Here is a 144,179-nt window from a genome sequence, read left to right on the forward strand (position 1 = left end):
CAAGTGGCAGAACATTGAGCGGAACTTTGTTCCTGGAGATCTGGTCATTGTGGTGGATGAAACCGCACCTCGTAATACGTGGTTGACAGGAAAAGTTGTGAAGGCAATTCCAGATAAGAAGGGGCTGGTGCGACAAATTCGCATTAAGACGAAGACCAGCTGCTTGGACAGGCCCATTACTAAAGTGTGCCTTCTTCAGGAAGCAGAGGGGCCATGAACTCTTAATTGGAGCGTTCGTGCTCTGAATCCTTTGTTCACTCTTAGAGCTCTCGGGCTCTTTGAAATTCTCTCTCTATTTTCCATTTTTTGCAGACGGAGAGGAGAATACGAAGATGAAGTTTCTATTGATATGAAATTATGCATTTGAATGAATTTGCATTGAATTTCTATTTTCTTGAATTATTGAATAATAATGGTGCTAAGGTTAAAGTCTGTCTCCTACTTAGTAATAATTGTGTAATTAACGCACAGGCTTAATTAGGGTCCGGAATGTAGGAGCCAAACTGGGTTAAGTGGTATTTTGGCACTCGTTTAATTGATTGACTGGCTATCTGGTGGAGGCACCCATTGGCACCTCATTTGTGGGCGTGTCTCTGTAGGTGGCCTCAGTTTCACAGAGTTAACAAAAGGCAGAGCTCCCATGCTCACCTTCAAGGCTGGTGGTGTCCTTGGAGGTAGGGTGAGCTGGGAGGGAAAACTTTTGTTGACCGCACTAGAGCACTTTCATAGCAAGAAATCACTTTTATTGTTGTATTTTGCTCACTGCTTATTTATTTCATACACATATTTATTACGTTATTTTAATCGCATAATTGTAATAATTGGTGTAACTGAAAACTCGAATATAAGTAAAGCATTTTAAACGTATAAACGATTTGTGGATGTGAGTGATTTAATGTGCGAGTCATACAAGTCTTTTAATCTCCCATGCTTAGCCTACCGGCTCTTTTAACTATTGGGGTTATTAGCAGCCGAACACAAGGCGTACTATATCGTTTTGAAAGTATCAATATGAAATGAACTTGATGTACTGTAGGCTAAATCAACAGGCAAAATATTGAACGTTAATGTGTTGCCATTAGAGATGGACCGATTGCAAAATTCTTGGCCGATACCGATCCACCGGTTTTATGAAGGTCTGACCTGTCAAAAACAATTTTTCCGATACCGATTTCTTTAGCTAAGAAAATAGGGTTGCTCCAATACCCTTTTTTTTCCAGGCCAAGTAGGCCTACAAGACATACTTCAATTTGAGTATGAATAAGCTAGAAGAACACTAAAGCCAAATCAATCACAATAGTACAATATCCAAAATCACAGACAATATCCAGTCTAATATGACCGTCTGGACTAGGCAGGAGGAAAGCAGGTGATGCATGCTTTTTTCCCCCCTTCTTTTTGGAGACCACATTGACACAGGATTATGGAATATATCCTTACATTGCAAAGGTAATCAGCACCATCTGTATTATGTAGGCTGCCACTAAGTAGACTGGCTGCTATTTGCTAATGTTTACATTAGTCACAGGACCAGAGCATCATGCTGTGCAGTGCCATAAGACACAATTGGCATAAAACCGGTATTTATGTCAGTGACCTGCCGGTCACCGATTCGGCCGGTTTGATGTAATAACTGCCGATTTTTGATATTGGCCGATACCGATGTCCATCCCTAGTTGCCATGCATTGATTTGGATCAAAGTTCAAACTCTGATTTGACTTACTTTGATGGAGATCGTGGATTGTACTCTGGCCTGTCAATACACAAAATGAACAGATCTATAACAAAACGTCTCCAAACTTTTATTCATGTTCTACATTATGAGGTGGGCTTTGAGTTTCTCTGGGTTAACCCCAGCCTGTCAATGCACAAATGTATTTATTACACAATCATAACTTGATTTATGCTACATTTGGACCCCACCTAACCCCACCTGGCGTTTCTGTACTTTAGGTTACAGCAGAGAGAATGGAGGAGTTGGTGATGCAGAAGGTCGTCTGTGAGGGGCTGAACAGACAGCCAGCAGTCTGAGGCTGTGCAGGCCAATGTCCAAAGACAACAGGACAGGGCCAGGAAGAGGAAGCTTCCTGGCAGGAAGGCTGGGATGACCACCTGGCAGTTGGGGAGAAGGTACTTTGGTACTTACACCTTTACCTTTAATTACACCACTTTTGGTTGCACACCTCTGTTATATCCGACATATGACCTACCGCACTGATGCCAAATGTGTTGGATGGCAGTGGGTATTCGAAGAATGACCCTTGATTCCCTAGCTTCCTAAAAACAATGTAGGATTTGTCCCTGCTGGAAATTTGGTTGAGGGCTTTTGCAATAGAGCCCCCAATGGAGACGTAGCAGTTTGCCCTGTCCAACTTCAATGTGAATGTGTGCCCTATTTTCAGATCACGATACTGTGTGAATTCTGTACCAGAAAAGTACTCTGGTACAGGTCCAGAGAGGTGTTGCTTTTTAAATGTATTTTCTTTAGATTTTGCCCTTGATGGCATCTGGGGGGTCTCTGATATTCTCTTTAACAATTTGGCTAAGTGGGTGCTGTGGCTTTCGCACTAATTTATTTAGCTTTTGTAAAGCGTTCTCAAATTTGAAGGCACTAAAACTGTCTAGCACCCCATGCTTTCTGATGTCCTCTGCGAGGTGCACAACATTGTGCACATTGTAGGAGACAAACTGTTTCCCATAGAGCTCCCCAAAATGCTGCCCACCCTCCCCAACTGTCACCCAGTCCCTCCAGCCCTCTTCCTGGCCTGGACCCTGGGTCTGCACAGCCTCCATTCAGCCCCTCTGGGCCGCCTCCTGTCCTCCACCAGTCACCACCACCTGGCCCCCTCCACACCAACTCCAGCCCTCCAACCTGCAGCCCTAACACCATTGGTAAATCCCGTTCAATAATGTAACATCAAGAATAATAATGCCATGTGCAATTTCGAATGACAACTTTTATTTTTAATTTTCTAGTCCTCAACGATATATGGACCGGGGCCATCAGGGGGTATGTAGTGTGGGTGAAAATGGGCCCATACCCACTACTGACCCTTGATCTGCACAGCTTGGCACCAAGCGAAAAGCTCACGGATGCAGTAAGTCTTGTTTTGTGAGCAAGTGTTGTAATTGATATTAAAGTGATTTTTAATTGTATAATTTTTTCGTGTGTAGACAGTGAACGCATATCTGACATGGGTGGCCAAAAGAGCCCAAGGGGCCACCCATGTCCTTCCAATAGAGGAGATGCGCTTGGTCTGGGACTCCAAACTTAGGGAGGTAAAAAACGTAAGTATAATGTTTGCTTTTAAAAGTCTTGGTTATGATCAGACCATAGTCACAAACTTAATTATTAATTGCAGATCGATGCCCTTGCATTTGATGTTGTCATGGGAGTGGTGCAGAAAAATTATCACTACACTCTAGTAGTAAGTGAACTTTAATCAATGCAAATTATGCAACGATATTTACAACTAATCTTTTGAAGTATTAAAGTATCCTATCTGCTGAAGGTGATGTATGTCAAAGAAAACCGCACCATAATGGGTGAGGTGGGGTGTGGTCTAAAGGCCAGCCCACACCAATGCAACTAGTTGCAAAACCCTTGCTACCATTATCCCAAATGGCAGTTACATTCGTGCGACATGGCCTTAAAATGTTGCAACAAGTTGCAAAGATCTGCATACAAGGCGGTTAACCCTTTTAAATAATAATTCTCTAACTTTGGTAGCTTGGATAGATGTATCATTACAACACACACACTTACTTTGATAGGGCTCTTGGAATGAACTCTGGCCTGTCAATGCACAAAATGACAAAATATGTATCAGTTATTGCCATAATAGATTTGTATCATTTGAAATAAGTCTCCACAATTGTATTCTAATGTGGGCTTTGAGTTTCGCTAGGTTGACCCCAGCCATCAAACGTACACATATTTGGATAATATGGTCTTATTTGGGGCAATTTGCGATTTGAAAACCTACTGGTGCATTGAGCAGGAACCGGCCGCCCAGTTGACCAAACCCTGGCTCTTGAGGAAGATGCTAAAACAAGAATTTGCAGCAAGTAGAATTAATACCATATACCTGAAATCTTGTCTTTAATTGCTTTAAAAACAACACATTACAAAAAGCTTAATGGTTCAGAGCTGTTGATAGTGAATGATACTTTTCTGACATTATATCAGTCATCAGTCTGGGCTCCAGCTTCAAAGGTTTTGGTAAAAGGTCAATTTGTACAAGGCCTACTATATCGTTTTGAAAGTATAAATATGAAATTAACTTGATGTACTGTAGGCTAAATCAACAGGCTAAATATTGAACGGTAATGTGTTGCCATCCATTGATTTGGATCAAACTCTGATTTGACTTACTTTGATGGGGATTGTGGATTGTACTCTGGCCTGTCAATACACAAAATGAACAGATCTATAACAAAACGTCTCCAAACTTTTATTCATGTTCTACATTATGAGATGGGCTTTGAGGGGACACAAGCTGTCAGAATCAAGGGGGGTAAAATGTACTTGACCCTTGTTGACCCTACAGTTTCAGTGCCTTCAAATTTGAGAACTTTTTAAGTCAGGAAGTTAGCACGAGAGCCACAGCACCCACTCTAAATAGTTAAGAGATTATCGGAGACCCTTCAGATGCCATCCAGGTCAAAATCAAAAATAAATTACATTTAAAAAGCAACATCTCTCTGTACCAGAGTCCTTTTCTGATTCAGAAGTCATGCATTATCGTGAAGTAAAAGTTTGGCCCATTACATTGAAGTTGAACTCAATTGAACTCTAGTGTCCATGGCATGAGTAATCAATAGAAAGAAAGTCATTTTGGGGGTGAACTACTCCTTTAAGGTGAATAGTTGCGTTTCCATAAGCTTATTCCAAAATAGGAAGTGAATTATTAGAAATTCGCATTAAGACAAAGCAAATTTAGCCTGTTTCCATTTGCAGGTGTCATTCGAATAAGCGACAGTTGCCGCATTAGCCGACTCATATGTGTGAGTTATGTGCCGTTATTGACAGAATAGTAAATGAGGCTTTGTGGAAATGCAACTAGTGACTGGCTTGTCCTTAAAGGACAACTCCTCCCTAAATCACTTCTAGGCTCATTTTCCTACTTGTATTGATCCAAAAAAGACTGTCCATGGGGTCTATTAGGCACAAATGCCCCTGTTGTCCTACATTGTTTTTAGGAAGCTAGGGAATCAAGGATCATTCTTCGAATACCCACTGCCATCCAACACATTTGGCATCAGTGTGGTAGGTCATATGTCGGATATAACAGAGGTGTGCAACACAAAATGTTTCTCGTACCTTTTGAGGACAGATTCGTTGCGATACCTCTGGTGCACATAAACGAAAGGCCTCTTTAGACATTGGGGGGGGGGGGGGGGGGGGGGGGTTCTGCTGGGTTCTGCTGGGGAAACTGGACAACAGGGGCATTTCTACCTAATAGACCCCATGGACAGTCAATATAAATAGGAAAATTAGCCTAGAAGTGATTTAGGGAGGAGTTGTCCTTTAACTGTAGGCCTCCCGTTTGGTCTCCTCCCCTCATTCAATTCAAAGGGCTTTATTGGCATGATAAAACACATGTTTACATTGGCAAAGCAAATGTGTACACAATACAATACTCTAATATACTGGCTAGTCCTTAAAGGACCACTTCACCTCTGGGACAACCAGATCTTATTTTATTGTAAATAAAATAAAATGCATCATATTGCATACAGTACAGTATACAGTATGATGCATATGATGCATCATATGACCATTTGTAGCATGCTGAAATACTAAAATATCTAAAAACACAGATTGAACACAAAAAAATCACTCAGGATCGTGTTGATCGTGTCCCAAACAACAATAAAATAAGATCTGGTTGTCCCAGAGGTGAAGTGGTCCTTTCCATCCAATTCAATTCAAAGGGCTTTATTGGCATGATAAAACATACGTTTACATTGCCAAAGCAGAAGTGTACACAATACACCCCCCCCCCCCCCCCCTCCTCCACCTACCTGACTGATAAAGCACGCGAAATGGATGCTTGGTCCATCCATGCTCTGGCTGGGGGGTCTCCCTTGTTTTGAGGCATCTGAGCAGCTCTTTCTTTGTTTGGTAGGGGGGCCACCATGCTGTGTCTCCCTCCAGCCAGTCAGTGGTCACTGGAACCGTTGAGTCCTCATCCAGGAATTGGACCAAGAAGTACATCTTGTACCTGATGGAAAGTGCGTTGTATGTCCCTTTGTCCATTAATAGATGTGGTTTCCAAGGTGGTCCTACCCCCCCAACCCTGTCAAACCCCCCCCCCCATCCACCCCAATGTCTACAGGGGCCTTTCGTTTGTGTGCACCAGAGGTATCGCAACAAATCTGTCCTCAAAAGGTACGAGAAACATTTTGTGTTCTATGTCCTCAATGTTGCACACCTCTGTTATATCCGACATATGACCTACCACACTGATGCCAAATGTGTTGGATGGCAGTGGGTATTCGAAGAATGATCCTTGATTCCCTAGCTTCCTAAAAACAACGTAGGATTTGTCCCTGCTGGAAATTATGTTGAGGGCTTTTGCAATAGAGCCCCCAATGGAGACGTAGCAGTTTGCCCTGTCCAACTTCAATGTGAATTTGTGCCCTATTTTCACTTCACGATATTGTGTGAATTCTGTACCAGAAAAGTACTCTGGTACAGGTCCAGAGAGGTGTTGCTTTTTAAATGTATTTTCTTTAGATTTTGCCCTGGATGGCATCTGGGGGGTCTCTGATATTCGCTTAACAATTTGGCTAAGTGGGTGCTGTGGCTTTCGCACTAATTTCTTTAGCTTTTGTAAAGCGTTCTCAAATTTGAAGGCACTAAAACTGTCTAGCACCCCATGCTTTCTGACGTCCTCTGCGAGGTGTACAACATTGTGCACATTGTAGGAGACAAACTGTTTCCCATAGAGCTCGCCAAAATGCTGGACGAATGACACCAGAAGTGTATTGGCATATTCTAAATAGTCTTCTGTGAGTCCCGGGTGCGACAGAATATATATCCCCACTGAAAGTAACAAAAAATTATGATAAATCACTTCATTTAAAATGTCTTTAAGCAGGACCGGGCCCGTGTATAAGAGAAAATGCCTAAATTCTGTTGCTTTCCAGTGTTCCAGCTCTCCAAGTGCTCGTGGCCTTCGGGAGAATTCCAGGGGAACATAACTGCCCATTTCAAGGAGCCTTTGAGACAACCTGGTGATTGCACAAGAGGGCAGCTTGCAGTTAAAAGGACCCTTAAGCCACAGCATCAGTAGCCTGCGCATCACCCCAAGGCAAATAAGATGCATGTAATCCAAGGGGAATCCTGACACCATTCCTAGGGATGTCCTTTGGAGGGGTGACGTACCAAGATGGTGCTCCTCGTTGGTGAACTCCCTGAAGTCCTCATCAGTCCTCAGAGGAGCACCGGTGTCAGGAAATGCTACCCTATGGTCAGTGTAAATCCCCTCCTGTGTGCATTTTCCACAGGCAAAATATCCTGTGTGCCCTTTGATGCATTTAACAAAGGCGCACGCTGGTGCATCACATACCACTGCAGACAGTTTAAATGTCAGTGCCAGGCCTTCAAAAGCAAAACCTCTCTCTAAATGAAGTACTTCATTCACAAAGTCCTCCAAGTAATCATCAAGGGATGTCGGCTTTGTGGATCCGCAGAACAATCCCAAAACTACAGGCTCACAGTTAAAGTTCTGCACATGGCCAAGAATGGGCCACAGTTGCGTTCTCGCACTCTTAAAAAGTGGTAAGCCATCCATGTTAACTTGCAGGTTAACACACATGTTTGGCTCCAGCTGAGCCTTGTTTTGTTGTAGAATGCCTGTGATGGCATTCAATATTCCAAAGTTGTGGTATTGTCCACCCGCTTTGTCAACAACAGACGCAGAGCGCACTGTACCAAGTAATGTCCTAGCATCTTTTGGAAGTGATGGGTGATGCACTGCAAGTAGCTTTAACAAATCGTTAAGAGCAGTATGTGTAACACTGTGCTCTGCTGCCCAAGTTGCCAAGCTGCTTTGCAACGGTTCTAAATCCTCTCCATCAGTAGAATCTCCCCAAGAATCATCTGATTCTTGGAGAAATGTCTCATAGGCATCAACATAGTCATCACTGCTCAGCTCATCTTCACAATCCATGTATTGATCACTGTCTGCAATACTACAGTCCTCCAGTGGATCACTTGTGGCACTGTCTGCAATACTAGAGGCCCCGTAACAATCTACCAGTGGACTAGTGCTTCTTTCCTCTTCGATTGACTCAGTGGTAGCACTTCTCTCCTCTAAACTAATTGACTCCAAATGTCTGTCAACCATTTCCTTTGATTTACGCCTCAGGGTCCAATAGGATGGTCCGATGGGGTTGTTATTGTATGCCATGCTAATGGAAACGGTTAAACAGAAATACAATGCTGATCATTTCTTCTGAAAGATTAAATGTTAGGATTTTATGGTATTGTCTTCATGTAGGGAACACTTAACTGAATTGGAAAATAAGCTACTTACCTTATTTATGGCTTCAACTGCAAATGGATGACCTAAAAATAACATGGGATGGAATTAGATGGGCCTTTTTGATCATTATGCATGGTTTATTTTCTTGAATAAAATGTATTACAAATCTAATGAAATGTGTTTTTTTTTTTTTTTTTTTCACTTTACGGTAAATAATATATTGAGCAGATTTCAAATAATATGCAAATTAAATTATCTAAAAATAACCATCTATCAAAGTTAAATTAATTTTTAATCTGTGTAATTGTGTTATTTAACTGGCTGACACTTGGGATTGATTACTGCAGTGTCACTAAAATATTAGGCTAGTATTTACATTTTATGTTGATCCAAAATAAGATTTGCATCTGTTACTTCATAATGATGAACTGCAGTTTGCTTTCTCTACTTCTCAGTGCGCTCCTAGCTCTGGTTTGCCTCTAGATGGCGCGTGCCTGTTAAGGTTAGGGTCGATCCATACCGTTATAAGGAGCCTAACTAATTTCGGTTCGGCAGTGTCCAGACCCAAATATGGGTTTCCCCTCCCGGTTCGGGGGGGCGTCAACCGACTTTAGTCGGCTCTACGGTGCTGCCAACATGTTGTGACCTCCCGACTTAATTTCGGTACTTAGCGGTGTCTTCTCATTCATTCAGCCCGGCTTCAAGTGCATATTCTCGGCTGTGAATCCAAGGAAACAGCGTTCGTTTCTGGGAGGGAGACACGCCGACTTCCAAATGATTGTGGACGCCGTGTATTGAGTGTTTCATAGCGAATACAGACAGCAGCTGGGTCCATAGGGTCTCGCTCTGAGTGATGGCAGGCAGGCGCGCGTGACACACACACACACACACACACACACACACACACACACACACACACACACACACACACACACACACACACAGAGCTTTGGTCGCTTCTCGCCGACCGTTTTAAAGAGAAAAGAAAAGCATAGACACAACTCTGCTAATGTTCCGTGTTGATAGGTTTTCCACAACGAGTTGTGACTGCGTGATGATATGCATGCAGCAAATGAGGCGGCCGCGGCACGTCTATAATGTGAGCTTGTAGATTAAATGTTGAGCGTTTGTGAGAGTGAGTGAGAGAGAGAGGAGACCCCGTGTCCCCGTCACTGGTGCTGCTGCCTGCTGGAGCTGCCTGCTACTTAATGGACTTCCAGTCATTCAGCTTGCAGCGCGAGGGTTAGTCAGATATATATATCCGCCCTGCAACGCTCATGTATCGGCCACAAACGTCGTCATGCCATGGACCTCCAATATTTACAAGCGACTAGGCACTAGCCGTTAAGAAAGTATGGATGAACTCCCCCCGAACCTAAATAATTTTGGGTCGGGGAGCACTCCCGAACCGAAATTAGTTAGGCTCCTTATAACGGTATGAAACGACCCTTAGGTTATTTTGGCTGAGGTTAGGTCACAAGGCACACACCAGGAAACGGTTCCAGGCAGGAACTTCCTGCTGAAATGCAAGCCAGAAGCTAGTGCGATCAGCGTGGCTCTGTTGTGAAAAGCTGTACTACTAACCTAACATTCTCACGGTGAGTTAACTTTATATCAAATATAATGCACGGATCATTTGATTTTGTATATCCAACACTCGATCGTGATGAAAAACAGCCGTGTAAAATCTTTGGACCTCAACGAAACATGATGGGCAAATCTTCAAACAACCCACCGGGTTCAACATTACCCTCTTGAGTGAGTAGTGCATTTATTATTACAAGGGGTCCTTCCAAGGAATCCCCCAACTAAATTATAGCAAATGGACCCGTGTATGTAATTTAGAGTGTACAAATGGAACCAACATTGCACACTGAGTTACATTTAATATATATATATTGTTTTACTATATTAATTGGGGTATCAGAGATAGTAATACATTTTTTAATATGTATCTGTAGCCTAAAATGCATGTCAAGTAGTTAAAAAATAAATATCTTGTAGGGTCCCTGGTATTTTTATTTTATTATTATTATTTCAAATGGGGGGTCCGCGGGCTCATAAGTGTCAATTTGGAGGTCCTTGATATGAATAGGTTTGAGAACCACTGCTTTAATGTAAATTTTCTGAGGAAACGTTATGAAAGTTTTTACTTCGGTTAATATAGGCTAGGCTAAATTATCCTGACACATCCCGGCATTGTCAATTATTTTAGTTAGTATAAAACGGTAATGCATTTCAGTTTTAGCGAGGCCTCTGAATAACGACATAATTCGAAAATGAAATATTTCGTGCCTGTCGAGGCCTTTTTACGAGCCAGACGTGGCTAGCTTGAGCTAGCTAGCCTTGTCATGTTATGGCAATGTTAGCCATGTTCGGACTTCCATACGGTGGCTTGCGACTCCACCACTGCGCCACATTCGTAGATAAAAGCCTAGAATATCATCTTATCTTCATATTGTCATTTTGAAATAATATATTTTTTTGTTTGTATCATACAATATATTGTTGAGGATACAACATTTCATTGCAAAGCTTCTTATTTCAGGCTAATGCATTCCCATATGCTAACACAAAGATTTGCATAATACTATACCAAAAACACAATTAAATACAAACCAAACAAACTTTTGTCAACTTAATGTTGTAATAACAGGTTGTACTTTTGTCAATGTCAAAATATTAATTGTGTAATAACCATAGAGTATATATAAAAGGTAATAACGTGTTGTTTACCGAGGGTTTAAATGGCTCCGTCACCCCGTCAGTTTAAATGGCTCTGTGAGTTTAGCTTGGCGTGACTCAGTCTTTCGATTTTTCCCGCCGAAGGAAGCTTTTCTTTTTTTCCCCTCTATGCTGTAAACTCAATATAGGTTCTAAGCACAGAATCAACATTAAAAGTGTAAAATTAGTTTTTGCGAACACATGCAGACCTTTTTATTTATTTATTATTATTGTTGTATTTTATTTACACATCTTATCAATTTATATAATAGTATTTATAATAAATTACATGTTTTTAGATAAATAATATCTCCAAACAGTAAGCGCCCCCTAGTGGCCTGTAATTAGATGTAAATGAATGATGGAATATAATAGCTGGTGTATTTTTCTCTTAAAACAAACCTGACAAAGCAGATTGTGGGGATATACTAGTCCACCCAGACTATTGAAGTAGTTCACTGCCAAAATTATTTTGTGATCGGATTAGTCATGCCATAGACACTTGAGTTAAATAATATATATATTTTTTGTATTTGTTGCATTCATAAGACACAAAATGTAATTGAAATAAAATGTACCCCCATTGATTCTGAATGGGGACCCAAATGAATGGGCCTGAATGGGAACCCAAATACAAGGCCCTCGATGGGGACCCAAATGCATTTCGGTGAGACTCAGTGGTGGTAAATTAACTATACCCTGAATTTACCCCCATTGATTCTGACCCAAATGCACTTGGGTCCCCATCCAGGGTCTTATTGCATTTTGGGGGTGAAATACTCCTTTAATCGTATCATCTTTAATTGCAGATGGGGCCAAACTGTCCAAAGGACCCAGGGTTTCCTTGCTGCTCCAGAAAAAGCAGCCAGAAATTAGGCAAAGGAACAAGCTAGCATCAGTAAGTGCTGAAACATTGTCCATTTATACCTGGTGGAACGCTACCATACCATTTCAACCAAATCGACCCTTATCATTTGTACACTCTCATAGTTAGACATTTAAAGGGGAAAACCACCCATTTTCAATGTTCGTGTGTCAATACTGCAAACATTGACAGCTGTCGTGGTCATGTCTCTGAGAAGATACCAGTGTTTCTACATGGAACTTCTCAGAGGTGAAAAGCTATAGACATAGGCAGTTAGGCGGGGTGATATTAGGAAAACCTTCAATATTCGATAACGTTGAATACCCCAGTATCGATATTACTCACAATATTTGTACAAACAATTGCATTATATTGTTTTTAATGTGTTTCTGCTTTAGGTCCATTGCCCTCCTAACCCAGATAATGAATAGTATATCATCCATGCATACACTGCACAGTACACATAGAAGTGTTGGGTAGGTTTTATTGAAATAACCACACCTGGTTACAGATGGACTGTGTAACTGCCCCTAAAGTGCCCTTCTGGTACAGAATGGACTACGGCTCAACTGATGATGTTCACAAGGAGTCTTTTATTTTCCCAATGAAAATTCACCGTGAGAAACTGCAATAAATGACAAAAATATCTTTAGCACAGTGAAACATACAACTAAACAATGGAATGATTATACAACAATAAAAGACAAAAGCAATATGTACAAACAAGACAACTTTACAAAACAATGACAACCAAAACAATAAAATGTGACATACCGTGTGCGCCTTCTGTACCAATATTTAGGAGTAGTTAAGGTTCTCTTCCTCCTTATCTTGTAGAGACCAACCTTTTGGCTCTGTCTTATATTTTGTATTGGAGAACTCACACAGAGAGCTCCTCTCTGTAGCACCCAGTGTGCTCTGTTCTCATCAGTCTTCTACCTGAGCCTCAGCAGGTGGCCTCCCTCTATATAAATGATTGGTAATTGCTAATTATCATGTGACCTCTAGGCCTACCTGTGCCATACAAAGGACAGTAGCCTACCTGAACCCCAGATGGCACTAGACCACACCATAAACCTACACAATATGTCACCCAAAGAAAATTACATTCAGCAGTTCCAAAATTCCATCCAAACCAACAATAAAATAATATTTACCTAGCCCCCCCCCCATTGCTGGGACAGCTACAGACTGCTTTTCTGCATGTGCTACATGCATGCATAGTGCAGGGGTTAAAGTTCTCAGTCCTGGGGACTGATTTCAGTCTTGAGGATTCCATAGGGTCTGTTTCTGAGATCAGTGCAGATCCACAAAATAGATAAATAAGAGGGATGTAGTGATGTATAGTGATGTAGTTGACAGTCATTTATTTCTTAAATGCATGCATAGCAGTCAGAAATTAAAATGGAATGAATAACATGAGGCACGAGGAGAAGAGGGCGAACTATTCTTTTATTATTGTCTCGCACCAGATCGGCAACATAGCTCTTTTGATACAGCAGCGCTGTGCTCGGAGATATAAACGAAATAATAAAATAATAAACAACACGCATTTGTGCTGTCAAAGAGATGCATTATTCTTGTCTCCGTCTTTCTACTCTGCTCCACGATTCACAATTATGCACGGCTGGCCGCTAGACGCAATCTTATCGTCATTAATTTCCGCGCTACGGCCGCTACCATGTCTCAATATGCACGGTAGTTCATGGATCTAATTCACTTTAAAGGCTTAAAATAATGTTCATATTATGGTTTTATTGTATTGTGTTGATGTGGTTTAAAGCACCACTCCATTCTTTTTTTTTTCTCCTTTTTCTTTTACATAAACGATTCGTCGACGCGTCAGGTTAACCCCCGCGACTCGAGTCGACTTGATAAATCCTGAGTCGAAGACAGCCCTAGTATTTACCAGATTTTCTGTGGCACTGGTGACTTTAACGCGGACAAGAAAAAATACAACCGCGATGATCTGTGTCTAAGCTATCTGTCTAGGTCGTCCTCAGACGAGCCTTCCATCGTCGCTTCCAGTCGTCCCGGTTCTCCATACATCTGGCCAGCTCGTTGTTGCTTTATGCTCCTGCGTCTTTCTTATATCCACATATAATATAAAATTCATCCAGCAAGGATGAATACAATGCAACGGGAGCCCAGCCTGAGCAGACAAGAGGAGGAGCAGTAGGTGGTGTTAGTGATGTCATGGTGTGTTTCCAGACTGAACAGACAGGGGAGCAGCAGAAGGTGGTGTTATAGTGATGTCACAGTGATGTCATAATGATGTGGTGTGTTTGCAGACAGAGGAGGCGCAGAAGGAGAACAGGGAGCAGCAAGCAGAGGAAGAGGAGGATGAGGAAGGAGAAGAAGGGGAGGAGAAAGGAGGAGAGAAGAAGAGAAAGAAAGTAAGTGTTGGAACAAACCTACTGGAGGAAAAGCACAACCCTTTAAGACCAGAGGCCTATTCTATAAATGTCTTCTTTAAAAAAAAACTATGTTTCTATAATCAGTGGTTCTGAAACTGTTTCATGTCAAGGCCCCCCAGAATTCCATGTAGATCTGCTATTTTTGATTAGCTAAAGTATAAACCCATCTAGACCTGGAATGCATTATTACTTTAAACATCATTCTAATCTATGCTTTAACTATTGAAAAACAGCAGATCTACAAGCTCACAGTGCGGCACCAAGTCCAACGCTGTGAGCTTGTAGATCTGCTATTTTCACAATAGAACCGTGTTATACAAAATGTAATGCCCCAACTCTTAGTGCTTGTCAGGGTGGGGGATGGGGGGGGGGGGCAGTTAAAATATGATTATTTTGAGGGTCGCAGCCTGAGAAGATTGAGAACCAATGTACTAGGATGTGATGATGCTGCACTCTGTCTCTGCAGTCTAACCAAGTGTCAGTGTTTGTGTGTGCGTGTGCATAGCTGCGTGACTGTGAGCTGGCTCCGGTGGTGCTTTTCACTGGGTTGTGCTTTTCACTGGCTACCAATACAGGCCAGAGCCGACTTCAAGGTCCTGCTCTTGACCTTTAAAGCCCTACACGGACTCTCCCCATCCTACATGTCAGACCTAATACAACCATACATCCCTGGAAGACCACTACGGTCCCAAGACGCCGGTCAGCTCAGTCACAACACCTAATAAAATAACCGTTGGGGGCAGAGCATTCACACACCGTGCCCCATATCTCTGGAATGCTCTCCCTCAAGCTGTCAGGGATGCTGACTCCCTTGACATTTTTAAATCCAAACTAAAAACCCACCTTTTTTGCCTACACTACGGTTTGCCCTAGTCTATTACCACTGCTATGACCAAATCCTACTGCCCATGGTTATTAACTTTGTGTTCTAACACTCATTGTGTTGTTTTAATTTTACATGCTCTTTTTGTCTTGCCTTTTGTTGTTTTTGCTTTCTTTTGTTGTTGACTATAGTGTTTGACTGTCTTATTTTTCTTGAAACCTGTCTTGTTTTACCATGTTGTGAAGTGCACAGAGACCCCTCGGGGTGATTTTGTACTATAAATAAAAATAAACTGAAAATAAACTGAAACAGAGACCTGGCCTGGCGTGTTTGTAACGTCAATGGTCTGACGCACCACAAACTGGTGGTCCACAACAACATCAAGCTGTCTGCAAGACTCATCCATACCCTGGATACCAGAGGACTGTTGTGAGAGGGAGACAGACAGGCACACAGACAGGTAAACACTGTGGGAGGGGGACAGACAGACAGGTAAACACTGTGGGAGGGAGGCAGACAGACAGACAGACAGACAGGCAGGTAAACACCCTGGACCATAGACATAAGCTGCGTTTCCATAAAGCTTTTTTGAAAATAGGGTTATTATCAGAAATTATCAAAAAAAGACAAAGCTAATTTACCCTGTTTCCATCCACTGATAAAATGTGATTTTTGGGAGATATAGGTCATGAAATAAGCAGTCGTGGCGCTATTTTTCCAGTCAAGTGAGACACGTTATTGAACATGCAACAAGCTCACAGCTTGTTGAGGATGCGATGTGAGCTTGGACTTGGAGGTCTGCTGTTCTCGGCCGTTCTGTGCTCGCGACGCCGTTGCGGGACTGAGACTAATGAGACGCTGTCTCTCTGCGTTCTATGATCCTATAGTTTACTGAGACGCTACGCTGTCTCTCTGCATTCTATGATACTATAGTTTACTGAGACACTACGCTGTCTCTCTGCGTTCTATGATCCTATAGTTTACTGAGACGCTACGCTGTCTCTCTGCATTCTATGATCCTATAGTTTACTGAGACGCTACGCTGTCTCTGCATTCTATGATCCTATAGTTTACTGAGACGCTACGCTGTCTCTCTGCATTCTACTTAATGCATGTATTTACTTTGTTTACTACAGGTGTTGGACAGGCTCCTGCTGTATCTTCCTATCGTATATTCGGTGCATTTTTACAACTTCTGTGAATATCCTTCTGAAAACGAGATGCTTCATCGATGTGGACGTCTGAGAATCTCTGCCTACCAGCAGGATTACTAGTACTGAAGGTAATCTATTACTATTACTCTATAGAGCTTTTTCCAGTGATCTCCAATAGGGATGGAAAAAATAATCGATTCACCAATTAATCGCGAATCGATTCACAAATTTCAAAAAACGTTTTTTTCTTAGTTTCTTTTCCGGGTGGAACTAATCTTCGCCTGATCGGAAGGTCTCTTAAGACTCTTAAGAGTCTTACAGCCTTCCGATTCTAGTGGTTGCTGAGGGTGGCACTTGATAATATAGACTGAAGGACAGTGATTTCTCCAATTTAGTGCAGCAAAATGTTTACCAGTGATAGAATATTACCTTACCACATGGTTTGAAAAGAAAAAAAGTGAAATGACCTACTGAAGAACTTGTTTGGTCAAAGTGTCAAAGTTCAGAGAAATGTATGTGTTGATAATAGTTTTAATTATGACACCAGCACCACCATTACACTGTGATGCGATCATGTGATGCGAGAGTGTGGTCTAGCTGGCCAACACCAACTCGGGACTCCTGGATTGCTGACCTCCACACTGTCCTATCTAACATCAGAGTGCATCTACAGTAGGCTACGTAGGTGGTGCGCTTCTTGCCCCTCCTGGCTTTAACTGGGTTGGCTCCCATAGAGTCAATTTGCTTGCCTCTAGTTCTGGGCGCATGACGCAGTACCCTGCCAGCCTCAGCCACCATTACACTAATGTCACGCACCCCCTAGAGCAGTGGTAACCAACGTTTTGAAGCCCATGGGCACCTTTTCTTCGAATGTGTAAGCCGAGATCTACCACTACAATTTGTTAAACAGAAACATTAAAAAACAATAGTAAGACATCTTTTTGTTTTTTTTTGACAGGCACCATCTTGGTACGTCACCCCTCCAAAGGACATCCCTAGGAATGGTGTCAGGATTCCCCTTGGATTACATGCATCTTATTTGCCTTGGGGTGATGCGCAGGCTACTGATGCTGTGGCTTAAGGGTCCTCTTATTTGCAGGCTGTCTCTCATGTCATCACCAGGTCTCAAAGGCTCAGTTAAATGGGCAGTTATTGAAGTTGATAAGGCAAACTGCTTTGTCATATATACTGTGTGCACATTTTTATTGAACATGCGTCAAAGGTTAATATAAATGTATTTCTAATCTATATTAAATGTTCAATTGTAAACAAACCAACCATTCATTAAAAATATTATATATAGTAAGCCATTTCTTTCTACTCTGCCCATTCATATCTACAGTATCATTTATCCTGTATGAGTTTTCCCTCATGATTGGATGAAATTGGTATCCTAACCTGAAAATGTTATTTCTGTTCATTAAAATGATTATAATTACATCTAACAATGCTTCTCATCCATTCACGTTTGGTGAATGTAGCCTTGGCCAGGAAAATTTGATGTCTTCAGGTGGTAACCATCGATCATAAGGTGTTTCGAACCGCAAACCACAACACCCTCCTGATGGCCGGTTCGGCAGTGGTGGCCAAATCACTGCCCATCTCCTCCTCCTGACCAAGGCTAAACTCCCCTCTCCTGCTCTATTTGTTTTTTCCCAACAAGAGGCTTCTCTGGGGAGGTATTGGGTGGGTCCCTCCTGAGGTCTTGAGGTGACACAGGTGCGTAGAGTTCTCCAGTACTGTGGGGTTATTCCTGCCTGGAGTTCTCCTTCGTCTCACCAACTCACCAACCAAGTTGTGCGCTGCACCTGTGACCCCTCTTCTCCACACTTGGTCCTGGCTTGATGTATTTTTACCTTTTGTGTTCCTGCAGATGTTCTCGCAGTGACACTTTACTTCCAATTTCTCCCCAGCTGATGTTGTTTAGGTGAGCCATCTCGTTAGCTGTGATTAGTTAAGGGCTGTTACCGTTATGTTTGTATTGTTGAGTCTCACATACTCCCCCCCTCTCGGGAGACTCTGAGGGTATCTGAATAAATGTCTGTAGCTTGTGTTGGTGCCCTCTCGCGAGTGCTGTGCATGAGCTTGCTAACCTCATACACCCACGCCAGGCTCTTCCTGGTGGTCATCTGTCTCTCCAGCGTCACCAATCTTCCTCGGTTTCCATCCAGACTTTCCTGGAAGTCACTGGTTACCCAGAGTTCTATGATTATAATTACTTAATAATTATTAAAAACCTTTGTTGTGTGTCATAAGTCCAAAAGCTCTGAACATTTTTCAAGGAGCAAGGATATAACTATTGGAGTAAAAGACAACAATGGTCTAGAAACACTGCCACAGGGGGTGAGGAATGCAAAAGTTTGGATATGCATGACATGATGAGAAACGGGTCATGCTTGTAGTGCAACTGATACACTAACTTGTTGTAATAACTTAAAGGGCCTAGACATGATTTGATTATTCAGATAATTGATCATATCTATTGCAGATTCATTTGGCAGAATAATGCAGCTCTTGTGAAGGTGGGGCCATACGTTCCTGAGAAGCAAGACATTGATATATGTTCTCTGACAGCATAAAATCCTGATTCCTATGGGGCTGTTAAGTATGACATCATTTTGTAGGCAGAGGAGAATTTCTGCCCCCAGTTTCCGTGAATCTTTTTACTATTTACACATTTTTCTTCTCTTTGTTGTTGAAAGGAAAGTGTTAGAATTATACTTTAGTCGTTATTTTTGTCTCGGATCTGTTTAAATAGCGAGGGATAGAAAATGCTCTGGGAGCAGAGTTCTCCTCTGCCTACAAAATGATGTCACGGCTTAAAAGCCCCATAGGACAGTACAGCTCAAGACCCAAAAGGGAAATTATATATTTGCTTGGACCCAAAGTAGTGATAATAGCAGGTATACAAGCTCTCAACGCACTGCTTTGCGCCGCGTTGTAAGCTTGTAGATCGGCTATTTTCTTTTAACTTAACATTTGTTTTCTAATTTATGGAATTTCTTAGATTTTACTTTGATTTATTCATGTTTGTTTTTAATTCACAATTTAGGGTTAGGGTTAATAAAAACTAAATGTAAGAAACAAAAAATAAAGGGACCAAAAAAGAAATTGTCCGCTATCCACAAATGGGTCCTGACCCAATTATGAAGTTTAGAAAATATCCTAACTAGTTCTAGTGCATAACTGATGTTTTACATATACAAACCTGTTTGAAACAGATGAAATGAAGAGAGTTGGTGATGCTAGGGGCAGGCGCAGCTGAAATATAGAGTCATGCCATGGTCTCATGCGGTGGCAGTAGCTCTCCCGCACCCCCTAGTGGCGAAAAAAATGAAAAGCTTCTGGGAACCCAGATTACAGTAGCTCTAGCTCAGAGACGCTACATAGGCAACATTAGTCTGGGATCACTTCACTTTTCGGGTTTGTAACCGGTCTGGAGCGGAAACCACAAAACGTCATGTTGTAGTACTCAAGGACTACAATTTGGCCGGAACTATCCACCGGAAACAGTTTTAACCCAAAATAATTCCCCTGCGCTCAAGGACATACTTTTATGGCCTACCTAATAAACTCCTCGATGCGGAGTAGTTTTGCTTTTGAAAAATTAGTTTGGTATATGCATGTTTTAGTCCAACTTTTAGCGACCGGCAAAACCACACTAGGCTACTCGAGCATTTTAATAGGGATTGGGGAAACAAACGGTGGGAACCAAATCAAAGCGACGCCGCTTCTTCTAGTGGTTTCTGCGCTTTAGGCGGAAACCAAATGGTCTGTTGTGAACGAACACCAGGCTCTCTCCCGGGAGAAAGCCTGGTAGGCGAGGTTAAGGCAACATAGCAACGACTTAGGGGCGACGGAAGGACAATGGCTCGCTATGAAGAGCTCAAAACGACCCAAAAGCTATGAACAAAACTAGGCAGCAACCCTAACGCTACGAAGCTTCCTAAAAGCGACGTCGCGAAGACCAATGGTGCCGTCTGGGTTGTGTTATAGAGCTTTTAGCATCCTTTACCACATGTATACACAGCACTTCATCTTTCCATGCATGAGGGTTGGGTCACAGATACAACTTGTTTTTGGTTTGTGTGTTCCATGTGGACAGTGCACAGGTGAAGAAGCCCCGAGGTAAGCACAGTATGCTGGCCTCTGGTGGTCCAACGATAGATATTAATCATTGAAAACAAGTTCTATGCAACATGCGTGTGTATATGCAGCAACAGTATTATGTATGTGTAGTTTAACTTTAATGATGTTGTATATCTTAAGAAAGGAGACAAACACTTTATAACAGGCAATGTACATTTTATTTTAACATTTTATTTTAACAATCATTTGACATGGGTAAAGACTGGCAATGTACATTTTATTTTAACAATCATTTGACTTGGGTAGAAAGATGAATTACATTGCCACTGAACCATAGAAAATATTTTTTTTTATGTGACCCTTTTCAAAAAAATAAATACAAAAAAAAAAAGACAAAAACAAGAAAATACATCCACTTGTATCCTTGAAAACCACCTTCCCTTTGGTTCCATCATAACACAACAAATGAGACATTACACTGCATTGACATCGTCTATGTAAGGCTTATGGTGGCAAAAAATAAAAACATAAGATACCTTGTTTCACAGATTATAATTGTGCTTTGATATTTTCTACAGCAAGTGTGAGTATATCAATAGATTGCCTTTTTGCCCCATTTGCTCTTACAATTGATGCCTCCAACCCTATAACATTCAGAAAGGATAGTTTCCTTTTTGATCGAAATGGAATGTGGTTTCCACCTAGACACAAGTTCTTTTTTTGCAGCAGCAATTCCAGCAAAGACAACATGAAAGAATAAGAATATTATCTAAGAAAAAGAGGTTGAGCATCAACGATGGGTTTTCTCAATGGTTCTACAGACAGCGATCTCCATGTATGGGCATAAAAGGGTCAGATGTCAGACATCATAGGACTTTCACATAACGAATAACTGAGCATGTTTGGGCTCTCACAGCATATCTCCATATACAGTACATGGATCTCCATATATGGGTACCAGGGGTCTCCATATACGGGTAACTGGTCCGAATACATCACTGGCCAGATGGAAAAGACTACAGGTTAGGTAGTCACCGGGTGAGAAAAATGGGTTGCAAAAATCGTGGGATAAAAATCATTAAAAAAAAAAGAAAAATAAATTAATTCGGGTCTTGCTGGGTTAAATTGCTTTCATACCCACGACGACCGCCACCACCACCGCCACCGCCACCGCCACCGCCACTTGGTCCCCGATCACCACTGTAGCTTCACTAAGCAACCCTGGGCAGGGGGGGGGGGCTGGGGGGGGGGGAGACATGAAAGAATATGATTATTATATAAGAAAAAGAGGTTGAGCATCAACAATGGGTTTTCTCAGTGGTTCTACACGCCTCAGGGTGACATGCGGACATGCGAGGGCGCGCCAATTCATTACCTTATCTGGCCAGTAAATAAAAGATCTTTGATCATAACCATTCAGTATATTCTGAATATGTTGTATTAGTGGGGAGTGCAATAATATCTTTTAAAAGAAACCCCCTGACTAAAAGACAGAGTTCGGTGCACAAATATGCTATCAGAAGAGGTAATCTGGATTACCCTATGGCTAAACATTTGTACAATGTACACGCCAGCAATCCAGATAGTCTCAAGGTTGAAGGCCTAGAAAACATTAAAAAGAATATTAGAGGGGGTGATCGACTAAAATTATTACTGCAGAGAGAATATATATCACAGTGAGGAATTTGACATCCTAGGTGGGGTACTGCAAGGAGACATCCTAGCCCCCTTCCTCTTTGTCATAGTCGTGGACTACGCGCTCAGGAAGGCCATCAGTGGACGAGAGCAGGATCTTGGCCTCACTATTACACCAAAGAGGTCAAGACGGCACCCTGCCGTAGTCTTGACAGACCTAGACTACGCAGATAACATCAGCCTACTCTTCAACCACGAGGAGCAAGCACAGGAGCTCTTGAGCAGAGTGTGCCAAGGTTGGCCTTCAGCTGAATGCCAAGAAAACTGAAGTGATCACCTATAAGATCCAATCAGAACACCCACCTCTGACGACAACAACTAGAGGCATGGCTCTGAAGGAAGTCAAGGGCTTCCAAGTACTTGGGATCATAGGTCAACTCAACAGAGCAAGATCTTAAAGTGAGGAAGGCACTTGCATGGAGGGCCCTGAATGGCATGGCTAGTGTATGGAACTCCAACCTCCCCGACAAACAAAACTCAGCTTCTTCTATGCGACGGTAGAGTCTGTTCTCCTATATGGCAGTGAATGCTGGACCCTGAAGCCAACTCACACGAATAACTGTGATTAATTTGAGAGGTAAATGTAAAGTTTAGCTGCACTGGTTGATGAAGAGTTTATTGCACTAATAAATGGATTTATCTCATAATATATCTCCAGATTGGATGCTCGCTGGCCTACTAGTCCGGGACGCATACCACATGGGCTTTGTGTAGCCTGGCGGCGGCGCCGGTTCGATTCGGTCCGGACGGCCTTTCCCGCATGTCACTCCCTGTCTCTCTCCCCATTTCCTGTCAGTCTACTATCATATCAAATACAGGCATGTAAAGCCCCTCAAAAAATCTATCTCCTGATTGTGTTCTTGTTTAAAACTCTCTAAGGACCATTACAAAATCATAACGTAGCCGAGTGGAAGTCAACAGTTTACATTTGGACAGGTGGTGTGTTCAAGGAGCCTCGGAAATAAGGGAAAATCCCTGACACTGGCTACTGAATTAATTAATTATATACCCAGCAATAGATGTCTTAAATGAATACTCACTTGCAAGCAGCATGTGGCTAAACTTGTTTATGTGAAAGCAGCTGTCTTTCTTCAGGCTTTCCAGATGTTTGGCCAAGCGCTGTCCCACTGCAACCACCTTCCTGTTTAAGTGGACTGCTTCAAAGATAGCATCTTCTTTACCTGCTTCACATCCAAACTTCCACTCAAGTCTACCGTCTGTTGTGTACACACACACACACACACACACACACACACACACACACACACACACACACACACACACACACACACACACACACACACACACACACACACACACACACACACACACACACACACACACACACACACACACACACACACACACACACACACACACACGCTCGATTATTCTCTAAATCTAATCGATAGAACTGCTACTAAAACTAATCAATATTTGCAGCCCTGCACTCAAATGAAAACCCTTGTAGCTCAACTGTACAGCACTAGAAGTTTGCGGCCCGGAAGGGCCGCAAAAGTCTAGAGTTCAGGCCGCTGTGCGGCCCTCACCGCCATGTTGCGGCAGTGTGGTGTGTGTAATGGCCAAAGTTTTTTGAGGAAAAGTTTTTTGAGAAAAATAAAATTTGGGAAAAAAAAAGTTTTGAAAAAAAAAAAAGAAAAAAAGTATTGGTGATGCGATGACGTGATGTATACGGATGTTACTGCGATTGAGGTGAAAGAGAAAAGTGGAAAGTTGTGAGCTAACTATTAGCTATTTGGCTAACTGTTTCCGGGTCGACTTGAGGCTATTTTATACAGAGGCAAAATATGAGGGTAATAACGAATACAACTGTATACAGAGGTTTGGAAACGACATCTTGCAAAGGTGACATGGGTGTTTGAATTTTTAAGCTATATTTAGTACATATGTAGTACATCTTGGCCAAGTGGTTTGGTATTAAGTTAGCGATACATGACCCGGAAGTAGATCATTTACTCTTTTGTAATATAAAGATATGAAAATAGCTTCTAACCGGTGAACTTGTGTTCTGCTTCTGACACCACACTTGTAGAACACTGCTCGAGATCATCAAGAGTCTGGTTCAGCCAGGCCTGGTCCCTTGGATGGTTCAGGTAGTTTTGCACCGTCTTGATTTCATAGGCCTGGGTGCCATCCATCTGAAGGGATATGAGTAACTTACTCATATCCACACGCCAGATGAACTTTCTTATGGCTTGAAGAAAAAAGGAAATTGATACAGTATAGGCACCAATATATACATATTAGGTTGACTGAGCATGTATGCTCTTTTAGAGTAAAGGTCCTTAAACATTACTGTGTTTTTTGGTTGCGTTTTCAAAATCCGAACTCCTCAAAAACATCGTTTTTCAGGCTAAGGATCCCTTACCTAAGAGAGAGAGAGAGAGAGAAAGCAGGGACCCAGTAGCAGCAGCTGCGAAAAACTGAAGAAAACCCTGGTCCGAAAAAAATATATACAGACGAAATAACGGACGGCAGTGTGCAAACGTGATTGACATAAAGTGCAGTAGTTTTTTTTTACATTTTTTTACGTGCTCCAAATTTTGCTCCAATATTCGGCCGAAAAAGCAGCAATGTGCAAGGATGTAAAGGCCATTAAACATAGGGGAAAAAAAGAAAAATATAAAAAAAAAAACAATACTAATAACAATCACAACCATTAAATAACATATCCAAGACTTGCTGATCAATTCAACCCAATATGTATATATTGGTCTATCATATAAGTTGCATGCTAAATCAATCACCAATTGGATTTCAACTATCTTGTCTTATTTTGTCCCGTACACTCACCTGGAAGTTCTCCTTTGCTGCATCCTAGGAGCATGAAAAGCACGAAGAGGAAGAACTGGGGATTACACAAAATAGACAACTATATTAATAACATTTATTTGACTTGAAACCATACATGGCCTACTAGTGCACAAGATGCAAGTTGGCACCTGGACATAGTGCAGTTCTAGTATACGTGTAGTGTGTGCATGGTGCAACAATGGGGTGTGTTTGCGTGCTACAGTACCTGCTTGTAGATGTGTTTGAGAGAACTTAGGATTTCTGTCCCGCCCAGATCAGCAGACATAGTCTTGACCTTCTCCAAAGCTTCATCCATGGTGGTCTGGCTGTACTTCTTACTCTCACTGCCATAACAGAGTATGGAAACACTGTGACTATTCCACTGGAAAAGCAAGTTTTCACAAAGAGTACCTTACCTGGGTATGTATGTATACATGTACAGTATATAATAATATATTAACTAGTAAGACACCTCAGGGTGACAAGCGACCTCACCCTAAAGGGCCATCTGTCCAGTTATGTATATCGGACCAGTTACCCATATATGGAGACCCCTGGTACACATGTATGGAGATCCATGCTGTGAGAGCCCAAACATGCTTACTCAGTTATTCGTTATGTGAAAGTCCTATGAAATCTATGACATCTGACATCATACATACAATCCCTTTTATGCCCATACATGGAGATGTACAGTATGTAGAACCAGCCACAAAGATATGGGCTGTCTTGGCCATATATGGATTCTGTTAGTGTGGTATGTGGCCGATGTGGCCTCCATATATGGGCATTCCCGTATGAAGTCCTATAAGATATGGGTTAAATATTATATAGACATCAGGGAACTCCATATATGGGCATAAAAGGGATTCTGTTAGTGTGGTTCCCCTGACATCACGGTGACGTCAGCATGATGTCAGAGCAGAAAATCCATTCTGTTAGAGTGGTTCTGCTGGCATCACATTGATAACATAGACCTTACAAAAGTGTACATGTGGACGGACGGACGTATACGGACAAGCTGTGATGGTTCTGATAGTAAACTGCGACTTATGGTCGCAATAAATCTTTTAAGTATCAGCTCAGAGCACCGTGACGTAGCCACCAGGTCAACTCATTAAAACGTAGTCAAATAATATTTAACAATACCATATTTCAATGCCACGATTATCTGCTTGTGTAAGGCCAGCTTACCCAGTGTCCTTGGTAGGTTTGAGACTGAAGCGAAGCTTTTTCTGAGAAGGTTGATCTGCCAGACAGATAGACAACTTTAAAATCAAACCAACAGGGAAGTCCAATTGTACTAAATGTTAAATGTGTCCTTTATTGTGGGGTATGTTATACCAAATCGTTATGTCAAGTTTATTCTCCTCAAAAAAATCAAACCTCGGTTCGAAGTGAAGCGGTGAATCTGAGTATAAAATTGTCTAGAGCTACAGAATTCTGAATTCTGAATGAATTAATGATTTTATCTGGAGGGCCGGATTGTCATGTGAAGCTTGACCAATCCTCAAACTATGGTCTCATTGGACATTTTTAATCACCGGGACGGACACTACACACATATTCTGGACGTACGGGAAAGATAAAACCTGTTCATTCTGGACTGAAATGACCATATATGGACATGGGGGACACACATCTACGGACAGATAAATCCTGTTCATTCTGGACTGAAATGACCATATATGGACATGGGGGACACACATTTACGGACAGAAAAAACCTGTTCATTCTGGACTGAAATGACCATAAATGGTAAGGGGACACACAAAGCCACTCCTTGGAAGCGGCTTTCACCGCTTCAAAAATGACGACAGTACAAAGGTAGCCAATGAGGAGCAGCATTCTTGGTGACATCAGCATCAACAAGTGCAACCTGATCTAAATAACAACAACACAACACATACCAAAACTTGATAGACGAAGGTTATTCTCCTAAAAAAAATCAAATGTTTTGGCACCTTTTGTTTTTGAGCTACAAATTGTGTTTTACAGTTATGATTGATTGTATTTTGGGCTGGCCTACAAAAATTATCCATGTGGCACTCTATTTTAAAGAGTACTAAAACAAACTTCTACAAGCATCTGAAAATAAACCAAACTGAAAGTAGGGTAGTATCAGGGTGTGTACTATGCAGTGGTGTGTTCTAGATATTGTTGGATCATCTATAAATTATCCCCACCCTCCCACACGCACAGCAGGCGTATATATGTGCATGCGTGTGGTCACCTACATGTAAACGGCTCTGCACAGTTTGAATACTTACTATGAAGTAGCCTTGCGATAGTGTCTGGCCTATGCGAAGCTAACTATGAAGTGTGGCAGTCTGGCAGATATTGTTTAATGTGTCAATTCCTTTGCCTCAGACTAGGCTATTGAAGTCCACATTCTGGCTTCCCAGCCTCTCTGCCTGTGTATCACATAAGCTTTCTGTTGTTAGTGCTCAAATAGTGTTCAGTTCCCAATAGTACCACAAGGGGTCACAAAATACCGTTTGGACTGGAAATTGCATGCTTTATTACTGCAGAAAGACTTGGTTTATGGAAGAGAACAAGCCAGAACTCACAGAATGGATTGAACTTATTGTTGAATACTCAATATCTGGAGTCAATAATAGTAAAGGGAAATTTCTCCTGGACATTAAAGTAACAGTTCACCAAAAGAAAATACTTATTTTCTCTCAACTCACCGCATGACCCAACTTCACCAAGGTCCTCATCTTCACGTTGGAAGAAAAAAATACAGGTACACATTTCCATTCCTAAACCACACACTGCCATTCCTACGGAGGCAGTGACCACCTAAACCAAACCCTAACCTCAGTAGGAATGGCAGTGGGTAGGAATGGCAGGTTTAGGAATGGAAAACTGCCCACAATGTGAATATTTAGCTCTTTAAATGCTCTGAAAATATGAAAACAAACTCAACATGTATTGTACATGTAGATGAAAAACAAAAAAGTAGTATTGCATAATAATAATAATGTTGTAATGTACTTGAATAACACTGAAATGTTCTACTTACTGTCACACACCAGCATTGGTGATGCCCGCATTAAAGCAAGCCATTCTATTAGCACAGAATCCACTCTTTGTCAAACAGTTAATGAGTAAAGCCAAATAAAGTTTGGGCCAATCAGAGGAGGGGGCGGGGCTAGGTTAAACCAAATAAGGTGAAGGACTCTTAATCAAGTCAATTGAAACCCCGCCTCCTGTCTCCATTGAAAATAGAGGGGAGGGGAGGAATGGATTGTTGAGATTTGAATATAGAATAGCCTATTTAGAGTTAGAGTTAGAGTTTAGATAGTTGATTGATAGCCTAGAGATGACAGTAGAATTACTTTAGAGTGGAGTGTATTTAGGAGAAGTCAGTCTGTGAGAGAAGTGGAGAAAAAAGCGAATACACACACACACACACACGGGTGTCACAAGGGGGAAGTGGGACTGAGTTACTAGGGCCCAAGGTGGAGGGGACTTAATTATTTTATACTTTAGCTATTGAAAGATAGCAGATCTACAAGCTCACAGCGCGGCACGCTGCAAGCTTGTAGATCCGCTATTTAAATCTCACCTATGAAGAACATTCATGGGGGGCCCGCAGTGAATCCTTGTACCCAGGGCCCAGATTTTGGTGCGACACCCCTGCACACAAACACCAGCAATCCAGCAAAGCAGATATCAGCCTGCCTACCTGAAGCCTGCCAACAATCAGAGGAGGGGGTGGGGCAAAGTTAAACCAATTAAGGTTAAGGACTCTTAATCAAGTCAATTGACAGCACCCACAAGTTTGTAGGACAAACGGTTGATGAGTATAGCCAAATAAAGTTTTGGACAATGAGGGGAGGGGGCGGGGCAAAGTTAAACCAATGAAGGTGAAGGACTGCTGGAGCAGCAGGAGTCGGTGGTCCCCGGGAATTCCCCGTCAGCAGCCCAGTCGGGGTGTTGATTTGGTCATTTTTGCACTATTTGGCGGCGGTGGCAGGGGGTCCCTGGGGGTCCGTGGAGGTCTGGCGGTCCTGAAGGTTGTGGTTTGACAGACAAGGAGTGTGTGTGGAAATTTCACATGGATAGGGGCAATGATGGTGGAGATATGAGTAGGGCAAAAGTGTGACATGACGTGACAGACAGACAGACTGACGGACGGACGGACGGACGGACGGGACGGACGGACGGACGGACAGCCGGTGGAGGTTTTGATAGTAAATGCGACCTGACGGTCGCAACAAATAGAAAAACATCTATGTGATGTTAATAAAAAGGGAACACGAAAGTACAGTAATTACATTGCAAAACAGGGGTTTTCCCCCGAAAATACATGTTTTAATTAGTTTAATCCCAGTGGGACAAAAACCAGGGCAGATTGTTTTTATAATGGAAATGAATGGGGGAAAAAGATTTTTCATAGCCTCATTATTGCTATTTAAAGTACCAAAAGAAAAACATCTACGTGATATTAATAAAAAGGGAACAAAAAAAGTACAGTAGTTACATTGCAAAACGGGTTTTCCGCCGAAAATACATGTTTTAATTAGTTTAATCCTCTGAAACAGGCAGAGGACAGAGAGAGAGAGAAAGCAGTGCATCTTGGGTAGGAAGTTGTGGAATTATAGGCTGGCTGTCAACATAAAATGTATTTTAATTGTAATTCTGCCCATTTAAAATATATGTACCCAATCGAATATCTTAGTTACATCATTGTCGTTCATGTGAACTAGTTTGTTGAAGCTTATTCATTATTATTATCGAAATCGCTATGCGCCGTACTGCGCCCCGGCCGTGCTCCGCATCACGGCACCGCGGTGAAAGACTGAAGCGACTTTCTCCCCCTGCATAACTCCACCCCCGGTAGCGAAAAGTGAATGTTTTTTCTGGTTGGCCAGTCAGGGAGTCTCAGGGACCAATCAGAAGGCTGACAAACGATGAATTGCATGACTGAAAAATACATAAAAGGTTTTTAAATTTGAGGAGATTGATGAATATCATCTTAATGAATTTGGGATTTTATACACTACATCATTTCAGGAAGGGAAGAATATGCATTTTGCATTAAACAAAAACTGCAGTTCAAGCAATTATCATGGACCGTATTGTCACATACTGTATATACAGTACAAACACTTAAAATCAAATACATAATCATACTGGTGGGACATTTCTGTGTAACAGAGGTCCTGGTGCAGTGAAAGAGGAAAATATTGAGTTAACCTTGACCTCACCAAATGTCTAAATATGAACGGTACCTTAAAGCTAACCGTAACATCATGCCTAAACCTTAACATAAGGACAGTGCCTAATACTATTCAGTTTAAGTTTAATCTGAATTATTATTACAAGATCTCTACCGCAGATCTTTACCTCAGCAATGAATATCTACTGTTTAATAATTAAACAGTAGCTATTCATTGCTGAAGTAAATATCCTGTACTTATTAAGCTTATACAGCAGAGTATAGAGTATACAGTGCAACAATCATAGTACATCAAAGCCATGACCTTTATGTCACTTTGGTAAGGCTCTGTTGTTCCACCTACAGACTTCACCCCCACATACAGTAGATCTTAATTGTGTTTGAGGAAGTTATCATGGTGACTTTTACAGACCCCTACAGTACTTACTTGCTACTGGAACATTTCTGCGTAACAGAGGTCCTTGTACAGCCTCCCCGATTGCTTTGTTGACAGCGATGAAAGCAGTGATGGCACTGCTCACTCCTGATTCGATGCTGAGTTCCACAACCCTCTTCTTCACTGCTTCATCCTGCTGCCCTTGCTTGTCTCTCTGTTCCAGCTCCAGGGAGCGAATCAACCTGTGGACTGTCAATCTGCACACAGGAGAATAAAGAGTTGTGGTATTTCCTTTAGGGCTAAATGTTTACTTATTTTGCCTCACTGCTCAATGAGCAAAGGATAACTTACCCAGTGTCTTTGGTAGGTTTGAGACTGAAGTCAAGCTTATTCTGAGAAGGTTGATCTGCCAGGCTGTACTTCACCGTCACACTGCTTTCACTGGCCTCTGAATTCTGGGAGAGAAAGAGAGAGACATTGGATATAAAAAAAAGTTGTGTGCATGCACGCAGGACTGACAATTTGCACCAAACCAGTCATGAAAGGATTTTGTGTAATGTACATGGTCCCAAAGTTGATGCTCTTACCTCTCCAGTGAGCTGGGCATAAATTAGCGACCTTTGGCCCTGGAAAAGGGTTGTGATAGGCGGAGACAGAGGTATTGCAGACACTCCTTTTGGCAGGTCCCATGTCACTTTAATATCCACCACAGCTGGCTGCAGGGCAAATTTAAGTGACTGCATCACCTATCGAAACCAAAAGAGAATGAGAAACAAGATGTTGAAAACGGTACAACTAAGCGGAAAGCAGTGCATACAGTATGTACTGCCACAGTGGAGAGCCGTTATTGATTTGGACTACTTTGGGACATTTCTCTTTTCTATGCCAGCGGGATGTCACTGCACTCTCATGGATTATGTGGTCGATCATATCTTACTTTGGGTTGCATCCTCTCTGTTCCTGTGATGAACTGGGCATGGCCTCCACCCTGCTTGGCCATCCCAGTGATGAGAGCAGAGCTGGCCCCCTCCCCAATCCCGAAGGTAAAGCACCTGCAGTAGAATAGGATATAATCAATGTACTGTACTGTGTGTGCATACACACACACAACAATGTGGACTTGTCAGTTGTTGTTTTTGCATACAGACATTACTGTGTAGACGTAGACCCACCTGTGAGAACTTGCATTGTTTCTCACCAGATCTAGCACTTCCTTTGTATTCAACACCTCACCATCAGTAAAGATAAAGAGCTGGGATGACAAAACAGACAGCTATATCAATAACACCTATTTGTCTTCACTTGTCTACACCCAATATGGCTATTGAATGAATAGTGTATACTGTACATGTAGTGTGTATTTAGTGTGGTGTGTATAGTTTGTTTAAAGTGTACGTGTAGTGTGTGCATGCCATGGTGCAACAATGGGGTGTGTTTGCCTGCTACAGTACCTGTCTGGGCTGATTGGGAATGCAGGGCTGCTTGTAGATGTGTTTGAGAGGACTTAGGATTTCTGTCCCGCCCAGATCAGCAGACATAGTCTTGACCTTCTCCAAAGCTTCATCCATGGTGGTCTGGCTGTACTTCTTACTTTCACTGCCATAACAGAGTATGGAAACACTGTGATTATTCCACTGGAAAAGCAAGTTTTCACAAAGAGTACCTTACCTGTGTGTGTGTGTGTGTGTGTGTGTGTGTGTGTGTGTGTGTGTGTGTGTGTGTGTGTGTGTGTGTGTGTGTGTGTGTGTGTGTGTGTGTGTGTGTGTGTGTATGCATGCATGTATGTACAGAATATATGAGTTAAAAAAGGCTCTAAATTTAAATAAGTCTAGTGCTTACTTGAGCTTATCCTTTTAGTTGACCTTGTACCAGTGAACGGTCATGAAACTGTACCCTTGTCTATTAGTCGGGGGCCTAAGGGAGATGACATGGTAATCTCGCGCTAATTAGTCTAAAAGCACGAAATTTTGCACAGATGTAGCCCAGGGTATGCTCTAATGATTTAGCTAGGGCGCCCGAGTCGGTGACCTTCGGGGTCGCCACAGCGGCCAAATGAAGTTGGGCTCCCATCGACTTTCTATACAGGAGGAAAATACCCAGAAAAACCCTTTTTTTCTGGGTATTTAAGTTGGATGTGAGGGGTCTAACTAGGGGTTTGTCATGATGCTGAATCCATTGCAAGCATTTGTGAGTCATCACTTTTTAGAGTTTTTTGGATGTTTTCTGGAGCTGTGGTGACCCCAAAGGTCACTGACTCGCCCTAGCTAAATCATTAGAGCATGCCCTGGGCTACATCTGTGCAAAATTTGGCGCTTTTAGACTGATTAGCACGAGAAAAAAAAACCCTAAGACCTCCGACTAACATGAATGCTCACCCATACATGCATCGTTTTCTGAGGCCATTTCTAGCCCAAGGAATGTTTTTTGTGCAAAACAAATGCTTGTAATGGTTTCAGCATGATGACAAAACCCTAGTTAGACCCCTCAGATCCTACTTAAATACCCAGAAAAAAAATGTTTTTCTGGGTATAATCCTCCTGTATAGAAAGTCCATGGGAGCCCAACTTGATTTGGCCGCTGTGGCGACCCCGAAGGTTTCCGACTCGGGCGCCCTAGCTAAATTATTAGAGCATACCCTGAGCTACATCTGTGCAAAATTTCGCGCTTTTAGACTGATTAGCGCGAGATATCCTTAAGGCCTCCGACTATATGCAAACTTCTAATAAATTCTTCAACCAATCAATACAATCAATAATAATATATTAATACATCTATTAAGTATCAGCTCAGAACACTGATGTAGCAACCAGGTCAACTCATTAAAACGTAGTAAAATAATCTTTAACAATGCGTTAGGGATCAAGTTAATCGCTTCTGTGAAAAGTCTGTTATTTAACTTTTTGCCATTGTAGTGCAATCAAACAGTGTCTAGGCTAATAATAACAATAACAATAAATAATAATAACAATTAGTGAGTGTGTAACTCACGGAAAGATGTGGTCGTATTCACTTCCAAAGCCAAATATGTTGAAGTAGCAGCCCATTGGCAAGCTTTTCAGTAGCAGTAGCAGTGTGTCCTACACAATTTGATAGATGGATAGAAACATATACAAACACAGCAACATCCTCAAGTGTTCATTTGGACTGTGACAGAGGGATGAATTTGTCTTGTTTGACACAACCTCATCCTGTGACCATGTCTTGTATCAAGCAGGTAAACAATACACATGAATGATTGTGTTGATTCTAATCTTTCTATGGGGTATACTGTATACCACTGCTGCTCACCCAGCATGGCTATTTCTAATCCCAAACAGATTGAATATCATTTATGCATGCAAAAAATTGCATTAATTAATAATATAAATGTATGTCATTAATATGATTATTCCTTTTCTTGATTTACTCATGACTACATTTTCTATGCGTTGAAACAGGGGCTCATAGCAAGCCCTTGATGCAAACAATGTGTATTGTCAAATATTCTCCTCAACAAATGTTAGATTAAATGGAAATCAGGTCAAGATTTTCAACTGTGAAATGGAAGGAACAAAGGAGCATGCAGTACCCTGGCACTGCTAATGCGATCTGGCCCCTCACGCTCGTTGTTCATGGGACAATCCATGCTGCCAGAGCGATCCACTAAAAACAGGAACTCCCCACATGAAGCCAGTGATGACATCACAGCTTTAGGGAACTCGGGGTACAGGCTCAACATGACCACTGGGTCGCCCATCAGAGAGCCTGTAAGACAGGATAGGAGATGGAGACAGACAGATAGACAACTTTAAAATCAAACCAAAAGGGAAGTCCAATTTTACTAAATGACATAATAAGCTCTCCAAATGTTTTTATAAGAGCAAAATTGTTACTTATAAAAGTAAAATCACACCCAGTGTGAAGGGAGTGGTGCTTTTTATGAGTTAATTTCATTATCAAGCGTCCTGCGAAGCTTGGCCAATGAGCCAAGTGTGGGACATACATACATACATGCATACAAACATACTAAGCCAGATGTTGGAGCGGTTAGCAGCACCGCTCAAAAACAAATAGAGCTTACCAGGCTTGGCAGAATCCTTTCCTGCCTCTACAATAGCAGCGGGCTGGTGGGCATCTTTATAATAAACCAAAAGTTCCACGTCTCTGTCAAACTTGTGCCCATCACTCAGACTGACCTGGGATTATAGAGGAAAATGGGGGGAGGGGAGGTTCTTGTCAACACCAAATCTCTTGGTCAAAAATAGTTCAGAAAACGTTGTGTCGTGACGCGTTGTGAGCTTGCTTATACATTGGCAGAATGTTTCCCGCAGAATAAGGATGCTGGTGGTCAAATGGTTAACTTTGAATTCTAGCAATGCACATGCATACACTGCAAAATAATGTATTCATTTATTTGTATTCTTTATTTAGTGTTTGCCAAGTACATTTGAACAAACCTAGAATTCCTCCCCTGGATTTACCCATCATCATAATTGATAAGGCCCTGATACACATCAACATTTTCATCAACAGACAACACAAACACAAACGACACACAACACCTCCAACTCAGATGGAATGTTTTTGTCAAAAGAATTCACATAATGCAATTTTAGAACATTAATTCTCAATAGAAAAGTGACATTTCAAAATCAACATTGAAAACTGACATTGCTTGTTGATATTGATGGAGGTTCATTGTATTATTCAGGACAATTTGACACGTTAAATGCTCAGGCGCACACACATTACCTTGGCCTGGGTCTGCTCTGTGTTGAGGTACTGAAGAGGGTCCAGGGAACAGCTGGACTCTACTTTAGAGACGGGTCGAGTAGAGGTCACTCGGGCAGAGAAGGACAGACTGTAGGGCACTAGAGAGGCTGGAACAGAGGTCACCTGAGGCTGACCACTCCCTCCACTGCCACCTTCACCACCTAAGAAAGAGGGGACACAAGTACTAAATATAATGAAAGCACGATCACACTCTAACATAAAATATCATCTGCAAATTGTCTATTTTCTTTCACTGCCACTTTCACTACCTCCTAAGAAAGAGATGACTGAAGTAGAGGGTAGCACGGGTCTTCCAGGACCCGATTACCCAAGACCCCAACCGAGAACCGAGCCAGTTCGGTTCTAAATATTAACTTGTCCCTCGGGGCAGGGTAGGATAGGGTCTAATTGCCACGGGTCCGTTCGGGGCATTCAGAAATAATGCATTTACCTGTAAGGATCCGAGAGGACCCGAGATTTAAAAAATATAATGTTTACCCTTCAACTTTAAAATATATATTGTTTTTAATGAGACATGCAACGTAAGTATGCTCCCAAATCCATATTATCGTCAGTTCTCGCATATTGAATCGATTACCCGAGACCCGAACTGAGAACCGAGCCGGTTCGGGTCTAAAATATTGACTTGTCCCTCGGGTCAGGGTAGGGTAGGGTCTAATTGCCACAGGTCCGTTTGGGTATCGGATCTCATATTCCCAATAACAGGCGGGTGCTGAGTATATTTCTCACAGGTCCATTTGGGTTCAGGTAGGTCAAATTGGACCCGTGCTACCCTCTAGACTGAAGCGCCCATAATGATTCTGGTCATTATGGACCAGCTGCAGCTTGAAATTTTCATGGCACTTACTCTGACCTGTAAGTTGTAAGACTTACAACTTACAGGTCAGAGTAAGTGCCATGAACAGGTTAAGGAGAGCACACGTCGCGGTATCGACGCACGTGAAGTGCCGCACGGTAACCCCAACTGGATGCGGCGCGCTGCCACACAGCACATCCATTTCCCCCGGTGGGGAGAACCACAGGAGAACATGTTCACCGCGTGGCAACGCTGGAAAAATAGAACAGCGGCATATCTGTGCGGCAGGCGAGGTCGGCAGGCGAGGTCGGCAGACCCGCGGCTGCGCATGTCTGACATGCCGGTGTGGGTTAGTTAATTAAAAATAACTAGCCTTTACCCGTTCAAAGATATGAGCTCCAAAATGATGTGCAGTGTGTGGGTTATGGGATGTGCACTGTGCATACAGTATATGAGGGATGGAAAGTAACTTTAACTGGTGCTTGCATGATAATATGTAGGAGCATCAATGTAAGAAACCCGTTTCGTTTAATGGCTACAGAGATACTGTCCCCCCCCCCCCCCCCCAGCCCGCCCGCCCACCCGCCTGCACACACACCCGCCTGCCTGCACACACACACACACACACACGCACACAGAGCTGGTTAAACATTTTGCCTCAAGCTAGATGCAGAATAGATGTGCCTCATGCTAGATGCAGAATAGATAGTAGATACACCATAAAAATGCAAATATACAGCATACGATTTGTGAAAGTGACAAACGGGCTTCACAGTTATGTCAGGTGTGTTCATATGCTAATGGTGATGCGATTTCAGATCAATTGCTCCAGCCACTGAGGAGAAACGCTGTTTCAGACAGACAGACAGACACTCACTCACTCACTCAGACAGACATTCGCAAAATTATAGTATAGATGGGGCTGTATGTTTTGACACAGCGCTTCCGCGCCGCCTCCGCATCCGGTGTGTGTTCCCCTTTAGTTAAGGATTATAGAGCTAAGGAGTACAAGTATCAGATGCAAAAGGATATAGTAGAAGTTGTCTGTTGTTGTTGTTTCCTACCTTGAGGTCGGTACCGGGGGTTGAGCACAGCAGGCAGACAGAATCTCAGCCCACCGTCAGCCTCCACAGCCAGCTCAGTAACGTACTCCAGCCTGATGGAGGCACTCTCTCCTGGAGGCAGACTGCCCACCCTCATGGAGAATACATCAGGGCTCTCCTCGCTCTCCTCCAACAGGAAGGCCTGCTGGCCTGAGCTCAATGCATCATCATACTCCTCCCGAGCCTGAGCAATAAGTGCATATAAAGACTTGAGATTCAGTGGGCTAAATGACAATATATCTTTGTTTATCTTAGTGAGTGATTACTGAAGGAAATTGTTCAAAGTTCAGTCAAGAATAGCCAATGAGACAAACATGTGGATAGTCGTTGAATGTAGGCAAATAAACCAGTTTTAAGAGTTAAGAGTTGATTGATGATTGCAAAATAGCAAAGAAATCCAAGTGTAAACCAGTCCTGAGCATTTCCATTGTATTCTGACTCATAGTACGAGTCAGAATGGTTCTAGTGAGTCTAGTCAACCACCTGATCATGTTGCAATTCATGGGAGTGGGAGAGATGTCGTCCGACGAGTAGGGCTGGGTGCAATAACCACAATACCGTGGTCGTGTAAAGAATACCGCAGTGTCGAGTTCATAACCTCGATTATTTATATTTTTCATTTGTCTTTCATTCAAAACAACTTTTTGGGGAAATACTGCATTACCGCCATACAGTCGGTAAACAGTGACTTATTACCGCAATAACAAGAAATCCATACACCCCAGCCCTACTGAGGAGGACATATCAGGCTGTTTGAGCACCGAGCTCTATGAGATTAGACACTTAGCATAGATATACAACACTATACGTGATCAGTAGTACTCCTTGATAGTGATGCCATTATCCTACTGTATGTAAGTAAATGTTGTGGAGTCTCGCTCCTGTACCGCTGATCAGGTGAGTGTCTCCACGCGTAGTAACGGCAGAGTTCAGCACCGTGGCCAGCGTTGCTTCCTAGGGAAGATCATTGTGCCAATTTATGTTCTCAATCAGCTTGATGTGAAGACACGTTTGCGCTGACTGACCAGCTGGAGACAGCTGCGCTGAGTTGGTTCTGATAAAGTGTTGCTGGTCATCAAATTATTGGCTTAGGAATGCGAGAAACACTAGAAAATATCCATGAATTCAAGTCTCCATGGTGTCAGTAATTGATAGAAAAAAGATTTTTTTTTTGTCTGAACTAAGCCTCATTCATCGCTGACCCTCCTTGCTCGAGGAACACTTCCATTGGGCGGTAAGTGATTACACTCCACTTGTTCTCTGTCACACATTTACTGTGTTTGGTTACATTGCCTAATACTGTTGTTTCTGTCTCCCCTGTGAGCAATATAGGAGAGAGCCTCATTTTGGGAAGAACTTGTGTTCTTGGAATGTTACATATGCTTGTCCCCACCCTGAACTTTATAACATTATACCTCCCAAATAAACTTTTTTGAACTTTAAACTGCTTTCGTGTCTGTTGGTTTGGGTCAGTCTTCACAAGATGTAAACATTTGCATAAACCTCTTTGTAACAGTGTTTGGCCAGGAACAATCTAGATTGAGGATTGAAAAATTGATCCAGTTGGTGATAAAGTCATGGAACCAGTTAAAAATTCAGTTTGTGAAAAAACAGGTGGTTACATGGTAAATGATAAGTGAAGTCATGTGAAAGTAGGTGACCATGGGGCTTAGTCCAGGCTGTTTAAATCAAGTATTTCCTTGGTAGCTCACCTCCTGTTTCTCTTTCACCTCAGCCACAACCTCTGACTGTCCAATCTTTGCGCTGAAATGACAGACAGCAGCATCACCAGGAAGAGGGAAGACAAAGATGGCCTCTATGGGACTCTCCTCCTTGTTCTCATACTGCAGAATGGAGGTCACTGTAGCCACATGGTCGCTCACTTCAACCTCCACATCAATGCCTTTCAGAGGAACTGACAGTGGAACAGAGAACAAAGGAGTCACAGAGAGCGCAATGGAATGAGGACACGTGGGAGAGAGTAAAAAGAGGAAGGGAAAGATGTTGGAGCTTACACACTGATTACATACCAAGTCAACTCAAGGCAGATGGGACCCTAGTTACCTCTTTTGTATTGGGGAAGACGGTAACCAGGCCGGTTAGTCCACTCTCCCTGATACACACTGCTACCACTGTCTGGTCACGGACAAATATAACGTCGCTCAAATGTTGAGATTCTTCAAAGATAGACCAAGAACTGCAGTAGGCTACCGCGGAAACGTGTGTGAATCTGCGCTAAGTATTTTTTATCTTTTTTTTTTAAATGTAGCCTCTTTTCCTCACTTCCCATGTCCCAAGTTAGGGAGTGTTTGGATATGTTCACTGGGAGGCGGGAGTGCACTGAAACCAATATCAACACATGAGAGCGCTCCTGCCTCCCAGTGTACATATCCAAACGCTCCCTAACGTGGGACATAGGAATTGAGCTACCTCTATGGAAGTTAGGAACGGAGGAAAAGAATCTACATTTTTCACAAATAGATTAAAAATACTTAACGGCAACACCGATTAGCGCCAATTCACACACGTTTCCGCGGTAGTCTAGTGCAGTTCTTGGCATCTTTGAAGAATCTCAACAACATTTGAGCGACGTTGTATTTGTCCGTGACCAGACAGTGGTAGCTGTGCGTATCAGGGACAGTGGACTAACCGGCAAGGGACCCTGGTTACCGTCTTCCCCAATAAAAAAAGGTAACTAGTTGGGTCCAGAGAGGGGCTAGGCAGATCAGTGCCCAAGTCTGCTTGAGGTTTATTCCCATTAACCCATTTAGACCTGAGGCCCATTCTAAAAACCTTAGTCTTGATTTAAAACATTAGAATACATTGTAGCCTAACAAAGAACACAGATGTTTGAAACTTTTACCTGCTTCATTCTTGCAAGAGACCAGACCACATTCCATTGTGTTTGCACTGTTCATATAGCTTCAACAGAGCTTGAAATCTGAAAGTAAAATACATTTCTCTTGAAATAAATTCATAATAAACAAGTGAAAGTACATTTTCTACACACCATGTCAAATAATGGGGGTCCTTCCCTTGCAAATAAAATACTTGAGAACTAGCCGCAAATTGCAACACTAGATTTTCAAACTCACCAATATTGCGGCTCAATGGAAAGCTTGCCTTATCCTCTTACTATCTGCAAAGTGTTTATTTCATAAAAATCCACCGTAGAATTGTTATGATTTTATTTTCTAAATAAGCAAGATGACCGCAAAGCAGCCAAAGGGCACGCACATCTATAGCCAAAGTTGGCTGGGTGCTAGACTAAAACAGTGCAATATAGATAGAAGAATAAAAGTCTGCACACCGATTTATGCTCCCAATGATAAAACACCACAAGTAAACTTTTATCATGATTTTATTTTCTGTCAAGAAATTCAGTTCAGGTGATTATTTGTTCTAAGTGCTGGAGTTTGGAAGCGCTCGTGGGAAGTCACTCTGTGGTCCTGTGACCACCTGGTTCTAAATGTCACATAGCCTAAACATGTCTTCTCGATTTTATTGACAGATATAACTCATAACATGTCTACGGTGGATTTTTATGAAACAAACACTTTGCAGATAGAAAGAGGATAAGGCAAGCTTTCCATAGAGCCGCAATATTGGTGAATTTGACGTTGTTTAATACAATCAGATAGCAAAAAAAAAAAAAAAAAAAAAAAAAAAAACGTTTTGATCCATTGGATCCCTATGGGAGGTATTGCAACCCTAGATTCATCCGATTATTACAAAAATCTAGTGTTGCAATTTGCGGGTACTTGAGAACTTAGTACTGGTATGACCCTTAGCCCTGAATACATGACCCTAGTTGACCCATCTGACAATTACATTTTTCAAGTTGAAACCTGAGCATACCTACGGTCGCTTATCTCCCGATTAGGGAGTCTTACTGGTTTAAACACATTTGCCTATTGCAAATAGTAACTTTAAACAACATAAAACCAACCAAGTAAAGTTTGATATTCAGATCCTTTTAATATTTGCAGGTGTCAGCCACCGTTTTAGACAAATGGTCAGCTTATCTTTGGCTAAATGATTCAATTAGCTTTAATTAGACATACATGGTCAAATCGCCAACATGTATGATACACAGTGTATTTTTAGACCTGGATACATTTGCTTTGAGCTTTGACCATAACTCTCAGAGTTACAGACCTGTTATGGTCATTCAGGGCTATAGTTCTTTGTGTGTCTGATAATATTATTGTCCACTCATTTTCAGTGGTGTAAAGTAACTGAGTACAATTTTGAGGTATTTGTTATTGAGTATTTCCAATTCTAGCTTCTTCCCGTAGCTGCATAGCAGCGGAGTGAAAGGTATTCCGATCCGAAAGGAGCTAGACCAAAGCTAGGCTCCTTCGTACTCAATTCATTCATGGAAGAATTAGAATTAGCTAAAGCTAATCAAATCAATTTAACAAAAAGATTCTTACCTCGTTTTGCAAAGCAATAGGATTAGACTGAAACGATATGTTGGCAAGAGTTCAGTCTTGACGAACAGCCTCCATGAAAATCTCTATAAATGTGTAGAAGATAGTTTCAGTTTGTCAATATCATCCATGATATATCATCCCGCCCCTCTCGAGACTTCCGTGTTTGGGTTTCTGACGCGTGTTTCCTAAACCCACCAGGCTAGAGTTAAGACCCGCCTCGCGGAACGCCCCTCTCAATAATCTTAAGTATGAAAGTGCATGCATAATATGAACGTTAGTGCTCTTAGTGCAAAGCAGAACTGTACCTACTACCTACCGATCCATTACAATAATACATGTATTAAATACATGCAGCATAATACGCCCGATGCCATATCCAAACTATAACAATCAATGTAACTGATAATCAGTAAGAGTTTTATTTTGAGCACAGTAGTGACAATAGTTTGGTCAGAGGGTTAAAGTATAATCCGATTTTGAGTAGGAATAGAATTTTTAAAAAAATCCCTGATTTTCTTGCTCCCCACAACAGTAGGCCTACGTTTTTCTCTTTTGCAAAGTTACAAAGTTTCCCTTTTTTAAGCAGTACAAAGTAAGTTTCAGGTTTTTTGTTTTAGCACGGTTTATTTTGAGCACTGTAGTGAGTGACACATTAATAGCTGTGCATTGTGCAAATGCAGGCTTTTCTCAGTACAAGTTTTAAGATTGTCTTCATGCCTTTACCCTCCGCGTTATTTGGAAACGCACATGAGTTCTGGGCAAACCCTGCCCATGGAAGCTTTTGATTGGCTGAACTGGAGCTAGGGAGCGCTCCTTCAGTTTTCGCCCCCTAGTGGCGGAAAGAATTACCTCTGGGAACTCAGATTGGGGCCCCTATGTTCTCGAGACATGTCTGGCTGCAGACCCACTTGGCCTATGTTGGGGCCATGGATACACTCTTGGCTTTTCTGACAGAATTCTTCTTCTTTTGACTTTCCTGCCTTCTAGACGCCCGTCGGAGTATTGCTGCCTCCCACTGTGGGTGTTACGTACTGCAGTATGCACATACACACACGCTTAACATCACTGTGTTGTCATCATGGGAACAACTCAAACAGAATCCCTTTTATGCACATATATGGAGATCCCTGATGTCATCAATAATATTAAGCCCATATATAACAGGGCTTCATATGGGAAAATTGGGAATGCCCATAAATGAGGAAGACAGCTCATATCTATGTGGCTGGTTCAGACAGGGATCTCCATGTATGGGCATAAAAGGCATTGTGTGTTGTGATGTCATGGGAATACTAACGGAATCCCTTTTATGCCCATATAAGGAGTTCCCTGATGTCATCAATATTAATCCCCATATCTAACAGGACTTCATATGGGAATAACCATAATTGAGTAAGAAAGCCCATATATGTGTGGCTGGTTCAGACAGGGGTCTCCATGTATGGGCATAAAAGGGATTGTATGTATCATGTCAGATGTGATAGACGTCATAGGATTTTCACATAACGAATAACTGAGTAAGCATATTTGGGGTCTCAAAGCATATCTCCATATACAGTACATGGATCTCCATATATGAGTACCAGGGGTCTCCATATATGGGTAAATGGTCCGATATACATCCAGGGGTTGACACTAAGGTCTCAGAGGCACTTGCCCATCGGGCAAGTACAGGTCATGTTCTACTTGCCCGAAGGTAATGCCCACTTGCCCGAAAAGTAAATCGGCCTTTATAAAATGATAGGTACGATTTTAATTACCGCTCAATTTAACACTTATTTCTTTACTTTCTGGGCCTGTGCGATAAAATGTCATACCTCAATACCTCCAAATACAAATACCAAATACTTTAGCTATGATTGAATATGTCTATGGGTTCACACTTTTTATTTTTAAATGTAGCAACAGTAAAAACAGCACATTATAGGTAAATAGTGCTCTTATTTTACATTCCACAGACCAGAAGACACAGCGCACTGGCCACGTTCAGGTGTTTAGACAGATATCTCATGTTTATAGACATTTGTGTCCCCTCTCAAATGAGCACTTGCCCTGTCGGGCAACCTGAAAGCCAACTTCACCTGCCCTGACGTTTTATTTACCTGCCGGGGGCAGGTGGGCAAGCCTTAGTGTCAATGCCTGTACATCACTGGCCAGAGTGCCAAGACTTGGCGTGACCATCGCTTGTCGCCCTCAGGCTTCTTACTAGTTATTGATATATTTCCAATTCTCAATACTTTTACTTCTACTCCACTACATCTCGGAGGGAAATATTGTACTTTTACAGTTTTACTCCACTATAATTGTTTGAAAACTTTATATATAAACATATAAACATTTCGGCCATTTGAAAATAGCTGATCTACAAGCTCACAATGCGTCGCATCACGAAGCATTGTGAGCATGTAGATCTGCTATTTTCCAAAGATTTTTATACATTTGAAAACTTGAAATGGAACATTCCATTTTGATGCCAATACCTTTGTACTTGTAGTAAATTGTAACAGAGTATTTCTATATTGCAGAATTGATACTTTTACTTAAGTAAAACATTTGAGTACTTTTCCCACCACTGCACATGTTATACTGTGGCCTTAGACAAGGCCCTCTAAACATTGGAAGAAGCACTTTATTTTCAGGCCCATTTGCGGCCTGTATGTTGTTTATGTGTAGGATAAAAAGAAAAGAAAAAGAAGATGAGATGGTTAGAAAGATTTTCTGGTTGCTTTCATTTATGTCCAATACAATAACTGATTGTCTCCACCAGCCGAAGGCTGAGGGAGAGTATGTTTTCCCCTCCGTCCGTGTGTCCGTCCGTGCGTGCGTCCGTCCGTGCGTCCTCGCAGTTTGTGAGCGCCAAATCTCAGTCGCCGTTGGCCCGGTCGCTGCCAAAGTGAGCACACACATTCCCTGGATGCCAATCTAGAACCTCTGCCCTAAATTTTTCAAATGGGCCTTTTCTAGCGCCAACTAGTGGCCGATGTTTGCTAAACACATTTCTGTGCACTACTCTTACAGATTTTGTCCAAAAATCCTACAAATCGGTAGGCAATATCTCGACAGTCATGTGATCGACACGGATCTGTCCGATTTTGCATATTCCATCCTGATTGGCTAAGATTGGCTTCCAAAGTTTGTGGGATTGAGCCGTTTTGAACAAAATGCCTCAAATCACAAACGCAAAGTGCAATTATCATGAAATCGCGCACACACGTTCCCACTAGGCCGAGGAAGAAATGCCACTTAATTTTTTTTTAATCAGCCTCATGGTGGCGCTATAACAGCCCGATTTGTGGTTTTACCTATAACTCCACCGATCAGTTTCAAACTTTGTAAGCGCACTCCCTAGAGGCTAAGGATAAACCTTTGCCCTGCATTTTTCACATCAGCCTTTTATAGCGCCACCTTTGGGCCGACTTATTTTTGGATATTACTCCTTGAGATTTTATCCATCATCATCATCATCCTTCGACTGTCGTCGAGATCCTAGATGCCACGTCTTTCCATCGGGTCCTGTCGGCCATTGCTGCTCCCAGTTCTTGGAATGCAAGTCCTGTGTCCCTGGAGATAGTGTCAGGATATGTATGAGGCCTGGTTCCTCTGGACGATTGGGGGAGCCGCCATAGCAGGATATCTGATATTACTTGATCCTTGGAACGGTAGCAGTGACCAGCAAAGATTGCTCTCCGACGTGCTACGGTTGTTGTTATTGGCGGCAGTTCACCATAGATCTGCTTTTTGGTTGGATGAGTTTTCCAGGAGATGTTTTTAACACACATGAGAAGTCTTGTGTATGTGCCATCAAGCCGGTCTTGTAGTTCCTTCTTCATAGTCCATGTTTCAGCACCGTACAGCAGGATGCTTTCAACACAGGCCCTGAAGAAAGAGACCTTGGTAGAGGTTGAAATGCCGGACTGCCAGACTCTAAGGAGTTTGTTGCAGGCATTCCAAGCTTGTCCCTTTCTGGCAAGAAAGTCCTTTCTGTTGTCAGCCACATATGAACCAAGATATTTAAAGTCCTCAACTTCCTTAATGTGTGCTCCATCCATTGATGTAATACATGGGTGGGTAGGATCCTCATTCATCATACATTTATCCAAAAATCATGCAAATCGGTACACAGTATCTCTATAGTCATGTGATCAAGTCCGATCCGTCTGATATTTCATATTCCATCCTGATTGGCTAATATTAGCTTCCAAAGTTTGCAGGATTGCTCAGTTTTTGAGCAAAATGCCTCAAATCATCAACGCAGCTTGCGATTACCGTGACATTTGCCACACATATTCCCACTAGGTCAAGGAACAAATGCTACCTTTTTAACATTGTCCTGTTATAGCGCCACCAGCAGGTAGACTTTAGCAAAACACATTTTTGGAACACAATGCTTGAAATCATGCATGCAGCGTCCGATTGCCATGAAAGATCTAAGGTGAAGAACATATGCCACCCTTTTTACATTGGCCTATTATACAGTAGCACCACCAGGACGCACGGCCTGGTGGAGACCTGTGCTCGGAAGAGCACTGCTTCTAGTTGTTTTTGTTATCTTGTTACATACAATACAATAAATCATTTTAAAATTCAGTGGTTACCCCCCTCGCAAGCAAACAAAACAGACAGGAACAAACGTATTGGAATACGAAAACTAGAACTTTAATTGACAAGAATACGTTTCATACAAGGACTTTGCATTGGCCTGTAGCATAATCATAACCCACATTAAAGACAAACAAATCAATATAATAATCAAAACATCAAACATATATATATAAATCAACCTATGGTGCACTGAAGAAGACACATATTTCCATAACTACATTTTTACCACAATATCATCAAGGAACCAAATGTAAACATGTTGACAACTATTAAGGTGCTTACAAGGACTTTGGCATTTGGCACAATACTAACCCAAATTATTAAACAAAAATAAGCATCAAACATTATGTAAAACAACCTATGGTGCACTGAAAAGACTTGTATTCCCATACCTAAATCATTACCACTATACCACCAAGGAACCAAATGTAAACATTTGGATAACTTTTGTAAATTAGTGAATCAATAAGTCCATTGTGCATCAACTTCTTTGACTTTAGCACTAACATGTTATTCTATATCCTTCAATTTGTGCAATACATGGATTGCATAATACACACCGAAATGCATATTCTCTTCTTTAGCTCGCTATTTACGAAATCTGAATCTTTTCAAGGATTCGTTGCAATCTTTGTGCCATTGTGCTATTTAGAAATCAAAAACATATTTATTTATGTTTGTGCCCATGAACTGTTTATGAGTGTTGTCTTCTAATTTAGCAGCTATTTCTCTTAAAGAGGTGGTGCCATAGTGTTGCACTTTTTCTGTTTTGTATGTGTCTATGAAGTTAACATTATTCTAATAGGCCACCTGGTGGGGTTATAGTCAAAAGGCCCAGTCGAAAAAACACAGATTAAATGGCATCATATAATCATCAAAAAAGGGGAGGGCCCTTTTACCTTTCACCCAACACTGTGGGTGTGGCTAACTTCAGCTGGGTCACCACCCACCTGACAACCAGGCATACCTAATGAACTGGTGGGTGTGGCCACAAAAAAATAAAAATAAAAACACAATTTTAACTCTTTCTGTACACTTTTTTTGGAAAAATCTTCCATCCAATTAATAATACCTGATCATACCTGATGATGTTTTAGGGGAGAAAAATCTTTTCTGGAATAATAATAGGCAAACCTACAATGGCAGGATACACAAGTGCAGCTCTTTATATTTTCTCCTTGTCCATTCTGAATCAATGCAGGCACTTACTTGTATGGAGTGCAAATAAGGATGTGCTAACTCCTTTTGCATATTGTGAAAAGTGTAGTAATTATATTGTCAGAAGTTTTACAGCAATCAAAAGTAATGATATTGGGAAACCATCATTGTACAATGCTAATGCGGTAGATTAAATGTTGTTTGAAGGGAATGGTATAAGGCTGGAAAAGGTTCACGTTGACAGAAACGTATAATACGCCAGAATAAGCCAGACATAATATTCTATTCTACTGTTCCAACCCCGCAGGTGGATAGGCAAGATGGAGCCAGGCAGGATGAACCTCTCACAGCTCCAGGGCATCTTTCTGCACCTTGCAGCCCAACAGGGTATTTCCAGCCTCAATGCACTCAGTCAGATTTGGGACTGAAAAACAGACGCAAACTGTCAGTAGAGACTAGATTACATAGTGTACTTAACAGAAGATATGGAATACAACACACATACATGTGTACAAGTATATGTACAGTTTAATAGATGCAGTTGTACAGGCTTAAAGGAGTAGTTCATCCCCAAAATGACTTTTTTTCCTATTGATTACTCACGCCATGGAGACTTGAGTTCAATAATATATTGTTTTGTTTTTGTCACATTCCTAAGACAAAAATTCGATTACAATGAATTCACCCCCATTGATTCCGGATGGTGCTTTTGGGTCCCCATCCAGAATCAATTGGGGTACATTTACTATATTAAAATGTTTGTCTTAGGAATGCGACAAATAAAAAAGAATATTATTGAACTCAAGTCTCCATGGTGTGAGTAATAAATAGAAAAAAAGTCATTTGGGGTGAACTACTCCTTTAAGCACTATGTTCTTTGTAATCAGGTGAATTTTTAATGCTCATTTATTTTCACCCCCGTTTTCTCAGTTTGAATGTAGGTTTGGAATATAGTTTTTGATGTAAGGTGGCTTTCCAAAAAAAGGTTTGCTAACAAACAAATAATGGAAAGCACAAAATGTCAGGCACAGGACCTTAATGAGGACATGAAACCACCAGCGTTCATTTCACCTTTTTGAGCATGGATCCAGGATACTGCCTTCATAGCCAGAAGCTGCCACTCATCCTGGGCTTCCATCTTGAAACCATGGAGCCAGATCAAAGCCAAAACAGTGGTCCACACTGCCTGGTTAACCTAATAAGTCAAAACCATCAAAGAATTACACATACATAATTTCAATTCCATTACAGGAACGACAGAAATGCTTTGTGTGTGTGTGTGTGTGTGTGTGTGTGTGTGTGTATGAGAGAGAGAGAGAGAGAGAGAGAGAGAGAGAGATCTTTATCATCCAGCAATGCCCCCCCCCCCCATATCCACACATACATATATATATATATATATATATATTAGGGGTGCAACGATACACAAAATTCACGGTTCGATTCTGTTCGATATTTTGTTGTCAGGTTCGATATTTTTTCAATACAAAAAATGAACAGAAATGTCCTTGATTTATACATTTATTTTTATAACTACGTGTTTTTTTTGTTTTAACTTTGAACAATACTGTACCCAACGTCTAGGGTAGTGGTTCTCAAAGTGGGCTCTGCGGACCCCTAGGGGTCCTTGAGGGGGTTCCATGGGAATGTGGATGTGGAGTGGTATTGTATTGTTTGGTACAGGGTCATTCGGTTCGGTATACCCTCGTATTGAACGGTTCGATATCGATACAAGTATTGTTGCACCCCTAATATATATATATATATATATATATATATATATATATATATATATATATATAATAACCTAATAACAGGATAATAGCACAATAACTGCGAAGTCCAGTTCAGACCACTTGAAACATTATCACTTTTCAGTGATTTATCACAGGTCCAATAGATCTCAAATAAAGGTTGATTGATTGAATAATGTTACGTGTAAAGCATAATTAACCACTTGTACTCAAACTATTCTGGGGGGGAACATTCACAATAAATAGCAGAGCTACAAGCTCGGAATGGGTTGCATTGTGATGCATTGTGACCTTGTAGATCTGCTCTTTCTGGCGAACAGATTTGGTGTAGAAGGAAACAAAAGCAGACCAAATACAGAGCAAACTCAGGTGCATGTCTTTAAAGTCACACTGCAGGCACTTTCTCCACACGGACATTTGAAGAAAGCCAGATTTTAATGTGCATATTTGATGGAGCACGGAGCCTGCCAATCACAATGCGGGACAGGGTCTTAATTTTAGGGATGCATGAAAAGGAAATGTGGGACTATCCCTCACAAAGCGGGACGTCTGGTCACCCTAGTGTCGTTCGATACTCAAAATATAAATATTTCAGGACACATTTACAACCATACCTGAACCCATTCAGTTTATTGTCCTGCTCAGTTATTGTGGTCATACTTGACTTGACAATGACTGACCTGTGCAGGCATTGACTTTTCCACTTGGTCCTTGCTCTTCCCCAGTACATTTTCCAGGGTTGATGTCAGGGTCCAGGAGCCAGAGGCATTCTGGAGGGAAATCAACTGCAGCAATGTGTCTTTGGGTGGCTGAGGATTGTGAGGCTCAGGGTCTGCTAGACAGTGTTGGGGTAAAGGAGTTAGTAAAGTAACGTGTTACAGTAATAAGACGCCTCAGGGCGACGCGCCACAGTGATGTGGACATCAGGGATCTCCATATATGATGGAGAACTGAAACTCTGAGCATACAATATGATGACATTATTTATTGATTTATCCAAACGATTTAATTGTTAACACATATGATGCCAACCCCGAGTTTCCCGAGTTTGTATTGGTACCAACGCTGTGCCAACCCTGAGTTTCCCGAGTTTGGGCCGTTTTTGAAGAAAAAAAAATCTTTTTTTTTTTTCAATTTTTTTTTTTTTTCAAAAATGTTTTTTGGACCTCCAGAAATGTGTTAGGCATGTTTAACCCCCATACCAACCCATTCTTTCAAACATGGCAGCCATGTTTGTTTACATCTGAAGAAAACATAATGGCTGATAAATCATGAATGCCTGAACGGATTTCCAAGCAGATTGTTTTGTTTGAAAGCTGTGAACAGTGGGCACACACGTGGTGCATCATCTAGGCATGGGCGTGCACGATCCGTGCACTATAAATTACATGGAAGTCTATGGAGACCATGGCATCGTGGGACATTGAAGAGAAAAAATCATGGCACCAAAAAAGTTAAATTTGGGCATGTTGGTAAAAGTAATAAGTAATATTAATATATTACTCTTGCTCAGACAGTAATATGTAACGAAATGTATTATTTTAAAATGAAAGTAATATGTAATAAGTAATCTATTACAAATATAAAGTAACTTACCCAACATTGCTTCTCCTTTAACATAGCATATAGGAGCTGATCTATCTATCATATCAGCATATCCTGAAAATAAAATGATAATCAGAATCTGTATCAAACTAAATATATTCTAAAAATGTTAGAAATGTCAACTCAATTCATTGCAATTCATTGAAATAAACAGTTTATCATTTCATTTCACACTGTCATCATCATAATTTGCTGCACCTAAGTACACAATGATTATAATACCACGAAAACAAACTAGGAAAAAAGAGCAGTGGAATAGCAATGGAATTATGTATTTTCATGACTGGAACTGATGTCAATATTATGATTAGCGTCAGAGGAGACACGTTGTCAGTAGAGGTCAGCAGTGTCATGAGAAATTGTCATAACAACTATATTGGGAGAAGAAAACAGTTTTTGGATCCCCAATATAATCTATAGCGGAGCTAAAAATAAAATGAATACATAAAATGAACATACCTCCTCCTCCTCCTCCGCCACATCTTCCTTGAGATGCAACAGAGAATTAAAATGACAATTAAAATCTGTACTGTAATGCAGTAACCGCACTATTCTTTCCATTTATTTTGTGCAGTTCTCTTCAATTCATAATTCCCATAAATATTAGAACAGATTATTACTTTCCTGCATGCATGTTTACATAATGGACACATGCTATGTACATGGAGCCCTCGAAAATCAGGTAGGAATAAATAGGAAAAGGCCATGGCAGCTAATCTACATTAGTTATGGCAAAATTATGGTAGTCAAAGTGTTAATATAAGGAAATGAATGTTTTTGTCATTTCACATTGTGATGCATCATTATCACAATTTGCTGCACATGAACGGATTTCAAATGTGTGAACTCCGTTATAATTTAATTAGTCTAGTGACCATCTCAAACTAGACTAGTACTGTACATCTATTGACTCAATCAGTTCTAGCAGGGCTAAATAACAAAAATAACATACCTCCTCCTCCTCCTCCTGCCATTGACCTTGACACTGGACTGGCTGAAAACAATAGACAAAGAATATTATGATTGCAACTTGCAAGACAAAAAAATAAAAAAAATGAAATAAAGAGCATTAAAAGAACTAGAAGCTGGGCGGCCCAGCGTCTAGTCGGCGACCTGGCCAACTCGGAACAATGTAAATAGGGAATGAATGCCCCGCCCTTTAATGCAAACCCCATTATACCTGTTTTCATAGGACGCGTTTTGACCATTTGTCTGCCTGTGTCCATTTATGCCCATATATGGAGATATCTGTATCTGTCTGTCTGTCGGTGTCCATTTTATGTCCATATATGGAGATCACTGCAGTTATAGTTCTGGGTCCATTTTATGCCCATATATGCCCATATATGGAGATATCTGTCTATCTGCGTCCATTTTATGCCCATATATGGAGATCTCTGTATCTGTCTGTCTGTGTCCCTTTTATGCCCGTATATGGAGATCTTTGTGATTCTGCATCCATTGTATGCCCATATATGCCATATATGGAGATATCTGTTTATCTGCGTCCATTTTATGCCCATATATGAGATTTCTGTCGCTTTTTCAAACAGATGGTCAAAACGGGTCCTATGACAACAGGTATAATGGGGTTTGCATTAAAGGGGGAACCGGCACTGTGTCTGCAACACAGTCGGAGGCACAGACAGATACAGAGATCTCCATAATGGGAATAAAGGGACACAGACAAACAGATGGAGGAGGAGACAAACTTAATGCAAACCCCATTATACCTGTTGTCATAGGACCCGTTTTGACCATCTGTTTGCCTGTGTCCATTTATGCCCATATATGGAGATATCTGTATCTGTCTGTCTGCGTCCACTTTATGCCCATATATGGAGATCTTTGACCATCCGTTTGCCTGTGTCCATTTATGCCCATATATGGAGATATCTGTATTTGTCTGTCTGCATCCATTTTATGCCCATATATGGAGAATTGGAGATCTATGCAGACACAGTGCCAGTTCCGGAAAATCCTGATGTCAGACATCAGAATCCGAACCTTTCGTGCTGGTTCCAGAAAATCGTGTATCGGGTCGGGTCGGGTCGAGGCCGAGCACTGCACTACCTGCTGCGGTGGGGAACGCACGTGCCGAATTTGAAATAGGGAATGAATGCCCCACCCTTTAATGCAAACCCCATGAATGCCCCACCCTTTAATGCAAACCCCAATATACCTGTTGTCATAGGACACGTTTTGACCATCTGTTTGTCTTTGTCCACTTATGCCCATATATGAAGATCTCTGCACACACAGTACCGGTTGCAGAAAACTCTGAGGTCAGACTTTATGCCCATATCTGGAGAACGCGCGTGCCGGTGGGAAGAAGGGTTCTCGAGATACGCGGATTACATACATACATACACATTCACAGAGATTTTGTGTTGACTCATGTGGCGTACGTGATGTCAGAGCCTTTTATGAAGTGATGTCACAATGACTCAGCGCTTGCGCCGATTTCCTCCGGAACAGCCTGATGTCAACAATCAGCTCCGCATAAGGAGATTCCGAACGTTTCGCGCCGGTTTCGGAAAACCGCGAGTCGGGTCGGGTCGAGGCCCGGCACTGCACTCCGCGCGGCGGCGGGGAACGCGCGTGCCGAATCTGAAGCCGGTGGGACGAACGGTTCTTGAGATACGCGGATTACAAACAAACAGACAGACAGACAGAGATTTGTCGCATTTATAGATAGATGAGGAAGTACTAGAAGCAGTGCTCTTCCGAGCACAGGACTCCACCAGGCCAGGCGTCCTGGTGGTGCTATAATAGGCCAATGTAAAAAGCGTGGCATGTGTTCTTCACCAATCTTAGACCTTTCATGGCAGTCGGACGCTGCATGCATAATTTGAGGCATTGTATTCCAAAAATGTGTTTTGCTAAAGTCTACCTGCTGGTGACTCTATAACAGGCCAATGTGAAAAGGGTAGCATTTGTTCCTTGACGTAGGGAATATGTGTTGCAAATTTCACGGTAATCGCAAGCTGCGTTGATGATTTGAGGCATTTTGTTCAAAAACGGAGCAATCCTGCAAACTTTGGAAGCCAATACTATCCAATTAGGATGGAATATGAAATATCAGACGGATCGGACTTGATCACATGACTATAGAGATACTGTGTACTGATTTGCATGATTGTTGGAGAAAATCTGATGGAGTAATAGCAAAGAATGTGTTTTACATAAGTTGTCCTGGCGCTATAAAAGGCAAATGTGAAAAATTCGCTTGTTGGAAGGTATCAAATGACTCGAAAAGACTCTAGTCCAAGTATTTTATCAAGTAAGTCTAAAGTTATCAAATGTGTGACTAAAACCCAAGTCGAGTCTCAAGTTCAAGGCTCGTGGGTACTACTGATATTCAAGTCACACACACCCGTGACCCTAATGTGCCTAACCTCCGACAGCAAATACCCAAAATATCAAACACATGCAGGTGAGAAAAAGCTTACACTGTGCCTCTGAAAATGTCAATTCAGCAATTAGTTGTGTCTCATCATCGTGCCATTACACCTTCCCTCAAAAAAAGGGTCTCTAAGCATGTAATGACTCATAAGCCAGATTCTAATACTCCAATTTCTTCCTCCTCGCCTCATCCGTCCTCCAGCATGGGGGTGTTTAGGTGAAATTGGTGGCCTGCTGAAATATGTGCCCTTCTTGTGGACTACATATAATGTCAATGTCTGAACGTAAATCACTGCTGTTTGTTCATTAACAGGGTTAAACCTAGAGATATTTAGGCCACATATTGCAAGACTTGAAGAAGATGTGAAGTCCAGAAGATGGTCACACATCCATGCTGGAGGACGTTTGACAGTGAAGGCGAGGAGTACTATTGGAATATGGTTACATAATAATACTAAATACTAATTAAATATTAATACTCAAGGCAAACAATATTATCTCCATTTTGAATATGCACTATAAATCAACTCAAATATAATACATTTCCAACCAACCGGAGCATTGGGCAAAATTGGCAGATCTCTTGGAGCGACTCTTGGGGGCAGATGCTGTGGAAATGACAAAGTTCCAGTTAACCACAGGGGACTTAAATTACTTTAATTAAGCTTCAAATACTTGAATTACACATTTATTTATCCCCCCACCCCATTTACCATTCATACTCATTATCCTTGGAGCTCCACTTCGCCTGAACATGGGGGCGGGGCCACAGGCATACATCACTATGACAAGGATAGCATAACATAGTTAATGAATTCCACTGGAAGTTACTTCAATACAGACAAAGCAGCGGCTAATTACTGGATTTTCAAGTTAAAGTTTCTGTACATATCAAGCTTACTGTGTGTGCTGGGACGTGCCTATGTTCCCCAGGTTCTATGTTCCCCAATTACCAACTAAACCTAACCTTAATCCTAAACCTAACCTCAGTAAAACTAACGCATGGTGAATGAATGTTAACCTGTGGGGAACATAGAACCTGGGGAACATAGGGTGGACCCCGCTGTGCTAATGCTGTGCTAAAGCCTAAAGTAAGAAATAAAAATCAAATCTGGTTTGAAATGACAAAACCTGCCTACCGATCGATGACCTCACTGGTAGGCTAGGATTTGCCTCGATACGTGGGCTTTTTGAGACATAGGTAACCTCCTCCATATTTGCCTCTGGTTACCCATACTTGTGCAACTTCCTGCTACCCAGATACTGAGCTGGGCTGACTTCCGGCCCAGAAATATAATGGTTTCTTCCCAGAAGTTCTTCTCGCCCCCCTAGTGGCAAAGAAAATCACTTCTGGGAACTCAGATTACTGGTAGGAAGGTTATTCTTCAAATGGTAACTCAAATACTCGCTGTTATGGGAGAACGCCCCCTGGCGTGAACACAGATGCAACACTTTACAAATTCCCGGACAATTTATTGGTAGGGCAGCTGACTTCGTCATCCAGCCTGGGCGAAGGCCCCGCCACGCAACCATCTCAGTCCAACATGTTGTGTTTCCAGCATGGCCACAGTACGACAGACCCGCTCTTATTCCAGAAGGAACCCACCGCCGATGAAGACATGCTTGATCTGCCAGGGTTCCATATCAGGCAGAGACCCGCACGACAAGTGCGTCGATTGCCTAGGACGGGGGCATGCCGTTCAGGCTCGGGGCCTCCTTCTGCAAGCTGTGTGGTGATATACCGGAGAGGTATCTCCGCAAGAGAGTCAAGTGGTGTCATCATTCACGAATATGACTCCGTCTACAGTGACGAGGAAGAGGAGGACTATGACGACGAGTATGGCGACTGGGAGGAGGGTGAGGATGACTACCTCCCCTCAGACCAGGTGGAGGAAGATGGGCGCGACGATGGAGCCTCCGGCCCGTCGCGCTCCACCGCTGGAGCGACCAAATCCGTGCCAACAGGCGTCTCACAAGAGGGCTTGAAGATCAACGCCTCAGAGCCCCAAGTCCTCTTCAAAAGGGCGGTCTCTAGGCTTAACATCCCATGGCCGGTGACAGAGGCTGATGCCAACCAGGTGGCCGATGTTTTCGACGGGCTGAACCGTACCTTGGCCCAGACGCCGAAACAAGAAGTACCGCTGATGCAGAGCACTGTGAACTACGCAAAGCAGTCCTTGCACAGACCCTTCTCCCCCACACCCCCTTCCTTTTCCTGGGCTGCGCTGGCATGAAGGAAGAAGGCTTTGTCTCCCTCCCGGAGGTCGAGAGGAATGTGGAAGCTCATCTCCTTGCACCCAATGCCCCCTTCTCAACCCCTGACTGCTTCAAAAGCTACAAGGACACTCTGTTTAAGTCGGTCAGTAAGAAGGCTTCCACAGTCCTGAAAGCGCTCAACATGATCGGCATCCTGACGGAATCGAACACAGTCCTCTACCGTGAAGCAGGTGAGCGCCCGTCAAAGGATCAGATGGCAGAGATGAGGAGGGTGAACAACGAGGTACTGGCCCTCACCAGGACTGTCATTTCGGAGGTCGGCCGATCCATGGCCCATATATCGATCCTGGAGTGGGCCTGCTGGGTCGACAAGAGTGAGCTCAAAGACCCAATCCGCAAGAAAGCTCTGGATCAGCCGCTGACACAGGAGGGCCTCCTCGGCACCAGGAGTCCAGGACGGAGTTCCTAAAAGCCGAATGGAAGAAACGGCAGGAGGAAGACGAAGTACTTAAAGCCTGCCTTCCCAAGAAAGCCCCCCCACCCTCTCACCCACACCCGGGAGAAGCGTCTCCTATCACAGGCAGGCGTCATCGACCAGCGGGGGCCAGGGACCTCCATCTTGACATTCAGACGAGTGGTGACAACAGACGCCAGCCTGACCGGATGGGGTGCTACACACAACGGCAGGATGGCCAGAGGGACGTGGGACGCCAGCCTGGCTTCATCCCACATAAACTACCTGGAGCTGTTAGCAGTGTTCCTAGCACTTCAACGTTTCCTTCCATGGTTGGAGGGACATAACGTACTGATCAGATCAGACAACACCACCACGGGGAGTTACATCAACAAGCAGGGAGGCCTTCGGTCTCCTGTGCTACAAAAACTAGCCCAGGATCTGATCATTTGGTGCGCACCCCATTTGTTGTCGCTCAGAGCGACACACGTTCCAGGTGTCCAGAACAGAGCAGCAGATCTGCTGTCCAGGGGGACATTTCGTTGCAGGGACTGGATCCATCCCAGCCCATGGCAGCTTGCTCTGTGGGTTTGGCCCGTGAAAGGTTGAATTTAAGATCTGAGGGATTACCTCAGTATGTTATTGATACCATACAAGACGCAAGAGCCCTGTCAACAAGGAATCTCTACGGTGGCAAGTGGTGTGTATTTGAAGACTGGTGTGAAGAAGCTCAGATTGTTGCTTTTAAGGGTCTCAATAGCAGATATGTTGGAGTTTCTACAAGGTCTGATTAGAAAAGGTAGAGCTTTCAATACGATTAACATCTATTTGGCTGCCATAGCGACTTGCCATCTAGGTTTTGGAGGTAAACCAGTGAGTGAACATGGACTCATTCGTAGGTTTATGAAAGGAGCCAGACGTTGTCTGAGGGTTACGAAAATCCTGGTGCCACCATGGGATTTGACTCTGGTGTTAGATTCTCTGACCGGTGCTCCTTTTGAGCCCCTGGAGGAAGTAGACATGAAGCATTTGTCACTTAAAACAGCACTGTTGTTGGCCTTAGTGACTGCGAAGCGGGTTAGTGATTTGCATGCACTTTCGGTCATCACATCTGACTTTTGTCAGGTTTTATCATTTGGATGTGGCCGCACAGTCAGTGGCGCAGGCGGTCCTTAGTGTGGCTCCTGGTAGGAGTTAGATCCCTTGGTAGGGGCTTGGTTTGGGACTTCCATGGTAATTCAGGAGTTTGTGAAGTCTCTCTCCCATAAGCGAGTATTTGAGTGACCATTTGAAGAACAACTATAGGTTACGAACGTAACCCCGGTTATCGATAATGGGAGTGAGAGGAGCGAGAATACTCGCTGAAACACCCTTCTTGCTGTTGCGGGCGAGAAAGCAAAAATGTTCCAGAACTGAGGAGCTGACGTCACCAGGCCGGCGTATATAAACGAAAGGCGGGGCCTTCGCCAGGGCTAGATGACGAAGTCAGCTGCCCTACCAATAAATTGTCCGGGAATTTGTAAAGTGTTGCTTCTGTGTTCACGCCAGGGGGCGTTCTCCCATAAGCGAGTATTCTCGCTCCCTTTATCGAATATCTGGGGTTACGTTCGTAACCTATAGTTACTGAACTGTCCACAGCCCTCCTCTGAGACACAGATTGACAAGACCGAAACGGTACCATCTTATAATGAGCATTAGGGAGGACATAATTATGATATGACGATAGGTTGAAAAAAAAAGTTCTCCTTTATCCTTTATTTACACACTAAGTGTGTGTCTACTTACTTGGAGTTGGAACATTTCTGCGTAACAGAGGTCCTTGTACAGCCTCCCCACTTCCTTTGTTGACAGCGATGAAGGCAGTGAAGGCACTGCTCACTCCTGATTGGATGCTGAGTTCCACAACCCTCTTCTTCACTGCTCCATCCTGCTGCCCTCGCTTGTCTCTCTGTTCCAGCTCCAGGGAGCGAATCAGGGTCCGAGCCCCCAACCTGTGGACTGTCAATCTGCACCCAGGAGATGGGAAGTGTAATGTTTTTAATGGCTTTAATAAGAAAGACTTTAGGATAGCTGAGTGGGAGACATCATAGGGTAAAGGAGAGAAGGCTCTGAATGGACTCATGAACATTAAAATAAATGTATATAAAAAATAAATAAATTAAGATCAGCAGTCAAAATGGTAGAAGTAATCCATTAAAGTGTTTTTAAGTAGAATTTTGATTGGAAACTTTTTATTTGATTTAAAAAGAAATATCACATGAAATGCAGTGTTTGTGTCTGTCTGTCCTTCTCGAGAACTAGAAAGATGCAACAGAGTACAACTGGGATTCCCTGCTGGAACTGTGACCTCCATGACGCGACTTCAGATAAATAGAAGATGGATGGATGGATTGATAAAGATAGATGCAAATCTATAATACAAATGAAGAATTTCTGTACTGAAAGAGAAGAGCTTGCTTTACCCAGTGCCCTCTGTTGGTTTGAGACTGAAGTGGAGCTGGTACTTAAAGGGTTGGTCTGCCAGCCTGTACTTCACTTTCACACTGCCTTCACTGGCACTTGAACTCTGAAAGAAAAAGAGGCATTGGGATAAAGTTTTAAAACCATGCAGGGACAGAACTTAACTTAACTATGAGAGTTTATACTTACTACCGGCCCACTTCAAATACTTACTTGTTTAATTTTAACAATGAAATTTGTTTAAAACTAATTGATGGGTTTGTTTTACAGTGCTGTATTTTACATACGTAGAGACATGTCTATAAAATGCCAATCAAGGCACCAAACATATTTGTATACAATCATCTGAAACAAAATGCAGGCTATAATTGTATTTCTCTGATGAAAGTTGCTGCTCTTACCTCTCCAGTGAGCTGGGCATAAACGAGTGACCTCTGACCCTGGAAAAGGGTTGTGATGGGTGGGGACAGAGGTGTTACAGACACGCCCTTTGGCAGGTCCCACTTAAGGGAAATATCCACCACAGCTGGCTGCAGGGCAAAGCGAAGAGACTGCATCACCTGGAGAGTAAAAAAAGGTACAATGTAAAATCAATCTAAAAAGGCTTTTACATTATTCACTCTTAATTACACATTTGTAAGTAACCACTTCTATCAATACTTCGTACAAGGAATTTGGTTTGCTTCTGGCGCAGGAAAGGTTTATAATGCAAGACTACCTGCATAGTAGCCTACATGAATGTATAACATGATACTACTGGACAGTAACGCCCAGGATTTGATCCCAGGACTTAATATCTTAACCATTAGACCAAAGGGATATCCCTGTGGACCGGGGGAGATACTAGACTTTTGAGGCCATCAGGCTGAGGCAGTGAGTCACTCTGCTACAAGTGCATAACATACAATATGAAAACAGACTAAACACGATGAGTTGTCTTACTTTGGGTTGCATCCTCTCAGTTCCTGTGATGAACTGGGCATGACCTCCACCCTGCTTGGCCATTCCAGTGATGAGAGCAGAGCTGGCCCCCTCCCCAATCCCAAAAGTGAAACACCTGTGGCGCACGCACGCACGCACAGAGATGTGCAGAAACACACACACACAATAGCATTAGGACAACAGACATGCACTAATGTATGAATGAATGGACCATTGTAAAGCGCTTTGAGTTCGCAACTTGCTTAGAAAAGCGCTATAATAAAATGCAATCCATTATTATTATTATTACTAGTATGAATGGTGTCAATGAACTATTTGTGAATGTGTTTTTGGTGACCCCACCTGTGAGAGCCGGCATTCTTCTTCACTAGGTCAATAACATCCTTGGTGTTACCCACCTCTCCGTCAGTAAAGACAAAGAGCTGTAAATGACAAATGACAAATATGACAGTCACAGACTTTGTCATTGACTGTAGTTTCTAGGTTTTGTATCTCTATGTACTTTGTTCCCTGGTCTAGTATTCCTTGTTTTAAGTTTCTGTTTGCCCCAGCTGTGTCCATTTGTAACCACCCGTATTGTTCCCAGTCCTTGTTGAGTCATTGTATTCCTGTATTAGTATTCCTGTCACATGTTTTAATTTGTAATGTTCTTGTTCACCTATCTCCTGTATCAAAACACCTAATCACGGGTTTTGAACACCACCTAGCCTGGCTGTCCTGCATGTGGGTTCTCACCTCACCAGCAGGTGACAATTACATGTCCAGTTACACAACCCCATGTTGAGTATGTTGTTCTCAGTCACACAGGTGGATAAAGTGTGCAAATAACAAGAAGAGGTGTGGTACCGATCTTCCCTGTTAGTTTGGTAAGGCTTTACATTCCAGCAATACAGTATAAGATCCTACTGTTTTAACCGTACAGTACAGTAGACATGACTCACACAAAGAGGGAGTGGGACAAGAGGGCAAGAGGGTGTTGCCTGTAAAATCTACACACTGGAGTGTAATGCCCAAATGAAAGGGTCTGTTCCCAGATGTAAATTATCAGTCATGATTTTAGGCTAGATGTTGTAGAAAATGTAATGTAAGAATGAAAGTTTGTTAAGACAAAGATGAAAGACACCAAATGGATGATAGTGATAAACTAAAAACCTAAAGGCTGGTTTCCATTGTGGCCATTAAACATTCAAAACAACTGAACAAACAGCCCAACAGACAACGATACAAAATAAAAAATGTAAAAATCACACCACAGCTGCTAAGGACACAGCACGCCACAAAAGCATAGTTGAACTCATAACAAAGGACATTTCCGTATTTCATCTCTGCATTGTTAATCCCGAAATCTTAGCACATCTTTCTGCGTGTGCGTGCGTGCGTGCCTGTGTGCGTGCGTGCGTGCGTGTCTGTGTGTGCGCGTGCATGTGTGTGTGTTTTACTTGTCGGGGTTGATCTGGAATGCAGGATTGCTTGTATATATGTTTGAGGGGCTGAAGGATTTCTGTTCCTCCCATATCAGCTTTCATCATCTCAACCTTCGTCACAGCCTCCTCCATGGTGTTCTGTTTATACTCCACACTCTTGCTATAGACGCACGCGCGCGCGCACACACACACACACACACACACACACACAGACACACACACACACACACACACACACACACACACACACACACACACACACACACACACACACACACACATTACTAAAGTTGTGAAGACATGACCGCCTTGTTAATCGGTTGTTTTCAGTTCTTGCCACCAGCACTAAACTAAGTATAAATCAGACATAACTCCTGTTCATACTCCACAATCTTGCTATAAACATGCACGCACGCACACACACACACACACACACACACACACACACACACACACACACACACACACACACACACACACACACACACACACACACACACACAGCAAGCTATTTGTGATCTTAGGCAACAGGAGTAGAGTCACTTACGGGAAGACGTGATCAAAGTTACTCCCAAAACCATAGATGTTAAAGTAGCAGCCCATGGGCAGACTTTTAAGCAGGAGCAGCAAAGTATCCTACATGTGGGAGGGAGATACGATAAAAAAAAGTCCACTGAGTAAAATGAAACACGTGACAACATGGTAGAGAAAGGTTTAAGGAAACACGATGTAGAGTCCATGTTTGGTGATTACCCTGGCACTGCCAATGCGAGTCTGACCATGCCTGGTGCCACAATCCATGCTTCCAGAACGATCCATCAGAAACAGGAACTCTCCACGTGAAGTCACTGATGACATCACAGCTTTAGGGAACTCTGGGTACAAGCTCAGCATGACCACTGGGTCGCCCATCAGAGAGCCTGGAAGGAGGGATGGAAGGGAGAGAGAGAGAGAGAGAGAGAGAGAGAGAGAGAGAGAGAGAGAGAGAGAGAGAGAGAGAGGAAAAAACAACACAGTTGCTAATCAGCCTTCTATCACATCCATCTGCTTCAATTTGAAAATCTGATTTGAAAAACGATTTGTGTAAGAAAGTAATCCAATTTGACAATGGATAATCTAATTCAACAAAGGTTGCTCTTCCTGCTACAGGAAAAGTCTTAAATGTTGACAAATAACTGTGTTGACAACAGTGTTTGTGTGAGATAGAAAGAGAGATAGAAAAAACTATTCAGTGAAGCTCAGTTACCAGCTTTGACAGACTCCTGTCCTGCCTCCACCACAGCAGTGGGCTGGTGGGCATCTTTGTAATAAATCAACAGCTCCACGTCTCTGTCAAACTTATGTCCTGCAGCCAGCCTGACCTACGACCCACAAAAATATGAACTTATGAACAATATGTATTAAATATCATTTATTCTGGTGCCCGTGCCTTGGATACACACATGCATGCAGACACATTAGTCACTCAATGCAAGTAGGTAACATACTGTAACCATGCACATAAACAGTAAACACATACTAAACATGCATAGACTAGTAGACACACACTCTCTCTCTCTCTCTCTCTCTCTCTCTCTCTCTCACACACACGCGCACACGCACGCACGCACACGCACACACACACACACACACACACACACACACACACACACACACACACACACACACACACACACACATTACCGTGGCCTGGGTCTGCTCTGTGTTGAGGTACTGAAGAGGGTCCAGGAAACAGCTGGACTCTACTTTAGAGACGGGTCGAGTAGAGGTCACTCGGGCAGAGAAGGACAGACTGTAGGGCACTAGAGAGGCTGGAACAGAGGTCACCTGAGGCTGACCACTCCCTCCACTGCCACCTTCACCACCTAAGAAAGAGAAGACACAAGTACTAAATGTTGTAATTTACATGACAAATTAGGTGTGTGTGTGTGTGTGTGTGTGTGTGTGTGTGTGTGTGTGTGTGTGTGTGTGTGTGTGTGTGTGTGTGTGTGTGTGTGTGTGTGTCCATGTGCGTGCGTGTGTGCGTTCATACGACTCCGTAGCACTAGACTGTATTAATGTGGTCAAAATCAGCAGTCTCATAGAACCTTCATATAAAACAACTTGTGGAATATTCACATAAAAATCCTGAATCTGATTTAACCAATTAAATTCAGATTAGGATGAAGCTCTACAAGGCACCTGGCCTGGCATAAACCCTGTAATGTGATGACCCAGTTGGTTAGGCGCTGTTTCCTACCTTGAGGTTGGTAGCGGGGGTTGAAAACAGCAGGCAGACAGAATCTCAGCCCATCATCAGCCTCCACAGTCAGCTCAGTAACGTACTCCAGCCTGATGGAGGCGCTCTCCCCTGGAGGCAGACTGCCCACACTCATGGAGAAAATATCAGGGGTCTGCTCGCTCTCCTCCAATAGGAAGGCCTGTTGGCCTGAGCTCAACGCATCATCATACTCCTCCCGAGCCTGGGAGGATAGAGTGATGGTTTACTGACAGACAGCTATTATGTCTGTCAGGACACTTTAAAGTTGGCTCTGTTCATGGACATTTTCGGAGCGAGTGTCAGGGGCTGTCTATGTTTTTCTATGTGGTGTTTGTGATATAATCACTTTCAATTCAGCACAGCTGAGGTGTCTGTTTGTCACTGTCCAGCTGGTGCTTGTTGACACTTTACTGTTACTAACATCAAAGCAATTATGTTGTGTTTCTGTTTGGTTGTTAAAGTCCAGATGAAAACAATATGAACTAGAAGCAGTGTTCTTCCGAGCACAGGTCTCTGCCAGGTCAGGTAGGTTATTGTGGGCTCCTGGTAGCGCTATAATAGGCATAAAAGGGTGCCATGTCATCTGCGGCCTGTCATGATTTGACACATTTTGTTCCAAAAATGTGTTTTGCCAAAATTGAGCTGCTGGTGGCACTATAACAGGCCAATGTGAAAAGGGTGGCATTTTGTTACTTGACCTATTGGTAATGGGCCTGCAAAATTGCGCGGAAATTGCAAGCTGCGTTTATGATTAAAAGCATTTTGTTCAAAACGGACCAATCCTTCAAACTTCGGAAGCCAATGTAAGCCAATTTGGATGGAATATGAAATGTCGGACAGATCAGTCTTGATCACATGACTATAGAGATACTGTGTACTGATTTGTGTGATTTTTGGAACAAATCTGAAGGAGTAATTAAGTCGGCCTCCTCGTGGCGCTATAAAAAGCAGATCTGAAAAATGCAGGGCAACGGTTTTTTCCTTGGCCTCTAGGGAGTGCGCATAAAAGGTTTTACACTGATCAGTGGAGTTATTGGTAAAAACACAAATCGTCCTGTTACAGCACCACCATGAGGTTGATATGAAAAATGTGAAGTGGCATTTCTTCCTCAGCCTAGTCGGAATGTGCGTGCAAAATTTCACGGAAATCACACTTTGTGTTCATGATTTGAGGCATTTTGTTCAAAATGGAGCACTCTTGCAAAGGCTGTAAGCCAATCTTAGCCAATCAGGATGGAATATGAAAGACCGGTTTCGTTTAATGACCTTAGATATACTGTGTACGATTTGCGTGATTTTTGGACAAAATCTGTAGGAGTACTGTCCAAAGATGTGTTTTGCACAAATCCGCCTCCTGGTGGGGCTCTAACAGGCCCATGCAAAAATTGGGGGCAGAGGTTCTTCTCTGGCACCCAGGGAGTTTCGCTGCTATCTTGCCAACGGTGCCGGAGATTAGCTATCCACAAACAGACAGAAGGACACGCGGATGGACGGGGCGAAAACATACTCTCGGCCATGCCTTTCGGCCTGGCGGAGACAATTCATTATTTAGGGTTAGAATATTATTTTAATCGATTTTTAATCTAATCGTGACTCCAAGAATCGGAATCAGAATTGAATTGAATCATGAGAAAGCATAAGATTCACAGCCTTTAGCGCAACACAAAGACTGAATCTGTAAAGGGAAGATCAATTCCTCCTGGGAATAAGAATATCTTTTAAACCCATATGTTGCTTCAAATGAAGTAAGACACTGAAGTCTAAATCAATCACTCAAATATGGTTGTAGACACAGAGAACGTTGCCATTTAAAGTCTTCACCTTCTGTTTCTCCTTCACCTCAGCCACAACCTCTGTCTGTCCAATCTTTGCGCTGAAATGACAGACAGCAGCATCGCCAGGAAGAGGGAAGACAAAGATGGCCTCTATGGGGCTTTCCTCCTTGTTCTCATACTGCAGAATGGAGGTCACTGTAGCCACATGGTCCCTCACCTCAACCTCCACCTCAATGCCTTTCAGAGGAACTGACAGACAAACAGAAGCATGGTGTGAGAGGTTCAGGAGCAATAGTACAATACTTCACATTTAGGTTACAGTATACTTCTGCTTCAGTCAACAATGCAGCCATGAGCAGGATTAAGCAGGCTGTACCTGGATCTTTCTTGGCAGAAAGCAACCCGCAACAGTTCACCATATTGTATGTATCACCTGGGACCTGGAACAAATAAGTTGGATGTTTTACTGGAAATATTGAACAAGGAAGTTCAAGGTTCATTTTATTTGTCTAGTTCAAAACAAGTGGGTTGCGCCCATCCAGTTCGTCACTGGTGCTTGACACAGATTAACAGTTTTAAAGAATAAAAGTCTGCACAACAGCATTGCTCCAAAAAGTGAGTTGATTTTTTTTTTTTTTTTTTTATTGTTTTACTCAGAAAGTGGTTCACTTTATTTGTCACCCATAGAAGAAATTCGTTTTGGAGTAAAAAGCCTAAAAACTCTGCAGTAGGCCTACTAGCCTGAAACAAAAAAATTAAAGGGGTGTGGCTAGCGATTCAGGGTCTGGAACTAGGCTACTGCAGTACAGAAGTAGCCCACAATGTGAAAATACAATGGGGGGGGTGCTTTTCATCAACATGTAGCTTTACTAGCTTACAGTTACACTCATATTGCAGTGGTTAGGTTAAGAGATTCATACAGTGTATGACATTTTACACCTGTGAACATCGTGCTGTGATGTGACAGTTAAGTTAAAGTTGAAGTTGATCTTAAAGGGTGCAGCTGCGGCTCATATTAACTCAACTGGAACATAAGTAGCTTTAGGAAATTTGTCTCCAGCACAAAGGGCTTAAAAGTTATTCGAGCCATTGAATGAAACACAATTCTGGAAAATGACTGGGAGGCAGTGGGAGCACCTGACTGATTGATTGATTGATTGAAGACTTTATTAGAAGTTTGCATAGGAAAAGGTACAGTTTCATGACGGTACAGTTCACTGGTACAAGGTCTACTAAAAGGAGATCCACGAAAAGACTAAGCTTATTTCCACAGGAAACCATTTAAGTATCTCATATAACATTGAATGACAGACGAATAGCCATGGGAGAACGTTTGAACCCTGGTAACATAGGGATAGCCATCGTTGGGTCTGTCGAGATGCGTTATTTTGAGGAAAATAAATGAATGAAACCGGAAATATATTCTTACCTTTAAGATAGAATACAGTACGGTGAGAGCCTGCTGTCTGTCTGTGCCGGGCTTCTGAAGTTCTGACGCAGAACCTTCTGACAGAGACAAGAGATCAACACAACACTGCACATGTGCGTGTGCGTCAGACTCTTCCAGTAAGACACACCCACTGGAGTCAACAAGGAAGGAGAAGAGTCATAAAAAAAACAAAAAGGGAAAAAAAGATAAGTATGTCCAGGAAACGCCTGTGGGGGGCGCTGGTTTACCTATTGTAGACTGGGATCAGTTGGCTTTGCAGAGAGAGCAGCACTCAACAGAAAATAGAAACCATGGTTTGTGGTGTCTGGTGTGGACTGTGGACACTGGACAACTCGCCCATTACTGGACTGGACTCAAATTATGGTGAAACAAATATTATTACAAGTGAAAGTTGCTCAGTATCGTTTTTTGAGTTAAAGTAGGCCTACTGTTTTTACTTTCTCAAAAGTAGCCTACAGTTTTGTTGTTTTCACAACTCCCTGAAACCACCCCACAAACAAAGCCATATGCCTATAAAACTTTGCACAGAATTGACAGTTATTGTCATTGTCAATATTCTTTTTTTTTCACAATTACATTGCAGATAGGCCTACACTGTGTGTGTGTGTGTGTGTGTGTGTGTGTGTGTGTGTGTGTGTGTGTGTGTGTGTGTGTGTGTGTGTGTGTGTGTGTGTGTGTGTGTGTGTTTGTGAGTCAGGGTGCAGACTGTCTGGGGTGATTACTGTGAGCTCTAAATATAGTATCATCAGCACAGTGGGAATCAGAATCCAAAGCTGTTCTACGCCAAAGTCCAGTAAGACATGAGGACTAGAAAGGGCTTCTTCATACGAACACCTCAGTCATCCAACATCGCCGCAGAGAACATCCAACAATTTGGGTGAGAATGCAACATTGCACCTGAATGCATGTTGTGACATGTCATCTGTCACTGAAATTAACCTTATTAAATCGCATAAACTGGACCATATAAATAGAAAAACAGATGGGACTGTTGAAAAGCAATGCACTCCTACGGGCTGGGGCAGCACCTGTCAGAGTGTTGGGCGGGAGGAGTTGGACGAAGGCCCTACGTCCTCCCGGTGGGGGCTCCTCACTGGTAGGTGAGTCAGTAGGATAAAACAGCAGTGACAACGCAAAGGGGGGAGGGGGGGGGGGGGGGTTGAATTGGCATAATGACTAAATTGGGGAGAAAAAGGGGGTAAAAAATTATTAGCTACTCTAAATTCTGAAAAAAGAAAAAAGAAAAACTATGCAAACCAATAAGCAACAAGCCAAGGAAACTGACAGGGTTACTATTCAACTCATGTAAACAGGAAACCATCTCAGGGTTGAAGTGTGTCAAGCTGGGTACGCCTTATAGTATCTAATCTGTGCTGTACAACTCCCCATTTAATAATTTCTCATAATCTTTGACCTTTATTGATCTCTCTGACTTTTCTCCCTAATTTGAAGTCGCACTTCCAAGTGGATTCCCTTTACCTGGCTGGAACCCTGTTGCAATTGCTTTCCATGTCTCTCACTCTCAGGCTGTCTCTCCCACCACTTTTCTGGTTTACCCAAACCTTCTGTCCTGGGCCGATCCTCTAATGTTGTCATTTCTGATCTTGGGTCTCCTTTACACCTAATGAGAATCGTAGCATCCTCAATTCTGCCACCTCCAGCTCCGCCTCCTATCTTTTCGTCAACGTTCCAAGCCACACAGCATAGCTGAACAATTGACCGAATTCACGCTACGTCCAGCAATTTCTGTGTTAGTTTACCCTTCAAAGCTGACGTCAGCACCAGGAAGTTGCTGAGAAATTTGCTGAGTGCGTGTGCGTGGGCGGGCCGTGAATAGGGTCTATTTTGTCTCCGCCAGGCCGACAGGCATAGCAAAGACTATGTTTTGCACACTGTCCGTCCGTCCGCCCGTCCGTGGACAGCTAATCACCGCGCCACCAGGAGGCCGATTTGTGCAAAACACATTTTTGGACAGTTCTCCTACAGATTTTGTCCAAAAATCACACAAATCGGTACACAGCCCATCTCTATTGTCATTCAGGTCTTTCAGATTTTATTCCATTCTGACTTAGCATGCACATTTCCACTAGGCCGACGAAGAAATGCCACTTGAAAATGTTCAAATCTGGCTGATTTGTGTTTTTACATAGGTTATAACTCCACCGATCAGTGTAAATCGTTGTATGCGCACTCCCTAGAGGCCAAGGAAATATATCATATCTGCCTTTTATAGCGCCACCGGGAGGCTGTTATGTAAAACCTTTTTTAAATGTTATTCCTTCAGATTGTATTCAAATTTCACACAACTTGGTACACTTCTCTAATGTCATGTGATCAAGATGGATATCTTTGCTTTTTCATATTCCATCCTGATTGGCTAAGATTGACATATTAAGTTTTCAGGAGTGGCTCTTTTTGAACAAAATGCCGCAAACCATGAACACATCCGATTGCGGTGAAGATTTGCATGCAAATTTGCTCTACGCTGAGGAACAAATGCCATCCTTTTAAAATTGCCCTATTATAGCGCCACTATATGGGAGGCAGATTTTTGCTACATTTACTTTTTTTATATTACTCCCACAAACTTTGTCCAAGCATCACGCAAATCAGTACAAATTATCTCTATGGTCAAGTGATCAAGACTGATCCGTCCAATTTTTCATATTCCATCCTGATTGCTGACTTGCGAATATTGCTGGCCAAAAATAGCTTACCTGACCTGGTGGAGACCTGTGCTCCGAGGAGCACATTTTGTAGTCTGCAAATGTTCTTGAGGGGACATTAGCTGAAAATAGCAGATCTACAAGCTCTCAAGGTCAGACATTTCAGCAAAGAAATGTAGTGTAAAGGGAAAAAAGAACAGAGCCAACACGGTCAACTATAAGGATTAGTTTACCAAGCTTAGAGAGTTATTTCTTTGTTTAAAAAAAAGAAAAACGGTTACAAAACAATAAGTACAACACAAGGCTCAATAGACAAAGAATAGGCAATGACAGAGATCCACAAAACAAAATAAAAACCAACTGTAAAAAGAAAACAGAAAAAAAGGAAACGTTTTGTGTCTCTTATGAAGCAGGTTTGTGGTGAAGCACACCGTAGCCACAACTAGAGCAAAAACAACAACAACTGCTTTCTGCTCATCTATCTGTCTGTTCCTCACCTCTGTACCAAAGATATGTTGATTATTGCAGAAATATCATCCTCTCTAGTAGTTCTCAAACATTGTCTTCTAATGTATCATATACATTAGACACAACACAATCTTTTAAAAATACTTTGTGCCAGGGACCGGGGACCCCTATAAGAGAACATTTTTATTGTTAGATTAGATTACGGAATTCAACAACTGTCTATATGAGGTCACAGTGGAAAGAGTAAAACAATGTAAAAATGTAGATCCTGCACACTGTCTTCACAGCAGTAACAGCAAAACTGACCTTTAACAGGCATCTCAGAGGAAAGAATGAAACCTCATGATCTCAATAGTCACTCATTCTTATACATTCCCTAACCAAACTGGTTGAAATAACAGTGAAATTAAGCCATTTTCTGGGGTCGGCCTGGTACCACCTCCAAGGACCCCTGGGGTTCCCCAGACACCACGTTGAGAAGCCCTGCTATGTATCACTTATAGGCTAGTTTTGAAATGACCTATGGTAAAACTCCCTCAAACACACACAAAAAACCTTCACCCCATCTACTTTTAACCCAATCAAGCCCAATAGACCAAAGTACATCGCCAAGCCTAGCGTTGGCTAGCAACACCCCCCCCCCCCCTCCCTTCTTTACACTGCCATTAGAATGGCGGATAACTAGTGGGAAAGGATGGGGAGGGAGGGAGTGTTTGCCATTGTGAAAGCCAGCCTAAACGTTGTTTTTTTTGTTTAGTTTTTTGTGAGAAAAGAGGGAGAGTGAAGAATTGAGAACAGGGTGGGGGGGTTTACGGGGGGTTGGGATGGGTTGGACGGGGTGGTGGGGATAACTTCAGTTGAACACCATGATGGCTGGTAATATATGCAGCCTCATTGTGGCGAGCCAATGCACCATGCTATAATGGGAGGCGACAGCGGTGGGGGCAAGCCTGGGGGGGGCCATGGCGGGCTGTCCTTCCGCCTTACGTATGGCCCCTTGCTCACACACCCCCAAGATGTGTCAACCAGACATTCCTCCCACCTCAAAAAGAAGCTTCTTCCATTCATAATTAAGTACTTTAAGTGTTTTCATAACGAGTGGAAGGCCAGACACAAAACCCAAGGACAGGCAGACATGAAGACTCAATAACACTCTTTTAAGATGTCAGTGTGACAACTGCGGCTTCCCGTGCATGCAGGTTGGGTCTATGTGACCATAAGCTACTACATGTGTGGCTTTCCTGCAGACATATCTACACGCTGGCATCAGAGCATCTACGCACTGGCATCAGAGCACCTTTTAAAGAGAAAGTAAAAGCCTAGGAAACAAGACAAACTAAGGTGAGAAAAGTATTTATATATTAAATATATATTTTCTCCTCCTACTTGAAAGCAATTATGGTTGCATTATTAATACAGACTTAAATGATTTATTGTTGTATTAATAAATAACGATGATGTAAATTGATTATGCACTCCTTCACACGATGAAGTTGTAGTTTAGCTTGTTTGCTTTATTACTATGATGATAACTGCTATTGTTTAACTTTTATGAAGTTATACTTGGAGTGCATTTACTGCAATGTGCTCAGATTTCCTGACAGCTATAGTAAGCAGTTACTGTCATTGACCTAGAGCACTTAATTGGTATGCCTCTATTTGGAATGGGACATCTTGTTTCGAAGCCCCCTGCATTGAACATTTCTAAACACCAAAAATTACTGTTCTTAGATTTGATAATGAGCAATCGGCAGGGCCAAGTCAATGAATTGAATCTGATTTGTTAAAAAGAGGATGGCAGAATAGAGAGCACAGCTTTTTTTTAGGCTTCAGGCTTTGTTTCAGACACTTTCTCCTAAAAGGCCCGGCCCATGAGAACAAGGACCATAGTATTGTACTGTATCTAAACAAAGATGACAAAGGACAATAGGAGGGTCTGTACAGACTAAAGCTGAGAAACATGACAGAGGAGGAGGCGGACAAGGACAAAAGATTACAAACAACTGATTGGAGCACACTGACTACATTGGTGCAAAACATCATTATGGTCAATAATACTGAGATCAAATCAAAAAGGCTTTCAACAAATACTGATAATAATGGGAGTCAAAATATCACTGCAAGGAAAGTCCACAAAAGACATTGAAAGATTTAACAAATCCATTTATTTAGACTCCATCATGAATAATGTCTCCTTTTTCTTCTTTTTTTTTACAAACTTTCCAATTAAGGGACAGAGATGTAGATTTAATGTGTAATTTGGAAAAAGGGATCAATAAAGATATATATACGCAGAGTCAGTTTTTTAGTAATTTTCACTTGTGTGTCTTTCAAGTGTAATGTTATGGAGTGAGGTATGTGAAGGGACATATGATTTAATAGCAAACGGTTTCTCATACAAACTGCAAACATACCACTGAAATATACGCCAATATTTGCATGCATTTGCATTGTGAAAGACTGTCTGATTATACCCCCCCCCCCCCCCCCCCCCCCAATCAACAGGTGTGATGCCATCCATCCACCCTAATCCCAGGAAGTGATGTCACAGACGAGAGGAAGAGTTTGGGGCAAAGGGGACTGGATCCACAGGTTTGCTCTTGCTTACCTTCTGGTCGTACCATGCACCGGCTTCCTTCCCAACTTCTGGTCGCGGGTGTTAACCCTATCCTGGGACTCACACACACACCAGTATATCACAGAGCAGGCCATCCTTAATGTCACCCTGGAGACCCTGATGACCGTCAATAAACACCAGCACAGCTATGCAAGAGAACAGGTGAAGCGTATTTGGCAATTGGCATATAATTGAATGTCTACAATTCTGATGACAGTAAAATAAAAACTAATCAACATTTGTCTTTTCTAGATTGAACTGGGTCGTGGGTTCTGGCGAGCCGTAGGAGATGTGGTGAAGTCCAATGCTGCCATGGACTTCCTGAGCTCCACCAGGTCTGACCCGGTGTACCACTTTGATTCGGAGCGAGTCGACAGTGCCATTGCGATGCTGCGTCAATTCTGGGCTCAGACTCTGCTCTCGCTACGGGCCAAGGAGTATCAGAGAGCCCGTCACAGCTTGGGTCAGCTTCTACACTCCCTGCAGGTACAAACAAAACTATGATTTAATAGTAAACACATTTTGATATCATCATCATCCAACGTGTTTACAATGTGCATTACATTCACCCATTCACACAACGTTTAGATTTGTTGCTCAAGGACACTTCGACATGATGCCCGGAGGAACCGGGGACTGAAAAGGGTACCTTCCGGTTCTCATACTGCCACTCTACCTCCTTAGCCACTGTAGCCTGTGTTCATAATTGTCAAAAGTAATTTGTTATATATTACACAAAACATTTTCAGATAGGTGTCCATGGTCAAATATATACATATCAATTTGGGGTCCTTCACATTAAAAGGTTTGATTATGACTGTAACGTACAAGTGGAGTGGGAAAACATAGATGACAGACTTGACAGACAATTATGTACAGTATGTATTTATACATAGTCTGTTACATGTTCCATGTTACATCAGGACTTCTACAGTCACAGTAACTGGGTGGAGATGGGCCAGCGCTCCATCTACCTCCACCTACTACAACCTGAGGAGCCTGCGTTCCCTGTGGCTAAAGGTTAGTTTCACAAAATGCCAGTGTATTAACCACTGTCAGGTTACCACAAACCACAATCTAGACTACCAGTTTAGAAAATGGCATTAATCTGGAGTTCCAGGTCTACTAGCCCTGGATTAGCTCTGGACTGGTGCATACCGTTAGAACTCCTTAAAACGCTATGAACCAGAGCTAGCCTTGGATTCAATGAAAATGTGCCTTTTACAGTAGCTATAGCTAAATCTGTCACATTTACAACACAGCAGTTGTGATGCAATTTAATGTGATGTGAATTCATGTGCATTTTCCCTGTTAAATCAAGATAAAAAGCTGTAATACTTTGGATCACCAGACCAGGAGTGGATAACCACAACACTAAACCTCTTTTGTGTCCTATAGATGATATCCCCACCTGTATGGAATGCTTCAGTGCCACTTGTAGAGGGAACCTCCTGCCCAGAGTCACTGGCGTAGAGCAACACTCTCCACTGCTCACCACAGGCTACTTCAGCACATACCCTTCCAAACCACATGGTTAGCACAAGTCCAGTTAAGGACAATGGTCACAGTAAAATAAATACTATTTGTAGAATTATTTTCTGGGACATGGTGGTATAGCACCAGCACTGCCAGAAATGGACAAAGTAAATTACATTAAAATGTGCTTTATTGTTGTTGTTTGATAGGTGTAGATCTTATTGAAACAAAATCATACAATCTCAAATCGGAACGTGCCTATGTTCCCTCAAAACTAACACTAAAATCCAACCATAACCCATAAGCGTGTGATGCCATGGGATGTGATGTGAGAATGTGGATTAGCTGCCACCAATTTGGGACTCCTGGATCATTGCCCTCCACGGCAAAATCTCGATAGTCCGACGTCCCATTAGTCCAACTCCTTCCTATCCAAGATCAGTTGTCTTGAGCTCTGCAGTGTTGCTAGCTCTAACCTTTAGCAGGCAGCATCAACCATAACCCCAGAAATCCTAACCCCAAGCCTAATCCTAAACTGAGGGAACGTAGGGCTGAGGAGGGAATATAGGCATGACCACTCGAATCAATCAATCACTAACATACTGAAACACTGATCAGCATTAGCCTAAAGGTATTCTGCTATTTGTTTTTCAGGAAAATGCAGTCATGGGGGCATAATGGACAGTAGCCGCCATAAAGGTGCCAAGGGGGGCATCAACAAGGATAGCACATCCCCCCTCTTCTCCCCCCACCACTACCTCCACTTTGATGCTGCTAAGCTGGCTGCCAAGGCCACTCTGGCTGTTTTAAAGGACCTTCGAGACACCGTGAGCCAAACAAGCTTCCTGAGGTGAGATTCATGACAGTGACAATACCACGTTATTACAAAGGTTTCCTTGGTAAGAAATGTGAAGTACAGAAATCTGAGAAATGTCAAAAACTCAATTCTAAGAGCACTGTTAGTTGAGGATTAGGTTGTTTGTGCAGTTAAAAGATTTTTCGTACAAGCGTTGTACAGTGTCAGATCCTGTGTAGGTGAGACATGAAAATCTAAATGTCTTGATAGAAGAGCAGGGAGACAAAACACATCCACCCCAACTGTATAAGTTGTATTGTATTATTAACTTATTACTCTGCTCTTCCATTCAAACAAAGCTACACATTTCCAACAGATTATTTTATGATTTGAATTCTCCTCTCTTATGTTTCCTGTTCCTTAAAAGGCTCTTTAGTGTGAAGCAGCCTCCTGCATTAGTGATTGTCATGGACACAACAGGTAGCATGTTTGAAGAGATCACTGCTGCCCGTCGCCGGGCCTTGTCCATCATCCAGAGCCGTGCCAGTAACCCCGCACAGGCTGGCACCTTTTTGCTTGTGCCCTTCCATGACCCAGGTGAGGCTGTGCCCCCCCACACACTTGTAAAGCGACTTTAGGTACTCAGAAAAGCGCTATATAAAATCCAGATATTTTTATTATTATAAGCATGTCTGGGGTCTCACAGCACACGGTTGTTCCACAGACTCCAACTTTTGCACACGGATAGCCCAGATTTTTGCCTATGTTCTTATAGCGGCTTCCCCTGCCGTTACTTGCACAATGTACAGTTTCATGAAATACTTTTTTTTTGTAGAACCGCCGATCCAAATATGCCCATATCTCCATATACATGGATCATTCTCCATATATGGGTATCAAGGATATCCATATATGGGTAACTGGTCTGATATATTAATAATGAATTCCGTCCTGTGCCAATTCCGTCCTGTAATAGGGCGTTGGTCTGAGACCAAATTGTAGCAAGAGTAATAATAATAATATAATAACCAGTAAGACTCCCTAATCGGGAGATAAGCCACCGTCAGGTCACAGTATTTTGATTAAGAAAAATGATAATTGATGGCAGCATTTCAATAAATACCTACTAGAATTATGTTTGTCACAGACTTGACCTGTCTGTCACAGTAAATGTGTATACCCTGTGCTACAGACGTAGGACCAGTCTACGAGACTGATGATCCAGAACAGTTCATGCTCCACATGGAGAATCTAACAGCCCTGGGAGGAGGAGATGAGCCAGAGATGTGTCTCTCTGCCATTCAGGTCGGCATGCTAAAGCAAACATACTAACCAAGTACAAACTGTTTGTTTATTTAACCATTATTTAACAGGTACAAAACACAGTGAAATTCTAAATGTTATTTTATGTGAACTGGCCAAGAGACAGTAGCAAGAAAGTTACAGATAATCACAGGACAAAAAGGAAAAAATACATTCTGCCATACATTACACAGACTGATGTGATGTGACGGATGTGTGTCATAAAGACATAAGTGTCATGGGAACATGCCCAAAATGACGTTATAAACAAATGTCAACCAGTGACTAAATTCACGCAACCGGGATAGTTCAGGCTACCGTTCAACCCAAGGTTATAATAGTTTTGGATTTTTCCATTCGTTTTTATTTTTATTAGTTTTGAGGTTTTGTTTTTAATTACAGTTTAGTTTTAATTCGTTTTTAAAGTGAGGTTGCTAGTTTCGTTTCGTTTTTATTTTTTGAAAATGCTTAGTTTTAGTTTAGTTTTTATTAGTTTTAGTGTTAGTTTTAGTCTTTTACCTAATATGGGGTATTTGTCAGGGGTGAGATTAAAAAAGCTCCGGAAAAAGTATTGTTTAACCCTTAAGTGCTGTTCGGGTCATTTTGACCGTTTTACATTTTCATTTGGAAAAAAAAGGTAGAAGTTAAAAAAAATTCCACCTGAAACTAACTGGCCTTAAAGATTCTTCTGAGATGAACATGTAAAAAAAATATTTTTGCACTACACCCATGCTACACCCCCCTCATATTTTTTGAACCTTTAGTGCTGTTCGGGTCATTTTGACCCGGAAGCATAGATGCACAGAAATACACAGTATTATGCCAAAACACAGACACACAGTCACCCCCACTTCTAACACCCCCCTTCCGAAGCCCCATTCCAAATCCAAAAGTTTATAAAAATATTGTCTGATTTTCATTTTCTCCTATAAGCATGAGCAATATTGCCCAGTATTAAATAAAGTATTTTTTCTGAAAAGTACAAAATGCCCCTAAAGTAACAAATGAAGTTGTCAGCACAAGTAAACAGACACATTCATAAGGGTGTGAAGTGAAGTGTGGTTTATAATTTACACCATCATGCAAGTCACACTTTAACTGTCAGTTTGCTACAGTAGGTTCTGCTGACAGGCCTCATCTATTCATTATTATTCATTATTTTATAACTAATTATGTACGCTTTTTCTAAATATTGATTCAATATTCTGTTTTGTTTTGTAAAAATGCTTTGCTAATAATATGTTTAATTCATTATTCATTATTATAGTCAACTTTTTCATTGTAGGGCCGACACTTTGTTTACATCCTAGTCTATAGACTAGAATGTAAACAAAGTGTTGGTCTGACAATGGCCAAAATGATTATTTTATCATTATTTTACGCTTTTTGTGGTCATTTTTGAATAGAAACAGATATATGAAGCTTGTTTATTTTTTTATAAAATATTTTCGAAACATTTTTATTTTAGCATCCGTTTTTCAAGAAAAAGTTGACTATAGCTCCTTTAAGCATTGGCTCATTTCACTGACCATGTCTTGGTCACTGAATTTGCATATCTGGCAGAAATTGTTTGTGATCTGAACAGAATTAGGAAGTTTCACTTCCTCAAATACAATTTGACACTTGCTTCGGCCTACACCCCCGTGTGTGTGTGTGTGTGTGTGTGTGTGTGTGTGTGTGTGTGTGTGTGTGTGTGATTGATTGATTGATTGAAGACTTTATTAGAAGTTTGCATAGGAAAAGGTACAGTTTCATGACGGTACAGTTCACTGGTACAAGGTCTACTAAAAGGAGATCCATGAAAAGACTAAGCTTATTTCCACTGGAAACCATTGAAGTATCTCATATAACATTGAATGACAGACAAATAGAACACAGTACTATGCAGTAGATATGTAAAGAAAAACAAAAAAGAAAACAGTAAGTCTAAATAAACAGTATATACAAAGAAGGGGCAGGGGAGGGTAGGGTTGGGCTAGGTTAGTTTTTTACCAGTTGCGAATGGCTGCTGCCTGTAAGTGATTCTTCAGGGCAATTTTAAAGGATGCTAGTGATCCACACTCCTTTATGACCTTCGGTAAGGCTTTCCACATTTTGGTGGTATAGCAGAAAAAGGAGTTTGACCCTTTGTTGGTTTTGACTCTGGGTTGAAAGTGATCTGTGGCGCTGCCTCTGGTGTTGTAATTATGGACATCCTTAATGTTTATAAAGTATTTTGACAAGTACTTGGGTATCATAGTGGTGTAGTGTATCTTGTACACCAGGCCCATTGCAAGTTGCTGTACTCTGTCATCTACTCTGAGCCACCCCACTCTTAACTGGTGAGTAGCGGTGAGGTGAGTCTGATAGTGAAGGTGAAGTAGGACCCTAATTAGTTTATTTTGGGCTGTTTGGAGTTTAGTTTTTAGGGCTTGTGGGGCGTCACGATACCATACGTGGACTCCGTAGTCAAAGAGGGGCTGGATTATTGCACCAGCTATGGTCTTCAGTGTGTTGAAATTGACCATTGGGGCGATCCTCTGTAGGAAACGAGTCCGTTGGTTGATTTTATTTATTACTTTAGAAGTCATCTTTTCACTGGAAAGATTAGCTTCAAGGATACATCCTAAGTAAGAGATTTCGTTTTTTCGTGTTATGACCTTGTCACCCACTTTGATTGTGAAGTTATCGACTTTTTTGAGGTTATGATTTGATCCAAAGAGGATGGACTCAGTTTTTCCCAGATGAATTGATAATTTGTTGTCATTAAGCCATGTGCAGATCTTACTTAGTTCAGAGTTAAGTGTCTTTTCAACCTGCAAGTTGAAAAGTGTGTGTGTGTGTGTGTGTGTGTGTGTGTGTGTGTGTGTGTGTGTGTGCGCGAGCGCGCGCGTGTGTGTGTGTGTGTGTGTGTGTGTGTGTGTGTGTGTGTGTGTGTGTGTGTGTGTGTGTGTGTGTGTGTGTGTGTGTGTGTGTGGAATAGACAGTTTACCACAGAATGTACAGTAATATGTGAGAATTGAGGAAGTAACAAACATACTTTTCTTCTTAAGAAGTACATGTGGTCAGCTGACACAGTTAAAACCATAACCAATGGCAACAGGCATTTAGCAAAATATGTATGCTCCGGTTTACAAGGTAGGGCCTGGGGAACTCTAGGGGTCCTTGAGGTGGTTCCAGGGGGTCCCCAGTTAATAAAGAAAATCAACAAAACATCATATTGTTGAGAGTGGCAGGAATGTTGAGACATACAACTTCTCTCTTTGACCTCACCAACTGGTGTTTTTTATTTTTTATTTCCACAAAAGACAAAAGACGAAAACTAAGGAGATTTTCTCTATAATTTTAGTTTATTTTAGTTAGTTTTGTAAACACACAATACCGTTTCAGTTAGTTTTCGTTTTTTTAAAAAGCTTAGTTTTTATTTTTATTTCAGTTAACTGAAATGTTTTTCCATTCTAGTTTTCGTTTTTTAGTTAGTTTTCGTTTACTATAATAACCAACCACAACATACAATTTACAACATATACCGTACTTAACATTAGTTATGAATCTCAATGCATAGGAGTAAACAGGGGTAAACAGTGTCTAGAGATCTCAGACACTGAACAGGTACTCTACCGATGAGTGTAAACTGTCTATTACTATTGCACAGCCACAAGTCGCTAATTTGATGTCTTCTCTCAGCTTGCTCTCACTCACAGCCCACCTATGTCAGAGATATTTGTCTTCACTGATGCTTCCCCCAAAGATGCCCACCTGTTTGACGTAGTGAAGGCTCTGACACTAGAGAGGCAAAGCAAGGTAACATTTATTGTAGTCAATATGGTACCCTCATGTACTTTTCAAGAGATTTACTGATTATGGTTGTATTTTGCATATGTTGTATTTTAATGTGCTGATATGTTGTATTTTAATGTGCTGTGATTTGCGTTGTTTTTATAAGGCTACTTATGTGTGCCAGGTTTCACTCTTGTAAAACAGATCTCAATCAATGGGACCAAATGTAAAAAATCTGTTCAAAGTTTGCTCTACCTGTATATACTGTCCCGCAGGTGACGTTCCTCATCACTGAAGACCCCAGTCACAAAATGGACAGTGCAGGGAGGAAGGGAAGGGTGAGGAGGGAGACTCTCTCCCCTGACCGTTTCTCTCTCTACTCCAACTTGTCGTCTGTATCGGGGGGACTGACGGTGTTCACCACCAACGCTGACATCCACAGGGTCTCTGCCATCGTGGATGACAACACAGCACCTGACAAGGTATCGCAGCACAATCAGCACCCCTAGAGCACTGGTTCTCAAAGTGGGGTCTTTAGACCAAAATTACTTTTGAGGGGGTTTCCAGGGGGTCCCCAGCAAAATCGGTTTAACCACTTTAAACCCTATTTTAGATCTATTATTTTCAGGGGAGGGGGATCTTGAATTTCTTTTGAACAACAAACCTCTTTTCAGATGCGGCTCTGCGTGGCCAAATATACATTTGTGGGTACTTGACTTGAAAATGTTTGAGAACCTCTGCGCTACAAGATGAGATAAGTTATAAGATAAGATCATGCCTCTGTCCCTTTCCCTTGCAGGTGACCCTCCTCCATGTGGAGAGTGATGCTGACTCCATGTCCTCTCACTCATTCAGAGTGGACGGCGCTGTCAAGACGGTCATCCTGCACCTCAGTGGCAACCTGCTGCACTATAACCTCATCAGCCCATCAGGTAACACGCTCTCATTAGATAGTTCAGTCACCATTTAATTATGCTCCATTCATGGAATTAACTGAAATGTGTTCTTTTCACATCCCTCTCAGGCCAAAGCCAGTCAATCCTGAATAAACGGGGTCCTCTGGCAGAGATGGAGAGATTTGAAGGTCTGCATCGCATTAGCCTGCTCTCTCCTATAGAGCCAGGGCAATGGATCCTCCAAGCCAAGGCTGATGGGCACTTCACCTTCAATATTATAGGTAAATGATATGTGATTACCGTACTGTTAACGTAACCGTTCAGAACCTTCTGAATGTCTGTTTAACAAAAGAAAATCCAGAAGGAGCGAATACACTTCCCGGCAGCGGCACCTGCCGCGGTGTCGTCGGACTTGCCGACAACAGCCGCGGCAATGATTCCTATGCCGTGGCAATTATACCTAATCCGTGGCAACGCCGGACAGACCGACAATCGAGCTGCGTCATAGGAAAATCATTGCCGCGGCTGTTGTCGGCAAGTCTGGCGACGTCGCGGCAGGTGCCGCTGCCGGAAAATGCATTCGCTGTCCCTCAGAAAATGTCCTCTCACAACTGGGGCATCATTCTGAAGAAGACTTATGTCCAAATGTTAATAAAGGTTTGACTGCCAGTGTACAGACTTAATTTGTAATTTTATATACACATGCAAACACGCACACATGCGCAGTCTGCACACTCATAATATACAATATTGCCTAGTTAAATACTGAATGATAGTCTGCTCTGTATCCACAGGTGACAGCAATGTGGACTTTCTGTATTATTTTGCAACTGTAGCCAATGAGACACACCCAGGTCTGTCCAGAATGGAGGGCAATCCAATAGCAGGTGACCTCCCTTTGATTACATCTATCTAGCTCAATCTCACTCCAGTGACAAATGACCTTTTATCATTATCAGCAATGTATTATATAACCATATTAATGTGTCATAGTTCAACATTGGTATTAGGATACTCAAATAGGAATATTACTCCTGCCACTCCTTTACTTTTGCAGGTGTTCCTACCTTCCTGGTACTGGCTGTTACAGGCCTGGCTCCCAAAGAGGAAGTCTCCTTCAGTCATGTGACACTGCTGGGAGCCAACGGGGAAAGCCTCCAGCAGGTGCGGCTCAACTCCTCTTCCTCCTCTTCCTCTGTGGAGGAGCTGGTGGGCTGGATGGACTCAGTTCCCAGAGTTCCCTTTTGTGTCCGCCTGACTGGCCAAGACAGGAGAGGAAACAGGTTGGAGAGGGCCTCCACTGAGATGATACAGCCCACCCACGTTCAGATACAGGTGAGCAAAGACAAAACAAAACAATGATCTCCGAGTATTAAATCGTCACTGTCGGGTGGAAACCTTAAATGTCCAAAACTGTTTCTTTTCATAAAATGGAAAATAATTATCTGTTTCAATGATCCAATGTAGTTATTATTTAGTCACAAGCTAATACTGGTTCAGTATTTATAAAATCCACTTTACCACTTTCACTTAAAAATGTATTAAATTAAATAAAAATGCAGAACTACAAGCTCACAGTGCATGGTGACGTGTTGTGAGAGTTTATTAGTATGAAGAAGTAGGGAATTTACTAAATTAATTTACAAAAAAAGAAAGAAAAGAACAACAACATAATGAATATATAGGATTCTACCCGACAGGAACGATGATATGATACGATATGATATGATACCAGCACTGAATATGACATTTTAAGTTTAATTTTATACATATTTTGAATGAATGCATGAATGTAATACGTAAAACTGTCTCACATAAATGTCATAAATATGTGCTATAAATATACATAGGCCTACACTTTCCTCTACATAATGACATTTGTGTTCATTTTTGGGTTTTTACTATGCTGGGTTCAATTTTGCAGGTTGCTTATCCGGTCTGGGTCTAGAATGAATATGGAAACGGTGCAGATGCATCTGTGCAAATTAGTGGAAACGGAAGGCGGGCTCTAGACCACAGATCACACTGGTTAATTCTGAATGACAACCAAGCTTTGTACTGTTCCACATGTACTGTGGAAGGCCTGGCAACATGAGGTTAGAGTTTTAAAGTGTGTATCTATTTCTCTCTCTCTCTCTGTTGTACTGTAGGTGCTCTCGTTCCCACGTCTGGTGCCTGGTCACAGCACAGTGGTACGCTTTGATGTCCAGAACCATGGTCCAGCCCGCCTATTTGATCTAAGCGCTGATGATGACCGTGGATATCTTCATCAGAGAGGACCACACAGGTGCAGCTTTGAGACATAAATTCAATTTAACTTCACTTGATGATGAACTGCAGGTTCACTTGTGCCATTATTTCCTCATGCTTTTATCATATTACGGTCATGAGCACTACCTGCTTCTCTGTCTAGCTTCAGTCAAATCAAGTGAAATCAGAACAGCATCCGAATGACAAGTTGAAGCGTTTTGTTTCAAAACAACAGTGACACCAGTTACATGATGATTTGTTCTGCGATTGCACAGACTTTGCGATACAAAAGAAAAACACAGAAACAATGCCGAACAGGAATTGGAATTTTAAAAGCAAATTGTTTAATTTTTTGTATACATTTGTATTTCAATGCCCCAGCTTCCCTGTTGCAGAAAGAGGGTCTATTCGGGATCAGGTGAACCTCCACACACCTGCCACAGCCGTGGCAGGAGAGACTGTCACCCTGACACTGACTGTACGTGCCCAGGGTTCTCCTGATTCAAACTATGCAGTGGCCTACCTGACCGTGGTCCCTCCGGTGAGGCACTCATTTGACACCCACTCCCGTTTTGGACTTTACATTTACTTAAGCCATTTTGCCAAGACTCTAATCCTGAGCAATGTATACTTAAATGTAACTCTAGGATACAATATGGAATTAATGGGATAGAAGAGTGGGATGTGAGGCACCTTTTGAAGGGTTTCCTTTGACAATCAAAGTTGGAGTTACTTATATGTTGTATTAACCACTGAACCGCTATTTTATACTTAATCGTATGACGGTGTCACACAAAATGAGTGCAACAACGCACTCTGAGCTTGTAGATCTGCTATTTGAGCTATTATTAGAAAGACTGTGAAAACTTTGAATTGTTTTTTCCGTGCTTTGCTTATTATTTCAATGTCCTGCCACAGGATCCAGACATGTACCCTCCATCATGCTCCACGATGCGAGTAGAGTCGTCCTGTGCTCCCCAGTGCTCCATCTCCAGCTGGAGTGTCTCACTAGCCGTGGCAGACAGGGGGCGCTCTGGCCTGGCCTTCCTCCAGCTGCAACAGGGTGAGGGTGTTCTCGCCCTGCTCCAAAGCCCCACACTTCCACAGGACAACATGGAAGAGGCTGAGCCCAGTTCTGGACAAAACCACACACAGGTGGAGGGGACAGCTCAGGGGAGCCAGCACCACACGGTCAGGTTAAAGAAAGGAGATGCCCCTCTCAATGTATCTGAATGGATGAAAGGATCACCTCAGCCCCTGTGGGTACGGTACACATCCAGCTGCTGCTCTCCTCATGCAGAGCTCCTGGTTTGGGATGCCGCGGGGAACATGAGGCGCTGCCTTTTGACCTCTCCTCAGAAGAGTTTGCAAACAGACAAGATCGTAGAAATGAACAGCGCTAGAAAGACAATTCCAGCCAGCTGGGTTTTGCTGCTGGCTAGCTTGCTATGGACTCCACTGTGCTTTTGGTCCGTAGGATTGTGATGTTCTTCTCGTGTCAAAGTACTCTGTGAGATAATTATTGGTGTTCAGCAGCCTCAACATCTGGCCTTCGGCCCCTCGAGCAAGAATTAAACAACAGACAATTGCGGAACTTGAAGAGAAAGCAGAAAACAGTTCTCCAAGCTGATCTGATGAAACACTTTTTCTCTTTTTTTCAAGCTAAAAATAAATAAAAAGGCAAATGAAAAAAAAAAAGATGTATATGTATGTATTTAGTTTGCCCTAAATGAATGAATGGTACCTTTGCATTTTTGCTTTTGCATTCATACTTTGAATCGTTGGAACTACCATCCATGCCAATCTGTGCACAAGTTGCTTTGACACAAACTAACAGACCTACTGTAAATGTAGCCAGTAAATTGCAGATTATACATTGGCATTAAGGTGCAGTAGCCTACCTGGCTAAGAATTGTAGGCTATTTAGGCCTACTTTAACTTTGTAATAGTCTTTTTAATAAGTTATTTAAAAGGTATCAAGCATATTTGGGCAAAAATATATTTGCTGTTGTTGGGGTATTTGTCACTGTACATGAAATGCATCCTCTACATTTACCCATATTTAAGCTAAGGGGTGGAGTTTCTACAAGTTACCGTTCACTTTTCAATGTCTCATTGACTGACTGAACATGACCACATTGTCAAAGACAGTTCTTCTCACTACAACACTACAAAGAGGCAGGAATTGGTCATCTAAGTTAAATTACAATCTCAGTTCCAAATTAAGGCACACTGCAGATCTGATAGACACCAACAATCAGAGAGAGAAACTTGGACAGAGAGAAGGAATATAGGAAAGACCTAGAAAAGGCTTCCGGAAATGTTGAAAATATGCACAGTTAGAGAACGGGCAGAAAAGGTATTAACTGAAGAAAGGGGACATTGGGGCAGCAAAGTGGAATTTCTCCTGGCTGTAGCTGGCAATGTTGTCGGCCTTGGCAATGTGTGGCGATTCCCATACCTCTGCTACAAAAATGGAGGAGGTAAGTCTGTTGAGTAACAACACATTTCCCAACAGTTTTTTAAAATGTTTAACCCTTCATGATTTATTCAAGATAGTGATGCTTTGCGTAATTCAGGTGCATTTCTGTTGCCATACCTGATATTCGTGGCAACGTGTGGCGTACCCCTGTTCCTCCTGGAGACCTCCATGGGCCAGTTCACCCAGGAGGGGGGTATCACTTGCTGGAGGAAGTTGTGTCCACTGGCTGAAGGTAATTCATAATGATAGCACCGATTTGTGAAATCTATCGAGAGATGAAAAGGGATTTGAGGGTGGCATTGGTGATGGTCAAGGCATAAAAGTGATGTTTTTGTCTTTATGTCACACTGGTTAGTATATCTTCAAAATCACTATATGTCACATTATGCTCGGTCTCATGCCAGAGGTGCTGGTCAATTAAGAAGTCTAAACCGCAATAGCAAAATTTTTAATTAGCATTAGCTGGCTCTTCCTCCATCATGACATCGAGTTTGCCGCTGGCCGCTGACAATTCATTCTTATGTCTTCCTATCTAGCCAAGCTGTATAAACCATGAAGAAATATGTTTTATATTTTTTAAAGAGATAAAAGAAATAATAATTAAAAAAATGAAAATTCGACTTCGGTGAACAATGTTGAATAGTGACTTTTATATTCGAATATTCGGTGAATACCCTACTTTAAATGGTTATTATTACATCTAGATGTAATTCTGTAGTATTGGAACTAATAGTTAAACCAAACTAAACGGAATTGTGAATGTACAGTAAATTGAATTCTAAATACAATATAAATACTAGTAAAACTGATATGTTAATGTTCCTCCAAAACTGAGCTATCGCCTGGTTTTGAGGTAAGGTAAACATTGACAACCCAGTAGCTACAGTATGGCCTCACTGACCTGAAGATGACATTCTTTGGTACACTTAAAACAAATTAATATTTAAACAAGTGTGTGTCACATGTTGGACACATAAGCGTGTTTGTTCTCTACTGTGTCCCGCAGATTTGTATTGCAATCAGTGCAAAACCAATGTGCAAAATAAACAAAACATTCCCATGTCAATACATTTACGTATGCATTTTCTGTTATGCCTTTTGTATAATTTAATGTGTTATATCTTATGGCCTAACTTCCAACACAATTTAGTGTATGTACAAACCCGACCAGTCAAAATGATTTACATTTTGCCCAACAGGTATAGGCTATGCAGGGCAGCTGATTCTTCTCTACAGCTGTATGTGTTATATTATTATTTTGGCCTGGGGGTTGTTCTACCTCATCTTATCCTTCAACTCCCAGATCCCTTGGGCTAGTTGTAACAACATCTGGAACACAGGTAAGACATTGTACCGTATACAAAAAATCACACCCGTGTGAAGTGGAGCTGTGTGTGTGTGTGTGTGTGTGTGTGTGTGTGTGTGTGTGTGTGTGTGTGTGTGTGTGTGTGTGTGTGTGTGTGTGTGTGTGGATCATGTGTACCGATTTTTGTGACATTTGAAGAAAATATGTAGGAAAAGGAGCAAAAAGTGTGTTTTGGAGAAAATTCAAGATGGCGGAAAATCTATCATGGCGCAAATGGGCGTGGCCTATATGGGGAGATGCGTCATGACCCAAGGAATCCAGGGAAAAAATATTTTTAATTTTCCGACCTACGGTTCAAGAGTTACAGGCCAAAACGTAAAGTGGGGTGTTATGGCGCCACCATGCGGCCAAATGACACAATTATTTTTTATTTAATCCTTGAAATCATTATGAACCTCCTCTCCAAGTCTTGAAACTCTAGCCCCTATGGTTTGCGAGAGACAAATAATTGAATGTGAGTTTTTGCGATTCCCATTATAAGTCAATGGGGAAAATTAATTCACTAATAAATTAATATCAATTAAACTATAGAACCTTTCTCTTAGAAAAGTAATAGCCCACGATTCCCGAGTAAGCCGGTCGATTTGACATATGGCGCGAGTGTGTGGTGGCAAAACTGTGGGACTAGTGGCGTGCCGAAGTTTAGGAAGTTCAGGCTACATACACACAGACACACACACACACAGACACACACACACACACAGACCCACACGGCCACGTATAGGGAGCCTGTGCTTCACACAGCTCCAAAAATAAGGAATTGAAAACATCCCACAGTATAATTATTTGACCTTACATAGATCCATTTTCTACACAAACTGAGGTTACACATATAACATTTGACATACATCTGAAAGTATATTTGAAAGCCTATCTGATCAGATAGTCTACATCCCTTTCCATTCTATGCCATGCTGTTAAAGTATCCATAAACTAGAATCTATTCATGGTTGTTCAGCACCAGCCCATGCTTTATAACCAGAAAAGGACAATTCAGGGCCCATAATAATCTTGTGATTTGTGAGAGCATGTCATAGGCTAATAAGTAGAATGGTTACACACCATTAAATGAAGGTAATTATTACTGACATAAAATAACACTTTGATTTAACACACATTCAACCATAGAACTGTTCAAATCCTGTAGTGTCTGTGTTTAACACATTAATCAAATATCTTTGAATCCTCTTGAAAACATGATTGAATGTCACTTTCATGAAAAGTGCATTATAAATCAAATAATGTAAATGATTATTAATACTATTATCATCATTGTTATGATAATCAAGTTAAATATGTTCTCTCTACTCCATCAGATAATTGTGTAAACTTCTCATCACAAAATGGTTTCAACAAATGGGCTAACCAGACCAACACCACCTCTGCTGCCACAGAATTCTGGGAGTATGTTTATCTATCATATAATTAGAGAAGTCAGTAGGTCAGTCAGTAGGTCACACAATGCATTTCCACGTCTATCTATTCACTCGCTTCAGCAACTGATCCGAACTTTCACATGGCATTGGCCTTGAATATTCAGTTATCACTTATCACACAGTCATAATGTATCAGCCATTTCAGCCTAGGGTGACCATACGTCCTCTTTTGCCCGGACATGTCCTCTTTTAGGGGGCTGTCCGGCCTGTCCGGGGGGGTTTTATAGATTCCTTCAAATGTCCGGGGTTTCGCGCATATCAGCGTTAAATCATGGGCATTTACAATGCACGTTCAGTGGTTCGTTTGTAAACACAGCGTGAAAGACGGATTTCCACCCCTTAACCCCGGAACGTGTATTATTCATACTACTCTGCTGTCTCCGCTGCGATCCCTCCCTCCCTCCCTCGTTCAGATGCGTCGCTGTTCAGACCAGACTCAGAGCAGAGCTCGGCAGCTTGCGCTGCGCAGAGCCGATTCAGCCGAACGATAGCACTGCAAACGCAATTAATGCTGGTTTACACTGATGAAATGCACGACAAGTGCCAGTGTTTTCGTCTTGGTGACCAAATGAGAAGCAGAACGTTCACTCTGCAGTCTGCATTAAAAGCTGGCACTTCTGTGTCCATTCCATCACAACTAAAGGTATTTAGACACTGCAAAGTACAAGACAGTCTGTGCGAGGTGAGAGCTCTTCTGCTAACTAAATTGACAGAATATGTTTTTGTTGTAGGCTACAACCTTGTAAAGCTGAAGATACGGTGGTTTGAAGAAACCACCGTATATTTTATTTAGTTTCTTTGTAATACAAAGCTGAACGTTCATACAGGAGTCAAGAGCACTTTAAATCAGTGGATCTGTAAAGGGTCAATTTGGAACCCCCTCAAAAATAAATACATAACTAATAATATTAGTGGTATAGGGCAGTGGTTCTCAACCTGTGGGTCGGGACCCAGGGGGGGTCTCCAAATTATTTTGAGGGGTCCCCAGATGATTAACTTGATGTGCAACATTGTTTTCTCACTCAACAGTATGAGTACCTCTAAAATGGCAAATTAAACAAATATTAGAGGCAGAAATTGTGAAAATAGCCGATCTACCAAGCATGTAGATCTGCTATTTTCTCAATAGAATAGAATTATACAAAATGTAATGCCTCAACTGTAGTGTTTGTGCTCGTAAGGGTGGAGGGGTCTCTTGTTTAAATATGATTATTTTGGGCTAATATATATGTGTGCGTGCGTGCGAACGTGCGTGCGTGCGTGCGTGTGGTATGCCGGGTAGAGTGTCCTCTTTTTGGGGATTCAGAATATGGTCACCCTATTTCAGCCAGACACTTTGCATTACTTTTTTTGTACAATCTATCTTTCGGTCCAGGCGACGAGTGCTGGCTATCTCAGGAGGTATCGAAGAGGTGGGCAGCATCAGATGGGAGATTTTGTTATGCCTCATTGCTATGTGGATAATCTGCTACTTTTGTATTTGGAAAGGAGTCAGGTCAACTGGAAAGGTATTTGTGCACAAATACAATATTGATAAAGTCATTCTACCGCTGTAGTATTCACCATTCAAATATAGAATGACAACCTTTTGTAGATGCAATAACATAACAACCCATAATTTCCAGGTGGTGTATTTCACCGCTACCTTCCCCTATGCAATGTTACTGATTCTTCTGATCCGTGGACTGACTCTACCAGGGGCTCTACAAGGCATTGTGTACTACCTCCTTCCCGAACCCTCACATCTCACCAACCCACAGGTATAGGCAGATTAGGATCTAATACAATAAATTCAAACATTATAGGCTGAACTAGGTCCCTGAGAGGTTAACTGGATGAATGCAACCCTCATTGCTACCATTTCTACTTTTGTCAGGTGTGGATGGAAGCTGTTTCCCAGATCTTCTTCTCTTACAGTGTAGGGGTGGGTTCCTTAACTGTCCTAGGGAGCTACAACATGTACAACAACAACTGCTACAGGCGAGTCTGTTCAAAATGGATTGTGTGAAGTTGCGTTGGTTACCATGAGTATGGGTGGCTGTGAGCTAAACAGGGGCTTTTAAGCCGTGACATCATTTTGTAGTCAGACCTCCAAGCAGATTTATCATCAATATCTGTCCCTCGCTATTTCAACAGATCCGAGACAAAAATAACGACTAAAGTATAATTCTACCACTTTCCTTTCAACAACAAAGAGAAGAAAAGTTAGTAAATAGTAAAAATAGTAAAACGATTCACTGGCGCTGGGGCCTTTTGGCCCCAAAAGTTCTCCTCTGCCTACAAAATGATGTCAGACTTAACAGCCCCTATAGGCCTATACAGGTCCATAATAATTATGTCTATGTCTACTGTGCTAATGACCATATGTAAGATATTCAGAATAAAGATGTTTTGAATTATCGTGAGGCCAAATCCGAAGCTAAAGACTATGGTTCTCATTATGTTTTGCAGAGACTGCCTATATCTGTGTTTGCTGAACAGCGCCACTAGCATAGTAGCTGGGTTTGCTGTCTTCTCAGTGCTGGGATTCATGGCTCATGAGCAGGGTGTTCCTATTGATGAAGTGGCAGAGTCAGGTAGTACTGCAAGTCACAATGTCTTATTATGTCTAGGTAAATATCGCTGTTGTTGGGCAGAAACCTTGTATGTCCAAAATTCACTTTTTTTTTCTTTTTAAATTAATGCCATACTTCAGAGTGTTGCATAATTATGGTGAAAATAGCAGATGTGAAGCATTGTGTGCTTGTAGATCGGCTATCTTCACTACTTACAAATATTTTAAAGATGATAATAAAAAAGGAACGGTTTTGGACAAGGTTTTCACTCGACAGCAACGATATATAAAGATGTATTCCATTCTGTGAGTTGGTTAGATTATGTTTTAGGGGTTATATACCAGCTGACCATACAGTACATTTTAAGTGCCACTGTGCTCTGAATTGGCGCTGCCAGCAAACATGGAAGAAACTATGCTGCCAAAGATGACAGTTGCTGATGATTTGGTAGGATTCACATCTGAAGAGACACGGGCAGCCCTGTTGCATCAGGCCTGTCATTGTGCAATGACAAATGGTAATGATCTACACACACTGCAGTGCTATGTTTCTGTTTTCAGGTCCAGGTCTGGCCTTCATTGCATACCCTCAGGCAATAGCCATGATGCCCCTACCTCAGCTATGGGCTGTTTGTTTCTTTTTAATGATCATTCTCTTGGGTCTGGATACACAGGTGATATACAGTATAAATGGAAGAACATATTGAACATATTTTGGCTATTAATGGTGAAATATATAAACCATGGCATAGAAGGACCATGTCAACCCAGCACCCAGCACCCTTCAAATATTCATAACTTCCACTTAAATTTGGTGCATGTGAGGCAAACCCAATATCAAATAAGTGGGTGTTTGGGTTTGTCCATTCTAAAGCCTGATGATGCAATGTCTTGTATCTGCTATTCTTGGTGCGCATAACAGTAGACTATAAATCAGGCATTAAAGTATACAAGTATACCCATTTCATAGTCATTACAGTGATTCACTCTCATTCTCATTGTGTTATTTGTATTATTTTTTATTTTAGTTTGTTGCAATGGAGGTGGTGATGACATCCATTACAGATATGTTTCCCACAGTGCTGCGTAGGACAGGGCGACGGGAGATCTTCCTTCTCATATTCTGCGTTTTCTGCTTCTTTTCCCAGCTTCTCATGGTCACTGAGGTCGGTATTTCTTTTTCTCCCCTTCTTCTTATGCATAAAGGCCATTCTGCATATAAAATGTGCTCAAAGGTGGGATAGAGGTACATAGCAACATTAAAAGCTTGCACCGTGGGTGACCACAAATTCTTCCCAAAGGTCCGAAATACTGACACCAAAAGAATGAAAACTATAGCTCAGATTCTCAGCTACACCCTGGGAATGTAATTTTTAAATATTTGGTTAGGTTCAGGTGTTCCCTATTTTTTTAACACCAAACATAACAGAAAACTAGAAAGATGTGGTTGCCGTGACACAAGTCACAAGGTATCTGCTGGGAAATTATGATATATATATTATATATTGTGAATTTGTGATGTCAAGACAGTGAAGCATGACCAAAAGCTTCACTTGTCTGCTGTCCAACCCGTACTTGTATGGCAAACACACTTTGTTGCCAATTGCAATCATACCTCACATATCTTGCCACCAGGGGGGGATGTATGTGTTCCAGCTATTTGACTACTATGCCTGCAATGGAGCCTGCCTTCTCTTTCTTGCTGTGTTTGAGTCCCTGGCTTTGGGCTGGATATTTGGTGGGTATTCTATTTTAGATATAATACAAAGTCATTCACAAGAAATAGCAGTGTCCAAACATTTCAACAGCCAACCTCTGTCCATAACCCTGTACCAAATTCTGAATTAGGAGCAGATCGTATGTGTGGCATCATACATGACATGACGGGCGTGCGCCCCAATCCCTTTTTCAAACTCTGCTGGCTCTATCTCACCCCCTTGGTCTCACTGGTGAGTTGAAGCAACATTATCTGAGCAGTGGTTCACAATTGTGGTCCTGCTGACAAAGACTTTATCCACATTCAGATAATTGCATGTCCTGTCTCAGAATAGTTCCAGAGTAAATGGCTTGAATGAAAACCAATATCCTGCTCTTGTTTTTAATAATGTCAGTCCTGCTTGGAAATTCTCCATAGCCATAGTTTAAGCCACAAAACGAAGCAATCTAAAACAATTCACAACCTTTGAATTCAAATTCAAAAGTAAAGTCAGACAAGACAACTATCTTTTTTGTTTCCTTTCTCCCCTCAGGTCTGTTTCATATGTTCCTTGGTGGAGTACCAGCCCCTAACTTTCAACCGTTGGTATATCTATCCAGTATGGGCCTATATTTTGGGATGGCTGTTTGCGCTCTCCTCCATTGTACTTATACCAGGGTGGGCACTGATGAAACTTGCCACTGTGCCGGGGACCCTCTGCCAGGTGAGAGTATACAATGTGGTAACATTTTGGAATTATGAACTTGAGAGATACTGGGGCTCTCTTAACAGGGTTCTTTAGGTGTAAATCTGGTACTTGGTATATTGAGCTGTTCTAATAATATTGGACAGCTATGTTAATAATTACAAACCGACATGTCTCCCTATAAGATGGAAATCAGAGCATGATTTGAATGTTGTATTCTTTTAGCTACAGTGATGTCATCATGTCCTAGTACATGCAAATATAGGGTAAAGGAATCTATGTCACACGTGTGTTGGAGGTGCAAACAAAGAAAACAAAGGTGCTTCTTCATTTTTCATAAAATGATGGATGTTGCAGGTCTCTACACTACAATAGGCTACACCGTTTGGCACTAGAACAGAAAAAGATATCACTGTGGGCCATGCTGATACCTGTGTTGTTTGCATCTTAAAGGCAGATAGGGCCACAACCCCTAATACTCATATGTTTGCCCCAAACATGCTGGTGCTGCTCCATTTTCAGTGAATAATGGAACACTCCTTGAATAACACGAACACAGTAGTATTGATTTTACTGAAATGTATGTCAGCACTTTTTTTTAAATTTGAGAATAGATCACTTTTGTGGTATAAGAAAATGCATAAATAGCCTCAATGGTACCTAGTTAATAGATGAAGGACGTGAAACTATCATTTCATGAGGCTATCGTGATTTGATTGATTCAAGATGGGGATTTCTAACCAGTGTAGAAGCCTACACACCACTGAACAGCTCCTTGCCTTCGGCATAAAATATGCAGACAGTATCAAAGGAATCTTCCCAGACTTTGGATGCAGTCCAGATTTGCATTAGCCAGACTTTGCAATCTGTTTGTAGATATTATAGAGTGGATTTTCCCTTTAGTTTACACTTAAATCAGGCATGTTTGACTACAACTCACAGTATAATTGGTACTACTGCTGACCAGTGACCAAAGCATAATAATGCGAATTGTTTGATTTTTGTGGAAGCCACATGGATTCCATTGATTTCAGTAAGCCTGCAGTCTCTCGAGGAAAGATTAATATTATACGAACAGTCCATGCCTTTATTGCCTTATTAGCCACATAATATTTCGGCAAACCCTAGCTGGCTCATTTATTCAGGTAAGTTTGTTCATGTTTTAATGACTTTGTAATTAATGTAAATTCCCCAAATGTGGAATTTCATGGAATAAAGGGTAATGTAATTATTTATCTCTACTCATTAGCGCCTCCATTTGTTATGTGAGCCAGCCGACCTGCTGACCCAGAAGACAAGTGCTCTGCTACACCACATGACCTCAGAAGCAGAGATGGAAGCGAGAGATGGAAAGGGATAAGCTACTGAAGGTCTTGTGATTCCTGTGTGTCGCTGTGCCATTTGCCAAAGCAATTTCCATGTATTAACTGCATAATGGCAGTAAGGTGATTCTGATGAAAGGGTTAACTTAGAAGCCATGCAGTACTTCCTTTGGGTGTAAAAGAACATTTGATGTTATGAGGTTATATTTGATTTACCACCCTCTTTTTGAGCAGAGAATTTGCCAGTCATGTAATGTTATTTAACTATGAGCAACTGATTGTCATCTGTTCGGCTGACAATCAAGAAATTCATCAATTCATTTGAAAACTCATGCACAACTTTATTAGGAGAAGTTTTCCTTCAAATCCATAATTGTCAGGGCTTATTATAAGAAGGTTTTATCATATAATAAAGGGAGCGTACATTCAGTACAGAGAAAACTGTAGACATGTTATTAGGTGACAAGCCCTGACTGGAACCCTCTGATGATTCAGGAACTGGACTGTGTGAACTGAATATACAGCACCTGTATGACTTCAAATAATGCCGCTACAATGTGATTTACTACAACCCATAAAATGCTATCTTTTGTGCATGATATGCATTTCGTTTGTGTGTAATTTGTGCGCACATTATATACACTTCATGGACCGCAGGGAATCAGCGTACAATTTGCAGTCTTGGAAACGGCTACATCCAAGGATGTGGCCAATTGAGGGTGCGGTTGGGGTAAGCAGTGAGAGAGCAGGGGAGGGTGTGTGTGTGTGTGTGTGTGTGTGTGTGTGTGTGTGTGTGTGTGTGTGTGTGTGCTCATATATGGAGATCCCTGATGTCATCAATATCATCCCAGCTCAGCAGAAGGATATAGCTGACCTGTTCTGACTTCACAATGATGTTGAAAATTAATTCCGTCCTTGTCCCTTTTATGCCCATATATGGGAATCCCTGATGTCATCAATATTAAGCCCATGTGCGTCACAGTGCATGACACCTCGTCCCAGCTCATCCATATTTGGGAAAATATGGCCCCATTTTGTCCAACTTAAACAACCAACCGCAATGCGAGTCACACTTGCAAATTAATTCTGTCCTTGTACCTTTTATGCCCATATAGTATATGGAGATTCCTGATATCTGGGAATGCCCATATATGAACATATTGTGTCAGTCTCATGTGGTCTATGACATCAAACATCTATGATGTCAGACGTCAGTCATCTCCATATTTGGGAAAATATGGCCACATTTTGTCCAACTTAAAAGAACCAACCAGGTCTGTGCATTGTTTTGGTCAAATTTGATCCCATTAATAGTCTTTAAAAGACAAAGAAGCGGTTGCACACACTGTAGCCAAAGTGCCAAAATGTATTTTAGGATGCAGAGGGAAAGTTGATCCCACCATGCCAAAGCGCCAGTGCTCGCCCAGCAGTCTGCTGGGCGAGCTGTGTGCACACGCCCATGTGCGCAACCTCGCCCTTTAGGGCGAGGTCGCTTCTCGTCCTTAGGGCGTCTTATAGGTGTATACTGAAGACAATTTGGGAATGAATTAAGCAAAATGAGGTAGCAAATGTATAATATGTGCAATGTGCATGAGTAGGCATTTCTGGGGCTCAATGTAGTAAATCGTGCCTTCAATAAAACAAAGTTTCCATTGAGTGGGCTACTATTTGTGGTGGACAGGAAACATATTCAACAGTGGGGGAGGGGGGGGGGGGGAGGAGAAGGAAGCGATTTTATTTGCTTATCAGCTTTTTGATGGAAAACGGTCTACTATTTGTAAAATAGAAACGGGAGAAAAGGCAACTAGGCTTCAACCCTACACCAGTGATTCTGGAGGCATGTAGACATTTTCTATCACAAACCAAGAGATAGGAAATACATGCACAACCACTATATAAACAATTTTATTATTTAGAAATGTGCATTGTTGACCATGGTGCCTAAAAGATGTAGAGCACAAGAACATTAGAAAAAGAGAAAACAAATCATGAACATACATATGCACAAAACCAACCAAACATACATACACCTACAGTATACTATCCTTAAACATATTGTAATCTTTTAAACTTACAGTACCAACTGGTTCATCTACAGATAAAACAGATGATGTCAATAACACCACCAATTTGAGGCTCTGTATAAATAACACAAAACCATTAAGTTCAACTTGTACAACAATGCTTCCAAGAGGAAATACAGGGGGAAAACAGTCAAAACAGTAAATCAAATTGTTTCCATTCCCATGAGATGCTTATGCACTTGGTAGCTTCACAGAGCAACAGCTTTGATTTAATTTAAGTGTGATTATATTTCATGTAACCAATGTGCCTAGGTTGTGGAAAAGGATTTTTTTTTAAGGCTCAGCTGAAAAGCATTTGGACGGTGGCCTTGGCTGAAATACAGTGTTTGTTTAAAAGGTCGTCTCTGCGTCATTACGCACATGATCTTTACCATTTCCTTTGCCCTAGTGCCAAACCTCTTGGAGCCAGACCAACCACAACTTCCACAGTATTGATCGGTGCCCTTATAGCTCACACAAAGAAAAGAAAAAAAAAACTTTCTCAGTTTGGGAGTGCTAGTCACAGAGTAGGATACTAGAAACTAGAAAGTGCAAAGTCTCTGAAATAGGACACATCATACATCTTTGTTCTGTCCACAACAACTGTCTGACAAGACAGTTATGAGCACCCACAGTTCAACAGCAAAAGAGGATGCAATGAGATATCTCAGAAGAGTCACTGAGAATGCCTCTGTATCTCTTGATAAGTTCTCATAATCTTCGTAGGAGCTTACGAGTGCTTTCCTGAGTCCTCTCTACGTAGACTGGAATGGTGGTATCAAATGACACGTGGGGATAGGTTACACTGGACTGCTGCTTAGAAATCAGCATCTACACTTCCAACCCTTTAGTCCCATCAGGTAGAGTGACTGACCGACTGCAATGGGAGTAGAGTTCTTAACGGGTCCGCCAGAAACCTGAGACCCTACCCAAGACCCAAGCCTTTCCAGGTCCAAGATCTTGACTTGTGTCACGTGTATGGGTCAGACCTATTATAATTGCAGAGGGTCTCCAGTAAGCAAATCTTAAATTGATATACCCGTATGGTCCCGCAAGGCCCAATCAACTTTGATCTTCCGTTTTAAAATTAGACATATTTAATTATTTCTGTAAAATGATTTCTATAAACAAAAGGTGCATTTAAACATAACAAAGTATGTCTTTTTGGAATTACATTGGCAGTACATCAGTGGTTACATCATAGTGTGTTTGCTATAGGTGATGATTTTTGTGCATGCTGGCCCTAGATCTCTTTCTGTGTCTGGTCCGGTCAGATAGGGCCTGGACCCATCAGGGTCCATTAGGTCATGAGTCTGATTATCCTCGGTCAGTTTCAGAACACGTCTCTGTTTTTTTCTTTTTTTAATAAGATAAAAAAGTAATGTAATAAATAAAAGATAATGCATATGAGGTTTGGGTAACAAAGCATTCTTGTTTGCATACCATTTCGTAACTAACTTCGGTAGCTTGCAGTCATAACAAACGAAAAAGATAAAAAAAAAAAAACTTGAAATAGAAACCGAAGCCATAAATAGCATTTGTTTTCAGCTTCATCAGCCTGCATAGAAACTTTTGGTGATCCATAGGAAAACTGATCTCCATAACCACCAATAAAGAATTTAAATCAAGCATACTAACACAATAATTTTCACCACTAAAGGGTTTTCTGGTTAGGTACTGTTGTGGCCTTAGGTATTTATTCCTTTAACAGGCACTAACAAACATCCCCACCAGTTGAACTGTCAGGTGGCACAATGGTGACTTTCTCTGATTGCTCCTTGTTGACCTTGTGCTTCTCACCTTGCTCTGAGTGAGACATAGACTTGCTGCCATTGACTGAGCTATGCTCCTGCACAGGACACGTCTGTTTCAAGTTCAACAGTGGAGTGTGAAGTGGGAGGGAGGGAGCATTTTGATTCTGAGCTGCAAATGCAAAGTTGGTGTCTCCCACAGCACCAGAATCGCTATCTGAATCTCCTGAATGTGGGTCGGGGGAGTTCTGCTCACTGTGCAGGTTTGTTAGGCCGGGGTAGCTGCCGGATTGTGCCATAGCCTTATGGACCTTCTCCCAGGCTTCATCACCATCCAGGCCGCTGTTGGGATTATTCGCAGCCTGGCACAGTAGCCTGGTGTGCTGGCGCAGCTGGGCAATCTCATGCTCTGTGGCTTTACTCTGCCGGAGAAGCTCTCGAGTGCGCATGGTAATATCCAACAGGCCCGACTGGCTGAGGACTTCAATGGTGTTGAGGAAGCGGCGATGATGGGAATTTAAGAGGCTGTTCCATAATCCATAACCCTTCCTTGCTGCTATGATGGAAGACGAGTGGCTGTGCCTGGGCGATTGGGAGTCCAGGCTGGAAGAAACTGTGGTAGGACAGCTATCACTGACTGAGACTGAACATGTACCTGGCACCTCAGAATAAGACGTTACAGAATCAGGCTCTGTGAGGTGTTTCTCAAGTAGGCCCTTTAGGGTAGACACATTATGTATCTGATCTTCGGTGCACACCCTCTTGCTCTGGCTCTGGGAGTCCTGGCTTGCCTTATCCGGTGGCTTTTTGGCAGGGTGTGGAGCAATACGAGGATAAGAGTTGAGGATGGGCAGATAGGTACCATTGCTTTTCCTTCCTGTGCCATTGTTTTTCCGTGTCTGGGGTTTATGAAGTCCATCAGAGACAGGCAAGTTTGGGGTTGTGCTTGGTTGTTGGAGTAGGATCACGTGGGGTGCAGTATTGGCACTGGTATTACCTCCACCATCCCCCCAGATCAGCTTAGTCTGAATGTGATGACCTCCATCCTGGATTATCTCCGGCTAGAGGAAGAAAGAAAGAAATAGAGAGTGGTGTAAAAGGTAATGATGGTAAAAGAAGGAGGCAAGAAAGAGGAGCCAAACCAAAAGACGGTAAGGAGGGATCATACTACAATATATTTGAAGCATTTAGCCTATGGCAGGGGTCTTCAAAGTTTTCAGGCCAAGGACCCCTTAGTTGAGAGAGAGATGAAGCAGGGACCCCCACAACATTGTCATTGATTGCATATGGTTTCATTGTTTGACAGCGCAAACGTCAGTGTATTTTGGATTCATGTCAATTTGTTTTCAGATATTTAACCACAAGTAAACTTGACCTTTCACTCTGTACTTAGTCTGCTCTTTTTCCCCTCAACACGAAACCTCTTTGCTGAAAATAGACGATCACAAGCTCACGCGTTGTGAGCTTGTAGATCTGCTATTTTTGGCTGAAGTTCTCAGAATATGGATGCTAGGGTTCAAGTGGTTAATATAAAAAAGAAAGAAGAAAAGAAAGAAACTATGACACAAAAGATTTGGAGGACCCCCTGTAGTAACTCTGAGGACCCCTTAGGGTCCCGAACCCGCCGTTGAAGACCCCTGGCCTATGGGATCCAGAGTGACTTACAACAAGTGTTATGGAAGGATATGCCTCAGTACACCAAGATTACAAGCAAGCAGGGGTCAAAGATAGTAATCTAAAAATGATCTGTTGATATGTGGATAACTTGTCTTGAAAGAAAAACTAAAGAGATGACAACTGAATTCATTTTATAGCTATAAATAGAGGAATAGTTATAAATACGGTAGCTCAAAGTCTCAAGCATTTGCAAAATGTAACCCACAGAGTATCACCTTCGCATATGAAAACAATTACTGCTCTCCTCCCTAGAGATTTGGACTTGGCCAGGGTAATGAAAAACACAACCCTGTGCTCTGTCACATTTGGATGCGAAAATGTCAACATTCCTTCTAAATGTTCTAACAGCTTCAAAGTGTTTCAATGGTCCGTTCCAAGCTTTGGATTATATTTTTGGTCACACCATACATATACAGTAGGTAACATAGTTACGTGTTACATACTACATAATACTGTATATTACGTATTCAAACAGTGTAAATCACGAAATGTTCTCATTTTTATCATAAGAGCGAGCTTACCAACATCAAATACAAGCTCGATAATAATCTACGTGCTCAAACAATGTTAATCACTAATATTCAAATGTGTTATTATTAATTACAACTCAACTCAACATTTAATCGCAAGATAGACATGGACAACCAAGCATTATTGTAGGAAGCAAATACACCACTTCTGTAGGATACAGCATCAAATTTTATAGCATTTCATTTTAATTACACAAGAAAACATGCCAAAAGTTGTATAGTCTTTCCTTGGAAAAACCCTGTATCACTGCATTTCCTTTGTGTTTGAAAATAATAATAATTGCTACCGTCTGGTCGCAAGTTACTATGAAAAGCTCCACCGGCCGTCTGTCACGTCACATCACGTCAAATACAAGCTAGACAATAATCTACGTGCTGAAACAATGCTCAAATGTGTTATCATTAATTACAACTCAACTCAACATTTAATCGCAAGATAGAATACTTTTTTATTTTTATATCAAATATCAACATAAAAACTAAAATATAATCTTGTGATTACATCTTGTTGACTGATAGTTTCTGACATACAAAAGAGAACATTACGTGATTTACATTGTTTGAATATGTAATATATAAACTATGTAACTATTTAATGTATATCCAGACAAGTATATGTATGAAAAGGCCTTTAGTATCCATTGTATGTTTCCTAGCAAGAATGGGCTCATTATTATAGGGGCATGCCTAGTGGCAGAGATCTTTCTAGCACTTCTTTTTTTTAGAGACTAGGAGAGCAGCTCATTTAACTAATTTGGTTTACAGCCCATCTCTATTCTAATCTTTACATTCTTAAAAACTGCCCCTCTATACATTATCGTACCTGCTTGACCACCATGCTCTTCAGGATGTAGATGGGTCTGGCCTCCCTGCTCCCTGGCATCAGGATAGAAGTGGCCTTCTCAGCCCTGTCTTGGCCCAGTCCTTGGCTCTGTCCTGGCTGTGGAGCTTGTCCGTGGCCACTGGCCTTGGGTTGGCTCACACTGTTGCGCTGGTCCTCAACATCTGCCTGCTGCCAGTCCGAGCCATTGTCTGGAGAGGAGGAACAACAGGACATTTGTTTTCAAATTTGTTTTCTTGGACCAAGGCACATCAAAGGCTTAATCACATAAGACATAGTTCATCACAATTTCTTGTGATGAATCACAATTTTCTGTGATGAACACTTCCTGGTTGGCTAAATGTTATCCAGAACATTAACAAGTAAGCTGGACTAGAACTATAATGTGTTGCTTACACTAATCAGCAATTACCACACACAGTATAGCACTACAGTCAAGTGATACAGTGCTTTTTCAATCCTTTCCTGCTCTCTCCCACTGAGTGGATGATTCACTTATGATTGAGGGGATAATACAGTCAATCAAAAAAAGCATGAAAGTATACAATTCTCCACACATTATTAGAGACAAATCTAGAGATACTATGATGATCTAGGTCAAGTATGTGGATAAAATGTTAGAAAGGTAAATAAAAGAAGGCCTATAATTGTAACTTTGCACACAACTGGCTCTGACCATTTTGCTGTGTAGTTGTTGTGCCCCTACTCTTTTAGCCAGTAAAGTGGTAGTGGTACAGTCATTGCTCAGGTGTATGAATACGAAAATAAAGCATCATGAATGCTCCGCTCTGGATAAAGATCTAAAATGCATATTACAAGTGCACTTTTTTTCTCCAAACCTGTCAAATGAAATAATCGAAATAATTATACATTTCAGATGGGTCAGCATGTAGAGAGAGAGAGAGGACAGATTGAGGGGACACATCATGTGAGACAAGAAAGATACAGCATGCATGGTCAGATTTTAACCTGTTTCCTCGCACTCACAAGGAGGTCTACAACAGCAGAATACACATTTAGATAAGAGAAAAGAAAACTGTCATTCACCAGAGTAACCAGAATCTTTCTCTGAACTGCAGCGGGAGCCCCGTCCACTGGAGTCATATGTGTCTTCACGTAAGGCCAGCAAAGCAGCGCTGTTGCTCTTGTCCTTAGCATTCTTGCTTGATGTGCACAGGTCTTCTTTAGGCATACTGCGGCCTATTGGGACATGGCATATTTCATACAATTATATAACATCTAATCTGGCCAGACAATTCCAGAAGATTATGTGAGTGCCCCCGTAAATGTTATATCCACAGAATTTGTCTTCTAAATAACGAAGAGAAATTTTGTATTGTGTAGTTTTGTTCAAACTACAGTGAGCTCCACGAGTACTCGGACAGTACATTGTCACTTGGCCCATGCATACTGTAGGATCTATATGAGATTGTAAGGGGCAATTGGCACTTTGGCAGTGTAAGATGCATTCACATTAGACATATGCAAGTAAATCACAAAAGATGATTATTCAATAAGTTATTTTGCTATAGCTAAATGTCCAAATGACCTGATTCTAGAGCAAAGATAAGAGGGCAAACATTAAGTCAGCTATTTAGAAACTATTCTTCTCAGACACATAGCCTACATACAGCTGGCAAGCCAGCCAAGGAATGCCCACAAACCATCACAGACATGGCTGACATGGGGGACAACCAAGCATTATTGTAGCAACCAAATACACCACTTCTGTAGGATACAGCATCACATTTTATAGCATTTCATTTTAATTACACAAGAAAACATGCCAAAAGTTGTATAGTCTTTCCTTGAAAAACCCTGTATCACTGCATTTCCTTTGTTCTTGAAAATAATAATAAGTTACTATGAAAAGCTCCACCGGCTGTCTGTCCACCTGTCACGTCATGTCACGTCAAACTTTTGCCCATACTCTTATCTCTGCCACCTTTGGCCCTATTGATGCCAAACTTTGCACACACACCCCTTGATGGCAAATCACAACCTCGACTTCTCACATGGCCCTCTTCTAGCGCCACCATCATGGCCCTCCTACAGATTTTGGCCTAAAATCACGCAAAACGGTACACAGTATCTCTTAAGGCATGTCATCAACTTGGATATGTCCCATTTCCCATATTCCCTCCTGATTGGCTACGATTGGCTTCTAAAGTTTGTGTATGCGATGTTATGGTCGCTTATCTCCGCTTATTAGGGAGTCTTACTGGTAATAATGAATCCTTTGTGTTTGTTTCTTACTGTAGTGTGGAAAACCTGCACGTTTCAATATGGAAGGTTGTTGATATTTTGTTATTAAGACTTGAGTTGACAATAGAAAACAAACACAACAACAAGGAAATGTGCAAGGGGGGGGGGGGGGGGGGGGGTAGATACAAACAGCTCCCCAGTCACATTCCTATTTACTTCATTATGTAACCAAAAATATGACATCATATCATCACCAGACAGTAAGTTGGCGATACTACAAGGAAATCAAATGTGTGGTGGTGCATACAAATATTTTCCCGGTTACATAATTTCTATTTAGGTAATAATGTAACCAGTCATATCATATGACTAAGGTGCCATCCAATCATCGTGGTAGTGATTTGATGACTCCAGATAGTTCCCCATCATGTCCCATTAGCCTCCCATATACCATGCCTGTCAAAAATATATGAACTACTTAATGAGCCCTATTTTCCAAAAATATTAAACAATTTTCACAATTTCTTATCTGCTGCATGTAGCCTGTAGTGGCGTATTCAGGAATTACATTTTGGGGTGGCGAAATCTGGCAGGTGTGGGCCGGGGAAATTGTTATTTCACGGCAGTTCCGTTGATTCCCAAATGAGTCTCCTGGATTTTGGCCCTATCTCCTGGATTGGCATTTCTCCTGAATTTCTCCTAGATAAGTGCCGGATCCCGGGCGTTAACATTTATTTAGCAGCAACATTTGGCACATGTGGTCCTTCAGAACACTGATAGTCAATCTATCAATTTGGAATGATCAATCTGAATAACTGGCATATTACAAATATATATTTTTATTGTTAACAAAATTCTATGACACCATGTATGTGTGTGTATATAGCTTGTCTATTGTGTGTCACTGTCACTATGGCTATGAAGCACCACATCAGAAAAAAATACAAGAAATTGAACAAAAACATGAAAATATAAAGTAAAGAAAAATGCTGTAGCCAAAAATAGTCTCTCACTGCACACAAGCTAGTCGCAAGTGTTTTTTTTTTTTTTTTTTTGGACATCTGACAGATAGCCCATGACACTTTTTATTTACAGACATGCTAAAAAAACACAAACCACAACGATAGAGTGAAAAATGATAATGCCCTGGCCATTGGCCTCTCTACATATTTGTGGCCAACTGAAATTCTCACACATTCATTCTCACGCACATTTTCTCACACACCACAGGACAGGACTCCTCCTTTCTTCCTTCGCCTCTCAATGGCCGACACGAGTTCACGTCAGGACACAAACCAACATATAGGCGGGCTACAACAACAACAACTATTGAAGGAGCGAGCCAACAAAACTGACTGACCGGAAAATGTATACAAACAAAACCTTACTGTTTGTTTGTTTGATTGATTGATTGAAGACTTTATTAGAAGTTTGCATAGGAAAAGGTACAGTTTCATGACGGTACAGTTCACTGGTACAAGGTCTACTAAAAGGAGATCCATGAAAAGACTAAGCTTATTTCCACTGGAAACCATTGAAGTATCTCATATAACATTGAATGACAGACAAATAGAACACAGTACTATGCAGTAGATATGTAAAGAAAAACAAAAAAGCAACACATTAGCACAATAAATTCATACCGGGATTAGGGATTACATGAGCATTCAGAGCAGCATATATATTTAGAGCCCCTTTTCCATTGACATGGCCCAACACCACTCCACACCGCCCACTTGTGCCAGGTTTTCCACTACAAGGACCTGGGTAGAATGGTGTTAAAGTGGTACTAAAAAGTATCCAATAGTAGATCTGAGCTAGGCCAAACAGGGCCAAACACTTCATAATCACTCAATGACTTTTCATTTAGACCACCATTATATAGGCCCCCCAGGAATCCGCGGAGAAAAATTCCTGATTCCGCGGAGGACAATCCTGATTCTGCGGAATTCTGTGGTGAACAATTCTTGATTCCGCGGACATTAATAAACAACCTAAAATGACCAGTTATCAAGCTAAAAATGATATAGTTCTAATAATCAAGTAAAACCCTTCATGAAATAGCTACAATTAATTGTAATTAGTGGTTAGAATAATCAAATAATCATTTTTGAGAATAAAAATCTAATATTAAATCTATTATTTTTTTAATTGTTATTGTTTTTAATAATTACTTTCTGTTGCAAAGACTATATTGTCATGCAAATTAACCAATGCCCATAGTAACCACATTTTAGAGGATAGCCTACCTACTACCTAGTATGGGTGTAATATTTATTTATTCTCTTCTGCATTATTGTTATTGCCAGGACCATTATAGAGGCAGAGAGGAACTATAGTTCAGGACACAGTTTCTGTCAGGAACGAATGTGGGACCGGACCAATACAGCGTCAGTGCAACTAGCAGGAGGGAAGCTAAGCTATTCCCCAGGCTCTGTATGAAGTGGCCACTTGCCAGACCATGTACACATTGTTTTATAATAGTAGTAATGACTACTCCCGCCGCTCTGCTGCCACTCGCGACCGCTATTCCGCGGACGTCAGAAAAGTCCGCGAACGGCCGAGAAATCCGCGGGTGGTCGCGAATTCCGCGAAAAATTCTGCGATCGCGGAATCGCGGATTCCTGGGGGGACTAATTATATAGTTGTAATACATGGTAACAGATTCTATTGAGTTATAACCACTATTATAATAATCTATTATGTTGTATCACAGTATACTTCATAGTGTATTATAATTAGGATTGTTGTAATACATTTAAACAATTTATATTGTATTATAATCACATTTAAAAGTGTCAATTTGTATCTTACTGATAGGGGTAGGTCTACTTTTGTGTAATATTCTTACGTGGTGTGGTGTGGTGTGGTGTGGTGTGGAGTGGAGTGGTATAGTGTCGTGTAGCGTGGTGTTAGAGCTGCAGTCGAAAAGGGGCTATAGAGTATAGAGGCGGCTTTTCATTGGCGGAGTGGCAGCAGCAGCAGAGTGCATTTCAGGTCATCCATACCGCGCAGACGTAGAGCAGACAGCGCCAGCGGGGGTTATTGCGGGACACGCTGCGTCTCTTCACTGTCCCGGGCTGATCCCTCTCTCTCTCTCTCTCTCTCTCTCTCTCTCTCTCTCTCTCTCTCTCTCTCTCTCTCTCTCTCCATCACTCAATTCAATTCAGTTCTCTCTCTCTCTCCCTCACATCTCACATACGCACGCACCAACGAACGAACCTGCAAGAACCGTCCGCCGTAGCTGTTGTTATAACCATGTTGTAAGGCAACACAACAAAGCTGCCAAAATGGCAGTTCACCCTCCTCCCCCCGTCCCTCTGCCCTTCCCCCACCGAGCAGACAGTCAGCTAAAAAACATTACAGGCGTCGGCCTTGAATTCCCGGATTCTCTCACTGTCACACATCTGACTGACTGAGCCTATCAACACAATGAGTCAGAGTGCTAACAAACAACTCACCAAAAAGTCAGATATTTGGTCTAAACTTAATATTACGCGGCTGAAATTAAGACACTCGTGCAGTTTTGATGATTAAACAAGGTCTTCTTTATTATCGTAAACAAATAGGTGGGAGTGCCATGACAAAGGCAGAATGATAGCCAAATTGCTGTGGTTGTCACAGACACTGTGCCACTGACTGAGCCAGATATTATGTAACCATATTAAACACACAACTTCCAAGTCCAGCCTTTATAATGTCACACTTCTCTCACTTTGCTCGCAAACAACACAGTACAACATCAACACAACATCAACTGCAATGTCATAATAATAATAGGCTAATGGACATTTCGTCGGTAGAAATGAATTAACGGTCGCTATAAGAATGTAAAAACAACGTGCAAGTTCTCTAAAAGTGGAGGCGTGAACTAATAAGCTAAATTGAAAGCAAACGGCAGTTCATCCCAACAGACTGTTAAATTATTTTGTACTCTATTAGAAAGACACATGATGAATAAGCGTAAACTTACCCCCAAGTGTAAAAGCTCAAACCTAAGAGAATATTTCCAAGGACCGGTCGCTGGACCACTCTGGCAGCCTCTGGGACAACAGACATCTGATCGGGGTTAAACAAGGACAAGTTGAAGGGCCGCCTAGGGTGAGTCGCTATTATCTCTCTCCAGAGACCTGTGTCAAGCCCAGCTCTATGGTGTCAAGCAGCAGCCCATAGAGTTGTATGCTAATCTGAGTCCCCAGAAATATGTGCGCCTGCATCAAGCTGTGGCGTCAACATAGAGAGGGCGTCAAGCATGGGTGTCAAGTCTTACGAACCTAAAACATTTTACTTCCGGTTAACGATTTCAAAAGAAAGGTAATCTTTGACAAATTTAGTGTGTTTTTAACCCATTAAGCATTAAAGGACAACTTTGTTTTTTTTTTACAACAAATGGTTCATATTTTAGATAGTCATTAGAGAAAAGAAAAGATGAGTGTTAAAATGTTTTCATTTACTTCTTTCTATCGTTTTAGTGATTTTGATTTGCATGCCCTTGCATGCAAGAGGCTAGTAAATATGTATTTTTAGACACAATGCCAGTAAGACTCCCTAATCGGGAGATAAGCGACCGCAGCGTGATTTTAGGGCAAAATGTGTAGGAGCAGTGTCCAAAAATGTGTTAAAAAAAATCGGACAGATGGTGGCGCTATATGGGACAGATCAATGTTGATGACATGAGTGTAGACATACTGTGTAGCGATTTGCGTGATTTTAGGGCAAAATCTGTAGGAGCAGTGTCCAAAAATGTGTTTTGCAAGAATCAGCATCATGGTGTGAGAATTGATGAGGTATCTAGCTTTTTATATCTGTGGTTGGCCCGGTCGCAGCCAAACTGTGCACACACACTTTTCTGCCTCACATTTTTCACTAGCGCCACCATGAGGCCAATTTTTGCTAAATACATTTTTGGTCAGTACTCCTACAGATTTTGTTCAAACATCACGCAAATCGGTAGACAGTAGCCCATCTCTACGGTCATGTGATCAACAAGAATCTGTCCAATTTACAATATTCCATCCTGATTGCCTTGCTTGGCTTCCAAAGTTTGCAGGATTGCTCCGTTTTGAACAAAATGCCTCAAATCATGAACACAGTGTGCAATTTTGATGAAATTGTGCATGCACATTCCCACTAGGCAGAGGTCTAATAGGTCTAATATTTCATATTCTATTCTGAGATTCCTGATTGGCTGACATTGGATTCCAAAGTTTGCAAGATTGGTCAGTTTTGAACAAAATGCCTCAAATCCTGAACACAGCCTGTGATTTGTGTGAAATTTTGCACACACATTCTCACTGGGTCAAGGAACAAATGCCACCATTGGCGTTTTCACATTGGCCTATTATAGCGCCACCAGGAGGCAACAATAACCTACCTGACCTGGTGGAGACCTGTGCTCAGAAGAGCTAGCACTACTTCTAGTTTTCTATGAAATACACACCCGAAGATGTCTTGAATTCATGGATCTTTATTATCATTTTTGGACGCATTCCTATGCCAATAATTTGATTACCAGCCGCGTTTCTGGAACATAAAATATAGTACTAGGCTATTCCTAGATGAATTTTGTTGTAATCTCTTACTTAGCTAACATTTCAGTGTCACCACTACTCTGAAGCCAGGGTAGGCCTATACCTCTTTAATTTAATTTTCTGTTTTCCCAAGATGCAGAGACAATTTATTACCTTTTTTTCTTTCTCATTGCGTTCAACCACTGATTTCTCCTTGTGATAGACAGTGCTTAGTGCTGCAGTATGTTGTCAGCCAACAGAAACAAATTGCAATCACAAGCTGATTTAATATCATTAACTCAGCTAATAAATTAATCTAACAAAGCAGTGGACCTAAGATTCTCCCTTGAGGGACCCCACATTTGAGTGCTAGAGGTGAGGACATGGTGCAATTTATGCACCATATTGTTCTCTGCCATCTAAGTAAGACCTCACCCACTGAACTGGTTTTCTTTATTATAAACAAAAAAGGTGGATAGTGTTAACAAAGACAGATCTTTTCAACGGTCAGTTGTCGTCACACGGTGCCGATATTATGTTACAGTTATCACATGAGCACAACCTTTTTTAAAAGGGCTTTGTGTTAGGCTCAATTATCACAAGACACTTTAGTAAGTAGGCTAACTATGACACTCAGGCTTGGTTCTGGAGCTTACATAACGGCTTCATTGACAAAACATTCTCTCCATGAGATAACTGTTACATAGTATCCGTGTCAGTTTCATACGTTTCATAGCAATCTGGGAACCCATTTGGTAATGCCTCTGGGGGAACCACCTCAGTCTAAATTGTATCCTTATTGAATAAAATGCATTCTATTTAATAAAGAGGTGGAGAGACCCTGGTTACTGAACAAAGATTCTATAGAGATTGCTATAGATCAGGTTTATTTTTGATTACCCCCCCACCCCCCCAAAAAAAAAAAAATACAAACACTTTGCTTATACTGTAAGCAACACCATCAAAATAAGGGAAAACTAGAAGTAGTGCTCTTCCGAGCACAGGTCTCCGCCAGGTCAGTGACTTGCAAGTGATAACAGTTAGGACATTGCCAGATGAAAGAAAGGAACAACTAAAAGCATGTCTGAACTGTACAGATTGGGACACTTAGACACTGTTCATTGGATGAAATCACCAGTTACAAATTATTAATTTTTGTGTAGGCCTACAAGGGAGAAAAATCTACCCAAACAATAAATCATGTGACCAAAAACATAAGTAGAAATAAATTAAAGGGGGCTCTGTCACCAGCAGGGGGCTCTGAATAGCAGAATTCCTGTTAAAGCATAGCTAAATCTCTTCAAGACAGGGATTTTTCAGCAGGGATTTTTCAGCAGGGTCTTTATTTTAAACTTAAATTAAAATTTCACATTAAAGTTCATTTTCTCCAACAGGACATGCACACATTTGACATACAAAACAGCTGTAACATAAGAGCATAAAAACATGCCACAGGGGGCATTCAAGCATTCCCAATTCTTACAAGTCTATACTATGGAAGGCAGTGATTGCCATGCAACATGCACTCCGAATTCATACATTGCCATCAGGCAGAAACTTTTTTCTCAACTCCATTACAAGGTTTTGTTTTAATTGATGCTCTCATACTAGTGTCAAACTAAGTAGCAAAAAGTAGCAGATATACAAGCCCATAACGTTTGACCTGTTGTGAGCTTTAGATCAAGTCGAGTGAAAGTAGTTAAGTCTGTCTGTGGGTTTTATAAATAATTAACAAACGAAAAGTATTAAGAGCTTGTGATTAAATAACTATTGGATACATTGGATGTTCTTTTTTCCAGTTCATGAAAAGGTTTTGGACATGCAAGGTGTCTGACAGACAGCGACGATAAGTCTGTGATATGGAAGGCAGTGATGGTAATGCAGTAAGCACCCTGAATTCATACAAGATGGTGGCATTATTTAACTCCAATTGTACAAAGTGGCTACATACTATAGCCCAACGTTTAGCAGGATCATGCAGTAGATTACTGATATATGGCATATCTTCATGTATTCAGGGTGCATACTGCATGGTCATCACTGCTTCCCATAGCATAGACTTGTGAAATCAGTGCATATTATACTGGCCATCCCAGTCTTCCATAGCATATACTGTAACAAAGTTGTCAACACCCTGTCAGTGGAGCCGACCAAAGGGATCTGACCCTTATGTAGAGGATATGGAAACCTAGCAGTCCAAGTAGTCGCCGTCTCAGTGCCTCATGGATACAGGTGAGGTAGAAAGGAAGTGTTTGGGTTTCTCTCCCTGCTGGGCATCATGTGTGCAATACAGGCAGCATGCAGCGGGCATTCTGCAGAATAGGATGATTGCTGACGTGCATGGTCTCTCGTGAGGAATATTTGATGAAAGAAGGAGCTTCTCGGCTATAGGCTTTGGCTGCAGCCTCAGCAAAGATGTGCATGATCCTCAGAAGGGTGTCCTCACTAGAAGACATGGAGCAGATAAAGATATTTGAAAAAAAAAAAGAAGGGTTCTTGTCAGGAAACGCAATCTGTCCCATTATCTTAAATTGACAAAAAGTATTACAGTATAAGCTCATACATTTTAGTATCACTGGCCCATAAGCTTTGGGCCAGTGATGTGGGAGCCAATACGCACCCCAGATAGTAGTAAGAACACTGGTATTCTAATGTTACTAAAACACTGCTTAAACAGCTGGGGAACTACTAAATCCACAGGGATATCCATGACAGATTTGTTCAATCCGTCATGTTATCCATAGCAATTAACATCATTGGGTACCCAAGATAAGTAGTTTGTTGAACATCTATGGTTGTATGGAATTGTAAAGCATTAGTTCACCCCCAAAATGCCTTTTGTCTATTGATTACTCACCCCATGGAGACTTGAGTTCAATAATATTTTTAGGTATTTGTCGCATTCCTAAAACAGTCATTTGATTACAATAAATGTACCCCCAGTGATTCCGGATGGGGACCCAAATGTATCCGGGTCCCCATCCGGAATCAATGGATGTAAATTTACAATAATAATGTTTTTGTCTTAGGAGTGCGACAAATACAAAAAAAAAAATATATTATTGAAATCAAGTCTCCATGGTGTGAGTAATGAAAAGAAAATAAGTCATTTTGGGGGTGAACTACTCCTTTAATGGCGACCAACTTTCATTGAATACTATTGGACTGATGTGAAAAAAAAGGATGCTGCAAGAAACAAGGCTGACGCAATTCATGACCAAGTAAGCCTCCTCAGCCAATATGCAGTTTATTTTGGATTGCATACAACCCACAAATCCAAGACATGTATAAATATAGATAAGTTGTTCACACACCTGCCCACATATATACTTGAGGCCACACACCAGGCCGTCTCCCCCTCTGGTGTGGGGGGCTCCTGCAGTACTCGACGGGCCAAGCAGAGGGCAGCCCCTGCCAACTGGACAGGCAAGAACACTACACACTGGCTCTCCACGAGGGACAGATTCAGCAGATAACGGGCCATCCACACCACCTGACAGCACATAGAAGATACAAAAAAAAAGAAACTGCATCACATGACTTGACACCATTTCAAAATTACTGCAAAATGTAATTTATCAAAAGAACTGATAGGGATATAAGCATAAGGACAACTCCATACTCATCTTTTGATACCAAATTACTTGCCATGGGGCCATTTAGCAGAATTGCCCCTGTCGTCCAGTTTCCCCAGCAGCCTACATAGCATAGAGCGGAGCCATAAGCAGATCGCTTTTTGGCATATCGCCATTTGTTGCAATCAAAGTCTTTTCCTGAATCTGTTAATAGTAGTCATTATAAAAACACATCCATGAGTTTGTTTTCCACACAAGCCGCCAATGTCTATGAGGGCTGCTGGAGTCTGCTGGGGAAACTGACAGGGGCAAAATAGACCCCATGGCAAGTAATTTGGGATCAATACACTGCAAGTAGGAAAATTAGCCTATATGTTATATAGTCTGCAGTTGTCCTTTAGCTAAACGTCAACCAACCTTGGCACTGCAACGTGCGATGGATGCAGAAAGGAGGAGGAAGTGCAGCGGTGAACAGTGGGATAGATCAAAGTGGAGTGCAGTGAGGACTTTGCGTTCCATTCGAAGCAGCTGGTGCTTGGTGTAAGTGTTGTCCATGAGGTAGCACAGCTCAGACACCTGGCGGATGTGGAGATATGGGAGCAGACCAATTACATTAATTGGTGTCCAGATAAATTACTGTTGAGCATTCAAAAATAATTTAAATCCCCCTATTTTGGCGCTGAGCCAACTGGGCAATGAAATCTTTTAGAAAGGAACTCACTTTTTAACACTCCCAACTTTAACAGCAGTGTCAATGTTAAAGTTTGGAGCGTTCAAGCACGTTGAGCCTTCAACTTTCTACCATATACAGTGACAAAACGAATAAACCATTTAAACTTTAACTTTAACGCATTCTACAAAAACAACTTGTTCACTTGGTGAAACGGAAGCTGCCCAATTCCATCACAGCCATCTACTTAGCCAGAAGTAGCTCCACAGTGCAGAAAGCATGCATATACAGAAGCCTCGAAAAGATGTAGCCTGTCGGTTTGGTAACCCTATAGCAGTACAACCCAGCAGCTGTCTACAAATCTTCATGTCTATCACTTGTAGGCATTTATACGCCATACATTCAGTCAAAAGCTCATCTCTGGTTTTCAGGTCAACACCACCTCAAAACCAAGGCAGTCTGATATACAAAATACCCTCAATTGCACAGCCATCTTCTTTGGTTCTACCTTCCATTATCTTCACTGATTTACATGGGATCATCTTTATGTGAACAGGTGTCCTTTCAAAAATATAGTATGCATTTCTGAAACAGAAACATACCTCAGGGAGGAGAGACTCTTCTTTCTTGGCAGCCAGGAAGAGGCAGACTACAGCAATGAGCTGCAGTTTAGATGTAGGCACCTTGATCTGCCGGAGAGAATGGTTGAGGAGGTGTACTGCCAGACAGAGGGTCTCATCCTGGAAATGGAACAGATCCTATAAACCAAGAAAAATAATTATAACATTTCAAAATTCTACAGTTTATTCATTATATTACCATGTCACACACTGAAAATAATTAATCATGTCATGTTTTCTCAGGTTGAAAATCTATTTTTGGCTATTAGCTGATTATGAATACAAGATATCATTATCGGCATTCCACAACCCACAGTATAAGCCAGTTAGCGTAGTTAAGTTACATTTAGCCAAGTCCTGGTTTCATTTCAATTTCCCAGAGTGAAAGAAAAGTCTTGTACAACACAGAACTCACATTAACCTGTATGAGCCAGTCAACTAGGACTGAATAAGTTGCATCGGTGTAAGGCTGGGGCAGCTCAGCACTGGGGAAACAGCTCTGGAATTGATTTCTCTGGAGAATGAATAAACGAAGGTGGACAACCAGAACAAAGTCATTACATTAACCAATGCAACTAGCCCATAAATAACCATGACAAACAAATGTAATATGATATTCCTGATAACTGTCTAATATAGCACAAATACCAACAAAGTAGTAGCTATAGAGGTTTTACTCCAAAAAAAGAAAAAAAGAAAAGAAAAAGCAGTGCTCTAGTCTTGAGTCTAGTCCCATGTGCAGGTTCAGAATTTGATGCGAGGGGCCATTGAGAACCAGGAATGACCATGTTGAACATGAGGCAACTTCCAGCGTGTTGTATCAATTTAACGGTACAGGATGGGCAGGAGATTAGTGTTCAATTAGGGAACAACCCCACCACCATCTTACCATCATATCCAAAAAGATGTCCCAAGCGTAGGTGCGGTCATAGATCAGATTCAGCTTCTCCATGGCAGTTTCCACTTCATGCTGGAGCAGGCTGGGGATCAGTGCCTGCAGGCTGTGAAGGCCCTGGAAGTCATGGGGGTTAAGCAGCATCGCCCCATTACTGCACCCTACACAGAACAAGAATCATCATCACCTTGAGATCCAAGTTGATTTCTTTGTTTTGTTTCAAGTGTTACAAAGTCATTGCTCCCTCACACCAACTATACAATACCTGGCTAATACCCTAAGCCACAATACATAGCCATGCATAATTGTTGCCCTCTGTAACTATGTAAAAAAAGTAAAAAACACTTTAATTTTAGAATTAGTTCATCTTTCACTGTTCATCTGTCCATATTATGTGGTCCAGCCATATGGAATGTATGAAAGTTAAAATATATTGTTTTGACGTGCATATTAACCTTAGGAAGCATGACGTTTTTTATTAGGACATGCATTCAATTATCTTCCTCTTTTCACAAATCTGTATTTACAACAAGCATTCCATAGGGATGGACCACATGGACAGATGACTTGCAACAGGCCCCCTTGAGTAAAATATACCATTTACCGGTAGTACCGGTTACCATTTCTAAAATTCGAATTTGGAAGTTCAAGGTGTGAGGGCAAATATAATGTATTAAGGCATACAAGGCTTTCTAGCCAGGGATCCTTAAAAACATTTACGGTAGGCCTACATTAAAGTACTGTAAATGTAATTATAAAGAAAGGCTAGCGTCTAATATAGATTTGTTCCTGTGTCTTGAGACAATGCACCAAGTAAAATAAAGCTTGAGAACCTCTTGTTTTTAAGGTTGGTTCACTTGGTTGCTCATTGTTCAGTCGCCTGGATAAGAGAGCCAAATGATTAAAATGTAGTTGATGGTAAATATCTTGAGTATACTACCATCTGAGCACGTCTGACCATCATTTGGAAAGCCCACGATAATGTCTTCATCGGTTGACCGTTGTACCCTACTGGCCTGAAAATAAATGTAATCATGAATCAACAGTCAATGCAATATGTGCAGTACATGTATCTGTTAAAATTGTGTGGGCTGTTAAACAGCCTACAGGAAATGGGAGACAGAAAGTAGGAGACCTACCCATCCACCCTCTGACCCCTTAGGGTCATCTTCTAGGGCCTGCCAGTGATCTTTAGGCCCACAGGCATTAGCCCAAGCTCCGAGGGGGACACAGTCGTCCTCCGTCTGGAATAGGGAGAGTAGGCTACATTCTAGTTAAAACTGTTGATACAAGCCAAGTGGTAAACACTGGGTACATCAATGTTAACATTTACAAAATGTCCCGTCAAATGTTAAAGTCGTAAGGAATAAATGTAGGAATATGTTATTGAAAATGGCTGGAAATATAACATCCATGACCAAAATGTATCTTGTATCATATAGGCCTACCTTCCAACTTTTTGTTTACTTTATGCCCAAAATGTCTGTATAGCCACAGACTTCGTTGCAATTGTAGAGATATTATGCTCTACTCTAAAAGTAATTAAAATGATTATAGGCCTAATGCAGTTACTGTAGCTCCCCATTTATAGGCCTGATGTAAATTATATAAATTAAACATAAATCCATAAATATTTACATTTGGTTATGGGCCCAGTGTATCTTACCAACCTACAGTGTTTTTTGAAAAGAGCAGCAAAGACATCCAAAACCAAATGGTGCATTTAAGTAGTGTGGTAAATAGTCTTCATGCAACCATTTACTTTTCTGTAAAAGCCAAGGTAGCCTACTAGGACACCAATGCAAGTAGGCCTGACACCCTCACCCACACACATTTTAAAACATTTTAATAGAAAAAAAAAAGACTGGTGGGTTTAGTGTAGGCCTAATACTCAATCAATGTTAAGAGGGTTATGATCTGGTGAATTCAGAGCATCTGACAGCTTAATAGGCTACCTAAATTACTTTACATTGCTTTTCTAATGGCTGAATAGGCCGTCAAGTAAATGGCATCATTTTTATTTCCAACTCACTTGAGGGTTTTTTCTAAATCGGATCACCAAAGTCCCTTGTAGTAGGTTTACTCACCTTCTTGTGCAAGTCCAGCAGGGGCTTGGAGTCGCAGAACCCAGTCACCATGGCCATAGTTCAGCCACAGACAGGGATTTTAACTCACAACGCCGCTGCAGCTACTTACAACTGGACGGAAGAGCAGGAACCGTCGCCCCACCTGTGGAGCGCTCATATAGACAACAGGTGGATTGATTAAAGACAGCTGGATTGATTAGAGGGGCGGAGCTGCAGAGGCATAGCCCAGTGCTTCCAACTTTTTCATGTCAAGGACCCCCAAATTGACACTTAAGCCTACTAACCCACGGACCCCCCATAAGAGATGATTTTCACGGCTCTAGCAGTGATTCTCAACCATTTTAATTTCAAGGACCCCCAGTTTGACATGCATTAGGCTAAACAAAAGCAAAATATCTGAGTCTGAGACCCCAATTTATATTGTAAAATCAATGTTAATTTAACTGAGAGTGTACCATTTCACTCTCTGAGTCACAGACCCACAAGGGTCCATTTGGTTCCTAACTATCTATAATTTAAGAATTTGAGAACCAATGGTCTAAATGTCACCTAAAATAAATATTCAAAGCCCAGTTTTGGAGTGGAAAATGGGTCAAATTTGGAATAATTAACAGGGTCATTTAATTCAGTAAAAATAATAGCAAAATGTTAAATAGCATCAGCAAAGATACACATTAATTTAGTAGCCATGTAAACATTTTACTGGCACATTATATTTTCAAATGTTCTAAGCCTTTAGCTAGCAGGGAGGAAAGGTCAAATCTCAGGCTGAATAATGCAGTGGCCTATGTCTACAAGCACCGTGACCATTGCCCCCTGATCCTCAGGGGGCAAGACCAAAATGATTGGTCTTTGCCTAAGTTGGAATTTTGATAGGTTTCCCATTTCAGTGTAACACTGGGAGTGAGATTCCTACACACATTTCTGTTGAAAGATAAGATAAGATGAAATGAGATAAGATAAGCCTTTATTGATCCCCGGAGGGAAATTCATGTGTCATAGCAGCAACAGCAGTAAGAATCAATGGCATCTATGTATTAATAATTATTTTGTTAAAAATATATTTATTGCAAATTAATTTCATCTGTGACTTATCATTAAGTTTACAAACCCTTGGTTTCCAGTATCGTTATGGTTAGACCAAAAAAATAATAATCATCATTCACTTTTGCTCAGCTCCATCTCTTCAAGAAGAACACGAGAGAGCACTATAGAGTCAAGTATCTACCATTCTCGAATCTCAAAATATTAGGTTTCATGGTATCAAGGAAATTATAGCTGCTAGTAGCAATGAGATGGGGCTGGACAAGGGGAAGATAAAATGAAGAGAAGAGGAGGAAGAAGAAGAAAAAGAAAAAGAAGAGGGTGAAAAGGAAAACGCCATACAGAATTAAGGAAGAATTTACAATAAAAGGTGTATGATACCAATTTCAGTCAGATTTTCTTATGCGGTGTAGACTTTGCATAATAATAATGATGATGATAATAATAATAAATAGTAATAACAATAGGGGTAATAATAATTATTATTATTATTATAAAGTACTTATTTGGGGAATATCTTTACAGTTCATAATTTCCAAAGGTTTATAAGAATTCAAACTACTTGGGACTACATTTTGACAAAAGTTGCAAAGTTGTAGCATGTACATCTGAGAGGAAAACATAGAGTTGCAGAGGAGAAAAGGGGCGTAAGATGAACAAGCAGAGAAGGGTGGAAAGGAGGATGCAGCGGAGGAGAAGAGGGAGATGAAAAGAATAGGAAGGAAAAGTATCAAATGGAGAAAAAAGGCACCAGCTAGGTTTGAACCCTGAACTATTGTACTGTGAGGGAACATAACAAACCATGGGCTACCTTGTCACTCTTTGTAGTTAGAATTAGGATAGGAGTGTTAACTACAGTATCATGATGAATAAGAGGGAGAGGTGTCTGGTGGGTACCCAGTGACCCAAACCATTTCATGTCAAGGTCTGCCAAATAAATATCTATTGGCTGCGGACCTCAATTTGAGAATATTTTTCTCTACAAAATTTGTTGTTGAAATATTTCCAAAATATTTATTGAAAATAGTAGATCAACACATTTTGCGTTGTGACCTTGTAGATCAGCTATTGCCAAAGTAGTTGAACTGATTTTCTGATGCTAAATTTACCGAATTAGCTGGGGACCCTTTGGAAACCCCTCAAGGACACCTGGGACTCCAAGGTGTTGTAGGCAGTAGGGCCTACTGAGTAGGCACAAGGTTTACTTAAGATCCAATTTTGATATTTTAATTTTATTTTTTTAATGTAGAATTTCAGAATGAAACTTGACCAGTAAGGAAGAAATAATACTGTCAATAACAATAGAAACTGGCCTCTAATATACCCCCCTCCCCCAGATGCACTGTTACAGGACTCAACATTTACAGGTCATTGTCAAGTGTAGGGAAAGCTATGTAATTAAAATTGAATCCACAAAAAAAAGGGAAGAAGTTTGTGCTGTTCAACAGCACAAACGTCTGGAAGAACAGTGAGATCTATGAATTCAGACAAAAAGCTCACAGGCAGCCAGTGAAACGTAACTTTGTAAACTGATACAAAAGTGCCTTATAAACCGTTATTACCATCCTTACTTTGTCCCACTTACATGAATTATAACATTTTTGTTGTTTGTTGTTTTCTCTCAAATGCTCTTGAAGCAATTCAAATGCACAAATCCACAACACACATGCTATGAAGAGCTGTTGCTGAATGAAATATGGGATGTAATTATGGAACATGTGTCCAAAATAAAGATTGATGTGACTGAAATGAGGGGTATTCGAGTGCTATACAATTAATCACACATCCATCTATTACAGTTCTCTGAATGGTTAAACATTTGAGCCATTTCATTTTGAGTCAGTTTCATTATCCTTCTGAACACTACAGAACCAATATAGAATTTACTCTTATCATGGTTGTATTTATTATTCAGTAAGAAAGTATATAAACCAAAATTAAATTATTTCGAGGAATGTTAATGGTCTCGAGAAATGTTAACTTTAAACCTCTTCTAGTTGGGAACATTGTCTCAACTCAAGGTCCCAAGGAGCCAGATTTGAGCCTTGAATGCCATTATTTACTTTTCAGTAATCTAAACAGGATACCATTTAATCTATTTTACCATATGTGTTAACCGAATGTTGAATCAACAGCAGGGACTTGTTTGAATATTTGAATTCAATTTGTTTTGAGTCATTTAATTAAAAAGAAATAGAGTAGAGTATATCAAATACTTTGGAGGAAGCTAATGAGAAAGGTACTGCAAAGAAAAATTAGACGAATCTGAGGAGACGTTGAAAGCATTAATAGCAAGAATTGTTCTTTAAGAGGATACATGGTAATACAATGGAATATATTAATGTTTTCAGTGTGCAGGCTCATCTTATCTTCAATGTCTTTTAAAGGAAAACTTCGTTTTTTTACAAGGGTTCATATTTTAGATTGTAATTAGAGAAAAGAAAAGATGTGTTAAAACATTTTCATTTACTGCTTTCTATCGTTTTAGCGGGTGAGGTGGGGGCATTCGTACAAGTGGCTAAATATGTCTTTTTAGATGCAATAAGCCCATTCCCAAGATGCACCGGAATCTTTCATGAGCAGATTTGACTTATGGGGGCTAGTAATGTTACTGAAAAATAGAACTAAAGAAATCGCTGGCTTATTGTCTAAAAATACATATTTTTGTATCACTTGTACTGTACGCATGTCCCCAACCACAGAAAACAAAATCACTAAAACAATAGAAAGCAGTAAATGAAAATTTTAACACTCATCTTTTCTTTTCTCTAATTATTTCTCTTAAATATGAACCCTTGTTGTAAAAAAACAAAGTTGTCCTTTAAAACTAAGCCTTTTTAAAACCATCACAATGCCTTAAGTTATAATTTATTTGAGGAAACCGTACATTGGTTCATAATGGCTGCTCATAGCTCTCACCATAACAAAAAGCTCATTTCAAATTTATAAAAAAATCAGTTACATTTGGTGACAACGGTGTTACACTGACTAAACAATCCTACTGGAAACCCCAAAATGAAATGAACTTAAAAGAAAGCAAACATGTTTGATTTTTTTTAATATATATATTTATATATATATTTTAATATAATATATATACTTTTAAAACAATACAACACGTATTCCAAAGGAATACGTGGACTGAAAGGGAGAAAAAAAAAGAAAAGAAAAAAAAGAATGATGTTCCTTTAGTAAAGCTCAAAGAGCAACTAACATCTCTTCCAGCAATATGGAGTAATTAAGCTCGTGTCAACATGAGCATTAAAAAACAAAAGTGACTGATAGTGTATTCCATTATACACTGAGGGACCCTGGCCTACTCTTTAAGCCTGAGTTATACTTGGTTGTGTGCGTGTCGTGCACCAAACATAGATGACCTACAAGCTCTTATGAGCTTGGAGATCTGCCAAATTTTCGGTGCACGACATCAGCGTGCAGGGAAGTATATATCAGGCTTTAGCCGAGAATAAAGGACTTTGCAGATTTATGCACTCGAACACAGGATTTAAAGAAAACACAAAACCGAATAACATTACAAGTGGAATCATTGAACTGGCAAATATCCACCACTTCAGTCAAATTTTGGCCTCATCACATAATTAATCAATGATTGAACCATTTCTTCCATTCTTTAAATATGGGAACATTCAAATGCTTATTAAAATAACAAAATATACTCCTGGCTCACGCAGGAAGTGGCTACCAAATCAATGGAACAAGATATTAAATAGCTGTGGTCACCTGGACTGGCCTTTTCCCATGGGGGTCAACTCTTGTTATTGTTATTCTTATGCCTAATTCATACCGTCACTTGCCGAGAAGATCAAATATATCTTTTTGGCAAGCTTCTCTCTTACTGGTATTAATACCATACCTAACAAACCTAGCACTAACTCAACTCCATTAACTCAAGTCTTCCTTTTTGTTCCCCTACACTGACACCTTTACTCACCAACGTTCAGAAATGAAAAACTAAAAACAAAACAAAAAAAATCTAAAAACAGCAAATGGATGGTCAAGATTCAAATGGGTTGTTCATACATTCTCTCGAAGTCTTACGCGCACACATTCAAACCAACACACACAGTGCAATTGGAGAAAGGGCTCTCTCCCTTAGGTTTCGTCCACTTTCTCCCCCATGATATCATTCTGCCCCTGCCCCTTTCCCACTCTGTAGGAACAGTCCCACACTTGATTTGTAACAGCAAGTTCCAGAAAGAGCACTTTTAAAAAGAAAAAAAAAAAAAGAAAAGAAAAAGAAATTGCAGAAATATGGCTTTATATTTAAAACCGTAACAATCAATGTTTCCCCCACCCCCCCAAAAAAACAAATCTTTTTTCCAAAATTTGATTCAACCTTTTTAAAATTCTATCAAGTAGGTTTGTACATAATGCAGTCTTTGCAAGGGTTGGTGTGTTGGCATATGTCCGTTTGTATGCGCACGGGCGTCTGTGTGGGAGCATTTGGTGTGAAGCATGGGTTCAGCTGGTGGAGAGATGGTACTTTGCTGGCATAACCTGGTTATGGTGAGGTCAAGGGATAGATGTGGAGCCCCAGAGTAGTGTGACAGGTCCTGTAGGCAGGGCATAAGCCAGCCCTGGTGGGAGTCAAGAGACGAAGCCACCAGTGTCCAGTACACAAACCTGCTGAGGTCAGATATTCACCGCTTGTTTCCTTGTCATGCTCTGCGATCCATGTCTCGTCTTCATGTTGATCTCCTGGCGTGCATTTATTTGCTTTCTTGTGTATGACTGCGTGAGTTGTGTGTAAAAAGAATGATGGAAAATGTGTCTTGTGCCAGTTTGTGGTTGCGTCATTCAGATCCAGCAGTGCAAGTGTGTGTGTGTGTGTGTGTGTGTGTGTGTGTGTGTGTGTGTGTGTGTGTGTGTGTGTGTGTGTGTGTGTGTAGAGGGACATGGTTGTGAAGGTGTTAGCCTGCCTGCTTGTTTTGAGTGTTTGAACGGTCACTCCCGTATGCTGGCGGAGTAGGAGAATTGGGGGAAGTGCGTACGCTGGTCTGAATCTTCTGGGTCTAGGCTGTCATCTGGAGGACACAGAAGGAATGCATGAAGTTCATTGGTTACTTAAGCCTAATCTAATGTATGCTACAGTCTCACAAAAAGGCGGATGTTCTTACACTTGTCTGGAGGTGTGACGGTAATGGTCTGTGCAGTGAACTCATCATCGAAGTAACGCGTGTCCGTCTCTGACGTCACCTGGGGCTTGAAGGGTGGAATAAGCTACGGCGGGGAAACGAAAGTTTGTTACATATGAAATCATAAATTTAGAAAAATCGGAAACATTATTAACTCTCTAAATGCCCACGTGGTGTCAACGCATCAAACTCTTTGATGTCGCTGGAGGCCCACAATGCGTTTGACGCGTTTACTGTATTTACAGTAACAATATTAAATCTCACTGTAAGGTCGGAGCAACCCTGGATGTTGCCCAATCACCGCGGGTTGTTTCCATTGGACGCTGAGAGCATCACGCCGCCGTTTTTTTTCCATATAATCCAATGCATTTCTCAAACTTTAAAGCCCTTTATCTCTGATGTATTTTTTATGGCTAAAACTGTGGGCATGGCTGGCAAAATGACCAAATTATGATCGGCAAACAACAGCTATAGGCTATACTAGTCCATACAGGGTGAAAGGCAACAACATCCTGACTACGGTCATGTGACCAAGTGATGTCAACAGCATGCATTGATGCAACAGGGCCCTGTAGAACACAATGGAGGTGGATGACTCTGGCGCCACCTGGGGCATTTAATGTATTAACAAGTGTGAGGTTCCATCAAGGAACTTGCTTCAACGTGTGCTGCAGACGCAGCTTGAACATTTAAAGATTCACAAATTACCAACATTTAAAATGGACAAACATAACTTGCAAGAGGTGTTACTGGACACTGCAGATGATCACACATTTTGTGTAAGTTCCTTGACTTGAACAATATTCTCACCTTTCTCTCCACAACATCCTGCCAGTTGATGGAAATGAAGAACTTATGAGTCATCACTTCTTTGGCATCTTCTGCGCTGCCTCCAAGCCTGAAAACAATGAATGCCAGCAGTGTTAACACGAACACTAAAGTACTGAATGTTACGAGGGATCCCTCATAAAAGAGATCCATCTCAATGGGACTTCAACTGTTTATCTGTATAAATAAAAGTCACAAATATATATATATATCCTGACCAAGAGCTTAAGATTTTCTAACAACGTAGCACAACGCAATCATGTCAGAACTTCAACTGTCCACTGGCTGACATTCCATTTACAGTGGAGTAGGGGTGCAGGGTTATCAATTATAAATCACCATTTGCACTTGCTTATCTACACATACCTCTGCTTGGGGTCCTTCTTTAACAGGCCTGCCAGCAGGGCCTTGGCCTCCGGGGCCAAGTTCTTGGGGAAGCGGATTTCCTCCATGAGGATGAGTTCGAACAGACGCTCGTGGTCCTGGTTGTAGAAAGGCAACCGGCCGCACATCATCTCATACATGACTACGCCCAGACCCCACCAGTCTACTGCCCGGCCATAGTCATTGTCTTCTAGCACCTGGTAGGGTAGGAATGGGAGACAAAAAAAAAGGTAAAAAGAAGTAAAAATGTGTATTTTATACAGACTAGACAAAAAACAGTTCAGGCTCAAGCTATCAAGTATCACCCTAATCTGAGGTGTTGTCTCATGGTGTGTATTAATCTCTCTCATGGTTAGATTTCTATTGATTTGGTTTTTGATGTAGAAATTCAGTTTCACCCAACCTCAAGTAGCCATGTCGAGCGCTAGGGGTTATATGGCTTGCCCACAGACACCTCGACGGAGCTGGGAATTGAACCTGAGACATTCTTTAACCATTCAGACAGCTATGGCTAACCAAAATAAAATAAAACTAGGAAAATGTGAAGAACAGGTCTCCGCCAGGCCAAGTAGTAGAAGTCAATCTCAGCCAAAAATATGAAAAGTCTGACAGGTCCATCTTAAGACAATTGTACAATGGGTCTGTAGGATAATATAAAATATATATATATTTTGCAAAAGATTTGCCTCGTGGACGTGGTGCTATAATAGGCCAATTTGAAAGGGTGGCATTTCTTCCTCGGCCTAGTGGGAATGTGCGTGCAGATGACAATCTTAGCCAATCAGGATGGAATGCGAAAAATCGGACAGATCTGTCTTGATCACATGACTGAAGATGATGTGTACCGATTTGTGTGGTGTTTGGACATATAAAGGTTTGTTTTGCAAAAATCTGCCTCCTGGTGGCACGATAAAAGGCTGATGTGAAAAAAGCAGGGCAGAGGTTCTGCCCAGTGTTTCAAGCCGATCGGTCCAACGGTGCCAGAAATTAGCTGTACACAGACGGATGGACAGAAACACACGGACAGACGGGACAAAACAGTCTCGGCCGAGCCTTTGGCCTGGTGGAGACAATCAATTAAACACATGATCCACAGTGTTACTATTCTGGGCATATCATTGCAGATGTACAAGCTCACAACGCATCATGTTGTGCACTTGTAGATTGAGTATTATTTTTGGTGAAGATATTTGGTGTGTAGAGGGAAAAGAGGAGGAGACCAAGTACAGTACTGCACTCCACATCTACATTGAAGGAGACATTCCTGCTTTCATTTGGCTGTATTTCAATAATTTACTATGTAGCTGAGGAGGGGAGAAATGGCTTGTGTTACAATCAAGACAATGTGCTCAGCTTCAGCAGCCAATCCATCACATCTCCCTGCTGACAGGTGCCGCCCCAGCCTGTAGGAGTACATGCGATGACCAGTATCACGCTCCCCGCCCAGCTTCCCTCCCGCGAACATGGGCCAATTGCGGCCCATGTTCGGGTGCAAAGCCGGACGCACCACGGTGGATTTGAACGCAGAACCTCCGTGGTGGTGGGCAGAGACTTTACCACTGCACCACCCAAGCGGTTCAAATAACATTATTGATATTGTCAAGTAGTTGGTGTCCTGAGGTGTAGTAGTGGCCTATCAAGCAAAAATTACACACACACACACACACACACACACACACACACACACACACACACACACACACACACACACACACACACACACACACACACACACACACACACACACACACACACACACACACACACACACACACACACACACACACACACACACACACACACACACACACACACACACACACACACACACACACACACACACACACACGTTCAGAGCAATGCATTGTGGAAGGAATAAAAGAAAAAGTGGTAGGACTCCAAAAAGCAGGCCATAAAATGGATCAGTGCCCACAAGGCAAAGTGTCACAGCCACTGGAGGAGAACATAGCACTTTGTAATCTCTCCTCACAACTCTTTGCTGCTCTAAACTCCCATAAAAATCACTGTACACCACCTGCAGAGTATGCGCTGAGGTACACGTATATATGCCTTCTCATGTCAGGTTTTCTTTTTGCTCAGACACCACTGTATCTTATACAAAAAGGTTGGATGGGTCCTCCTCAGCAGAGAGACAGGAATTACACTAGCATCTGTTTCCATATCAAGCTATAATTGGAGATTGCCCTAGATACATCTCATCACTTTTGGAATGTACAGTACCTCTGGACCCTATCACACCTGATCGAGTAGTTGGCTCACACTTAAGGTGCTCAGAGTTCATTCTGAACTTGGTAGATCTGCATTTGGCTTCTATTGTGGTGACCAAACAGGTCACCACAATATGCAATTGTTTTTGGAAATTGTTATAGCTGTATATTTATGCATTTTATGTTCTATGTTCTTGTTTTATTTTGACACCGATTGTATTATTATTATGAGTAAAATGACTCAGTGTAATCAAGAATAAATCAAACTTGAATGAATGAATGAATGAATGAATTTTCACTTCATGCCATCAAACAGTATATCACCAAACTACATTAGTCCATAGAGTACTCAGGTCTAATAACAATAGTTTTTCATTTATAGAAGCGACAATGCACGCTTACTGCTGGCCTTCACCACCTCTCTCCGTTTGAAGCAGCATTCTGTCCATGCACAACATGCTCCATTTGATTATCATTTACTTTGTTATGGAAAAACATGCTGGGTTTAAGTAATACAAAGTAATAATTGACAGACAAGAGCACAGAATTCCACAAAGCCAGATTTTATCCATATCATTGTGTTGCTGATAAACTGAACCTACCTTACAACAAAATTTATACTAAAACCGCCAGCAGCCCCTAGAGGTCATACTGCACCTAACAACCCAGGAAGTATTTTTAGAGATATCTTGCCTTGGAAGGACAAATGTCTATATAGCCAGGGTTCCTCCAGCAACCTCTCTATTAGATTATGAGATACTTGTGCACTTGACATTTTGGCCAAAGAGTGCCGTTAGAGGAAAAGCCATAGTGTTACCAAAATCAGTAGATTAACGCAGCATAAGCCTGTAAGTGCCTCAAGCATTGAGCATAGGTTTGTTAGTGGCAACGCAAGACGAGCTTCCAGGGAGAATAAATAAACCTAGCAAGTTCAATGGCAATCCGCTAGCTCTTGAAGCACATTCCAATCAAACTTACCGCATCATAATGAAAAACATTGGGAGGAGCCCTGTGGTGTACTGACTTTCACTTAAATAATATTACAAAATACATCTTCATACTTTACATTAAAATGTATCCATCATGTCTATGAACTCTATATGCTAACCAGCACCAGTTTCAATCACATGCTCACGTGGACAATCACACAGTTGTGGTCAGAAAAATACATTTGTATTGTGGAAGTTACCTCTGGGGCCAGGTATTCTGGGGTTCCACAGAAGGTTTTCATGGTTGCCCCGTCAGTAATGCCTTCTTTACACAGGCCAAAGTCTGTTATCTTTATGTGGCCATCCTTGTCCAGCATTAGGTTCTCCAGCTGAAGAAGGAAACAAGATAACTTTACACTTGCTGATGTTCTTAGCCACAGCAACATGACAGAGGTGAACAGCTATGGGGTTGAGCACTGAAGGGCACGCCAGCAGGTAATGAACATGAGATCTTCCCATTAAGTAGAGGACATAGTGGCATCCTGCTTTCTCGTTTACATATTAACTTGGCTGGCAGCAGAGGTGGAGAGACAACATACATTATGTTGAGAGACTACATAGGTTACATAACAGAGGTACTGTACTGTTACTTGATTGAAGTATGATTGATAGATGTTAGATGTAAGGCATTTGCCTAGAAGGACTTATTGATGCCTTGTGTGTTTTTTTAACTTGAACGTTTTCTTAACTGTGTATAGTTGGGGGGGAGGGGTATCTCTGACCATTGCAGTCTTAGAGGATGTTGGAGTTCAGCAAATGATAAGTAATATGACATTTCAAAGATTTACAAAAGAATTCAAGCACATTCAAGGATTTCTCGTACTATACCTACAAACCCTCATATCACCCATTTCTAATAATAGACCAGTGATTCCTTGGTATTATGTTCCCCCTTTGAGCTGGCGATTAAAGCTAAAATAAGGTCTGTTCAGACTGTGGATTATAGCGTATCGACATGGAAAGAGAGGATGCATTACCTTTAGGTCCCTGTAAACTACATTGCGTGAGTGTAGGTATTCCAGTGCAGACACTATCTCAGCACCATAAAATCGCGCCCGGTCTTCTGTGAATACTCTATCTCGGGATAAGTGAAAGAAGAGCTGCAGAGAAAAAAAACAAGTGATCATTGTCTCAAAAGGGCAAACATGTCAACACACACACGTCGTTAATATAATTGAATTGCTGTGTGTTCCCTGTAACTATGGTGTGTGCTGTCCTAATGCTGATTGTAAAGTACCTGGAGCTGCAAATAAATGTAATATATGTATTATTATGATAAAATGACAGATTTGATTCGGAGGGAAAAACAAACAAAAGAAATAACTCACCTCCCCACCATTTGCATACTCCATCACAAAGCATAGCCGGTCATGTGTTTGGAAGGCATATTTTAGTGTCTAAGGAGTGGACAAAACAAATAGTTTGCACCGGTTTAGTTGAGATGGAACTTCTTTGATTCAAACAATTGTGGAGAACAAGGAGTCCAGGAGTTAATAACTCACCGTCAGGAATGGATGCCTTGTATTTTGGAGAACTCTGCTCTCTGTAACTGTGTGCGCCACCTCATCCTAGTATTATACAAACAGAGTCCACACACACCATTAGATGACAGTTGCCATGAAATGTACCACCATGCTATGTGAATTCGCTGTGGTGAAATTGAAATTAGCACTCACTTTGGCAATGATGACTTCTTTGCGGAGTATTTTCATGGCGTAGTACATCCCAGTGGCCTTCTCTTTGACGAGGATCACTTTGCCAAATGTGCCCTTGCCTAATAGCTTCAGGTAGTCAAAGTCACTCATGGTCTGAAGGGACAAGGAGAGAGAGATGCCTGGATTAAGTGCCCTTCAAACGAGGTGCGGTTGCCGTGGGGGCTGCCGCTAGGATCAGCGGTGGCCGCGCCGCGGTGAGACACAAACACACTCGCTCAGCGAGAAAACGTTGTGCGGTATTTCACCAAGATGAACACAATCCATCTCTCACCGCCCGCGTGCGCATGCACAAACGAGCACGCTCGCGGGGATTTTCACGGGACTGCGCCCGCTCGCCTCGCCACCTCTAAACCGAAATAGCCGCCCGCCTCTCATTGAAAATTAATTACTAGGAGGCGGTGACCGCGTATCGTCTGGAACCCACTTTAAGATGACATTATGTAGCAGCGCACCAATAGTGCCTGAGCATAACTATAGGTGGTTTTCAGAAGGTGAAGTGTTTCACTTCATTTTCCTGTGGCTTCGTTTGATTGGCTCAGCAGAATACAGTATATGAACTAGAAAGCGATGTGAAGGTGTCATGAGTTTCCAGTTCAAACCTGCTCCTGATCCAATCAAACAAAGCTATGGGGAAATTAATGAACTGGAAAAGGAAATGGCTAAAGTACTCACACTGGGAGAACAACAGCAATGTTGTCTATCTTAACACTTTACAAGCCAAAATAGAATGGCTGTTGATAGATTAGCCGTGAAATTTCTATTATTGTATTATGATCTGAGACATAATATTATGTTTATAAACATGAGCCCGCCACCCCTCCTTCTTGGACCGCACGGTTGTTTTTTCTTTTTTTTCACTCCCCAGGTTGTTAGCTCACCGTGAATATCTGGATCTCCATTGGGATAGAGTGGCAGTTTTGGCCGAGGCATTTTCTCCCCGTGCGTTTCGCGTGCGCGATCCGTGCGCATATAATCCAAGCATATAATCCAAGAATGACTGAACAGTCGATGTGACCATTTTGGCTAGCTTAGCCCTTAGCACTCCAGCTATGCTAATGTTATCATCTAAACAGTAAACAGACGGCTGCTGGGAGCCTCTGGGAAGGAATGGACCTGACGTCACTTCTGCTTCATGTCAGACGAGCCATGCGCTATCGATGGACGAGTGGTGACTAGGGAAGGTTAGACGATCGCCGATTTTCAGATAAAAATCATTTATTTCGTTTTTAATGACCCAGTACGGTAAAAGACGGCGCGGCTGAGACTCCTTGCTCAGATGTCTGGTATATCCGGTTTTAATATTAAGGGGCTCCCCGTGGCTTGCAAAGTGTTAACATATCGGGTGCTTTATATAATGTATAATTAATTATTTAGATACCTTACGGCAGGGTTTTTCCATTGATTGTACCTTATTTTGAAGACCCACGGAAGCCACGAATGTGTCCATGTTGTGGAAATTCACTATGTTGTAATATCGATCGAAAATGTTTTCTTTCACCCGGAGAAGAAACATTGTTACCCTGACTGTCCGTCGCTTTGATACGGGCCGGTGAAAAAAAGTGTTTCTCGACGACCAACGCGATATCGGCACTCCGCAGCTGGGTTTGAAATCCCGACTTTAGTCGGGAAAAGATCAACTACCAGGTATTAATTAATTAATCCGCCTCTGCCATGTTTTTCAGTGTTTTTACTTATTTTGTCTGGCAACAGGAATACGCCATGTGGCCAGGATGTAAACAAAGACCACAAGACGCACAAGGACAAAATAACATTGTATCCGGGATGATAGTAAAAAATAAAGCATATCCATCAACCTCAACAAGTCCTCTGGGAAAGAAGGCCAAGTCAGCAGAAAACATACGTTCAGTAACAAACAATGGAAGAATACAGTCCCTGTAAGGCTGGGTGATATACAGTACAGTTAATATTATGGGGATGCTATTTCTGTGCACCACTATACAACAAAGTCTAATTCAAGCTTAAGTGGTTAAAGGGGAGAACCAGACATTTTCAACATTGAACTATGTCATTAATATACCTTTGAGATGTGGAAATAAGAAAAAAGTCCCCCCCCCCCTTCTGTGTTTCCTAGAACTGGAGGATTGATTTTGGGGTTTGGCTTGCAAAGTACATCGTGATGATGTCATCACGGTGTACTAATCTATTCGATTTGTCAATTCGTTGATATGTAAGAAATAAAAACAACAAAATGTTTTATCACAAAGTAAACCCTGCTTCATGATTATTCAATTAACCTACATGAGCAAGATTAAGTCGTTAGAGGTCATACGCGTCGCTTTGATATATTTTCAGTTATGCACCCAGCTATTCCAGTAGCCAATACACTAATAATTTCAATATATTTATACGTAAATGATTGCATCTTTCAGTTAAAATGCTGCAAGCAACAAAGTGATAGCGTAAAGCCCGATTAATACTTCGTCACAGGACAGTGTTGTGCCGCTTGCCTCAGAAATAGCAGACCTACACACAAGTTGTGAGCTTGTAGGTCCATTATTTATTATTTAGGACATGTGACAGTGCATAAAATAGGCTTAATGGGGTTACATGGTCCTGTTCTATGCACCTGCACCAAGCTATGAAATGCACAAAATATTGAACTGTTTGTGATTAAATGAAGGTGTGATGGGCAGGTGACACTGACCACTTTGGATCGTGACTTGGACATGGCGATCTCCATCTCCTCTGCGCCACAGCTGTCACTGGGCGAACCAAATTTGATCTCCATGGGCTCCTCGTCCTGCTGCTGACTCTTCAGGCCGTTGGCCACTGTCTGGATGGCTCGCATCCACTCCTCCCTGAAACAAGTGTTATCACCATCAACTTAGTTTACTACACTGATGATTAAACATCCATGACTTTTCAACAGAAAAAGCTGATCATTTTACAGTGGGTTTATCAATTGAAAGTTTGAATCTATAAAATAAATAATCTAGAACTTATTCAAAAATCTAACAAATGGCAGTGTTTTAGAAAATGGTCGACAGTTAAGTAGACTCTTGAGTCCTATTTAATAGGCTATAAACATGCAATAGACAAAGGGTATGCGCATGCATAAAGTGAATGGCAAATCAAGTGAATTTAATGTTGTTTAACATCTTTTAATGCACCGTCAAGGCCAGAAAGTAGTTTTTTGCCACTCAGTAGGCGTTCCTGAATAACTTCCGGGTATGATGATGATGTAACGTGCATACCCTCTATACCAGTGTTATGGTCCTTTGACTGTTTAGTGGGGTTTATACAGAAGACTTAAGAGTGAGGGGTTAGGGGTGAATACGTAATCAGATTTAATGCAGATCTTTATAATACTGCACAATGTATTTCTCTATACTTATAATGTACAATGGCCCATTGAAGTCCTCCATGGCTTAGTTAGCACAACCTTCCTTTGGTCCCATTGTCCAACTAACAAATGTGTTTCTCAATCAGTGGGATGTATTATTTAAGATAAGACAACCATATGCTATAGTTAGTTAGTTTTATTTGGGTTGTGTCACATGTATCACCTCCAAGATTTAACACATCGATTTACGATATATGCTAGACATTACTAGAACCAATATGTCACTTCTCAAATACAGAGTTATGTGACAAATTATTATTAGAATTTGAATCTTGAATCTTCACATATGTCAGATGTAATCACAGTCTACTCTAGTATCTGATAATGAGTTGAAGACCCTTTCACAATTTGGTGAAGGAGAGAGGGAATAACCAAAAAGGAGCTGGCATTAACACTTTGATACATTTCTCAAGGAGAAGAAACAAGAATTATGTTAACTCTCAGATACCTGGAACGCGCCAGAGTCGAGTTAGATTTGAACCACTTTAACCATTATTTTATGCTTTAACTATTGAAAAATAGCAGATATACAAGCTCACAGCGCGGCACCGAGTGCCGCGCTGCGAGCTTGTAGATCTGCTATTTTTGAAAAATCGTGAAAATGAGTGCAAGTCTTTGAATATATTTGACCCGATCTTTGACCCGACTTCCAAATCCTTCCTCTAAATCATGCTGTTCTCAAACTTTTTCATGTCAAGGGCCCCCAAAATTACATGTATTCGGCCGCAGACCCCCATCTCAAAATATGTTGTTCCAGGGACCACCCAGAAGCAAATATTAAAGTTACAAATGTTAGCTTTTAAGTAGATATATTCAAAGACAAATCATGATTTTTCAAAAATAGCAGATCTACAAGCTCGCAGCGCGGCACTCGGTGCCGCGCTGTGAGCTTGTATATCTGCTATTTTTCAATAGTTAAAGCAGTCAATAATCGTAGGCCTAAATGGGTTAAAACCTTTGGACTGCATAGCACTGAACGTCCCTCACCTCTCCTCATTACTGTCCACATGGAAGGTGCGTTCTATCACTGTGGTCCATTGTAGACAACGAATGACAAATGTGTTTGGCCTTGGTCGCTCCGTTTTCATCAGCTGGCATTCTGCTGAGCACAACACACATAATGCTCTATTAGGACGGAACTAAAGAACATCTCACTACAACAGAAACGCATAACTGAGTACACACAAAAAGAAAACACATAGGTGGACAAACCAACCTGCTACAGAGAAATTGTTGAGTGGTGGGAGGCTGTGATCACTGGACATCTCAGGCTTCTCCTTGTAGCCAACAAAGGAACCATCACTCTTTAAGATGAAGTAGCGAGGCCTCCATGTTTTAATGTATTCACCTGGTGACATGGACAGAGGACATATGTGAGCAAATGAGGTTTATGTTTGACTAGGGTCCAGCGAATTGAGGCTCTAGTATTCCATGTGTTCAATATTAGTACACCAAGTGTGTGGTTACATATCCACCATAATGTGAGCCAGTAGTTAGACAGACCATCACCAGCCATAGGTGAAAGTTCACATTTAGACTCCAGACAACATTTCCACCAACATGTGTCCTGTCAACATCCCCTTGAATAAAATAATCCATACCTGACCAACATACCCAATCACTAGCAGTGTGAAATCTGTGCTTCTCTCCTTTATTATACAATGCACTTCATCATTTATGTTGTGTTGAGTAAATGAAAGTCGGTTTGTTGGAGGGGCTTATTCCCTTACAACAAACCCTTAACTTATGTAGGGCTGCAGTTATTGCAAAATGAATGTTTTAAGGATTCGAACTTCAGGAGGGTTTTTCCGAACGGATCACCGAACAATCGAATTTTAATTGAATTAATAAAAACCGAACCTCCGAACCGTCGATGGTTCTGTACTTTAACCAGCTACTTTGTTAAAAAAATCGCTATTATACCCATTAAAAGCAACTTTTTCTCTTTAAAACAGGGTTGGGGTTCAATTCTCGTTAATCCATCTTTGCTTCATGCTTAGTAGAAAGTAGAAACGCTATTTCATCTTTGGGTGGGTGGGTGGATGGGTGTTCGCGGAGCACAAAGTCTACCCTGCTCTGTGCTCTCAGTCAGCAAGCCTGACTGTGTCAGCGAGGCACCGAATGCTTGTGTTTCGCGGCCACAACAGGAGCGGAATTGGAGCGGAGGACGGTCCGCAATCGCTCCAAGCGGTTCGGGCGCATTTTAAAACTACTTATTAACGGTCACCATTAACCGTTAGTGTTTACCGGTAACCTATTTGGCTATCCTATTCCCTACTACTGTGATATTCTGAATAGGCCTATCACATTCTGATAATATTTTTCTCGTGTTGTCGTGTACCCATTTAGACCTGGAAAACCTATACGTTCTATACCTATACGCTATACCCTTCAATCTGGGAAAGCATCTGTGTGATTTTAGATTTTTTTTTTTAAATAAATAAATAGTAGATTTAGGGTGTAGTTGCATCATTATAATGATACTAGTAGTTCCAATTGTAAGTTAATCTTTACACCCCCTACCCTACCTGCTCTCTCAATCAAGGTCACTCATAATAACAGCATATCTCTGCTGTCGGGCTGAAACCTCCCAACTCCAAAATGTTCATTTTTGGGAAAATTAGCTCAAGTGGAGTTAGGAGGTTTTGACCGAAGGGCTTTTTACTACTTTTCATTTGTTCAATATTATTTTAACCAACACACAGATGTAATGGGTGTTCAATAGCACATATTTATGGAAAAAAAATCGGAAACCTCAAAAATGGTTTTGGTCTGTGACGAATAGTGCTATAAGACAGCTATACTGTATGTCTAAAATCTTAAAAGAGAATGCAAGGTTAGGAAGACAGTCACAGTAAGCAGACTGAGATGATTGATGATTGAAAAAAACGCATCGCACCTCTCTTGTGGAGCCATCCTTCTCTCAAGACGCTGACTTCGTTCATGCTGGGGCGGAGGACTCTCTGGATTCAGGGTGGGGCTGTGGGAAAGTGGGGGTAAGGGGTGCGATTCGTCCTGACGCTGGTATGTCAGATGAGTGTGTCAGACATAAAACACCTGGCAACACCTGGAAAAGATCCGCAGAAACCGTAACAGTGAATACCAGATAGGCAGATATCTGACAGACTGAAGAGGCAGGCCGGCAGCCGATTTCACGAAACATTACAAAAATGCCCTATGGTGTAGACTAGATCTATTATATTTTGAATCACAATGCATGGGGCGTAAACACTGTCATGTCAGAAATTAAAAATAAATAAATAAAATAAAAAACACTACACAGTCTTCAGAGACACTTGCCTCTAAGTATAACAACAGAACATCTGCAATAATACTTACATTACATTTACATTCAAAGTCAAGCAGACATTCATGGTCTTTGACAAATGCACCATTGCGATTAACTCTTAAAAAAAGGTACAGTTGTTTTCACAAGTCTCTTATTGTGCATCCAAGTTTGACCAATCGTCAAGGACATAAACAAAGAGCCACGATAATGCTGAATTGTGATGTACCTGCTAACAAGTAACTACCTACCTTCATACCATCTAAAATTCATACTCACAATACCACCTTCCCTGAAGCTCACCTTGTGTCATGGTCAGTGACATTAAAATATGCTAATACTCAGTGATACCAGGAAAAGGTTCAATATGGGGGGTAATTTTACTAGTGGTTGGTAAAATGCCTGCAATGGACTGCCAAGCTCAAAAGTGTATTTGACTGAAAAGTATGGCCTTGGTGGTTTGTATGTATGGTCTTTGCGATCCTATTGAAATTCAAAGTATCTCTCCAAAAATGATACTGTGGTGCATACTGCCACAGGAGGATCACATAGTCTGTTTGAACTGCTTTGTTTACATAGATAAAAATCAATAAGGCAGGCAGGCCCTACTTCCCCCTTTGTTTCAAGCTATTTTATTGCATGATGAATCCACACAGGTCCGTCCGTTGATCTACCACTGATGCCAGTGGCTAAGCTGATAACTGCTGGTTCTTGGGCCAAGCCGGGGACAATCATTAAGTGGAACGATGACCTATGATTTCAGCCAAAGCTTTCGAACTTTTTTCAAACACAGTCAAGTGTGTTTAACTTTAGTAACCTAACCAAATAAGCAAATACAAACATGCAAACTTGCAAAGACCAAGTTGATCATGATAGTCAACTCAAGTAGTAATAAAGAACAGACGACATGGCCAGTTACCGTTAACTGTTTTGACCAATTAATTTCATTCTCTCTCCATCTTACGGTATTTCATAGTAAAGTCGAGCAGCTAACTGATCTAAGATACATGAATGTTAGATAATGCAATAACTCAAAAGCAAGTCCCTATTTGATGCTTCAATTCTGACAATATCCAGACTGACAGTATGTAAGAGGACATGGACCATAAACACACACACAAACACACATCAAGAAGACCAAAGCACAGGTCTCCAGCTAAATGCTAAGTTATTAGCCAGGCAGTGGTAGCCAGTCCAGACCAGGGCTAGCATTCATTACGTTACACGGATGTCAGCGAACTACAGAATCCGGTGCCTCCAGAGGTCGCTGATTTGCAGCTCACACCAAAGGATGATAATGGGACTCCTCCTATCCTATCTATATGCAGTTTATGCACTATTTTGATCAACATTATGCGAGCAGCAGACTGTGCGTAATAGCATCTGTGACAACACACCTAAAAGTTCACAAGTGAATTGCCGAATACACGCTTTTTCTTTTACAAAGAAAAATATATAGTAAACAAAATAAAGAGGAAACGGTTACTTCAGACGTCACACCATTGTATAGGTCACCAAATCTTGTGTACCACATAGTTTTCTTACCTCGACTACGTTTGACTAAAGCCTTTTATCGTGTTTCTTTAAAAAATATAATATATATATATCAAAGTAATGCTCCTGAGGTGTTCCAGCAGTTATAGTTGTCCTTCCAGCAGCCTGTGTGTATTGATCTCTGTCAATGATCACACAGCTTTGATCTACTGCTCGCTGGGCTGCTTTTCTTCCCACACAACGGCGGCGTGCGTCTTCTTCTGTTGTTGCTGCAGTACTGCTGCCTTCAAGTGTTTGCAAGGTAGCAGCAGAGCAGGGGAATACAATAGACTGGACTCAAACAAACTTGACGACTGTCTATTTCCACAACGTAAAAAAATATATATTCCCAGACCGTTTAAATGTCTGTATTTTAGCCTCTTATTCCCTTTGTGTGGTTGGCTGCCGCCTGCTTAGCGCGTATAGGCCATCCGTCCATCCAAAGCTACACAGAACAGCAACCCCACATACGCACACAAACAGGACATGACGTACAGTACGAGGCGAGCAGCAGTGAGGGACCACTGCACCTGAACAGCCAGTACCATGCATAACTATTACACTGTGACCTGTTTTACTGGAAGGATTAGGAAACAACCAATATAGTAAAATGTATAAAAAGATATTTATTGACACAAAACAAATATATAGCCTATATATTTTTAACCTGGTATACATCCATTCGCAGTTTCTAAATGGCAATACATGATTTTGCACTTGGTCCTTCCCCCATGCGGCTGTTTCAGATTCACAGTGGTTTGGATTGTTGCCTTTCTTGCTTTCGCTGCAGATACCGAGCACGGGCATCACTGACAGTGCTTTCGTTGTTTCGCTTCTCCAGTTTCCTCATGGCATCCTCGGCCGACACCTCTGTCAAAAGAAACATCTGTTAGGGCACGAGACACTATTAATAACAGGAGATACAGCCAATCTCTTTCTTAAATTGATTGAAAAACTACAGATGTTGCATGAATAGCCTTTTTAACAACAAACCAGTTGGTAGGCAATTTTATCCAAAGCATATGGGTAGTCTACTAGTCATAAAGGGACCAATACCCTTGCAACTACACTGTAATTTTCATCTGTTGAGCTGGTAACCGGTCTTCTCGCCAAAAATCCAACTCGCCAAATTGTCCACACTCATTGGGCAGGCTTGTCAATGCTCCTGGATTTGCCAGGATGATCGGCAATTACATCTACTATGTTAAATATTTTCTGGGGGAAGACCCCCAGATGAGAAGTCATTATTAAGGATGTCTTACTTTGCTTCAGTCATCAAATCTGTACACCTACATTTGGCATTTTAAGGCTGAAATTGTACCCATGCTAGTAAAGCAAGCCTGATAAAAGTATCAAACATGCACAAAATTCAACAGAACACAGTAAAATATATCTGTTAAGAAGTTTTGGGGAAGGACCACCAGACCCCTGTTGGGGAGTTCTGTGCGCCCCCTAAAAAATAAATCTCCTGGATTCTCCTGTACTAACAGTCCAATGTTGACAACCCTGCTCATTGGCGAGGTGTCCTAGCAAGTTGATTTGGCGAGTTGGAAATTTGGCGAGTGGACCTGTATTCGTTGAGCTAGCCGCAAATTGCAACAAATCTAGGGTTGCATTATCTCCCATAGCGATTAAATGCTTTTTTTTTCTCTCTATCCGATTGTATTAAACAACGTCAAACTCAAAGTGTCACATAATGCAGGAGGCAGTGGGACGTTGCGTTATTGAAGACGAGCGCTTCCAAAATTCAACACTTAGAAAAAAAAAAACATGTCTGCTCGGATTTCGAGAAAGTAACTCATAACATGTCTACGGTGGATTATTCTGAAACAAACACTTTGCAGATAGAAAGAGGATAATTCAAGCTTTCCATAGAGCCGCAATATTGGAGAGTTTGACGCTGTTTAATACAAGCAGATAGCTTTTGATGCATTGAATCCCTATGGGAGGTATTGCAACCCTAGATTCATCAGATTAAAAAATAAATGATTAAATGGGGGAAAAAAACCTGTAGGTCTTTTTGCTGCCTCTCTGGTCTCCCATTTTGCAATCTCTTCGTCAGTCACCTCCTCCCTTGCCACACTGCTCAATTCATAGACGTCAACCTCATGGAGCTTAGGCAACAGGTCCTTTACCCACTGGTAACGAATGGGGCACACAGTACGGATGTACACCCGTGAGGTCACAAGCACATCATGGAAAATGACCCAGTTCAGCTCTGCTTCATGGTCAAACAGCTTTGAGACAAAATGAGAAATAACAGGACTTTAAGACTGCACAGATTATGCTCAATGGCCAACACCTACTCAGTGCTTCAAATGTAAAGTGCTGTATTATGATCTATGTATATACTTTATGGCAGGGGTCTTCAAAGTTTTCAGGCCAAGGACCCCTTAGTTGAGAGAGAGATGAAGCAGGGACCCCCCACAACCTTTTCATAGATTCCATATACTGTAGTTTAATTGTTTGACAGCACAATCATCAATGTATTATGGATTCATGTCAATTTGTGTTTTCAGATATTTAACCACATGAACTGTCAATACTTAATAAAGTTGACCTTTCACTATGTTCTTTTTCCCCTCTACACCAAACCTCTTTGCCAAAAATAGCCGATCTACAAGCTCACGCAGCGCGAGGAGTTGTGAGCTATTCAGCTATTTTTGGCTAAAGTTCTCAGAATAAGGACGCTAGGTTTCACATAGTTAATATAAAAGAAAAAAGTTTCTATCCCACAAAGATTTTGAGGACCCCCTGTAGTACCTTGGAGGACCCCCTAGGGGTCCCTGACCCCCTCTTGAAGACCCTTGCAGTATGGGTTATATTCTACCCCTTGGATTTGATTGAGGTTAGAGTCTTGTACAGCAAATTTTAAAAGACAGCAATTACCCATGACAGTTTAAAAGTTAAAAATATTTACCGATGACGATGGATGAATGTGAACCATGGATCCATGGCCATCCATTGTGCAAAATACCTTTCCAATAGACCTAGAGTGATGGAGTAAATGTATACGTAAACGAAAATGAATATTAAAAAAAAGCTCACAATACAAAAAAAGCGACTAAATAAAAATCTAAATGTGTTTAATTAAAACAAACCTTCTAGCAACATTAGTGAAGTATCCAGTGCAGAGGCAACGTCTGAAGAGTTCACTCTTATCCCCATTGAAAGTCTCTACAGGAAAATCTCTCTTCTGAAAAAGAACAGGATGCATCCATTCATTTATGTTGATCAATAACAAGGTAACCTAGAGGTGAGCCATGTGTCTGTTTAAGCTCAACGTTGTGTTGACATTTAGCGCCCTCTGGTGGACAAATGTGCAGACACAGACTTACAGCCTCATTAGAATAATCTTACACTCACGCTCATACACGGCTCAACTAATAATAACACATGACAGCTCTCTCAGTGACCTGTTTGAGTCGCAAGAGGATCTCTCGGAGCTGGGTCTCCACACTGAAAGCAGACTTCAGTGCTCTCCAGTGGATCCAGTTGTCCTTACACCATGCTGAGGGAGAATCGCTGTAGAATGAAAGAAGGAAGGTTAGGAGGAAAAGATCTTGTTGGGTTTTTAATTATTGAAAAACGTTCTGACACACCTTGGTGAACCACACCAAAGCCATGCCCAAACGTAACTCTACAGTCAGTGAAGTCTACTTTAAGTATTGTATGATTGAACCTACAATTTTTTAATTACACAACATTACACCAGAAGAACAAATGATTGAGATCGAATTTCATATCTAAGCAGATAACAAAAAAAGGGAATCATTAAGAGCCATCTATAATGTTAAACTGCCACATGTTGAAATTAATTTGTCCAATAAAACAAAATAAAGTATTAAAGTACCACATACAATTTAGGTATTTTGCAGACACTCTTAATCCAGAGCGAGGTAGACACGAGGTAATACATCAAATGCATAGAAATAGCAATCTAGCGTCATAGATAAAACACATAAAACTATGCTCTGCTTGTGCTTTTTGTGATAGATAAATAAATAGATATGTGTAATCTGAAAAGTACTGCACCTGTCTTTACACTGCTGGAACACACTCAACAGCAGGGCAAAGTCATTGATACTGCCCGATTTGGCTGCCAGCTGTTTGTGTTTCTCATCTGCCTCTTTCTGCTTCTCAGGGTGGCCTACAGGGAGTACAAAGTAAAATCATTGTGCACTGAAATCCCATCTCCATAAATGTCCACCTTCATCATTGCAGTTGCCTTGCACTCCTCAAATAAACCCTCCTGGGTAATATTTGATCATTTTGGGCACGTAACAAAAGGTGAACAATTGGCAAAAGTAACAGATCTTGAAGCTCAAAACATATCACATCACATTGTGAGCTTGTAGATCAGATTTCAACACTTTCAGATCTGGTGTATAGGGGAAAAGGAGGGGACCAAGTAGAGATCCTTGGGGGATCCCATTCAACAAAGTATATAGGGATTAACGAAAAAGTTATAATTTCATTGTTAAAGACAGGAGAAGACGTCTTTCTATATGTTATCGTATAGGTGTATGCATGGAGTTTTCCTTCTATTAATTGAATTTTGTATTTTGTTGTTCTCTAAATGAGAATTATGCTGCATTAAACCTATCACAATTATTGTGTATAAACCTTTATTACTTCTGTATGAAGCACAGTTAAGCCCAATGCATTATACACTAGGAGAGCTGGGAAAAAATCGGTTTGATTTTATTTTGGGTCCATAAAAGTAATTTCATACTGCTGTGTTTTGCGCTCCTGGCTCATGCCATTGTTCATGCCGAGTGGAGACTCCCTCGAGCAGCAGCAGCACTGTATTGAGCAGTGTGTACTAGGCTACACTACAGCCAGAAGCACTGTTGGAAGTGGAACAGATGGTTAAATGTATACCTGGATATCGCGACAGCGACGCATTGCGGGGAATTTGTGATGGAAGTTTTCCCTTTCCAGCGATAGGTTGTGTTTATTAATGGTCACTAGAGAGATTTCAGAGCTGTTTGTACCTCATGGAAGTTGGCTTGTTTCACTTCCAAACTACCCCTGCTTTTCACTTGCTAGCGCAAGTGAACAAACTTGAAGCTGTGTTGAATTAAAGCAGAAACAATGCGGAACACCGAACTGGGTTTGAGTAGTTAGAACATCTCAGAGGCACCAAACAGCCGATTCTTGTTCCATTTCCCGCCCACCCGAACCTCTGAATGACATCATATTGTGGCCGAACCTAACCTAAGTTGCTGACCTGGTCGAATGAAGATGTTCTCCACGGACAGCATGGACGCTACGGGGAGGAGCAGGTTCTCGCAGCCAAAAGACGCAGCTTTGAGCAAGGCCCTGGTGAGCCCTGGCTGAAGAGGGAACTCCACCATCAGCTCTCCCAGCCGCGTCACTATACCTCTCCTACAGACACACCAGGCAAAAGACGATCAACTAAATTCAACAAATTATTAGATCTGTGAACAATATGGCAAAATAGATACTGTAGATGTCGACATATGCTGTACATCGTTTCAGAACGGCAGGTCTCAAATCAATAAGGTTTTATTTTATGTCCATATGTAGGGTGTCTTACCTGTCAATGGCATCACACTGATAGAGCTGTTTTAGTGCCTCCAGAATAAACCTCTCTTCTGGACGGTCCAGATATGGGAACCTTAAAAGTTAACCGTATTCATTATAGTAGTTGACATTAAATATGCTCAAGATAATAAACGTAACTGTTACAGTGTACACTAGTGTACAGTACACAAGAATCTAGAAAGATGCAATTGGAAATGGCAAATTACCATGAGTCACTATTATGACTGTCCCTATTTGAGCGGTGCTAACCATTCTGTCCTTGTCCCTTTTATGCCCATATATGGAGATCCCTGATGTCATACATCTATGATGTCAGTCATCTCCATATTTGGGAAAAGTTTAATTTTGAATTAAAGGAATCAATGGAGAAATTCACGAATACATTTATATAAATTAAACTATGTAACGTATCTCTTAGCAAAATGCAAGGAATCGATTCCCGATGAAGCCAGTCGATTTGACATATGGCCCAAGTGCGTGCCACCAAAACTGTGGGAGGAGTAGCGCGGCAAAATAAAGTTTATCTAGGAAGGGAAAGATGGAATAAAGTCGAATAAAGTACTATATAGTCTGTTGCCCTGCAGGGGCAACCACACTAATAAAGAAA

General features: G+C 41.5%; 9 protein-coding genes across 11 annotated transcripts in view; 2 read left to right on the forward strand and 7 right to left on the reverse strand.

The window, feature by feature from the left end:
* Positions 1–20,770: 20,770 nt before the first annotated feature.
* LOC308290442 (uncharacterized protein) lies at positions 20,771–27,875 on the reverse strand. The gene is made up of 7 exons (XM_080732277.1): positions 27,771–27,875; positions 26,272–26,326; positions 25,304–25,421; positions 25,078–25,132; positions 24,278–24,478; positions 23,304–23,480; positions 20,771–21,807 (listed from the first exon to the last, which is right to left on the reverse strand). The coding sequence occupies exons 1-7, from the start codon at positions 27,859–27,861 to the stop codon at positions 21,689–21,691; spliced, it is 816 nt and encodes a 271-aa protein (XP_080588403.1). The 5' UTR covers positions 27,862–27,875; the 3' UTR covers positions 20,771–21,688.
* A 1,082-nt stretch (positions 27,876–28,957) lies between these two features.
* Positions 28,958–41,892, reverse strand: LOC308290441 (von Willebrand factor A domain-containing protein 5A-like). Its single transcript, XM_080732276.1, has 15 exons — positions 41,753–41,892; positions 40,180–40,257; positions 39,029–39,231; positions 37,278–37,500; positions 35,376–35,557; positions 34,705–34,819; positions 34,213–34,388; positions 33,633–33,721; positions 32,096–32,240; positions 31,817–31,896; positions 31,582–31,696; positions 31,232–31,390; positions 30,996–31,099; positions 30,696–30,901; positions 28,958–29,096 (listed from the first exon to the last, which is right to left on the reverse strand). Exons 2-15 carry the CDS (start codon positions 40,232–40,234, stop codon positions 29,032–29,034), a joined length of 1,917 nt encoding a protein of 638 aa, XP_080588402.1. The 5' UTR covers positions 40,235–40,257; positions 41,753–41,892; the 3' UTR covers positions 28,958–29,031.
* A 4,529-nt stretch (positions 41,893–46,421) lies between these two features.
* On the reverse strand, positions 46,422–67,359 carry LOC308290439 (von Willebrand factor A domain-containing protein 5A-like). 2 transcript variants are annotated; one of them, XM_080732273.1, is made up of 22 exons: positions 67,238–67,359; positions 66,185–66,248; positions 65,855–66,057; positions 64,013–64,235; positions 63,457–63,638; positions 63,020–63,134; positions 62,527–62,693; positions 62,321–62,409; positions 61,789–61,933; positions 60,692–60,771; positions 60,350–60,464; positions 59,809–59,967; positions 59,410–59,513; positions 58,733–58,953; positions 54,990–55,058; positions 54,831–54,884; positions 51,824–51,865; positions 51,331–51,357; positions 50,863–50,925; positions 49,947–50,098; positions 48,584–48,707; positions 46,422–47,936 (listed from the first exon to the last, which is right to left on the reverse strand). In XM_080732273.1, exons 2-22 carry the CDS (start codon positions 66,225–66,227, stop codon positions 47,857–47,859), a joined length of 2,457 nt encoding a protein of 818 aa, XP_080588399.1. In that variant the 5' UTR covers positions 66,228–66,248; positions 67,238–67,359; the 3' UTR covers positions 46,422–47,856. The 2 variants fall into 2 exon arrangements, with proteins under 2 accessions (XP_080588399.1, XP_080588398.1); XM_080732272.1 differs by having other exon boundaries at positions 49,947–50,101.
* A 699-nt stretch (positions 67,360–68,058) lies between these two features.
* vwa7 (von Willebrand factor A domain containing 7) lies at positions 68,059–84,973 on the forward strand (the record flags this gene model as incomplete). The annotated part of the gene is made up of 18 exons (XM_080731755.1): positions 68,059–68,135; positions 71,640–71,703; positions 72,929–73,171; positions 73,262–73,495; positions 73,933–74,029; positions 74,408–74,542; positions 75,140–75,335; positions 75,709–75,878; positions 76,474–76,586; positions 80,250–80,366; positions 80,618–80,824; positions 81,142–81,274; positions 81,367–81,519; positions 82,033–82,125; positions 82,296–82,573; positions 83,389–83,525; positions 83,870–84,029; positions 84,407–84,973. 18 exons carry the CDS (start codon positions 68,059–68,061, stop codon positions 84,971–84,973), a joined length of 3,174 nt encoding a protein of 1,057 aa, XP_080587881.1.
* An 889-nt stretch (positions 84,974–85,862) lies between these two features.
* On the forward strand, positions 85,863–97,899 carry LOC308289977 (sodium- and chloride-dependent GABA transporter 2-like; the record flags this gene model as incomplete). The annotated part of the gene is made up of 14 exons (XM_080731756.1): positions 85,863–85,971; positions 86,068–86,202; positions 87,170–87,310; positions 88,653–88,740; positions 90,148–90,280; positions 90,398–90,532; positions 90,649–90,752; positions 91,224–91,348; positions 91,888–92,000; positions 92,355–92,492; positions 92,962–93,064; positions 93,175–93,275; positions 93,576–93,746; positions 97,840–97,899. The coding sequence occupies exons 2-14, from the start codon at positions 86,139–86,141 to the stop codon at positions 97,897–97,899; spliced, it is 1,476 nt and encodes a 491-aa protein (XP_080587882.1). The 5' UTR covers positions 85,863–85,971; positions 86,068–86,138.
* On the reverse strand, positions 96,940–108,281 carry LOC308289334 (CLOCK-interacting pacemaker). Its single transcript, XM_080731019.1, has 4 exons — positions 108,091–108,281; positions 102,960–103,112; positions 101,895–102,103; positions 96,940–99,925 (listed from the first exon to the last, which is right to left on the reverse strand). The coding sequence occupies exons 2-4, from the start codon at positions 103,102–103,104 to the stop codon at positions 98,828–98,830; spliced, it is 1,452 nt and encodes a 483-aa protein (XP_080587145.1). The 5' UTR covers positions 103,105–103,112; positions 108,091–108,281; the 3' UTR covers positions 96,940–98,827.
* Positions 108,282–111,903: 3,622 nt separating this feature from the next.
* Positions 111,904–115,501, reverse strand: ccnp (cyclin P; the record flags this gene model as incomplete). The annotated part of the gene is made up of 6 exons (XM_080731757.1): positions 115,382–115,501; positions 114,908–115,006; positions 114,475–114,630; positions 113,620–113,778; positions 112,942–113,120; positions 111,904–112,072 (listed from the first exon to the last, which is right to left on the reverse strand). Exons 1-6 carry the CDS (start codon positions 115,442–115,444, stop codon positions 111,904–111,906), a joined length of 825 nt encoding a protein of 274 aa, XP_080587883.1. The 5' UTR covers positions 115,445–115,501.
* A 6,022-nt stretch (positions 115,502–121,523) lies between these two features.
* On the reverse strand, positions 121,524–138,428 carry akt2 (v-akt murine thymoma viral oncogene homolog 2). Of its 2 annotated transcripts, none has more exons than XM_080732108.1 (14): positions 138,014–138,428; positions 136,082–136,249; positions 134,399–134,530; positions 134,170–134,284; positions 132,484–132,637; positions 129,780–129,911; positions 129,606–129,671; positions 129,432–129,500; positions 129,081–129,203; positions 128,304–128,432; positions 124,869–125,083; positions 124,485–124,572; positions 123,657–123,759; positions 121,524–123,563 (listed from the first exon to the last, which is right to left on the reverse strand). In XM_080732108.1, the coding sequence occupies exons 2-14, from the start codon at positions 136,125–136,127 to the stop codon at positions 123,484–123,486; spliced, it is 1,452 nt and encodes a 483-aa protein (XP_080588234.1). In that variant the 5' UTR covers positions 136,128–136,249; positions 138,014–138,428; the 3' UTR covers positions 121,524–123,483. The 2 variants fall into 2 exon arrangements, with proteins under 2 accessions (XP_080588234.1, XP_080588235.1); XM_080732109.1 differs by having other exon boundaries at positions 121,525–123,563; positions 134,170–134,281.
* Positions 138,429–138,663: 235 nt separating this feature from the next.
* Positions 138,664–144,179, reverse strand: part of dhx40 (DEAH (Asp-Glu-Ala-His) box polypeptide 40) — a 9,015-nt gene continuing 3,499 nt past the window's right edge. The window contains exons 10-17 of the mRNA XM_080731308.1: positions 143,565–143,645; positions 143,235–143,392; positions 142,037–142,151; positions 141,418–141,526; positions 141,103–141,197; positions 140,922–140,991; positions 140,010–140,238; positions 138,664–138,871 (exon numbers count right to left, since the gene is read on the reverse strand). Coding sequence (XP_080587434.1) covers positions 138,750–138,871; positions 140,010–140,238; positions 140,922–140,991; positions 141,103–141,197; positions 141,418–141,526; positions 142,037–142,151; positions 143,235–143,392; positions 143,565–143,645 — 979 coding nt within the window. The 3' untranslated portion in view covers positions 138,664–138,749. The remainder of the gene's footprint in view (positions 138,872–140,009; positions 140,239–140,921; positions 140,992–141,102; positions 141,198–141,417; positions 141,527–142,036; positions 142,152–143,234; positions 143,393–143,564; positions 143,646–144,179) is intronic.

This window comes from Nannobrachium achirus (assembly GCF_963921795.1).
Source record: "Nannobrachium achirus genome assembly, chromosome: 8".
Lineage (NCBI taxonomy): Eukaryota > Metazoa > Chordata > Actinopteri > Myctophiformes > Myctophidae > Nannobrachium > Nannobrachium achirus.

Excerpts from the sequence above, each read along its gene's own strand:
- LOC308289334 (XM_080731019.1), bottom strand. The coding sequence starts at position 103,104 with ATGCCTAAAGAAGACCTGTGCACATCAAGCAAGAATGCTAAGGACAAG. Across the intron at positions 102,104-102,959 it reads GAAAGATTCTGGTTACTCTG|ACAATGGCTCGGACTGGCAG; the intron begins GTGAATGACAGT and ends CCTCCTCTCCAG. Across the intron at positions 99,926-101,894 it reads AGAGCATGGTGGTCAAGCAG|CCGGAGATAATCCAGGATGG; the intron begins GTACGATAATGT and ends TTCTTCCTCTAG.
- LOC308290442 (XM_080732277.1), bottom strand. The coding sequence starts at position 27,861 with ATGGCAGTGTGTGGTTTAGGAATGGAAATGTGTACCTGTATTTTTTTC. Across the intron at positions 25,422-26,271 it reads AAACCTACCAAGGACACTGG|TGAGAGTAAGAAGTACAGCC; the intron begins GTAAGCTGGCCT and ends CTGTTATGGCAG. Across the intron at positions 21,808-23,303 it reads TAGCCACATGCTGCTTGCAA|CCCCCCCCCCCTGCCCAGGG; the intron begins GTGAGTATTCAT and ends CCCCCCCCCCAG.
- akt2 (XM_080732108.1), bottom strand. The coding sequence starts at position 136,127 with ATGAACGAAGTCAGCGTCTTGAGAGAAGGATGGCTCCACAAGAGAG. Across the intron at positions 134,531-136,081 it reads AGGATGGCTCCACAAGAGAG|GTGAATACATTAAAACATGG; the intron begins GTGCGATGCGTT and ends CCATGTCACCAG. Across the intron at positions 123,760-124,484 it reads AGGATGTTGTGGAGAGAAAG|CTTATTCCACCCTTCAAGCC; the intron begins GTGAGAATATTG and ends TCCCCGCCGTAG.
- LOC308290441 (XM_080732276.1), bottom strand. The coding sequence starts at position 40,234 with ATGAACAGTGCAAACACAATGGAATGTGGTCTGGTCTCTTGCAAGAAT. Across the intron at positions 33,722-34,212 it reads ATCGCATTAGCAGTGCCAGG|GACACACTGCTACTGCTACT; the intron begins GTACTGCATGCT and ends CAAATTGTGTAG. Across the intron at positions 29,097-30,695 it reads CAGAAATGTTCCAGTAGCAA|GACCGCCAGACCTCCACGGA; the intron begins GTAAGTACTGTA and ends CACAACCTTCAG.
- LOC308290439 (XM_080732272.1), bottom strand. The coding sequence starts at position 66,227 with ATGGTGAACTGTTGCGGGTTGCTTTCTGCCAAGAAAGATCCAG. Across the intron at positions 60,772-61,788 it reads TTCCAGATCAACCCCGACAA|CTCTTTGTCTTTACTGACGG; the intron begins GTAAAACACACA and ends TGTCATTTACAG. Across the intron at positions 58,954-59,409 it reads AAACCAACAGAGGGCACTGG|ATTGACAGTCCACAGGTTGG; the intron begins GTAAAGCAAGCT and ends TCCTGGGTGCAG.